The 143,448-nt window shown below is 46.4% G+C and overlaps 1 protein-coding gene across 4 annotated transcripts; it reads left to right on the top strand.

Annotated features, from left to right (window-relative positions):
- Nucleotides 48,676-117,822, top strand: ACTR3B (ARP3 actin related protein 3 homolog B). 4 transcript variants are annotated; one of them, XM_018046662.1, is made up of 12 exons: nucleotides 48,677-48,813; nucleotides 70,207-70,262; nucleotides 81,887-82,011; nucleotides 82,705-82,815; nucleotides 94,637-94,732; nucleotides 95,667-95,774; nucleotides 99,411-99,554; nucleotides 102,428-102,601; nucleotides 104,049-104,141; nucleotides 115,390-115,515; nucleotides 116,775-116,858; nucleotides 117,509-117,822. In XM_018046662.1, the coding sequence occupies exons 1-12, from the start codon at nucleotides 48,770-48,772 to the stop codon at nucleotides 117,602-117,604; spliced, it is 1,257 nt and encodes a 418-aa protein (XP_017902151.1). In that variant the 5' UTR covers nucleotides 48,677-48,769; the 3' UTR covers nucleotides 117,605-117,822. The 4 variants fall into 4 exon arrangements, with proteins under 4 accessions (XP_017902154.1, XP_017902151.1, XP_017902153.1 ...); XM_018046665.1 differs by lacking the exon at nucleotides 70,207-70,262 and having other exon boundaries at nucleotides 48,676-48,813; nucleotides 117,509-117,821; XM_018046664.1 differs by lacking the exons at nucleotides 48,677-48,813; nucleotides 70,207-70,262; nucleotides 81,887-82,011 and adding an exon at nucleotides 93,609-93,681 and having other exon boundaries at nucleotides 82,704-82,815; nucleotides 117,509-117,821.

Below are 143,448 nucleotides of genomic sequence, written 5' to 3'. Positions count from 1 at the left end.
CTGTCAGCATCTATGAAATTGTCATAGGCTGCTTTGTCAGCTTGCAGGGAGAATAAAAGCCCAGGATCTTTTCAGGTCTTGACAACCCACACTAACCAATCTGTAACTGGATAAATTAAAGGTTTTGACTGAACAAAGCAGAAGCTCGGAGAAGCAGAAATATAATCGTAACTGAGAAAGGTGGGGCAACTGTATTTCAAAATGGTGGGAAAGTGTAGCCAACCTAGGTGTATATTGTCTTTCATTCTGATCTAAAGATATTTCATGACTTACTGAACTCTCTCAATAAAGTTTTGAATCTAACTTGTAAGACTGAGAGATCACAAATTTAGAGCTACCAATACTAATGCCCACTTTAGTTTCTAAGGACTTCCCAGGTGGCAATAGTGGTAAAGAATCTGCTTGCCAATGCAGGAGATGTAGGAGATAAGGGTTGATCCCTGGATTTGGGAAAATCTCCTGGAGGAGGGCATGGCAACCCTCTTCAGTATTCTTACCTGGAGAGTCCCAAGGACAGAAGAGCCTGGCAGGCTACCGTCAATAGGGTTGCACAGAGTCGGACACAACTGAAGCGACTTAGTACACGTTAGGTTCTAAAAGGCAAGAATCTGGAACCAGTAGCATTGGCTATTAATATGAAGATGACAGACTGTTTTCTGGAATTAAGAAGCTTCATGCAAAGATATATATCTTTCTGGGTGGACAACAATGTCTCACTAAGTATCACAGGGAACTGTATTCCTGGGATAAACTTTAATGGAAAAGAACATTAAAAAGAATATATATATATATCATTTTGCTGTACAGCAAAAATTAACACAACATTGTAAGTCAGCTATACTTTGATAAAAAAGATACGTATTTTTTTCACACACCTGTTCTTTAAAAAAATGTAAAGAATATCATGTACTTATGAAACATTTCTTGTAGGTAATACTGAAGCTTCTCATTGTATAAATCAGAATGTTTTTGGTTGCAGTGGTAGAACACCCAGCTCTTACTGATTTACTTAATGGGATTTGTTGGGTCATGCAGATGGAGACCTGGAGGTAGACAGTCTTCACAGTTAGTTTATTGAGAGGATCAGTTAGGCAAACACCTCCCTGCTTTCTTTTTTCTCTTGTCGGATTCATATTTTCTACCTCGGTCCTCACCGTGCTACTATGCATCCACACCGGAAACATCACAGTCACGGAATAAGATTGGGCTGGTTAGGGGGCTTCCTTGGCAGTTCAGGGGGTAAAGAGTCTGCACTTCCACTGCAGGGAGAGAGGGTTTGATTCTCTAGTCCTCTGGTCGAGGAACGAAGATCCTGCAGGCCACAGAGCTTGGAGAAAATAAATAAGGAAATTTCAAAAAAAAAAAGAGAAAAAAGACTGGGCTGGTTAGCTAAGGCCTGAGTCACATGACCCACCTAGACCTTCTAGATCTAGGGGGAGAGGTATATTCTTCCAAAGCAGAAAGGCTCTGGGGAACGAAGTGAATAACAGTAAACAGCAGCACAATCAGAGTCCTTAGGAGAAGTGGGAGTGGCTGGTGGGGAGGCAGCGTGTATCTCACTAAACCTTGTTCACGAGGATGTGCGTTTACAAAGCCACAAATCTGGGTCACCCCACCTCCACCCCTCTCACTTCTCTACAAAGCAGAGCTTCCTTCACACACAAGGAAATCAATATTTGAAAAAGAAAGCTTTCCAATTGAATAGCTGCTCTGTGCTAAACGCTTTCCTTGGTACTCACACCGTTCCCAATGAAGATGACATGTCAGCTGAACTCGTTTAATCCATTAAGGGCGCACCTGTTTGTCTTACACAACATGGTTTTGAAATTACTTCAATTTTCCTACTCTAGAGACATCACTACTCTTTTAAAAAAAAGTTTAAGGCACTCTCATAAATTTCTGGTAGAAATGCAAACACGTCCATTCTTTTGGGGAGGTGGAATTTGGCAATACCTAACAAAACTATCACTGCAGATGGTGATTGCAGCCATGAAATTAAAAGACGCTTATTCCTTGGAAGGAAAGTTGTGACCAACCTAGACAGCAAGTTGAAAAGCAGATACATTACTTTGTGAACAAATGTCCGTCTAGTCAAGGCTATGGTTTTTCCAGTGGTCATGTATGGACGTGAGAGTTGGACTATAAAGAAAGCTGAGTGCCAAAGAATTGATGCTTTTGAACTGTGGTGTTGGGGAAGACTCTTGAGAGTCCCTTGGACTGCAAGGAGATCCAACCAGTCCACCCTAAAGGAGATCAGTCCTGGGTGTCCATTGGTAGGACTGATTTTGAAGCTGAAACTCCAATACTTTGGCCACCTGATACGAAGGGCTGACTCATTTGAAAAGACCCTGATGCTGGGAAAGATTGAGGGCAGGAGGAAAAGGGGACAACAGAGGATGAGATGGCTGGATGGCATCACCAACTCAACGGACACAGGTTTGGGTAAACTCCAGGAGTTGGTGATAGACAGGGAGGCCTGGCGTGCTGTGGTTCATGGGATCGCAAAGAGACGGACACGACTGAGCAACTGAACTGAACAAAACTATATATTTATTAACTTTTTCACTCAGCAATCTTACTTCTAGGAATTTATCCTTAAGTCCTATCTTCAGTTCGAGTCCTAGGTATATACCCTTGAGATCCATTTAAATAGTTCTCTCTCTTTTTGGCTGCTTGGTGTGGCTTGGGAGTTTAGTTCCCTGACTAAGAATTGAACCTGGGCCACTGCAGTGCCAGTGCAGAGCCCTAGCCATGAGATCCCCAGGGAATTCCCTGAGTGAAAGTCGCTCCGTTGTGTCCGAATTGAATTCTCCAGGCCAGAATACTGAAGTGGGTAGCCTTTCCCTTCTCCAGGGGATCTTCCTAACCCAGGGATTGAACCCAGGTCTCCCAAACTGCAAGCAGATTCTTAACCAACTGAGCTATCAGGGAAGCCCTGGGAATTCCCTAAATAGATTTTTAAATATGGATATTTTAAATCCATAATCAACTCTGCTCTGCCTGTACGATCCCAGATAACACCTCCAGCTTCCGTGAGATGGTAGTGTCCATTTCTTTCTCTGAAAAGTGAGGGATTTGGACTCAATGATCTGTTATTCTTTAGTTGCTATGTCACGTCTGACTGTTTGTGACCCTGCAGACGGTAGCCCACCAGGCTCCTCTGTCCATGGGATTCTCCAGGCAAGAGAACTGGAGCGGGCTGCCATTTCCTCCTCCAGGGGAGTCTTCCTGACTCAGGGATCGAATCCATGTCTCCTGCATTTGGCGGGCGTGTTCTTTACTACTGAGCCACCAGGGAAGCCCCTTGGACTCGAGGAGAGCTCCCGTTTACTGAAAGCCAGATGCGTCCCAGACAATCCGCTTATTGTTCTATGTGTATCATTTCCAACCCTGCCTTGCAAGGTATTTATTGTACCGTGATTTCATAGGTGAGGATTTTGAAGCTCAGAGAGGTTTAGCAAGCACACAGTCCTCCAGCCAGTAAGAACCCAGATCTACCTGCCTGTGAAGCCTGTGGTCTTCCTAACACATTAAATTCCTTCCACAAATGCAGAGGATCTAAGTCCTTTTACAACTCTAGATTCTGTGATTCTTTATGAAGGATCAAGAAGATGGTGGGAACTGACAGAGCTGCTAAGGTGCTAACAATTAAACAACAGCTGATGAGTATGACATTCCCTTACCCTATAGTCATCTTTAGCTCCTCCTGTTTTTTATGCACCTCAGCGTTAGCTGGGGCTTCCCTGGTGGCTCAAGTGGTAAAGAACCTGCCTTCGATGCAGAAGACCCTGGTTTGATCCCTGGGTCAGGAAGATCCCCTGAAGAAGGGATTGGCTACCCACTCCAGTATTCTTGCCAGAGAATCCCCATGGACAGAGGAGCCCGGTGGGCTACAGTCCATGGGGACACAAATGAGTGACTAACACTATGGGACTTCCCTGGTGGCTCAGACAGTAAAGAACCCACCTGTAAGGCAGGAGGTGCAAAAGACATGGGTTCGATTAATTGTACTTGGGGTTAGTTAATTGTACTTTTTGGTTTGTGAGCAGGTATCTTTCTGCTCCTGCAAAGTCCTGCTCTCGTTTCATTTATTTGGTTGTTATTCCTTTCTAGCCCCATTTCTTACTCCCTCACTCACTCCTACATGGACAGTTTCTTTTTAAGAATTTTTTTTTAATGTGGACCAGTTTTTTTTTTTTTTTAAATTATTATTTATTTATTTTTTGGTAGCCCTGGGGCTTCATTGCTGTGCTCCGGCGTTTCTCTAGTTTCACCAGGCGGGCTTCCTCTCTCTTGCAGTGCGCGGGCTTCTCATCGCGGTGGCTTCTTCTGTTGCAGCTCCCGGGCTCTGGAGCGCAGGTTCAGGAGCTGTGGTGCATGGGCTTCGTTGCTCTGTGGCGTGTGGAATCCTCCCAGACCAGGGATTGGACCCTCACCCCTGCATTGGAAGGCAAAGCTCCAACCTCTGGGTTGGCAGGGAAGTTTCATGCATGGACAGCTATTCTCCTGTGTTTTCTATGTGTCCTTGAGTTTGTATGTTCCTTGCAAAATAACTAGCTATGTTTTGAATGTGTAGGTATTTGTTTTCTGTGTGTATCTTTGTAATGTTTATTTGACTGCCCTGGGTTTTAGTTGTGGTGCACAGGATCTGTAGACGCGGCGCGTGGGATCTAGTCCCCTGACCAAAGATCCAACCCAGGGCTCCTGCACTGGGAGTACGGAGTCTTAGCCACTGGGCCGCCAGAGAAGTCCCTGAATGTCTTCTGCTGCTAAGTCACTGCAGTCATGCCTGACTCTGCGCGACCCCATAGACGGCAGCCCACCAGGCTCTCCCGTCCCTGGGACTCTCCAGGCAAGAACACTGGAGTGGGTTGCCATTTCCTTCTCCAATGCATGAAAGTGAAAAGTGAAAGTGAAGTCGCTTAGTCAAGTCTGACTCTTAGTGACCCCACGCGATGTCCTTGGGATTTTCCTTGCAAGAGTACTGGAGTGGGTTGCCATTTCCCTGAATGTATAGGTGTCTGCAGTTTACATGAATAATTGTGTGCTGACTGGTATCTTTGACTCTCATACTCGTTTCTTGTTCTTTCCCTGCTCTGGTTCGTATTACCACGCACTGTAGGGTGGAGTGGAGTGAAGTGAGATGGGGGGCAGAAGGGTGGACTCATCTCGGCAAGCTGCATTGCCGGGTTCCCTAGTCAGCTTCTGCCTGAAGAGACACGGTGGGAGACTGGAGGATGGAGGAAGGGGGCGTCCAGTGTTTGCTCCTGTGTCTCTCTCTCAGGATATTCTGCAGCGGCTGTGTTTCCCCATGGCTCCAATTCCCCGTGGACAACCCTGCCTTAAGGCAGAAAGCGAAGGAGAGCTAGAGCCTCTTGATGAAAGCGAAAGACGAGAGTGAAAAAGTTGGTTTAAAGCTCAACATTCAGACAACTAAGATCATGGCATCCAATCCCACCAGTTCATGGCAAATAGATGGGGAAACAATGGAAACAGTGAGAGACTTTATTTTGGGGGGCTCCAAAATCACTGCAGATGGTGACTGCAGCCATGAAATTAAAAGACACTTGCTCCTTGGAAGAAAAGCTATGACCAACCTAGATAGTTTAGATATCAAAAAGCTATTAAAAAGCTATGAGCAACCTAGACAACCTAGATATTAAAAAGCAAAGACATTGCCAACTAAGGTCCATCTAGTCAAAGCTATGGTTTTTCCAGGAGTCATGTATGGATATGAGAGTTGAACTATAAGGAAAGTTGAGTGCAGAAGAATTGATGCTTTTGAACTGTGGTATTGGAGAAAACTCTTGAGAGTCCCTTGGACAGCAAGGAGATCAAACCAGTCAGTCCTAAAGGAAATCGGTCCTGACTATTCATTGGAAGGACTGATGCTGAAGCTGAAACTACAATACTTTGGCCAACTGATGTGAAGAACTGACTCACGGAAAAGACCCTGATGCTGGGAAAGATTGAAGGCGGGAGGAGAAGGGGACAACAGAGGATGAGATGGTTGGATGGCATCAGTGACTTAATGGACATGAATTTGAATAAGTTCTGGGAGTTGGTGATGGCCTGGCGTGCTGCAGTCATGGGGTCGCAGAGAGTCGGACACGACTGAGTGACTGAACTGAAAACTGAACCCTGCCACAAGCCCAGCTTCTGCCCAGTGACCTCAGTCCCTGGACTCACGTGACGCCATGTCATCCCCTTGCCCCTCCAGCCTGGGGTGGTGGTGATGACTTCCTACTGTTGTGAATGCCTAGGCTTCCTCACCTGTCTCACATCAGTGTCTCAAATTTTCTTCACCTGTGTAACCAATTCCCCATATTAAATTTCCTCTCTGTTTTAAAATGCTTACAATGTTTTCTGCGTTCCTGGTTAAATCCCCAGCTAATACGCTTGGTTTCCCCCTTTTTGTGTGTGCGGCACCGTGTTTCAAGGTCTGTCTCTGTTCTTATTTGTATACGTAGCTCTCTGGCTGCTCATGACTGAACTACACCGTATCCACCACACTTTACTTGTCTATGTCCTGCGTAACACATGTCTCCAGCTCCTGCTCCCACACACAGCATTTTGACGAACATTCTCCTGCACTTGTTCCCTCGTGAATCTTTTCTGAGAATTTTTCTGCAATATATACGCTGGAATGGAATGGCTGGGTCACAAAGTAAACATATGTTTAACTTGACTAAGTTCCTTGAGTTGGTCAACAAAAGATATTCTTTCCTCATAGCCCTAGCTCTTGGCATCATCCAACTTTCCCATTTTTGCTTTATTTAGTTTCATATTAATACTAGTATTAGGTAGCAGCACTAACTATTGTTGAGTGCTTTACTATACACCAGCCACTTTACATAATTTCATCCTTTAGTCTTTATCTTGCTACTGTGGGTAGGCATCAGATGAATGAACAAAGGATCAGAGAGGTTAAGCAACTTGCCTGAGGTCATATAGCTGAGAAGTTGCAGAGCTGGATTACAAATCCAGGTAGATCAGGTCCAGAGCTTGTGACTCTGGCTGTAATAACATACTGCTCTTAGATAGATGGTGATGTCCTCTTTTATAGACAGAGACTGGAGAGGGGAAACAAATTACAAGATGAAGTTCACATAGCTGGGAAGAGTTAGAGATTATTTTGACCTTGGGATTGACCCAAAACCAGTGCTCTTGACTTCACACAATACTGCCTAATAGATTCTACGTCCAGAAGAATGAAAGTGAAAGTGTCAGTTGATCCAGTCATGTGAAACTCTTTGTGACCCCATGGACTGTAGCCCACCAGCCTCCTCTGTCCATGGAATTGTCCAGACAAGATTACTGGAGTAGGTTGCCATTTCTTTCTCCAGGGGATCTTCTGGACTCAGGATCAAGCCTGGGTCTCTTGCATTGCAGGCAGATTCTTTACCATCTGAGCCACCAGGGAAGCCCACATTGCTTCAATTATCGAATGGCTTCTCAACATCCACACTGCTTCAGAAACCTGTCTTCAGTAAACATTAGCTCTGTATTCCTGTCTCCAAAGGGAATCTTCCTGGGGCCTTGTTTCACTCCTGTGTTATAGGCCAATTTTCTTTGTGAACTTTGCTTAATTTCCATCTGGGTCCTTTAAGGGAAAGTATCTTAGTCCAACCAAACTATCATAAGAAAATACTGTTAACTATGTGGCTTATACACACACACACACACACACACACACACACACACACACACACATTTCTCATAGTTCTGGGGGCTGGAAGCCTGAGATCAGGGTGCCAGTCTGGTGGAGCGGTGGTGAGAGTCTTCTTCCTGATTGCAGACTGCAGACTTCTTGCTGTGTTCTCACGAGGGAGTTGGACCATAAAGAAGGTTGTGTGTGTGTTAGTCGCTAAGTTGTGTCTGACTCTTTATGACCCTCTGGACTAGCCTGCCAGGCTCCTCTGTCCATGGGATTCTCCAGGCAAGGATACTGGGGTGGATTGCCATATCCTCCTCCAGGGGATCTTCCTGACCCAAGGATCGAACCCAGGTCTCCCACTTTGCTGGCAGGTTCTTTACTGTCTGAGCCACAGAAGAGACAACCAAGTCATTGAGTTTGTGACTGTGTATAGGGCTTCTGAACTCTCTAGATCTTGCTTTCAACTGATAGGGTTATTGAGACACCCTACAGAAAGAAAATTTCCCTAAACTTTATGTTACTACTTAGGAGGGAAAGCTGTTGAGGTTAGCATCCCCGTTAGAAGAAGAGTTTTGAGGAAGTTGGGTGTTTAAAGCCTGAGATTCTAGAATTTTCCAGTTGACAATCTTCATTTCACAATGAAAAGGCCATAACAAACCAAAGTCATAACAAGATGCTTCTTCACACCCACCAGAACGGCTAGAATTTTAAAAAATGAAAGTAACAAGCATTGGTGAGGGTCTAGAGAAGTTAGAATCTTGGTGTGTTGTTAGTGAGAATGTGGAGTGGATAAGCCCATTGGAAAACAGTCTGGCAGTTTCTCAAAATCTCAAACACAAAGTTACCATCTGGTCCAGCCCTGCCACTCCCAGATCCATACCCAAGAGAAATGAAAACCCATGCCCACACAAACACCTGTACATTCATGTTCATAGCAACATTTTTCATAATAGCCATAAAGTGGAAATCACACAAATATCCACCAGCTGATGAATGAATACATAAAATGTGGGATAGGCATACAATAGAATATTATTTGGCAATAAAAAGAAGCAATATACTGATTCATGTTACACTTGTGTGAGCCTTGAAAACATGTTCAGTGAAAGAAGTCAGCCCCAAAGGATCACCTACAGCATGATCCCATTTATGTGAGATGTCCAGGATAGTTGCCTGTAGAGACAGGAAGTGGGTTAGCGATTGCCAAGGATGCGGAGAGCTGAGTGGTGATGGCTAATGGGTACCATATTCCCTTTTGGGGTAATGGAGATATTCTAAGGTTGATTATGTGATGGATGCACAATTCTTAAATATGCTAGAAGCCATCTAGCTACACACTATATGACGTAGGAGTTATATTTCAAGAAAGCCGTTTCAAAAAATTCTGTGAGATTGTGACTTTAGAGAAACAGGAGTTATAAATGGACTAAGAGGATATTGGAGAAGACTCTTGAGAGTCCCTTGGACTGCAAGGAGATCCAGCCAGTCTATTCTAAAGGACATCAGTCCTGGGTTTTCTTTGGAAGGAATGATGCTAAAGCTGAAACTGCAATACTTTGGCCACCTCATGCGCAGAGTTGACTCATTGGAAAAGACTCTGATGCTGGGAGGGATTGCGGGCAGGAGGAGAAGGGGACGACTGAGGATGAGATGGCTGGATGGCATCAACAACTCGATGGATGTGAGTCTGAGTGAACTCCGGGAGTTGGTGGTGGGCAGGGAGGCCTGGCGTGCTGTGATTCATGGGGTTGCAAAGAGTCGGACACGACTGAGCGACTGAACTGAACTGAAGAGGATGTTATCTTCTCTCTTCTTTTTTTAATTTGTTTGGCTGCACCGCTCTTAGTTGTGGCATGCAGGATCTAGTCCCCTGACTAGGGATCAAACCTGGGCCCCCTGCACTCTAAAGTGCAGAGTCTTAACCACTGGGCCACTAGGGAACTCCCTTATTAACCTCTTTTTTTTTTTTTTTTAAGTAACATTTTAATTACTTTGACACAGAATTCTGTACACTTCAACTCATACCAGAAGAAAATTTTATTTCTCAGGGACAGATTTTTACTCATGTGTGTGTGTTTTCTGTGTTGTATGGGATGGGGCTTCTAATCCCCTTTAACAATTTCCTTTTCATTTATATTTACAGGTATGTACGAATGAGTTGTTATAATAAAAACCTATGATACATGAGGATGGAAATAGTGGATAGAATTTTTCCCATCTTTGTGAGCTAAAAAATTATTCAAAGGAAGAGCTAAGATAACTAGACTGAATTTAAATAATCATTTTGGTATAACAGCTCTCAGAATTTTGGGGCTGAGGAACTCTTTACCTTCTTAAAAACTAAGGATCCCAAAGAGCTCTTGATTATGTGAATTATATATGTTGATATTTACTGTATTACAAATTAAATTGAAGAAAGTTTTGAATGTGTATTTATTCAACCTGTTACATGTCAACGTATTTTAAAAAAAAAAACCTATTTTCTAAAATAAAAAATTAGCGAGGAGAATAACATTGGTCCACATTTTTGCAAATCTCTATAATGGTTGGCTTAATCAAATGAGAGGTAGAATCTCATACTTGGTCCTTTAAAAAAATATCTATTTATTTGGTTGTCTCAGGTCTTAGTTTCCCATGCGGGATCTTTCATTGTGGCACGCAGACTCTCTAGTTGCTGTACTCGGGCTCAGTTGCTACACGGCACATAGGATCTTCGTTTCCTAACCAGGGATCAAACCCACATCCCCTGCATTGCAAGACAGATTCTTAACCACTGGACCACCGGGGCGTCCCACATACCTGCTTCTGGATTCAATCTGTTGTGATGTGAGCACAGTACCAGTACTGATACCGCAGAAAAGGAAAATGTCACTTTCAGTCCTTTTATGAACTAGTTTTGATCTCATGAACCCCTGGAAGATCTTGGGGCTCCTCAGGGCACTTAGATCATACTGTGAGAACCGGGGTTTTAGTCTTCACTAAATTCCTGATAGCAGTTCTCTGATAGCAGTTCCTCTGATAGCAGGTTTCATATTTCATTTTAATAGGTTCATTACTTAATAATCACCTTTCAAAATATGTGCACAGATGCCCAGGTATATGTACAAAGATTAGGTAATAAAGCTTGTGCTTCAAAACTAAACATTTACTTTCGCTCTATGAAAACATGGAAACCATTTTAATCGTGGAGGAGGGATGGCTGGCAGAAAAAGAAAACCAGTCTCAGTGACCTGATGGTTTGCAGTCAACAGCTCCGAACGCCAAGCTTGCTGCGTTTCTACTCCACTTTGGGTATGCTTTCTGGGAAAAGCCCAGAATGAGGCTAGACCCAGTGGCTTTGTGTAACCAGTCCTTAGGTAACAGGTTGAACATACAGCAGGGAAGAAGCAGATTTCAGTCCAGGCTAGTTCAGATGTTAGTAATAGAGGAGCAGGAACAGCAGCAACGTTCATTCCAGTATTTCTGGGGACAAGATAGCAGGGTCTGAATGAGTCGATACTGCCGTAGCATGTGCTATGCCGCGTGTAGACCCTGGGTACTAAACAAAGTGAGCTAATGCATGGATAAGAAATGGATCTTATAAAGTCACTGAGAAAGAAGCATATAAAATTCACGATTCAAATGAGGAAATCAGGGAGTACACTGTGTTCTAAAAAATCACCTATATTAAAAGAGAGGTGTGGCTCTGTACTCTTTGCTCAAAACTTACACACTTGTTGAGGAAATAAACATTCTAGTAGAGAAATGGTGGAAAGCATTTGGGAAAGCAGAATTGAGGAAGAGGGTGCAGGAGGCTTGTTGTAGGGAGACCACCAGACCACACAGAGAAAATGAGTCATGTTTTCCAAAATGGATGTAAAACCAGTGCAAGAAGCAGAGAGGATTGAATTGTCTCTTCACTGATGAAAATCTCACTCTGTTCGAAGCTGAATATCAGATATGTCCTTAACTGTCTTGGTTGGAAATTTAACTGTTCAGATTTAAATGTTAAATGAGACGAACTGCCATATAGATCTTCGTTCTGACCATGTGGGAAGGCATTAGTGGAAAATAACCATATTATCTCAGAGGGAATATTGCGTCCAGCCAGATATGTCCTAAACGTAAGAAGAGTACAGTTTTCAAGGAGACAAAAAGCTATAACCCTGTGGGTAGACAATTTAAAAGAAAATAAGACCAAAGGAAGATGTCTCCAAAAATGAGTCCCTTATAATGAAATTGTATCACAGAATCATCATAGACATAATACATTTTGATTAAACCAAGCCGTTAGTGATTTGTGAATTAAATAGAGAAATGAAAATTGAGTGATGAAACAGGTTCACTCCTATCAAATCTTTATTTCTGAAAGGTTAAGAGAAGTGTGAACAATACCCCTAGACCTATTAATTCCCCTGTAAGAATCTGTCCTTGAAAATACCAGCTAAAGGACTTCCCTAATGGTCCAGTGGCTAAGACTCTACATTCTCATTGCTGGGGACCGGGGTTTGATCCCTGGTCAGGGAACCAGATCTCACAGGCTGCAACTATTAATAGATAGTAGTTGCTGCCAAATAAATAGATTTTTTTAAACAACAACTTTTTTGAGTTTTCCTTTTTTATATATTATTTTTTTATTTTTTGTTGTGTTATGTCTCTGTTGCTGAGTGAGCTTTTCTTCACTTGCAGCAAACTGGGGCCACTCTTTGTTGGGGTGCGTGATTTCTCGCTGCCGTGGCCTCTCGTTTCAGAGCCCAGGCTGCAGGTGCATAGGCCTCAGCAGTTGTGGCACGTGGGCTTAGTTGCTCCAAAACACATGGAATCTTCCTGGACCAGGGACTGAACCCATGTCCCCTGCATTGGCAGGTGTATTCCTATCCACTGTTCCACAAGGGAAGTCCTAAAAATCTTTTAAAAATAAAAATAAACAGCTAAGGTGCATCAATATTTGCAAAAATAAGTCCTAGAGCTTTGCTTGTGATAGGGGAAAGTAAAATAATACAAATGTCTGAAAACAGGTGGTTAGTTGAATAAATTATGGCTATTTCACTCACAGTGGTGGTCCTGTGTATCGTTATGAAAAAGATATGAACACCATATTGTCCAGGAGAAAAGCAAGAGGCCAAGCATGGTGTGTCTGAGGGGCTGAGCTCTGCAAGGGCAGCAGCTGTAACTGCAAAGGGAAAGCCGAGCAGGGAGGTGGAGGTGGAGCCTGGGGCAGACCCAGACCTGCTAAAGGAGAGAGAAACAGAGGAAGGGGGATCCTGGGTGGAATTATTTGAAGCACAGCAATCATCTCACCTGATTCTAGACCTCAACGTTCTGTAACACAACCCAAACCGATTTAAGTTTGCTGTTCTTTCACTTGTGGATGGTTGGATGGCATCGTTGACTCTATGGACATGAGTTTGAGCAAATTCCAGGAGATGGTGAAGGATGGGGAAGGTTGGCGTGCTACAGTCCATGGGGCCGCAAAGAGTCAGACACAACTGAGCAACTTAACACTGCCCCCCCCCCAAAAAAATTGACACACATACACACGCACATACTACATGGACCACGCCCCTTTAATTGAGGGCTTCCCTTGTGGCTCCGCTGCTAAAGAATTTGCCTGCAGTGCGGGAGACCTGGATTCAATCCCTGGGTTGGGAAGATCCCTTGGAGAAGGGAAAGGCTACCCACGCCAGTATTCTGGCCTGGAGAATTCCATGGACTGTATAGTCCACCGGGTCACAAAGAGCTGGACACGACTGAGTGACAATGTAACCTTTTATTTTAAATGTTTTAGTAAGACTGAGAGGAAGAGAAAGGATATGAGTTCTCAAGGGGCTTTAAGTCTTTGATTTTCACGTTCAGCTATGTGAAGGTAGGCCTTAGGAACCGTGCGTTTTTTTTTTAAGTTTTTGGCCACACCGCGGGGTATGTGGGATCTCAGTTTCCAGACCAGGGACTGAACCTGTACCTCCATCAGCAGGAGCATGGAATGGTAGCCCCTGGACCGCCAGGGAAGGCCTGAGACAGTGGCTTCTTTGAAAGCCACAGGCAGGGACACAGCTGGAAATCAGCACCCTCCTGTTCTATTCTCACATGATGCGCTACTCTTCATATACTGCGTCCATGAAAACCTAGATTAAGGTTTAAAAATGCGTGTGACTTCCTGTTACGGCTCCTGTTTCTCAAGCTCTTATAAGTCGCCACTGTATCCTGACAACAAGAGAAAAGCTGAGTAAACTGAAAATTGGTAACTTCTTCTAGACTCATGAAAGAACTAGAATATCAGGGGGAGGGATTTCTCTGGTGGTCCAGTGCAGGGGGAGACTGTGATTCAAACGCAGGGGGCCCGTGACCCATTCCTGCTCAGGGAACTGGATCCCACATGCCACAACTGAGTTCACAGGCCACGACTAAGACCTGGCACAGCCAGATAAATAAATGTTGAAATATATATATAACCCAATGTCCTCAAAGATTAAAAAAAGAATAATAATTGGTGAAAGATGGGGCCAGATACACAGGAACTCTGTACTGTCTTCCCAATTTTTCTGTAAATGTGAAGTTTCTTTAAAAAAATAATCTATTAAAAAGTGAATGTATACAAAAATGAGAAGTTCATGGATCAAAAGATGCTATTAAAGTGGCAATTAGGCATTTTTATTACCTTTTAATTAAAACAGAAAATCACAATATTTACTAGTTGTATTAAAAAATCCCCAATAACTCTCATGTTAAAAGACTAAAATGTTTGATATAAATGATAAGTTCTTCATAATGTAAAAATTTATTTTTAACTATTGGGGGCAAAGGAGTTGCCTTGTTTAGATAAAGAATAAGGGGACTGGGAAGCTCATTTCTACCAACTCAAGACTCAAAGTATTTTGTTCCTGCTAGTCTCCCAAAAGCTCCTGTTAAGCTGAAATATAGAACATTTTTTTCAGTTTTGATCTTAGCATTTGTAAGGGATAAATAATTGATCAGCACAGGAATTCTGGGAATATATTCAGCTTAGGCTCAGCACTAAACTGTTTTCAAATGTCCTTAGGCATCAACCCAAAATGTACATCAAAATGATGTCAATTGGAATTGGGAAGCGAAGTGACATTGTGGATTAGAATTACGAAACGTGAAATGCAACAAGAGGAATAGCAGTTGTCAGTTTCACTGCTAGTTAAACAGTCAGTGTACCTTGCTTTTTTTTTTTCAACTGTCTCTCTGGTAAGACTAAAGCCTCTTTGAGAATAGAATCTTCTCTTCTAATTTCAAAAAAAAATCTGGCTGAGAACAGAAACTTAAAAATGAATTGAAAAAGTAGAATTAAAAAAATTATTTTTAAATTTTATTATGGTAGTGAGATTAACAGTGAGATCAAAGAACAAAAAAATGTGTACAAGGCAGTATTATTAGCTACAGACACAATGCTGCCCAGAAGGTCTCTAGAATTTATTCATTTCGCAAACTCCCATCGTATATAACCATACACTCTTTCCCCTTCCTATAGCCTCTGGCAACCACCATTCTATTCTCTGATTCTATGAGTTTGACTATTTTGGATAGTGTAATGTGAGTGGAATCAGGCACTGTTTGCCCTGTGACTGGCTTCTTACACTTAGCAGAACATCCTCAAGCTTTACCCTCCTTGTCACACTTTCAGTATTTCCATCTCTTTGAAGGCTGAATAATATTCCATTGCATCATTTATTTCTTTCGTCACGGACATTCAGGTTGTTTACACATCTCGGCGGGTTGAGAATGCCTCGATTCCAAATCTTTAGAACGCCTGCGCTTCTCAGTTATTGGAGTGCTGGTATCTCTTCAAGGTCCTGCTTTCAATTCTTTTGGATAAATACCCAGAAGTAGATTTACTGGATCAGACCGTAGTTCTATTTTTAATTTTTTTGTAGCTCCTCTGCAGTGTTTTCCAGAGTGACTGTACATTTTGCATTCCCACCGACAGTGTACAAGAATTCCCTTCCTCCAACATATATCTCTTTTCTTCTTTTTATTTTTGATAAAGGTCACTCTAACAGATGTGAGGTAATATCTCATTTTGGTTTCAATTTGCATTTTCCTGATGATGAGTGATATTGAGCATCTTTTCATATACTTATCGGCCACTTGTTTGTCTTTAGAAATTGTCTACTCAACTCTTTAGCTTAAATTTTTTTTTAAAGCCGTACAACATTAGTCTTGGTGATGATTTCTTGACGTGACACCAAAGCACAGGCAACAAAGTGAAAATAGACCAGTGGGATTCCATCAAACGAGAAAACTTCTTCACAGCAAAGGAAACAGTCAATAAAAGGATAAGCCAGTCTACAGGATGGGAGAAAATATTTGCAAGGCATGTATCAGATAAGGGATACATTTCCAAAATACGTAAGGAACTCCTACAACTCAATAGCATGAAAACAAATAACCTAATTAAAAAGGATAATTTAAAAAAAAAAAGGATAATCTTTAAAACTTGAATTTCTACACCCTTATGAAAGAGTAATCTCTATCTGAAAATTTTTCATTCATAAAATTCATATTTTTTAGCCAGTGCGAAAGGTCCCAGGCCCCATTCAGGGTGCCACTGAGGCCACACCACAGACAGGAAGAGCCTCAGTTCCCGCAGGCTTCAGAGGTGATTCAGCACTGCATCTCCCCAGCCCCACTCGCTCCCCAGGGAGTCTCGAGGACCCAACAGGGTTGGGTTATGTCTTTCTGCTCGACTTTGTTCTGAGGGATCTTGCCCTGGCCTTTGCTATTGGTGCTCTTGTGTTTTTTATCGTTATGTGCTCTGTATGTTTATTTAAAAATAATATAAATCAAACCCAGGACCAAACCTGGGCCCCCGTGCATTGGGAGCGTGGAGTCTTAGCCACGGGGACACCAAGGAAACCCTGGCACCCTTGTTTTTGAGCATAGAGTTTGACTGAGTGCTGCAGTCCTCTGCAGCCGGCCACACCGAGCCCTCGGAGGACCAAACGTGCGGACCGCAGAGGCCGGGCCTCCCAGCTGGCTCAGTCCGTCAGCTGCTCCTCAGAGCATCACAGCTCTCAGTCAGAGCCTTTTGGGGAGCACATCTCTGCCTCTTTGGGGTCTAACCCTTAGTCAACAGTGATGAAGTGAAGTGAAGTCGCTCAGTCGTGTCCGACTCTGTGACCCCGTGGACTGTGGCCCACCAGGCTTCTCCAGGCTCCTCCGTCCGTGGGATTCTCCAGGCAAGAATACTGGAGTGGGTTGCCATTTCCTTCTCCAGGGGATCTTCCCAACCCAGGGATCGAACCCGGGTCTCCCGCATTGCAGGCAGACGCTTTAACCTCTGAACTACCAAGGAAGCCCAGTGGTGGAGGGGTATAAATCAGGAGATCAGGACTGACATAGACACACTACTGTAAATAACACAGATTACTAGTAGGAACCCACTGAAGCCACGAAACTAAAAGATGCTTACTCCTGGAAGGAAAACTATTGCAAACCTAGACAGTGTATTGAAAAAGCAGAGACATTACCTTGCTGACAAAGGCCCATTAGTCGAAGTTATGATTTTTCCAGTAGTCAGGTACGGATTTGAGAGTTGGACTATAAAGAATGCTGAGTGCTGAGGAACTGATGCTTTTCAATTGTGGTGTTGGAGAAGACTCTTGAGAGTCCCTTGGACTGCAAACAGATCCAATCAGTCCATCCTAAAGGAAATCAGCCCCGAATATTCATTGTAAAGACTGATGCTGAAGCTGAAGTTCCAATACTTTGGCCACCTAACGTGAAGAGCCAACTCATTGGAAAAGACCCTGATGCTGGAAAAGACTAAAAGCAAAAGAAGGAGGGAGAAGCAGAGGATGAGATGGTTAGATAGCATCATTGACTCAATAGACATGAATTTGAACAAACTCCAGGAGAGAGTGAAGGACAGGGAAGCCTGGCGTGCTGCAGTCCATGGGGTCACAAAGAGTTGGACACAACTTAGCGACTGAACAATAACACAGGGAACTCTACTCAGTACTCTGCAATGACCTATATGGCAAAAGAATCTGAAAAAAGAGTATACATACATATATGTATGACTGATTCACTTTGCTGTACACCTGAAACTGTCACAACATTGTAAATCAATTATATCCAATAAAAATAAACAAATATTGATGGGGACTTGTGCCTAGCCATCCTTACTATCTATCCTCCTCCTGCCCAATTCTCCCCAGCCTTCATCTCCCGCTAGCCCAGGACCGAGGCCTCTGTTCATACCAATTCATGCCAATATGGCACTTGCAGGGATTCCCAGATGACTACTTCCATACTCTGAGCTCTAGCTTGAGCTTAGCTGGGACCTACCATGTATTCCTAAAACAAGTCTTACTTTCTATTTATGCTGGAGGAAGGAAGGTTAGATTAGCTCATATCAGTGACCTATACTCACCAGTCATGGAGTCTGTGCTGAGCCCGCCATATGCAGGATTTCTCTGCAGGCACAGGGATGGGTATGAAGCGGGCAGGTCCCCGCACAAGGCTTTCACAGCTCTGTTTATCTTCTCAGTCTTCCAGTTCCTTCCTCAGGAGTTAGCCAATGCCCTGGGAGAACAGTAGGCTTGAAGGTGGATGCTCCACCCCGGGTTCAAGTCTTGTCTAGATCTCAGCCCCTAAGTATGGACTTAATTACTGTGAAGTAGCCACCGCCTCCCATGACTCTAAGCCAAGTAATCATATATTTGGTGCAGCTTTTTAAAATGTTCTCAGTGAAAGAGTTGTTTCCCATGATCTAGTCTGCCCTTTTCAGAAGATATCCAAATCAATCCTGAGTAAAATTTTATTCTTCTCGTATAACCTAATAGTAAAAAACAAGCAGGCCTTTTCTTTTTTTTGAGTGTCGTCTTCTGTTTCTTTCTAGTGCTTCTTCATTCCTTTGGCTGTGCCGGGACTTAGCTGCAGCACACAGGACCTCCATGTACCAGGCAGGCTATTTCGTTGTGGTGAGTGGACGCTCTGCTTGTGGCTTGCCGGCTCAGGAGTTGTGGTGCTCAGGCTTAGTTACTCTGCAGCATGTGGGATTTTAATTCCCACACGAGGGATTGAACCCTCGTCACCCCCTGCATCTCAAGGTAGATTCTTAACCACTGGACCACCAAGGAAGTCCCCATTTTCTGTCTCTTTACTCATGGGTAGAAATGCTATTAAAGCACTTTCTAAATAACTGAGAAGCAGAAGGCAGATGGCCACACAAGATAAAGGGCAAGATCTGTTCATCACAGACTGTAGAGTTCGCCTGAACTATGGAGATAGAAAGAATGGCTCCCCCCATGAGGCTGAACAGACAAACTCCTTTTTCAAAAGCAAGCTCATTTTCAGCGTTTATGTGTAATTTATTTCCCTTGAAGCAAATTTCTGTTTAGGCAAAGGAAAAAGGAATCAAGTATTTCATCAAGAGGGACCGAACTTGTTTTTCGCTTCTTTGATGACCTGAGGTTCCGCAACAACATGTGTTGCACCTAGGGGAGGGGTGAGGGGGACACGGCATCAGGCTGAAGGTGCAAGCCAGGCAGGTGTCCTCATCAGAAAGACCATGGCCAAGTCAGGGATCAGCACGAAATCCATCGGACCAACTGGGCCGGGGCCAGCCCATCAGAGTGGACATGAGCTAAGGACGCTTGGTGGCCTTGGCAGTCAGCAGGGCCCGGGGGAAGCCAGCAGACCTGGAGCGGGCCGTGGCAGCTGGAAGGATCCGCTGAGACCTTTTAACTGGGGCAGCGGGTTTCATTTCCTCCTTGTCCAGACCCAGCCTCGTTCTCAACAGGACCAGCCCCCGGAGGAGGGCAGGGAAGAGAATTTCACACTGGTGTCTGCAGGCAGAGAGGGAAGTGGAATTGTATCCCTCTCCTGACAGAGGCAATTACAGCCTCCAGAGGCAAAGCCCAGGCGGCCTCTCCCCAGAGTTGATCCTATTTCTCTCCCTGGGTTGACAACTACCTCAGGACAGGGATAATGGTTGTTGATAATATCTGCCACTGTGCTGATTTGAAACTAAAAGAGGGATTAAATGTTTAAGCAAAAAGCCATAAGGAAAAAATCAACACCGGCTTGCAGGCTCCTGTCTGCCTCTCATAACCACCGCTGAGTCTGGGCTGTCAGGCATCCGAGAGCCTCACACCCCTTCCCTCCTGGAACCTGGAAGGAAATGGGGTCGATCAAGGGCTCCCCACTTTCCCTGGTTCCCACTCCCTGCCTCATCGACCTCATTCATAGTATCCATAAATTCAAAGGCGCAGTACTGATTCTGACACTGGGCCTTACCCTAAGCAGGAATTCCTTTTAAAGCTTTCTCATCATCTCTTTGACAAGACTTAGCTTAAGCACCGTCAGTGTCAGAAAAACTATTGTGTTAACGTCAGAAACACTATTAAACTGTGCTAAAACACATTCCAGGATTCCCTGGCTGTCCAGTGGTTAGGAGTCTGCATTTTCACTGCCGAGGAGGCAGCCTCAATCCCTGGTCGGGAACTAAGATCCCGCAAGCCACGCAGCGCAGCTAAAACAAACAGCAACACAAACATGCGCAAAACAAAAGCGTTTGCAGAGCAGGTAACTCTCCACCCTCCCTCAGTCTCCTCCCTGTAGAACTGTTGTTGTTTTGTCCCAGGAGGGCTTTGTACGTGTGTTCTCACGCACACGTAGCACCCTTCCTTCAACCAGCACCACCACGCCTTTATTTTTTTATGCAAATGACAACGTAATGCTATATTAAGTTGCGTTTTTGAGCACTGTAATTGACAGCAAGTTGTACCTAAAATTGAAGAGGAATTTCTGCAGATTTCAAATGGTCAAGTCCTTGCCTGGATTTCAAGGACTTTAAAGGATGAGCTGAACTCTTGCACGAAGGATGGTTCTGCAAGAATTTCAAGACAGCGGAATTCTCTTATTTATCTTCTCAAACCCTCTGTAAGCAGCTCCTTTGCCCCTTTTCTGTTTGTTTATCTCTGCTGTTTTCCTTAGACCTTCATCATGACGATGAGATCATTAGGCAACATTTAACTTAGCTCCTGGTTTCAGCTTTTCCGCATTGCGCGCTGTGCTGAGTCGCTTCAGTCATGTCCAACTCTTCACAAACCTATGGGTCATAGCCCACCAGGCTCCTCTGTCCATAGGATTCCCCAGGCAAGAACACTAGCATGGGTTGCCATTTCCTTCTCCAGGGGATTTTCTGGACCCAGGGGTCAAACTCGAGCCTCTTACGGCTCCTGCATTGGCAGGCGGGTTCTTTAGCGCCACGACACACACATAGCACCTTACGTAACCTGTTGATTCCTTTCCTGGATTAGAAGGAATAAGAATAAAGAACTCAGTAGTTAAAGAATGACTGACTCTCAACCCCTAGAATTCTCTTAGGAAATTTGCAGGCAGACCACGTGGACGCAGATGGACCACATGGGCAAAGAACAGCCAGTCACAGGTGGGCCAGGCAGGCTAGAGAGATTCCCAAGGAAGATCAAGAGAAGTCAGCAGGCCTGCACGCAGTGGAAAAATGATGAAGAATCTGGCCTCCAGCCTTAACGACTAACTGAGATTCTTTTCCCTTGAAAGACTATCACGGCTGGGACTTCCCTGGCAGCCCAGTGATTAAGATTCCATGCTTCCAATGCAGGATCGACCCCTGGTCAGGGAACTAAGATCTCACAAGCCGTGTGGTGTGGCCGGAAAACAACACAGCAACAATACCACCTGGAAAACTGGAGCAGCTGAGCAGAATCTTAGGAGTTGACCTCTGGACATAAGTCCACCTTCTCCCCAGATTGCTGGCTTTTCCGAATAAAGCACCTTTCTTCTCTAACGAAGCTTGCCTCTCGATGTAATGGTTGTGGAGTGGCAAGCTGAAGAACCTGTGTTTGGTTACACTTCTGACTTTCCCCTCAACCGCCCCTTTACTGCCTGATTCATCTCAGATCACAGTATTTTGAGTTTCTTTATTCCTCATGGGGCATTGTAGAACTAAAATAACTGTATATATTTCGCGCCAAAGAAAAACTTTCAGAGAAGTAAGCTTGCTCGAAGTTACATAAAATGAGTTAATCACTTTTGTGGAAGATTTGTTTTTTCTATCATAACTTTATTGTGCCATTACATGTATTATAATATAATGTATGCTCAGTTGTTCAGCCGTGTCTGACTCTGCGAGCCCATGGACTGTAGCCCGCCAGGCTCCCCTGCCCATAGGATTATCCAGGCAAGAATACTGGATTGGGTTGCCATGCCCTCCTCCGAGGGATCTTCCCGACCCAGGGATTGAACTGGAGTCTCTTATGTTTCCTACATTGGCGGGTGGGTTCTTTACCACTAGGCCACTTTATAGATACTATCAAGTTTTCTTATTGAAATGCAAATAAATGGGTTCGATTGAAAAACAATTTAAAGCCCCAGCTATATAAAATCTCTATGAACTGGAAATCATTTAACTGCAGGAACTAATTCAACTTTCTTCCTCACAATTTTGAAAAACCAGCTTCAACAGGATCTATATTTATGAAAGAATGTGTGCTTTGACATACAGATCAAAACACAAGATTGCAGGAGATATTTTAGGACTTTCCCAAATTCTTAAAATGTGTGAGCAGGGAAGAAAAACACTGGATCTGAGTCAGAAGACTTTGGTTTGTGTCCCAGGTTTACCTCTTGTTAGTTTTTTTTTTTTTTCCAATCTATTTGAGCTGCAGTTTCCTCACAATACAATGATGTGTATTGTATCATTAAGCTAGTATTTAGTGAGCACTTAGGATACGCCAGCCCTGTACTAAGTGCCTTACACAGAAGATCTAGGTAATCTACACATCAACATTGTGAGGGTCATATCTTATTAACCTGTTCTACAAACGAGCAATGCGCTCAGAGGGGTTAACCAGCTTGCCCAAGGTCACACAGCCCAAAGTGAGGACATGGGAATTCATGGGCAAGTAGTCTGAGCTCTATGTGGGAGGTAATTTTTTTAAGTGCTTTCTCGCTTGTATTTCCTTCATTCTATTCTACGCATCCTCCTATAAGACAGTTATTAAATCATTATTTAAAAAAAAAAATCAGGCTATGCTGGGTCTTCCTTATGGCATGCAGTATGTGGTTCCTTGACCAGGGAAGAAACCTGGGTCCCGGGCATTGGGAGCATGGAGTCTCAGCCATATCAGAGAAGTCCCTCAAATTGTTCTTTTCTGAAAATCTCAGCTGGCCCTTGATTCGCACGGTTAAACTCTACATTTCTAACCTGGCGTTCGGCGTCTCCATGATAGCACTCCCACCCATCTCTAGGGGCTTCCCAGGTGGCTCAGGGGTAAAGAGGCCGCCTGCCAGTGTAGGAGGTGCAGGAGACTCAGTTTCCATCCCTGGGTCGGGAAGATCCCTTGGAGAAGAAAATGGCAACCCACTCCAGTGTTCTTGCCTGGAGAATCCCATGGACAGAGGAGCCTGGCGGGCTACCGTCCACGGGGTCGCAAAGGGTCAGTCAGGACCGAGCCCCTGAACCCGGGCGCACGCTCACCTCTCTAGACTGTCTCTCTGAGACGCTCCCATGCGCTGTCCTTGGACCTGAGATGCGCTTCATCTGCCGCTGTTTCCTCCGACCCAAAGGCCTTTCTTTCTCAAGGGCCAAGCTTTTGCGCAACTAGATGATTCCTGTCTGGAGGGATTTCTTGCTACTTCATCTGGAAATTGTGCGGTAGGGACTGTGTAATTTATATTATTTCCTTAAATAAGCTATCATGTATAGTTATTTGTGTACAGGAATTATCGCCTGATAGGAAAATATCCTGGAAGACGGACGAAAGCAGTGCACGGCTCTTCCTATACCCCACCTGGGAACTCGATGAGTGTTTCCACGAGGCAGGTCTTGCCGGCTTTTTTGGGAAGTGGGACCGGGAGGGATCTGTGGTCCCAGTGGGGGTGAATGAACAGCCTTGGAAGCAACACTTTCAGTTTTTTTTTCTTTTTAATTCATTTTTTTATTAAAGGATAATTGCTTTACAGAATTTTGTTCTTTTCTGTCAAACCTCAACATGAATCAGCCATAGGTATACATATATCCCCTCCCTTTGGGGCCTCTCTCCCATCTCTCATCATTTCTATTTAATTTTGCCAACAAAGAGGTTTAGCCTCAGGCCATGAGAATCATGAAGCCCATCCTTGGGCTACACCGCCTTCCAAGTTTACCTGTGGCGGGTGGGGGTGGGGTAGAAAGCCTGTGCCCTTCTGTCGGTGGCTCAGATGGTAGAGTCTGCCTGCAGTCCAGGAGACCTGGGTTCGATCTCTGGGTTGGACAGATCCCTGGAGAAGGAAATGGCAGCCCACTCCAGTACTCTTGCCTGGAGAATCCCATGGACAGGGGAGAAGGGCAGGTTACAGTCCATGAGGTCGCAGAGTCGGACACGACTGCTCAGCTCACTTTCACTTTCTTCAGTTCCAGAATCGCTTTCAGCCTGTCTTGAAATCAGCAGTTGACCCTGTGGTTTTGGTTGGACTGTTTACATAGTGGAGTAAATAACAGCACCCGGCCCTCAAAGATGTCTTTGCATTTTTGCTTTTTTGGCAGAGTCCCTCATAAAGCTTATATATTTAAATCGCTGTGAAGTAGACAATTGAAAGTCCGTCCCTTCACCTCTTTACAATAAGGGTTCAAAATCCTTTAGCAAGTGAAACCTGAGACGGGAAAAAAAATCCCTTGAAATGTGGCCTCACAAGACAACTAGACGACACTGCCTCCTAGTGTCTAATATAGGTACTGCTTCACATCCGAGAACAGAACCGTGGTGACCTGGAGACGGAGGTTTTGGGGTTGGTTTGAGTGTGTATTTACCCATAGTTTAATCACAAACTGGATCCCAAACAAGGAACTTTTGAATGTTCACAACCAAGATTCAAATCAGGTCTTCAAATTCACATCCTTTCCTGAGCCTGGCAGGTAGGGTTCACACAGCTGTGGCGCAATCCCTTTTCTCAGCGTTTATAGTACCATTCGTGTGTGTGTGTGTGTGTGTGTGTGTGTGCGTGCATGCGTGCTCAGCCCTGTCTAACTGTTTTGAACCCTGTGGAATGTAGCCCACCAGGCTCCTCTGTCCATGGTATTTTCCAGGCAAGAATACCGGAACGGGTTGCCGTTTGCTCCTCCAGGGGATAACCCAGAAACGGAACCTGCGGCTCCTGTGTCGCAGGCAGATTCTTTACCGATGAGCAACCTGAGAAGTCCTTAAAGTATCAGCGGACCCTCTGCGCCCCCTCCCCCGCCGTCAAACACTTCAGAGGCCCACCTCAGACACTAAGCCTCCTGTTTGCACTTGAAGGATTCTATAAGATGCGATGGAAAAACCCCAAAGAATTTTTTGGCCAACCCATCCATGGGAGAAAAGGTTGGAGTTTTTTTTGAGTTTCCTGGAGCCAGTGAACTGAGCTCCAGGGTTTGCAAATACAGGCTACTTGTTTACCCAGTCCCCGGGTACCGCAGACATATGGCAGGGTAGGGATACTGTGGTCTTGTAAAGAGGATGATGGCTGGTACCCACAGGGCTCCATGCTGAGGATGGCCCCACGCTGAGTTCAACGTGCTGATGCCAGCTTGAGCTTCTTAACACTTTCTGAACCACGGTCCCCACCTTTTCCTTTTGCACTCAGACCTGCAAATCATGTACTTGGTTCTGCTTTTAACAGAATTTGCTACCTTTCTCTTTTCTCCCCACTTCCTGCCTTGACTCTCTGTTCTCAGCACCGTGCTGTGCCCTAAGCCTAGCCCGGAAAAAGAGAAGAGTCTCGGTGATGATAGCCTGGACCCATCTTTTACTCCTCAACCCCAACCTCTAAGACGAGGAGTGTGTGTCTTCCTCTGAAGTGTACCTGCCACGGTCACGTGACGGCACAGGGAAGCCCAGGCATCGTCACGGTTTGGACCCATCGTCTCTTACTGGACCCCGTCTGGCTACCATGTTTATTCTTGCTCCCCAACTGTATCTTTAAACAGTCAGCGACCCTGCTGGCAAACCTAGGTATCAGGTAAAGAAGCATACGGGGTTGAACACTCTTCAGCTCAGGCTACTATTCTGACATATCTGCTTTTTTTTTTTATTGTATTTTATTGAAGTATAGTTGACTTTCAATGTTGTGTTAAGTACTGCTGTACAGCAAAGTTGATTTCATTAGACATATTCTTTCTCATATTCTTTTCTATTACAGTTTATCACAGGATAGAATTCCCTGTGCTGTGCAATAGGGCCTGGTTTATCCATCCTGTATGTAATAGTGGCATCTGTGGGTCCCAAAATGCTAGTCCATTCCTTCCCCTTGCCTTGACCCCTTGGGAACCCTGTCTGTTTTCCACGGACATATCTCCTGTTTTCCCCACGTCTCCTTTTGATCACAGACTTCCTTGTACCACTTGTCACCTCCTCTCTCCCTGCCCATGTCTGGCAGGTTTCTGCTCTCCTACATGACCGTCTACTTACCTACCAACCACTTCTGTCTTCCTCCCACCTACCTGCCTGTCAGATCACACACTGAACACCACCTACACGCCAGACACTATTAATAGGTTACGCACATACCCTTCATATTCAAGATCCGTAGTTTTTTTCCTTCACTTTCCTCTTGAGAAAATTGAAGGAGGTTAGATAACTTGATGGGGTTGGAAACGGATCTCAAATCCTTCTGAACGTAAAGCTCCTGCTTCTTCCTCTACACTAGTGGTTTTCTTTCTTTTTCTTTTTTTTTTTTACACTAGCGGTTTTCAAAGTGTGGCCCCCAGATCAGCACCCGGAAACTGGTTAGAAATGCAATTTTTAGACCCACCACCCCAGACCTGTTGAATCTGAAACTCTGGGAGGTGGGCCCAGCAATCCCTCAGAAGACACCCTTGGGGTGATTCTGATGGATGCTCAAGTCTGAGCCACTGCTTCCCGCCACGTTTTATCCCGTTGCTGTCTGCCTTCTCTGCATCCTAGAATTGGTAGGCCAGGTTTTGGGCCCTCCCCACTCCTGCTCCCCCAGAGTCTGAGCATCGCAGCAGCGGGCAGGTTGCATTCTGGATCTAGGTCCTTGCCTTTCCGTCTTCTCTCTTCCTGGGTGTCTGCACCTTTTCAGACAGCATTTCCAGAAACCCAAGTCATCTTCTCCCCTCCTCAGGATGCCTCCTCCCTCGCCTCTTCATTTTGGTTTCTGATTTCACTTCTTTCCCATATACTCACACTGAAACTTGAAGTCCTTAATTGTTTATTGCTTTTGCCACTCTATCTATGGGGCTTCCCCAGGGACTGAGTAGGTAAAGAATCCCCGTGCGGTGCCGGAGACTCAGGTTCGATCTCCAGGTCAGGAAGTTCCCCTGGAGAAGGGAATGGTTACCCACTCCACTCTTCTTCACTCCCGTGCCTGGCAGGCTACAGCCCATGGGGTTGCAAAGAGTTGGACACAACTAAATGACTAAACCACCACCCCCTGCCTATATCATCTTATAAAATCTCTTCCAGCCCTCACACCAATTTTCTCAGTCTTATGCCATCTAGCCTTTTGACTCTTCCCCTTGTCCCCATTTCAGCTTGTCTTACGAGTGTCTGTGAGAGCTGTTCTGAAGAGCAGCTCCTGACCCACCATTCAGAGATAAAGAGTCTCGATCCTATAGGTCTCACCTCCCCCACAGCCCTTTATATGCCTTTTAGGGCACCTCGCTTGAATTGCAATAATGTGTGTGCTTGTCTGACGCGATAGCACAGTAAGAAAATGAGACAGGTTTCCAGAAACCATTCAATATAATCAGCTTCAGTGTTTTTTTTTTTTTTTTATGTCATCACGTCAACTGGCTGATTAGACACCTGCCATTGGAAGAGAATTTGGTGGACATCACCAACATTTTTATAGAGCCATAATGAACATTCCCAGTGACCCAGAACAAACTCCCAATAACCCAGAATTTTCAGGGACTGCAATAAGAAAAGCTCTACCGCTGAAAGCAGAAAGCTTTTTAAATGACCACAGAATCACCTTTGGAAGAGTTGCCTTAGGGCCGACAGGAGAGGTAGACAGATTCCCAGTATTAGTGCCCTAATGACACAATTACCACCACCCTCCTCATTTAGCCTGATTCATTAAGCCCTTGGATTCCATTAGCTAAAGCCAGTCCTTTTGTTGCCGGTGGAGGTAATAAATAGTGAATGGCACCTTTCTCCAGCCACCCATCTGATTAGCTTAAAATGACCTCATGCTTGTTTCACACACTAGCGTGACTCACACTGATGTCATCAAATCCTGTTAAACGAGTGTTGATTCCCCACGGCCATCAGCACCTTCCCAAAGGCTTCCACAGGGACGATTACTGAAAGCCTTTTGTACTAACTTTTTTTTTTTGGATGTTGTACAATAAGCTTTACCCGTGAGTTAATTGTCTCTGTTGACACATTAAGTCTTTACTTTTGAGTGCCTTGCATGCAAACAACTTGTTGAGAATGAGCCACCCTTACATTTCCAGGTTTTAGTGAAGGCCATGTTCTAATAAGACTAAATGGAATAATAAAAAAAAAAAAATCCAAGACCAGTTTTCTCTGGTTAGAGAATATTAGTGTTTCGGTTCATGAATTATTCATCGGAGCACCTGACGTTTGTGTTACTCTTCTCATTTCATCAAAACGTCTATGTATTATCTCGCTTGCCCTCCCAATCATCCCTTCAGGTAGACAGGGAGACAGTTAGCCCCCTCTGCTGATAGCAAGGATGTGTGAATTGACCCGGGTCGCTGAAATCCTGCAAGGTCAAGTAAGTAGCAGAAGAGCCCCAGCCTTCTGTCTGCTTCTGGTAGAGGCTGATGCTAAAAGTCTCTCTTAATTATCGTAAGCAATTGCTTAAAAAAAATTCTTTTTTACCTTGGATGGGCGACCCTAAGAAATAGAGGTAATAGGAGGTAAGAGCAGGAAGAATGAGGTGCAGAGCAAGGATGACAGGGGAAGAGGAAGAAATTTTCTTTGAATGGACATCGAATCTCAAGCAGTTTCGAATTTACGGCTTCTTCTTTTTTACGGAAAACTTTTGATTTAAATATTACTATAGAGGAGAGCTAGAATTTTAATGGTGATTGATTTTAAAAAGTTAAGAACTGGGAAATCAAAGAAGCAAAAGCCTTGATATAAGAAAAAATCTCTCTGGTCAACAGCTAGAGTCAAGCGGACCTTAACGGGAAAAGATTCCACTGCTAAATGAGGCCCCTCCCACGGCCCCTACCTGCCAGTTGCTCCCATCTCTTCTCTGCTGGTGTTAGCTGCTATCAGCGGAAAGAATAGCCTTCCACCCACACTTCAGCTGCAGCTTGTTTCTCTCTGACTTAATCCTGCCCATTTTGGCCCATGACCCAGTTGAATAGATGGATCTTGTGTTTGACTCTCCTGTGAAGACAAGGTTGCAAGGTTGACTTGGAAATTGTCTTGCTAGGGCTTCCTGAAGCAGCTTGGCTGGCTGGCCAGTAATAACCAATCTGTTATTCAACTGTTGATTGAGCACTGATTTTGTTTTCTGCACAGTGATAGGCACCAGTTACAAAAGCTTAAAATTTGACAAGTGCATCACTGGTTTCTGAAGCATGTTCATGGCTGCCTGGAGGGAGGGGGAGAAAAATTAGGAGTTTGGGATTAATATATACACCATATTATATATTATTATTATATATATTATACATTATATTATTATAGAATATATATTATATATATATAAAGCATCAGACATGACTGAAGTGGTTTATCACACACTACCTGCACTTAAGTTTTCTATTCAGTTAGAAGGTATCATTTACAAGTTTTGTTTATTTACTTGGCTGGTCCGGGTCTTAGTTGTAGCATGGGGTATCTAGTTCCCTGAGCAGAAATTGAACCTGGTTCCCCTGCACTGGGAGGGCAGAGTCCTAGCCACTGGACCACCAGGGCAGTCCCCAGGTATCATTTTTTTCACTCATTAAATTTCCTAAACACTTAATTTAAAGCAGAAATTGATGGTGCCTCTTCAATTAAGGAAACACTGTGCTATTTTAGTTGAATTTTACTTATACCCTTGTAAGTAATGGAGTCATGTTAACGAATCAAATCTTCTAATTTTCCACATATCCACCTAAGACATTGACCGGCAGGAGAGTGATATCAATGGCTGACAGCAATCAATCAATCAATTATAAAGCAGGATCATGAGAACAAGACTTGTCAGTCTCTTTTAACTTTCTCCTCCAGTGGAGCGACTGTTTTAATTGCTAGATGTAGTGAAGAAAAAGACATGCAATATTTTGATTTTCATGAAGCCTTTAAGTTTTATATTTTGAGTAACATAGTCATCACCAGATATGAATATAAAATCTCTAAAATTCTAATACATATAGTATATGTATTTATGTATTTTTTATATATATATATATATATATATGTAATGCCTCTGGGTATGTATCTGTTCTAGATGTCACAGCAACATAAGGTAAGGGGAGGGGTGGATAAATGACCCCTACATGGTTACACATCTTGATTAAGGCTTTTCCTTTCTCTTCCTCTGAAGAGCCAGTGGGGTGAGAGTTTAAAATCATTAAGATTTTCATTTGAAGGGGACCTGAGAAAATACAGTGAAAATAATGGATAATTAACCTAGTTCATCCTGCTGCCTTCTAATATTTGTGAGACCAGATTGTTATAACAAATGGTCAGTTAAAATACATGGGTCTCCCCCTTCCTGGGTCGGGAAGATCCCCTGGAAAAGGGTGTGGCAACCCATTCCAGCATTCTTGTCTGGAGAATCCCGTGGACAGAGGAGCCTGAAAGGCTACAGTCCACGGGCTTGCAAAGAGTAGGACATGACTTCGTGACTAAACAATAACAAATATAGCTTTATATACTTTATATCTGCCTTAAGATAACTTAAAAAAATTAAGTAGACTGATCTATAATCTCTAGACATACTTTGCCCTCATTTTCTATACACAGGCAGTATATTTATCAGCTCCAGCTCTCCCCATTTTTGATTCCTAATAACTAATGTCTTCAGCATCTTAACATTCTCCAAGTTTCTAGCATGACATTAATGCAAACTGCCTTCAGAAATTCAATATGTCAACAGCAATCTCACTCAGATGGAGCAAAAATAACCTGAAGGAACTGTGGACAGAGATAAATAAGAAGTATCTTACGCTCTTCTTCTGGACGAAGCTGTCGCATAACTTCTGCTTTCATTACTGCCTGCAAATAGTGAGCCAAGGAATAGCAGGTCTTGGCTCAAACGTTCCCTTCTACCAGGATTGTGTTCAGACACGTACAACTTTAACGCTCACTTTCATTTTGAACAAGGGATGGGGGCGTGTGTGCGTGGAAAGTCGCTCAGTCGAGTCCCACTCTTTTCGACACCCATTCAGTATGTGGACTATAGCCTGCCAGGCTCCTCTGTCCATGGGGATTCTCCAGGCAAGAATACTCGATTGGGTTGCCACACCCTTCTCCAGGGGATCTTCCCGACCCAGGAATTAAACCTGTGTCTCTTGCGTCTTCTGCATCACCAGGTGGATTCTTGACCGTTATGCCACCTGGGAAGCCCCAGTCTACTTAGTTCTAATTCTGAAAATGTTCAGAAAGCCAGCGGCGAAGATCTCAAATGCTGATTTTGTAAAAGACACTCTTTGTCAGGCCAACTTGAATTTTCTTTGACAATAGAGGTTAACTACAAGAAGAGCTTAGAACGAGTATGGGGCATTTCAATTTTAGTGAGTTTTTGGCCTTTAAATTCTGAATAATGCAAGTGGGTCCTGGTAGCTTGCGGAACATTTGGGTTTTACTAATAGGTTGATTTACATCACACCCACACACACAATGATTACATAGGGGTTAGTGAGGACACGCCTCGGGGCTGGATCCCCTGGGGCAGTTCTGAAGTTCAAAAGGGCTCTGAAAACAGAAGGGCTTTTGTTTGGTATGTGGCAAACTTTTTGGCTGCAAAACCCTACCTGAATCAATGTGAAACTATTTTTAGTCTGTATCCTACTTAGAGTGAGCACTCCTGTGTTTCGCTGCAGAAGCGCTAACGCGATTGATTATAGCGCTGCTCTGGCCCCTCCTAAGTTCTGAAAGGCAGCTGGGACTAAAGGCAGTTCATAAAGGATTGTAGAATAGTATTAAATAGTTTCTCTTAGCTTTTATTTTTTTTTTAAACAAAGGATTAAGAAGATGCAAATAAAATGTATGAAAGATACTACATTCCCAGAGATAGTTTGCATTGGATGGACTCTTTTAAAAAAACTTTTTAAAAAATTTATTTGATCTTATCTGTTGCATGCAGGATCTGTTTTTTGTTTGTTTGTTTGTTTTTTTAAGTTGCGGCATGCGGGGTCTCTCTTAGTTACAGCATGTGAACTCTTAGTTGCCTGCACGTGGGATCTAGTTCCCTGACCAGGGATGGAACCCTGGGACCCTGGAGTCTTAGCCACTGGACCACCAGGGAAGTCCTTGGCCTCGTTTTTCATTTCATACAATTAAGATTTTTTTGAGAAGATCACCTGGTCTAACCCCTTCATCTCACTAATGAGGTAGTGATCTCTGGAGGCTATGTGCTTTGCTTAAGGTCCCATATTTCAAAAACCAAGAGAGGACATTGAAAATGATTTTCTCCATCACTTATCACTGCAAGGTGAAAGTGAAATTTCCTCAGTTGTGTCCTACTCTTTGTGACCCCATGGACTATACAGTCCATGGAATTCTCCAGGCCAGAATACTGGAGTGGGTAGCCATTACCCTTCTCCAGGGGATCTTCCCCACCCTGGGATTGAACCCAGGCCTCCAGCATTGCAGGCGGATTCTTTACCAGCTGAGCCACAAGGGACGCCCTCTTACTGCAAGGCACTCCCTATTATATGGCCAGGTCCAACCGCAGAATCAAACATCTGTAGCCTTTTAGTTTGGTCCTGTGCTACCCCCGAGTTAATGAGAAAACAACACAAAGCAAAATAAAAAATCACTGGGATCCCCCTCTTCCCCAGTGGGTGGGATGAGGGCTTCACTTAGTTGCCATCACACCTGCAACCTGGGGCCGGGATGGAGACCTGGGGCTCTGCGGTCAGCGCTCGGGGTTTGGCACCTGCTCAGGGGCACCTGCTGGGTGACAAGCCCGAGGCTTGGTTCAGGGGCCCTTCACAGTGCATAGAGGGCTTGTCACCTCCCTGGAGCTCGGACAGCCAAGCTGGGTATATGTAAGAAAATTCATGAGGCTTCAGGGAAAGCAGAATTCTGATCGGATCTGTTACACATTTTATATAAAAAGACGCAAGCAAAGCTTTGCTCATATCTGAGAGCCTGGTGGACACAGGTCAGCACTGCAGCTGCTCATGACCACCCCCAGGGGCTGACACAGCCTCCTCGTGGCTCCTTGCTCTCGGGCACTGGGTGAAGATGGCAGGTTACCTGCACGGGCTTAAGTGGCTTCATATATTGTATTATTGTTTTACAATTTATTAACATTTTTATCATTTTTTATTGAGGTATGGTTAATGTTCAACGTTGTGTTAGTTTCAAGTGTCCAGCAAAGTGACTCAGTTATACACACCCACACACATAAATATTCTTTTTCATAGACTTTTACATTACAGTTTATTATACGATGTTGAGTACACTTCCCTGCGCTATACTGCAGGTCTTTGTTGTTAATCTGTTTTATGTCCTGTTGCGTGTATACGTTAATCCCAAACTCTTAGTTTATCTCTCTCTCTTCCCCTTGCTCTCCCCTCTGGTAACCATGCTTATTTCCTATGTCTGCGAGTCTATTTCTCTTTTGTAAATAAGTTTTGTTGTATCATTAAAAAATTTCTTTTTCACAAATAAGTGATATCATATAATATTTGTCTTTATCTGTTTGGCTTTTTTCACTTAGTATGAAAATCTCTAGCTCCATCCAGGTTGCTGTAAATGACATTATTTTTGTCTTTTTTTTAAATAACTGAGTAATATCTCTTTACATATATATATAATGCACATATACAAACATACACACACACACACACACACACACCATGTATTATCTTAAGCTGTTCGATCTTCACAGAAGTTTTGTAATGAGATGGGGAATGACCCTTAACGTGTATTGTACCACACTTCATTTCATTGGTTATTTCATCCCAGAGTACTTCAAAGAATCCTTGAGTTTAAAGAGCGGCTAACTGTTCAGGGGAATTCCCTGGTGGTCCAGGGGTGAGGACTTGGCTTTTCACAAGGGTCCAGGGACCCCTGCTGGGGGAACTAAGATCCTGCAAGCCATGTGGCTTGGAACTCACTGCCCCCCGCCCCACACACACCAGCAAATAAAGAGGAGCTACTCATTTCTCACTTTTTTCAGCAAGAGAGGCAAGGTTTAGTGGTGAAATGAACACAGAAGGAAACCAAGTTTGATACCAGACTTTGAATGACGGCATCAGGGTCAGATCAACATCTTGTGAAATCCAGAATCGCAAAGCACAGTCACAAAGTAAAGTGTGTGTTGTTCTATTAACAGATGAACGAGAATTCTTTAAAAATATGACTTATTTTATTCATTTATGTTTGAGAATAATATTAATGCAGTAGCATATACGCAGAACTATGTGTGTGTACACACACGCACACACAGAAACACGTATGCACAGGGAAAGCCCAGCTTCCTCAGAGCAGCGTCTAACTGAGCATTTGGAGACCAGTTTCCCTGGACTGGCTTCTGCTCTGCACCCTCAGCTGACTCTGAGTCTCTATAGCTGGAGTTAACCTTTCCTTATTAATGCCAAATATCAATCTGGAAAAAATGCAAAAATACATTTGCTAAGATGTACCAGGCTTCTGCAGTGTGTGATGGGAGGGACCTCTTCAAACTCCTACTCTGTTGTTCGCCGGCCTTGTGCTCTTGGACAAATTCTTTTTGTTTTTTAAATTATGGAAGTATGAAAACACATTGACAGGAAACTAGGAAAATACAGAACAAAGTTACATATAGTTCCACTATATATTACAATTACATTTTAAGCAGATAAAGATTTTTAACTGTAGTTTCAGTATCAAAGCCTCAAAAGTCAATAGAATGAATATCCAGAGTTGTAGAGCAATAAAGTAGAACTGAAAAGCACTATGAACCAATTCAAGATAATTAAGATTCATACAGTTTTCACACAGTAGTAGGATAGAAATTCTATTCAAGTTCCCATAGACTATAGACTAGGAGACACTGGAACATATCCAGGGACACAAAGCAAGTGCAAAAATGTCATGGTCTAAAGGTTTTGAGACCATACCGAATCTGTTCTCTTATCACTGCAGAATTACGTTAGAAATCAGTAGATATTTGAAAGTGACTAGAAAATAATTCATGTACTTTCAATTGCAACGTAACATTTACCAAGGGAGATCTTGATTTAGCCACCGAAAGCTTCAATAAAGTTAGAAGACTGAAAAAAAAAAAACATGGAGGGTGATTGCAGAGAAGAAAGCATTTAAATGAGAGACTAACAGCAAAATGAGAAATTAGCATCAAAGGTCCTTCAGAAACCTCATGTATTTGAAAACTGAACGGCTCTTGGACAGCTTCTTTACCTCTCTGGAACTTGGCTCCCTCCTCGGTGAAGTGATGACAATGCGTCTTCAGAGGGCTGTTGAAGTTTAGGTTCAAACAAGGTAGACTTGAAGCGTCTCCAGCATCGTTAACACTCACATCCTCTATTGATCCCACCCCTGAGAAACGTCCTTCCCCAGTTTCCTTTAGGTGAGACTAATAAACTCTCTGCCGAAGGGTCCTGTTGCTTTCCGTCCATCGCCCTGTCCCTGGAGCCCAGTGCGTCTGTGCGGAGGAACAGCGGAAGGGGCTATTAAATGCTGGCTGGCCATGTAAATTTCCATCTGTGTAAAGAGGGCATTTCCATATTCCAAAGTTGCAGACGAGGAAACTGAAACCAGAGGTTAAGGAATTTGTCCAAGACGGCAGAGCTGGTCAGTGGTGGAGCAGGGCTTGTTAACCGAGCGATTCAGGATGGGCAAACATAACCATGGGCTTCCCTGGTGGCTCAGCTGGGAAAGAGTCCGCCTGCAGTGTAGAAGACCACCTGCAATACAGGAGACCCAGGATCAACCCCTGGGTCGGGAAGATCCCCTGGAGAAGGAAATGGCAACCCACTCCAGTGTTCTTGCCTGATGCCTTTGCTATTTTGCCCATGGGATAGAAGGCCCTGGAAAATTAGGGAGGAAACACAAAAGATAACAAGATATTCCAGAAACCTTTCCATGGATTTTTATGGTTACGTACATGGTTTAGTTGCTAAGTCGTGTCTGACTCTTGCCAGGCTCCTCTGTCCATGGGATTTCCCAGGCAAGAATAGTGGAGTGGGTTTCCATTTCCTCCTCCAGGGGTTGAACCCGAGTCTCCCACATCTCCTGCATTGCAAGTGGATTTTTTTTTTCAAACCAGTGAGAAACCAGAGAAGTTAGTAAAGATTGTGTAAAAATGCTTCTGATCTTTTGTCTGCTTGTATATTTCTTGGTGGAGGAGGGGGTTCTAAGAACCAGGAGGCATGAGCTGACTCCAGTTTCAGTGAAACCCTTGCAGTTTCTGCGTAGATGCTGCATGTTTGCAGGTACCGCCACGCTTACACACCTCCCGCCAAAGCAGGGGTGCCGTTAGCCTTTCCTGAGTGCTTACGAAATTCCAGGCCCTGTCTTGCCAGCTGATTAAACCTTCACACTGTCTCTGTATGGCTGACTTGTTCCCCCCTGTTTTACAGATGGAGGCATTAAGTTTCAGAGAGAATGAGAAACTTGTCCAGTGTAACTCAGATTGTCAGGGGCAGGATCTGAACTTGATCCCAAGTCCACTTGGCTCAAGATCTCCATCTTTCATTGCTCCTCACACAGCCTCCTGTGAAGATAATGCCCAGAACTACCGTGGTGAGGGGCAAGCTTTTCTCCTTTCCGGAATGAAAGCCAGTGACGGTCACTGAGCACTAGTGTCTTGCCTGAGGAGCACGTGGTTTTGGAGTCTGATTGCTGCCTCTGAACCCTGGCTCCACCACTTAGTTCTAAGCCTGCTTGCCTGCCTATAAAATGAGCGTGATAACAGTAATACCAACCTCCTGGACCTATCCTAGAGATTAAATAAAATTACCCATGTAAAGCATTTAGCACAGTGACTAGTAAGTTTTTTTAAAAATGTTAGCTATTTTTCAATATTGAATGCCTTGTGATAAAATAAAATGGAAAAGAATGCGAAAAGGAAAGCGTGTGTGTGTGTGTGTGCCTGTATGTATGTAACTGAATCACTTTGCTGTACATTATAAATTAGCACAATATTGAAAATGAATTATACTTCAGTGAAATACAATTTAAAAATCTAGCTATTTTATTTATCAGGCAACTCCCAATGTAAATGTGGATGGAGTTCCCAAAGTGCATCCTACATTCAGTTGTTTGGACTCAGAACATATAAAGAATACTAGATGTTCTGTTTGTGTGTGTGCGTGCTCAGTCCCTCAGGTGTGTCTGACTCTTTGTGACCCCCTGGGCTGTAGCCCACCAGGCTCCTCTGTCCATGGAATTCTCCAGGCAAGAGTACTGGAGTGGGTTGCCATTTCCTCCTCCAGGGGATGTTCCTGACCCAGGGACTGAACCTGCATCTCTTGCGTTGGCAGGTGGATTCTTTACCACCGCCCCATCTGGGAAACCCAGAGGTTCTATTTGATTCCCCCGTAAAGTGCTATTATTGTGTCGCTGGTAATGTATGCTCTTAGATTTGCATCCCAGAGCGGAGGCTTTGCAGGATGAGGATGGAGCCTGGCACAATCTGCTCTACCGCGGGGGGCGGGGAGGGTAGGGGGACAAGTCCAAGAGCTCTCAGGCTGCCTTAAGCCCTTGCTCCACAGTTCTATGAGGTTTTCTGCTTCAGTACTACTCTCTTCTTGCGGTAGTCGTGAACTAGTCAGCGCCTCTGGCAGCTGTCCAAACCTGAAAAAAACCAACAGTTCTCTTCCCCCCTGCACCCTTGCCTGCTGCACCCTGTGTCGAATATCCCATTTCCTCAATAGCTGGCTCAGGAAAACAGCTGCTAATTTGTGATGATCTGTGAGCCCTTAACCTTCCCAGAGCTGTTTACCGTTTTGAAGAAATGGAATCTAGAGTTTCAGGCAATGAGTCAGAGAGCAACCCCAGCATTGCAAGCACTGGGATATTAATGATGCCTTTCTTACAGTGCCGTTTCGAGAATCACGGGGCTGATTGGTGCCCCATCTGATTTCCTACCTAATACTTTTATGATGGAAGAGACTTTGAGGCAGGCCAACTTCATTCGGAAGTTTGACCTGGGACCGTGCTGATGCTGAAGCTGAAGCTCCAGTACCGTTGCCACCTGATGCAAAGAGCCAACTGATTGGAAAAGACCCTGGTGCTGGGAAAGACTGAAGGCAGGAGGAGAAGGGGACAACAGAGGACGAGATGGTTGAATGGCATCACCGATGTTGTGGACATGAGTTCGAGCAAACTCTGCGAGATAGTGGAGGACTGGGAAGCCTGGTGTGCTGCAGTCCATGGGGTTGCAGAGTCGGACACAACTGAGGGGCTGAACAACATCTCTCTTAAGCTGATCTTGTCTTCATCACCTCTTCCCTTCTTCCATTCCTTAAGCCAGTTTTTTTTTTTTTTCTAAGAGCCCCTGGATTTAAAAAAAAAGATAGTTGTAAGGTAGACTGACTCTGGTAAAAACTGGGACCTCTGGTAAGGTATGTGCTTGTTCTGTGGCCAAGTCAGGGATTGTCGATGTATTTGTGCGGAACACAAGCAATACACTCAGGCCAGTGACAGGGTGTGTGGGTGACGGATCACTGATGACTCAGGTTCTCATCTTGTCCAAGCCAAAATTCAGGACACATGATCTGACAAGCACAAATAAATTTATGAGACAATGGAACCAAAGGCTTGAAACTGGGATGCGTGCCAGAGATACGACAGCTGAAAGAGCCAGACAGATAACCAGAGAGAGGAGGCTTGAGGGGCAGCAGGAAGAGTCTTGACATTTCTATTTCTACACTCCTGTGTCACAGGCAGAGACCAAGATGAATAGCCCGACGACCCACAGCGCCCCTTCCAAACAGAACAGGGGATTAGTGATGCCCTTTCTACAGCACTGGAGCAAAAAGGATCGAGTACCCGCTCTGCTCCGCTCCTGACCAGCACTTCTAACTGCTTCTCAAGCATCTTTTCCTGAATGTCAGGAAGTGCCTCAAAGGGAACTTTGAGCTTTGGTCTCAGTTCACAGCCTCATGATGCACAGAACCATGCAAACTAAACATAGTGATTTTTTTGTCTTCCTCTTCCTCACTTAAAAATCCAGCTGGCCCCTGAGAACTCTTGTTTCTACTGCTGCAATGTCTTTCTATCCCTATTGCCGTCATGATCCTCTGTTTTAACTGCTTCATTGGTTCCCTAGTTGATATCCTTGCATTCCATCTCCTCCTCCCTATTTTTCCCAGACACGTACACCAGACACACACACACACACACACACACACACACACACACACACAGAGTCCTCCCAAAACACTTTGCATATTACATTGTCTAGAATAAACTACAATGCCCCACAATAGTGCTGAAGGTTTTCCTCAGTTTAATTTCAAACTCTTCTTTCCAACTTCATCTCAGCCCCTGCACCCTGCATTGACTTACACTGGACTAGTCATTTCCTGAAAGAAGCCTCTGTGCCTTTGCAAATGCTGTTCCTCCTTTCCCTCTTTTCTCTGTTTTATTTTTAAATGTCTCTTTCTCTGTGGAGCTTGTACTGGCTCTCCTGATCAGAATGCATCATTCTCTCCTGGGTGCTCCCTACATTGTGCCCACTCGATTCTAGCATGTTCAAAGACTAACCTGTCTACACCCCCTCCTCGACTCACCTCACAGGTGTTCACCTTTAGACCCCAATCACTTGGCCCACTGTCAGCATCTAAAAGGTACAAGTGCAAGCGTTAGTTGCTCAGTCGTGTCCGACTCTTTGAGACGCCACGGACTGTAGGCCGCCAGGCTCCTCTGTCCATGGGATCCTCCAGGCAAGAACACTGGAGTGGGTTGCCATGCCCTCCTCCAGGGGATCTTCCTTCCCCACCCAGGGATCAAACCCAGGTCTCCTGCACTGCGGGCGGGTTCTTTACCGACTGAACCACCAGGAACTTGCTAATAAATGCATAAAATCAGAGCTGAAATCCACACTGAGGGAGTTTGGCTTCAAAGTCTGTACTTCTCACCATTGAAGACTATTTAGCTTTGAATCATAAAAGCTTTAGCACCGTGACAATGAAGTGTCCTTGGTCACAAGGGAGAGCTGTTAGGAGACACGAATGATTCAACAAAGCTCATCTCCACTAATGGACAATGTCTCAACTCTTAAGCATTACTGAGGGCAGGTCAGTCCTTTTTATCCCTTAGTTATAACCCAAATAGCTGGACTGGAGCTGTGTGATGTGGCCACAAGAGTCTAAGTTTAAGAGAATTACTAATCAAGGGAAAGAAGCCTCTGAGAATCAGGAGAGGAATGATACTTTCCATGTTATAATGCCTGGTATTTTTATAAGCCAACTTGAAAACTCAGAAAAACCCCTCCTTACAGATAAGGCAATGAAAGCTTAGAGACATTAAGTAACCTGTGCAGAAACATATTTAAGTTCCTGAGATGAGATTTAGACACAGTTCTGAAAGACCTCAAAATTTAGACTCTTTACATACGTCAATAAACAAGCAAAATTAATTTTATACATTTTCTGTTGACACAAACTATTACAACCAAAAATATCTGGATTAAGAATATGATGTAATTTTTATTTTAACTGATAGCTATTTGTTATCAGTTATAATTACTGGGAACACAGAGAGCAAATGTTTTTCTGCAAACTACTGCTTCGAATTCATCTTGCAGCTTGATACGTAAGAAGCACAAAAACCAGTGAGATAAGACTGGAAACACTGGGATGCTGTGTCCAGTTTTCAGGTACACATTGTGCAACCAGAGTTTCAGCCAGATGAAAAGACAAATTCAGCAGGCACGGGTTCTCACTTTGCACCTTCTTATCTGTTACTGTTCAGATAGAAACTCTTATTGTTTAAAATTTATTTTTAGGCTTCCCTGCATGTGGGATCTTAGTTCCCTGACCAGGGATTGAACCCGTGCCTCCTGCAATGGAAGCATGGATTCTTCTTTTATTTTTTTCAATTGGTTTATGTTTGTTTATTTATTTTGGCTGCACCGAGTCATTGTCGCTTTGTGCGGACTTTCTCTAGTTGCACCAAGCAGGACCTATTCTCCAGTTCTGGTGTTTGGGCTTCTCTTTGCGGTGGCTTCCCTTGTGCAGCACAGGGTCTAGGAGAATGGGCTCAGCAGTGGCAGTGCACGGGCTTAGTTGCTCCCTGGCCTGTGGAATCATCCCGGACCAGGGATCGAAGCCAGGAAGCATGGATTCTCAACCACTGGACTGCCGGCTGAGTGCCAAAGAATCGGCGCTTTTGAACTGTGGAGTTGGAGAAGGACTCTTGAGAGCCCCTGGGACTGCAAGGAGATCCAACCAGCCCATCCTAAAGGAGATCAGTCCTGAATATTTGTTGGAAGGACTGATGCTGAAGCTGAAACTCCAATACTTTGGGCACCTGATGTGAAGAGCTGACTCATTGGAAAAGACCCTGATGCTGGGAAAGATTGAAAGAAGGAGAACGGGACGACAGAGGATGAGATGGCTGGATGGCATCACTGACTTGATGGACAAGAGTTTGAGCAAGCTCTGGGAGTTGGTGATGGACATGGAGGCCTGGTGTGCTACAGTCCATGGGGTCGCAAAGACTTGGACACGACCGAGTTACTGAACTGGACTGGACTGGACTGGGCTGCCAGGGAAGCCCCTCAGGTGGAAATCCTATAAGTTTCCCTGCACATCTTCTCCTGCCCAAAGGGACCAAGCCAATATCCAGTGAAGATAAGTTGAAATGGTAGAGTCTTGCTGCCTTTATTCTCTTATATTAATAAGTGTGTGCTGTGATGCTTCTAAAAACTGAGTGTGTGCTGTGATGCTTCTAAAAAATGTTCTAGAATGAACATCAATAAGGAAAGGGGAGGCCCTGGGAAGGCAACTCCTCCAAAACCTGTTGCTTGTGAGATTGCACAATGGCAAGAAGCATTTGGGCCAAGCTCTTGGCAGAACGTTCTGTCCAGATTGCTGGCGTCCAGTTCTACTCCTCAGCAGTTTCATTCCCATTGGCAGAAGAATTCGATTTTTACTGGATGCTACTCAGTCTCGAGAACATATAGTGATTGCCTAATGGGAGTCCTCGGGCATTTGTTACTGGAAACAGAAGACCTTCAAGGTGAAGAGCTCAAAAAATTTCAAAATGGATTTGAAATTCTCAAAGGACAGGGTTGTTCTGAAGGACTGAATGTTGAGATTCCTTCTGGCTCTAAGATACACTGAACCTCTGCTTACCAGATGATGGCTTCGAACACTTCAGCATCTGCCTGTTTTCTCGAGGGGGCCTAAAGAAAGTGCCCAGAACAAAATTAAACTTTTACTGGCTTCTCTGGTGGCTCAGTTGGTAAAGAATCTGCCTGCAATGCAGGAGACCTGGATTTGATCCCTGGGTCGGGAAGATCCCCTGGAGGAGGGCATGGCAACCCACTCCAGTATTCTTGCCTGGAGAATCCCATGGACAGAGGAGCCTGGTGGGCTACAGTCAATGGGGTTGCAAAGAGTTGGACAGGACTGAGTGACTAAGCACATATCTTAGTTGAAAAGTACAAGCCTTGGTTTCCTTATTTGATTAAGAGAGGTTTTCATAGTACCTCCCTCTTGGTATTATGATTATTTAATGTGTGATGGACTGAAAATGCTTTTGTGAGCTATTGCAGTCATCCAGTCTTCTCCCTAAGAAGTAGCTGGGAAATAGTTCCAGCTGCAGCTAAGAGTTCGAATGCTACAACTCAAAGACCCTGCCTGACGTCACAAAGATCCCCAGTGCCACAACTAGGACCGTGCAGCCTAACTGAAAAAAAACAAAGCAGGTGACTCGGGAGCAGATCACGGAGTACCTTGAACGCCACGTGAGGGCTGGGATCAGCTTCTCCAACAAGAGGGAGTCGCGGAAGATCGTGGGGAAAGGAGACAGACATGAGGGACAGAGGTCCTGGGTTTTGCCAGGTTGCTTCTCCTAGCAGCACAACTCACCTGAGAGATGTCTTGGGTGGGGAAAACATGGAGATAGGCTGGCCGGTGGGTAGCTACGGAGTAGTTTAGCAAGAGGGACAGCTGGAGAAAAGCAGAGGGGTAGGTATCAGGGATGTGAGGAGACTGAATGGACAGCGCAAGAGGGGAGGCGGTGGAGGACCAGTCTTCCGGTCGAGGTCACTGCCGTGGGTGCAGGCAGAAGCGGCAGAATTGATCTGAATAAAGTCAGTGTTAGTCGCTCAGTTGTGTCCGACTCTTTGCGACCCCATGGGCTATAACCCACCAGGCTCCTCTGTCCATGGGATTCTCCAGGCAAAAATACAGGAGTGGGTTGCCATGCCCTTCTCCAGGGGCTCTTCCCAACCCAGGGATCAAACCAGAGTCTCCTGCATTGCAGGCAAATTCTTTACCATCTGAGCCTCCAGGGAAGCCCCTAGTGATTTCCTTCCCAGTCTTGTGGTTTTAGGTCGGTTATCAACTCAGTGCACTCCAGCCAATCAGCTCTAGCTTGGACCATTTTCTCCCACTGTTGCCAAGCCCTCTGGGAGGTCCATTGAGTGCAATGACAGGCCCTTCCTCTTGAAGGAGGGTGCCAGCCACTTTCAAAGGAATGGGCCCTACTTTTGGGGCACTCCTTTCTCTATTTGCATCCTCATGGCAACAGAGAACACACTGATTGCTTCTGCCCACAGCTTTGCAACTTAAGATTCACAGAGCCACTGGCTGGGCAGCGTTTCAGGATAGCCTTTCGTTTTTGTTTTCTTTTTCCTTCTTGGCCCAGCAAGACTAGTTAAATGCAGGAAATGAAGATCACATTGTCTGAGTGTGCCCTGACTAAATTCTATTAGATTGACAAGCTCTGTAAGTCCTAATTATTTTAAGTTGTCTTCGTATGCATAAAAATGCATTGTAACCAGCATCAAACATGTTTATTAAAGGTTCATTGGAGAGTGATGCTGGCTTATCCAGACCTCAGGAGAGTAGTTACGAGACAGTCCTGTTGTCTGCCATGGGAGAGATGCTGAATTCTATACAGGAAGACTTCCTGTTCCCACGTTTCTGGCCCTTTAGGAGTTGGGGGATGGAGGAGTAGGAGGTCATTGCTGGGTAGAAACATAGTAAAGAGAAGCCTCTTTCTGCCATGGAAAGTCAACTGAAAAGTCCTCTCACTATAAGGAGAGAGTAGAATTTTGCAAAGTATATTGGAAGGAGCAAACCTTAGCAATGCAATTAACAGAGATTGTACTTGAAGGGCCTCTTATAGAATGGGAGGTTTGTTTCTCTGTGGGTGTTTCGGCCTTTGTCAAAAGGGATGCCATCGGTCTCTGATCCATAGGAGTTTATGACCTCAGAAGAATAACAGAGAATATGCTTTGATATATAGAAAAAAACAGTGAAAACACTAACACAGAAATCACATGGAAGGTTCGCTTTTATTTGCTTTTGATGATAAGAAAGCAAGTAAAAACAAATGCGTAATTGAGAGGCTTAACAACTGCTGATGACTTCCATTTATTTAAGAACCTTTCACTGAGTGGCCACAAAATGTCAGGAGTGCCTGACAACCCAAAGGCATAAAATTATCGGAGACATACTTCTACTCTCAGACTGGTGCACCAGGGGTGGTGGAAGCGCAACCGTTGTGATACGATCAGATAAGCGAACACGTGGATGGATGTAGGAGGCTCTCAGAGTCCAAAAGAGAGTGCGGCGACTCTTTCTGGAAGCTGAGGGAGAGCTTCAGAGATGGGGCAGAGCTCCAGCTGGGTGAGCAAGGAAGAGGCTAGAGGAGTGAGAAGACACAGAATGAGCAACCATATGTGGTTTCATCAAAAAAATTACGAGTGAGGCGGAAACTGTTGTCATTCCCCAGGTGCGGGCTAAATTGCTTCAGTTGCGTCCGACCCTTTGTGGACTACTCTACTGTAGACCCGGAGAAGGAAACTGCAACCCACTCCAGTACTCTTGCCTGGAGAATCCCATGGACAGAAGAGCCTGGTGGGCTATAGTCCGTGGGGTCGCAAAGAGTCGGACATGACTGAGTGACTAACACTTTCGCTACTGTAGACTGTAGCCCACCAGGCTCCTCTGTTCAAGGGATGCTTCAGGCAAGAATAATGAAGTCGGTTGCCATGCCCCCCTCCAGGGGATCTTCCCGACCCACAGATTGAACCTGCGTCTCTTTTGTCTCTTGCATTGGCAGGTGGGTTCTTTACCACTAGCGCCACCTGGAAAGTCATTCCCCTTATGCTCATCAAACCCCATTCGCCTCAGATATGGGTACCAGATGCTTCTGAAGACATGATGAGGCTCCTCACCAGCCCAGGGATGCAGTTTTAATTGTCTAAGCTAATCAAATGCATCAATCCCCCTCACCAGTGACTGCTTTTGGTATAAGCTGGTGTTATTACGAGCTAAACTGTCTTCCCCAAAGACATGCTGGAGTAGTTACCCCAGTACCTGTAAAAGGGATCTTATTTGAAAACAAGGCCTATGCAGATGAGATCAAGGTGAGATGAGGTCATTAGGGCAGGTCTTAATTCAATGTGACTGGTCCTTATAAGAAGAGAACACCAGGGACTTTCCTGGTGGCACACTGGTTAAGATTCCACGCTCCCAGTGCCGGGGGCCTTGGTTCGATTCCTCATCAGGGAGCTAGATCTCGCACGCAGGGACTAAGCCTCTGTGCAGCCAAACGCTTGCGCGCTCAGTCACCTCTGACTCTCTGCCACCCTACGAACTAGAGCCCACAAGCCTCCTCGGAATTACCCAGGCAAGAATACTGGAGTGGGTTGCCATTGCCTCCTCTGGGGGATTTTCCTGACCTAGGAACCGAACCCACATCTCCTGCATTGGGAGGTGGATTCTTTACCACTGAGCCACCTGGGAAGCCTGGCGCAGCCACATAAATAAATATTAAAAAGGAAGAGAATGCAAGGTGACGGGGCAGAAGCCGAGGGACAGCGTGGCATTGAGACGGAGGCAGAGACTGGGGTGATGCCTCTGTAAGCCGAGAGCACCAGGGATTTGTGGGAACACCGGGGCTCCTCCTCGAGGCTTCGGGGAGGACTGGTCCTGCTGACATCTCGATTTTGACCTTCTGCCCTATCGTGAGACGATAAATATCTGTTGTTTTAGGCCATCAAGTTTCTAGTACTTCCACAGTGATATCATCCAACGGTTGAATTACCCTGGAATTTCTGGATTTTCTTTACATGGAATAATAAAAGTTGCTCCTGTGCCCCCGTAAGAGATCTCTGTTCCCCACATGCGAAACGCCTTCACTCAAACGTCAAGGGTTAGTGGGGTCGAGAGGACACATTTGAAGTCAGGAAGTCTTTTGCTTGCTACCAGCTGCTGGTCTTGGTCGCCATTTCCAGGAAGTCCTTTGCAGAAGGGACACACACTGAAAAGGGACCACCTTTATTACTAGCCAGTTCCAAATCCCACTAAGGTTTCTTCCCTGGTGAAGGTGACAGGGTCGTCTATGAGTCTTGAGGTCCTCTGGCCTTCTGGTCCCAGAAACCCTCTCCTGCCCCACCCTCTCCACCATAGAGTGTTTCTCCATCCACCCTCTGGGTTTCAGCTTAGGCACCGTTGCTCTGAGAAGGCTTCACTGACTCCTAAGACAGGTGTAGTTGCCCTGTTTGGCTTAAAAAAAAAAAAAAGATTTATTTTTGGCCACGCTGTGCTTTCTTTGCTGTGAGGGCTTTTCCCTAGTAGAGGGCAAGGGTTACTCTCTAGCTGTGATGCTCAGACTTCTGCTATCTCTCACAAGACTCTAAAGTCTTGTGGGCAGAGGGACTTCCCTGGTGGCCCAGGGTCTAAAACTCTGTGCAACTAAAGATCCTGCATGCTACAATGAAGACCTGGTGCAGCCAAGTAAATAAATAAATAAATAAATAATAAAAAAAAAAGTCTTAGGGGCAAAGACTACGAATGTCCCACTTACTGTTCCATGCCCCGTCTAATGCAAGGCCTGTCCCATAGTAGGCACTTGATAAATATGTGCTAAAGGAATGAAAGAGGTGGCAGTGCTGACTGTCTGCAACCTAGAGGTTATCCACAGAATTCTGATGAGGGCCATGGCACAGTGGGGTTGGCCAGGGCTGTGGCAAAAGACAAAGGAGGCAAGTGAGCCTTTGCCCCCAGCCTCAGGGTCCTGTGCTTCCCTGGTGGCTCAGAGGTTAAAGCGTTTGCCTGAAAGGTGGGAGGCCTGGGTTCGATCCCTGGGTCAGGAAGATCCCCTGCAGAAGGAAATGGCAACCCACTCCAGTATTCTTGCCTGGAGAATCCCATGGATGCAGGAGGCTTGTGGGCTACAGCCCATAGGGTCGCAAAGAGTCGGACACGACTGAGCAGCTTCACTTGCTTATTTCAGGGCCCTATACAGGCTTTCCTCCACACTCCTCACCTTTCTTTTCTTCCCACCTTCTACTTTTCTTTCTAGGTTCCTCAAAAATTTCCTAGATCTGGGCCTTATTTGACCTGAATGAAAGTGAAGTGGCTCAGTCGTGTCCGACTCTTTGTGACACCGTGAACTGTAGCCCACCAGGCTCCTCCGCCCATGGGATTCTCCAGGCAAGAATACTGGAGTGGGTTGCCATTTCCTTCTCCAGTATAGGAACCCCCCCCCCCCCCCCCGCAAAACAAAAAAGGAATCATCATGGGTTATCTAACATGATCAAGTAATCTACCACTACTTCTCATACGGAAAAACAGTTTAAAAATGCTTTTAATACCAGTTAAACTGCCTGGAACTACATCTCCAGAAGAGTCCTAAAAAGTAAGGTCAGGAATATATGATAGGGAGGGAGGAGGAAGCAAGTGGTATCTTCTCGACCTTCATAACATAGCTGGTTAGTGGTGCGAACTTTGGTCCGGGTTCCAGGAAGATCTTTTGGACATCACTTCACCTTTGATACTTGAGAATATGTTCCATAATGATCCTGCTGTAGTGTTAACCTGATCGAAGGTCAATCACCCCTTAAAGCTGTCCGTGCGTTTGTTGCACAGGTTTTTCTTCTATAGAGGAAAGCATGCAGTGTTCTGACAGGTGTAAGAATTCTAACGTCAAGGCTTCTTTTTTCTTTATTCAGAAAACATTTGGGTGTTTCCCGGAGAAGGCGATGGCACCCCACTCCAGTACTCTTGCCTGGAAAATCCCATGGACGGAGGAGCCATGGGGTCGCTAAGAGTCGGACACGACTGAGCGACTTCACTTTCACTTTTCACTTTCATGCAGTGGAGAAGGAAATGGCAACCCACTCCAGTGTTCTTGCCTGGAGAATCCCAGGGACGGGGGAGCCTGGTGAGCTGCCGTCTGTGGGGTCGCACAGAGTCGGACACGACTGACGCGACTTAGCAGCAGCGGCAGCATGAATGCACCAAGTACTGTGCTGCGCATCCTTGTCATCAGTGGGAAGACATTCAGGAGCCGCATCTAGCGGAGCCTATAGCCTGCTATAGGAGTACAAATAAATATATACACACGGTATAAATTTGCTCCAAATGTTGTGAAGCAAAGCAATAGATTGTTGAGATAGTGAGTAAGGTGCAGGGGGGGGAGGGGGCACCTAGCAGATGAGCAGGGACAGCTTCCCTGAGAAGGTGACATCTGAGAGAAGACTTAAAAGGATGAGGAGTCAGGCTTCGGGGTCCAGTCCACGGTAAGCCAGAAGAGCTCAAAGCCTCTCCCGCAGCAAGGTGGGACGTACAGGCAACGAGGCCCCGCTGCCAGCACTAAAGATGGCGGGCGGCCGGGGGCGGGGACAGGGCGTGTCATCGTAGTGATTGGTCAGGCGGGGGTGGGCGGGGCGTCACGTGTGCCGGCGGCGAGCATCCGGGCTCCCGGCCGCGGCGCTGCGGAGGCTCCCGGGAGCCCGGCGGCGGCGCGGGGCGGCGAGCGGGCCGGCGATCCGGGGAGCCTCCGGAGCCGGCCGCGTGGGCCGAGCATGGCGGGCTCCCTGCCTCCCTGCGTGGTGGACTGCGGCACCGGGTAAGAGCCGCGGGCGCCCGCTCCGGCCCCGGCGCGCCTGCCCCTGCCTGCCCCGCGGCCCGGCCCCCTGGTCTCACCTGGGGTGCCCCGGGCCAGGGTCGCGGCCCTCACCTGTCCAGGGGCCCCCTGACTCACTCACCTTGCTGGGGAGGGAGCCGAGGGGAGACGTGGCCTCCCCGCCTCCTCCTTGCGCTCGGCCGGGGCTCCCCGGGACCCGTACGCCTCCTGGGGGTGCGGGCTGCGCACCCCGCTGCCGTTCCCTCGCCTTCCGCCTGCCTCACGGCGCCCCTGCCTTCTCTTCAAAAGTGGCCCTCGTCCTGGGTCCCTAAGCGCATGCCATTTCTCCTCCCTGATAGGGCTTCTTTATCACTTACTTGTGGGAGGTTTTTACAACCGTCTCCCAAGTTGACATCTTTAAAAAAAAGTGTGTGTGTGCGTGTGTGTGTGTTTGCAGCCTACTCTGTCCTCTTCCAGTATCGAATGGTTCAGTCAGGCTAAGGTCTTGCTTTAGTTTGCCTAGAGTTGCCTTTGCACTTACAAATGTTAAAAAAGGCTCCATTTTGAAAAACAGAAAAATCTAAAATGTGGGAAAGGCTGTTGGTGGTAGTATAGTTTCTGTGTCTGCCCCCCCGCCCCCAGCCCGTTACTTGTGGGCCGTGATTGCTTCTTTTGATGTTGAGATATGCCAAAGAGACCCTTCGGAAATCTCCCGGTCCTTTCCAGTGGCCCAGGCTCGGCTCATTTTTAGGAAGGTGCTCGCTGAATCCATTTAGGTTTTGGTTTAGAAAGTCAAGCTTGCCTGCTTGCACTGTAGGTGAAGTGCTTAATAAAATAGCCTAGAAGTAAGTTTAGCCTCTTAAAAAGATTTTTCAAGAGGGGATTTTAGTCATTTTTTGCCACAGAATATTCCATGGCACGTTCACCGTAGCCTTGATTCTTCGCTGTAGAGAAACGCACTTGGTTTAGTTTCCTTGACAACCTTGTGGGGGTGTCTTCCTTAATTTGCTACAGTCCATCTCCTACGGATTGTTCTTTCCTTTTGCTGCAGAAAAAGGAGTGGTTACAAGCTGGAAAAAACTGCTTCTTTGCATGTATTAATTTTCCTTTCAGAGATACACGTTGTACCAGAAGTTTTGGGGCTCTTTATTTCAGTGGTTGTTTTGCTACCCAGAACCTGAGCCAAAAGCAGTGTTGATAGGAACAGCCCCCCCCCCCCAAAAAAAATACTGGCTTCCTTATGCATCTCCTTCTCCCACCATCTGGTATTCACCCCACACCCACCTGAGGTCTGGTTGTGTCAGGAGAGAAGGCAGCTGGTCAAAGAATCTTTCATCCCCACATTTGCACGTGAGGTTTTTGTGGTTTTGGTCTTGTAAAACTGTTGAAATACAGAGTATTTCTTGGTAGAAGCAACAAAATGTGCCCACAGGGTTTGTCATACCTTTAATATTAGTAAGCTGGGAGCCTTACTCATCATTCTTGCTATAAATATCAAAAGTGTGGTGCTCAGTTATGACCGTCTGAGGTAGGTGGTATCTCACGTGGCGGTATAACTTCAGGATATCTTTGTCTTCTGGCCCCAAGTTATGTATCGTCTTCAGGCTGTTGTAGGCGTTGTGTCAGGACTAGAGATAGTGGCCAGGGATCCTGCCAGTGGGTTTCACATGGACATAGTCTTTTGTGGGAACGGTGATGGTCAGTCAGGAATTTCCAGTGTCCAGTGTGTGGCCAGGAGGAGGAGCCTGGAAGAGCCCAAGTTTATTTAAGCATATTACTGCTGCTTATATTTCCTGCAGAGCCAAGTGACTTTGGATTGACCTTTAACTCAAAATGGGATAAAAAGGGATAAAATGCAGATAAATATAACTAGGACCGAAGAAAAGAACAGGCCTGGAAAATCACCTTAAACTGTAGGCCCGTAGTGTAGCTGGTTTGGTCTCAAGCTTGGCCTTCCTGTATGACAAGATTATGAGAGAGTCATCGTCAGTTATGTAATTCCTGTCATCAGGGAAGAAGAGAAATACCTGTTTCTCAGGTGAAAGAGCTTTCTCTAGTACTAAATTCTAAAAGAAAGATTCATACTGATAGTGGGCATTTATGATTGAGTAGACAGTATACTCAATGGTGCTTTTTAAAAATAGCAAATAAATTTCATCCTGGGAGCCTGGCCTCATCTAGTAAACCCTGAGACCAGCTTGGTGAGCACATGTGTTCTTGGGGGTGGGATGACATGGACCACAGCTCTGCCTGCTCCACAGATGAAGCTTCGTCCACTTAAGTGCGTTACTGGGCTCCAGAGTGTTCAGAGAATAGCCTCCCTTTTCTTAACTGAACTTGTAGTTCTGAAGATTTTTGTATTCTTTAAACTTATTTTGAGAAAGTTCAAATCTACTGAAAAGCTGCAAGAAGAGTACCAAAAAAATGCTATATAGTCTCCATCCAGCATTCTAACTACTAACATTTGCTTTATTGTTCTCTGTATACTTTATCCGTTCTTATCTTTCTGAACTGTTTGTGAGTTGCAGCCATCCTGCTGTTTACACCAGGGTACTTCAGTATATCCTTTATGAGAACATGCATTCACAGACCAGTGATCAGAACCAGAAACTAACGTTTATGCTGGAGTGCTACCTGCTCTGCAGTCTGGATGCCATGAATGGTCTCTCTGTGTCTCTGGACGCTCAGCTCTCCGCCCTCATCCAGCACCGTACGCTGTGTCTGCTTGTCACCATGTCTTTTTAGTCTCGTTTCCCTGGGCCAGCTCCTTAGCCTTTTTCCAGTCTTTCAGGACGGTGGTGTTTTTGGCAGCCGGTTGTTCCGGGCAATGCTGCTCAGTTCACACTTGTCTGGCGTTTCCTTACGTAGACACAGGGTGTGCGTTTTTGTCAGGGGTACCAGAGAAGTTATGCCAGAGCTTCCCAGTGCATCAAATCAGAAGCTCCCCGCCCCCTCCCCACAGCCAGCTTTATTGAGAAGTAATTGACATATTACATTGCATAAGTTCAAGGTTGCAACGTGTTGATTTGGTGTGTTTGTGTATAGTGGAAAGATTGTCATAATTGCATTACTAACGCCTCCATCCTGTCATTGTAAATACCCTTTTCTTGTAATCTGAGATCCACTTGTCTTGGCAACTTTCAAGTACATAACAATACAGTGTCGCTAATATCACCTCTGTGCAGTCTGCCATCTCCCTAGAACTTAACTCCTCTCATCAGGGGGCTTAAGGCAGTTGATGAAGTTCACTTGGATCATTGGATACAGTGCCGTCCACTAGATTTCTCACTCTGTGGTCACCGTTTTCTCCTTTGTAATTCACGTCTTTTGTGGAGAGAGGTTACGAGATTGTGTAAATACCTTGTTCTGCCTTAAAAGTTTTTACCCATTAGTTTTAGTGTCCATTGGTGGTATTCTTGTTCTAACTAATGATTACAGCGATGGTTGCAAAACTGTGTGTGTCTTTTAAACTCGCGTATTATCTACATTTTTTAGTTAACATTTTTACAAAACGGGTGCCCTTTCCAGTAACTCCCTTTTACTTATCATCTGTATGGGTTACGATTTTCGGAGTTCCTTATGTGGTTCTTACTACATTCGATGGTTCATGACTTCTCACTGCCATCCCTTGTTTCCGTGCTTTAGCTGTCCAGGAGTAGAAGCCCCATTCAGGCTGTTTCTGGTCATCTTGAGACATGTCCCCATCAATTTTGGGGCATTTTGTTTTTATCAAAGACTGCAGTGGAGTCAGCGCTGTGCACTTGTCTTTTTTCACTTTTTTTTTCCTGGAGCATCTCTGAGACAGGTTTCTAGAAGTGGGACTTCTGAGTCATAAGGTACTTTTGCTGGATCCTGTCAGATCCCACCCCGGAGTGTGTGTCTTCCCCAGCGACATGTGACAGCGCTTACGTCTTCTTACAGACTCATCTCTGTAATTGCCGAGTTAAAGAAGTTTTTTTTTAAATTTTTTTAACCAATCTGGAAGGTGGGAAATGATATCGTTTTAATTTGAATTTCTTATTATGTGGGAAGATGAGCATCCTTCCACGTGATGAAGTGGCATCTGCATTTCCGTTTTCTGTCTTCATTTCTCTAGCCCGTTTTTCTGCAGGCCTTCGGCCTTTTGCTGCTTTAGTTTTGGAAGCTCTTTGTGGATTAGGGTGTGTTGAGGGTCTCACAGGCCACTGCCAGGTTCAGAGATTTGCTGAGAACAATCCCAAGATGACAGTGAAAAGGTAAGTGCAGAAACAGCCAAGGAGAAAGGCGCGTGGGGTGGAGTCTGAGGGAGCCAGCTGCGGGCATCCCGAGTCCTTTCTCAGTGGAGTCACTGACATCCAGTGTGACGTGTGTGAGACCCTGTTCACTGGGGAAGCTCCTTAGACGCTCAGTGCCCAGAGTTTCCCTTGGGGGTCTGGTCGTGGCACCTTCCGCCTGGCACAAACCAAAATTCCAGCCCCAGAGGAAAGCAGGTGTTCAGCATCCGCTGTATTTGGGGCATGGTGGGAACTCTTCTGAAATCTTAAGTTCCCAGATGCCAGCCCGAGGCCAAGTTCAGTTCAGTCGCTCAGTTGTGTCCGACTCTGCAACCCCATGAATCGCAGCACGCCAGGCCTCCCTGTCCATCACCAACTCCGTGAGTTCACTCAGACTCATGTCCATCGAGTCGGTGATGCCATCAGCCGTCTCATCCTCTGTCATCCCCTTCTCCTCCTGCCCCCAATCCCTCCCAGCATCAGAGTCTTTTCCAATGAGTCAACTCTTCGCATGAGGTGGCCAAAGTATTGGAATTTCAGCTTTAGCATCAGTCCTTCCAGTGAACACCCAGGACTGGTCTCCTTTAGGATGGACTGGTTGGCTCTCCTTGCAGTCCAAGGGACTTGCAAGAGTCTTCTCCAACACCACAGTTCAAAAGCATCAATTCTTCTGCACTCAGCTTTCTTCACAGTCCAACTCTCACATCCATACATGACCACTGGAAAAACCATAGCCTTGACTAGACGGAACTTTGTGGGCAAAGTAACGTCTCTGCTTTTGAGTATGCTATCTAGGTTGGTCATAACTTTCCTTCCAAGGAGTAAGCATCTTTTAATTTTATGGCTGCAGTCACCATCTGCAGTGATTTTGGAGCACCCCAAAATAGTCTGACACTGTTTCCACTGTTGCCCCATCTATTTCCCATGAAGTGATGGGACCAGATGCCATGATCTTCGTTTTCTGAATGTTGAGCTTTAAGCCAACTTTTTCGCTCTCCTCTTTCACTTTCATTAAGAGGCTTTATAGAAGCCAAACTTTCAAGCAAACCTTCACCTTCACCTTGGTAGGGAGAGCAGTCTGAGGCCTCTTTCCTGCATACAGAGGCATCAGCCCTTTGTGATACAAGTTGCAAATACATTTTCCCTATGTATCACTTGTCTTTTGCCATACGAAGATTTTTTTTTTTTTTAAGCAGTAGGTTTATTTATCTTTCCCTTATTGTTGCTGGATTTTGAATCATAGTTAAGATGGGTGTTCCCCCTCCCCATTCCCGGATTTTATATAAATCTCTGTTCCACTTGAAATTTATCCTGGGATGGGGTATGAGGAATGGGCCTCGTCGGAGCCAATTCTGTCTTCTTTCCTTCTGGCTGCCCCGTTTATCTCAGCCTCATTTATGAAAAACAAAAAGCGTAGCAAAGCACTGCTTGAAGATTCCGCTCTCCTTGCGTACTGCATTGGTCTGTGTGGTTGCTTATTTCTGGGCTCGTTTTGGGTGCTGAACCTGTCTGCTTATATGGCAGCATCACTGAGTCTAACTCCTGAGGCTTTATGACTTCATATCTGATGAGGTTGGTGTCCCAGCCACCTCATTTTTAAGAGTATAAATGACTCTTACTTTATTTGATAGTAAATCATCCAGAGAAATAAATCACTGTGTTCACTGTAAAAAATTATTATTGTCAGATAGTATCGCTTGGACTTTGTAGTCTTTTTTTTTTTTTTTTAGTTTTTTATTTTTTTAATTTTAAAATCTTTAATTCTTACATGTGTTCCCAAACATGAACCCCCCTCCCACCTCCCTCCCCATAACATCTCTGTGGGTCATCCCCATGCACCAGCCCCATGTAGTCTTTTTTTTTTTGAACTTTTTATTTTGTGTGGAGGTATAGCCAGTTAACCATGTTGCTATAGTTTCAGGTGAGCAGTGAAGGGACTTAACCGTACATATACATACACATGTATCCACCTCATATAAAAAAAAAAATTTGGCCGTGCTGGGTCTTAGTTGCTTCCCTTGGGGTCAGTTGGAGCATGTGGGCTGCTCCCTGAACAGGAATCAAGCCCAGGCCCCCTGCTGTGGGAGCACACAGCCTTAAGCACTGGAGCACCAGGCAAGTTTCTCCACCTCATTTTGTAAAAAGTGTTTTCCAGTCTGGTCTTCCTTATTATTTCTCCAGATGGACTTTACATGCAGTTTCTTCTTTTCGTTCCGGGGGAAACTGCTGATGGTATTTTGACTTGGGTTGCGTTACACTCATATGTTAGTGAGGGCTATTGTATTTCTGACACTGTCTTCCCATCAGAGAATATGGTGTATTCTCTCCGTCAGTGCAAGTCTGTTTTGTGCCTTGTAGGAATATTGTGTTTACCTCAGGTAGCTTTCTTGTTAGTCACCCAGTTACGTGATTTTCTTTTTGGTTATTGTAAATGATGTTTTCTCTTCCATTCTGTTTTCTGTTTTTCTTCACTATATTAAACGCATTCATTTTATCTGCTTCTTTACTAAAATACTAAATGATTTTTATTGTTTGAGTGAATTTTTTCCCCTCATCTTTAGGGTTTTCCAGATAGAGAATTTTGTCACGGGCTTAGAGAGGTTGTTCTTCCTTCCCATTTTTAGGAGCTCTGCTCACTCTGACACGCTGCAGTGGCCACTGCCTCCGAGCAGCGTTAACTGGGAGCAGAGTTGGTGCGCGCCATCCTTTCGTTCTTATTTTAGTGGGGTCGTTTCTGGTGTTTGTACGATAAGTAAGAGCAGGCTTTTGGGCTAATAAGTAAGATGCAGGCTTTTGGGCTGCTGTTTGTGTGTATATGTAGACCTGTACAAATACATGTTAAGAAAGCTATCCAAATATGTTAGGAAGTGTCTCTCAACTGCTGTGTTTCGGAATGTTAAAGCACGAATGCGTGTTGCGTGTTACACGATGTCTTTATCATAAATGGGACATGTGGTTTTCTTTCTTAGTTCACATAGTGGATTTCCTGATGTTGAAGCACTCCTGCATTTCGTAAGAATCCCTCCTTGACCATGATGCCTTATTTTTTGATGTGTAGGTAGGCTCTGTTAAGACTTTATTTAGGTTTTTCCTTTGGAACTTAGCATGCATTATAGCTTAGTTTTCTGGTGAGTTCTTTGTCAGAGTGTGGGATCAGTGTTACACTGTCTTCCTGAAACAAAGGAAGAAGTTTTCTTTCTTTTTCTGTGCTCTGGGATAGTTCAAGTAATTTTGGGATTATCTGAGTTTTAAGGTCTTGGTAGAATTTCACTGCTCCTCTTTGTAGTTCTTCTGAGGCTGGTTAGATGCCCCATCTCGAGTCAAATCAATTTTGGTTATGTTGTATTTGTCTAAAAACAATTCTGTTTTATCTAAATTTTTCAAGTTTATGTATAGAGTAGCCATGATTTTCAAAAATCTCTGTTTTTATGGTTATGTTTTCCCCTTGTCACTCAAATTTATCTGTCCTGTCTTCACCCGTTTTTCATACAGCTGTGTTGTGGATCTTTTTTTTTATTTTTAAAAGATAAGCTTTGGGGTTCACAGATTCTGTTATTTTTCTGTTTTTTTTGATTCATTTATTTCTACTTTTATCTCTGCTTTCCTTTTCTTTGTTTTGAGTTGGATATTAAATTCATTTTAATTTTCCCTGTGTATTGAAAAGGCGTTTGATGCTGTGAAGATTTGGCTGTTAAGTCTTTAAGATTTATTCTGGATGTGAACCATTTTCTAAAGTGTTGAATTTGTTACAGTATTGTGTCTGTTTCTCGTCTTGGTGTTTTGGCTGGGGGGTTTGTAGGATCTTAGCTTCCTGACCAGGCATGGAGCCCGCACCCCCTGCGTTGGAAGGCGAACCGTTAGCACTGGACCGCTGGGAGAGCCCCCAGCTCTGCTGTCTTTACCTGTGTGTGTCCCTTACTGGGATTTGGGTATAGTTTATTGTTACCATTTTCAAGAAATTTCTGCGTTTTTCTTTTGAATTTCCCTCTTAACTCAGTATTTCTACACTAGTACGTTTGAAAATTTTCAAGTAAAAGGGCCTTTTCAAATTTTGTTTTTGATTCTAGTTTAATTACATTATGGTCAGAGTGCTGTTTATATTCTGTTCTTTAGACTTCACTGAGCCTCAGATATGGGCAGTTTTGTGACTGTTCTCTATGTACTTCAGAAGAGGTATATTCCCTGTTGATGTGTTCTGAGTTCTGAGTATATCTGTATGAGCTATCTTATTGATGATGTTGTTGAGGCCTTCTGCTTATTTTTGTCCACCTGAGTTCAGTTGCTCAGTTGTGTCCGACTCTTTGCGACCCCATGGACTGCAGCACGCCCTCCTCCCTGTCCGTTACCAACTCCTGGAGCTTGCTCAAACCTAAGTCCATAGCATTGGTGATGCCATCCAGCCATCTCATCCTCTGCCGTCCCCTTCTCCCGCCTTCGCTCTTCCCCAGCATCAGGGTCCACTTACTCGTCTTTAACTGAGAATGATGTCTTAGGTGTTCCTGTCTTTAGTGTGTTTCTTGTTTATTTCTTCTTGTGCTGTGAAAGTTACTGCTGCCTTATTTTTTAATTAATTAAAGGTTTGTGTCTTTATTTTTGGCTGTGCTGGGTCTTTGCTGCTCTGGGGGCTGCTCTCTGGTTGCGGTGCGAGGGCTTCTTGTGGCAGCGGCCTCTCTTGCTGTGGCGCACCGGCCCTCAGCACTGAGTGCGTGTGCTCAGTAGTCATGGCACACAGGTTTTAGTTGCTCCACAGCTTGTGGGATCTTCCCGGGCCAGGTATCAAACCCATGTCCTCTGTATTGGCAGGCAGGATCTTATCCACTGCACCACCAGGGAAGCCCTGCCTTATGGACTAGATCAGGTCTGTAGATCTGGCGGGTGATACAGGTGGCTTCCCTCAGTAAATAGCTCAGTAAATCGTCTGCCTTTCCAATTCAGGAGACTGGGTTCGATCCCTGGATTGAGAAGATCCCCTGGAGAAGGAAATGGCAGCCCACTCCAGTCTTCTTGCCTGGAGAATCCCAAGGACAGAGGAGCCTGGCGGGCCACAGTCCATGGGGTCGCAAGAGTTGGACACAACTTGGCTACTAAGCCGCCACCCTCACCACCACAGGTGGATTGTTGTTGGAATAGCTTCTGTCTTAATGGTCTTCGGGTCTTTCCTCTTGAGCTGGTCGGTTTCCCCAGGGCGTACACTGCTGACCCTCTGCCTGGAGGGCTGGGTCTGTGTTGTGGGAGCCGGGTTGGGGGCAGGGAGCACGTCTCAGCTGTCAGGGTTTTCTGTGTTCAGTCGGGTAATTCTCAGAGCGGTTCCCGGACTCGCCCAGGCAGGTGACCTTGCTTCACGCTCCGAGTCTCGCTTTGCACGCCCAGAGTCAGCTTGTGGGTACTCGGGGGTTGGGGAAGAGCAGCCCCCGCTGGTGCGCGGTTGGGGGCACTCTCATCTTGGCCCGTGTTTTAGGCCCTTCAGTCCTGGATCCACAGGGCCCTGTGCAGCTGCCTGTCGTGGGGCCTTTCTTCAGGGTCCCCGGGGTGTGGGGCCGGTTTTCGGACGTCCCCAGGGCAGTTAGGCTGATCCTCAGCTGCCCAGGGCCCGATTCCTGCAGGTGCCGCCTCTTCTTTTCTCCCTGTTGTTGTGGTTTCTTCATCTTAGAAAGAATCGTTTTGTTTTGATTTTAGTGGGGCTTCGGGACAGAGTGAAATGAGATCACGTGTTTAGTCTACTGTTTTACCCTGGAAGTCAGAATTCACTTGATAATGCCCCAAACCCATAAAGAGGCCACAGGTCATGATATTACATTTACCAGACATGGAGCAAAGGTGGTGCTTGTGGTAAAGAACCTGCCTGCCGACGCAGGAGACGTGAGAGATGTGAGTTCCATCCCTGGGTCGGGAAGATCCCCTGGAGGAGGGCACAGCAACCCACTGCAGTGTTCCTGCCTGGAGAGTCCCATGGACGGAGGAGCCTGGCGGGTACAGTCCCTGGGGTCACAAAGAGTCGGACACGACTGAAGCGGCTTAGCACGTAGAAGAAGTGGGCGTATATATTGGGTAATGTAAAATTTACAGACCAAATAGAGAAAAAGAAAAACGAAGAGTATTGGATTTAGATAAAATAATCAATTTGAACTTACATATTTAACTGTGTCCTGTAAACAGAAACTACCATTTTCTTTATGACAACCCAAGGAATGTGTGAAGAACTTGATTACGATTATAAATTTTTGCAGTGTACAGTGTGTGGAGTGTGTATTATCTAGAACACCAGCATTAAGATCTGGGAACAATTTTAGTTTTATCAAAGTCATGCTCTGAGGCAATGTAGTCACTTTTTTTTTTTTTAAACAGAACATCTTAGGAGTGGGTAGGGCTATTCTGGTTGAATTAGGGGTTTGAGACTGGACCTCATAAGGGGTCTCACACAAAAGAGCCTCCGTCCTGGATATAGTTTTAAAAACGCTGTTTTAAGATGTGACATTTCCGCTTTCAAACATCAATCGGTGGAGCTGACACTCACCTTCTGCTCTAGACGCGGGGCTGTGGGAGGAATGTATGTGAGTGCGTCGAGCTGACGCTGGGCAGGTCAGCCCTCCTCACTGCAGGCAGTCACTGCTGTGCGGAGAGGGGCCTGTAACGCGGGGAGAGGAAGAAGCTTTGCACAAGGACCTTTTAAAATGTTCGGGGCGAATAAGGATGTGTTGTGTTTGCAGACAGGGACATTGGAGGCTACACGAGAATAGAATGGAAGGCGAAATGGGTGGGTGGGTGTCGGAGTGGGAGCGAGACTTCTCAAGGCACCTTGTGAGCGCGTTTGGAAGTTTGAAGTGCAAGAACGTACTGGGTTAGCAGGCGGAGCTGTCTCTTGGTCCTGCCTTATGCAGCCCTTGGTTCTGTTTATGTATTTTCGGTCTGTTCAGGTTTCCGAGTAAGAAGAGGCTTCGGGTCCGGGGTGCTCGAAGGTGGCTCTGTGTTTGGGAAGACTGCTGTCTGTAAGCAGGGTTTATGTGTTTTGAGATTGATGCTTGGCTGCTTCCTTTGGGAAGATAATTTTCAGATAAACATTAAACAAAGCCTTTTAATGTGAAAGTTGTCAACCTTAATTCTTCATGTACACATGCTTGGGAAAATCTGACTGCCATATCTCTTCATGTATGGGTATATCGGATGTTCACAGAACTGGAAGGGAGATGAGTGTAGGGAGAGACTTTCAAAGTAGAAACTGCAAAGGAAATTGTTCAGGAAAATAATTGGTAGATTTGATCATCTAAATTGTTTAAATGATTATCTTTCAGAAAATGTATAATTGCAGGTAAACCACAAATTCAGAAAAATTAGTAATATATGTGAGCAAACATTATATCCTCAGTGTGTAAAGTGAAGTCGCTCAGTCGTGTCCGACTCTTTGTGACCGCTTGGCCTGTAACCCACCAGGTTCCTCTGTCCATGGGATTCTCCAGGCAGGAATACTGGAGTGGGTTGCCATTCCCTTTCTTCAGGGGATCTTCACACCCAGGGATTGAACCCAGGTCTTCCATGTTGCAGGCAGACACTTTACCATCTGAGCCACCTCAGGGTGTAAAAGTTTACAGAAATTGATGATACCAAAAGTCCAATAGAAAACTTATCTACGGGCAGTTCATGGAAGAAATAGAGTTGGTGACTATATGTTAAATAATTCAGCAGTTGAATGAAATTATTGACTATGAGATCCTTTTACTTTTTGGATTAGGAGAAATTTTCTAGAAATGGTCAGTCATATTTAGCGCTGAGGTAGGGACTGATATTGGGCTTCCCTGGGGGCTCAGTGGTAAAGAATCCACCTGCAGTGCAGGAGATGGCGGTTCAGTCCCCGAGTCAGGATGATCTGTGGAGAAGGGAGTGGCTGCCGGCTCCAGTATTCCTGCCTGGGAAATCCCAGGGACAGAGAGCCTGGTGGGCTGCAGGGTATGGGGTCACGGAGAGTCAGGCGTGACTGAGCAGCTGAACGGCAACACCAGGGGCTTGTTATTTCCTTGCACTAATGAAGCAGAAGCTGGAGGGATTCCTTCACTTCCTGAAGTCCCAGAGCTAGGGCTGCGCTTTGAACCCGGCACTGCGGGCCCTGTTTAACTCCCTGCGGTGTGAGTGCGTGCTGCCTTGCAGCTGCTCTCACTATGAGCCTCCTCCTAAGAACCGCTTTCGCTGCATCCCACAGGTTGTGGGTGACTGTGCTTTCCTTGTCATTTTTCTCAGGGTATTTTTTAAATTTCCTCTTTGATTTGTCTGTTGACCGATTCGTTTTTTGGGTCAACTGTTTTCGAAGTATATTTATATATGACCAGTAACATGTCTGCTTCATTTTTGGTGATTATGTAGCATTTTATTGAATGATTGCAATATATTTATTTAATTTATCCTCTGTTGATGGCATTTGAGTGTTTCCAGTTTTTGTTGTTGCTGTTTTCCTGTTACACTGCTGTAGAGAACATTTTTTTGTGCGTTTCTTTTTATACATGTAAGAGTGCTTCAGTGGGGTAAATTCCTAGAAATGTGCTATTTGGAATTAGGGTATATGCATTTAAAACTATTTGGATAAAATGGTGTATGCATTTACAGTATTGATAAATAAGATGAAACCTCCTTATAATGAGACTTCAACTTTTTAATTGTAAAGTTAAGTGTAATTTTCAGTGTAAAGTTTACTACCACCTTCTTCAGTATTGGCCCAGATTTTGAATGGTTTCACATTAAATTTATAGGTGAGTTTAGTGATAATATGCGATGCTCCTTTTAAACCTGTTGACTCTTCCTGTGTGAGTGAGGTCTGTCTCTGTCTCCTTGTATAAGGAGTGTTCTTCCCGTCATATGTCTTATTCTCAGGGGGAATGTTATTCTGTGTTGTTGCTGTTTTGAATAGCATCTTTCCATCCAGCATATAGTCTTACTTGTTACTGGTAGGAAAGTTGCTGATTCTTGTCTCTTTTTTTGCTAGGACGTGGGCATGAGGCTGGGGAGCTTGCATTTTATAAAAATGCAGAGATGACTGCGTGTAATAATACATAGTTGAGTCAGTGATTCCTGCCCTGGTTGCTCTTCAGAACCGTGGCTGAGGGTGGTGGGGAGGAAGGATGGGGATGTTTAAAATACAAAAATCCAGGTGCCTTCTCTGTGGCTCTGGGACAGGCCCTGGGAATCTGCGTTCTTCAGAAGCTTCCCAGGTGATCCGGTCAGTCAGGGTTGGTACTTTCTTTCCAGAAGCCTTCCCAGATAATCTGAAACTCACCTGCCAGATAATGTAGGCCATGCTACTGTGAGAAGCACAATCAAAGTCATGTTTCTGACAGGTGACCTTTTTTTAAAAAACTTAATTCTCATCGTTTATTGCATGGTTTTTAAAAAATTTATTTATTTTTACATGACATTTTTCTTTTTTAAAATTGAAATATAGGGCTTCTCAGGTGGCGCTAGTGGTAAAGAACCTGCCTGCCGAAGCAGGAGATGCGAGAGACTTGGGTTTGATCCCCGGGTCAGGAAGATCTCCTGGAGAAGGAAATGGCAACCCACTGCAGTATTCCTGCCTGGAGAGTCCCATGGACAGAGGAGCCTGGAGGGCTACAGTCCACAGGGTCGCAGAGCCGGACGCGACTGAGCGTGCGGAGCGTAGTTGATTTACGATGTTGTGTTAGTTTCTGGTGTGCAGCAAAGTGATTGGGTCACACACACGTTGTTTTTCAGACTCTGTTCTCTTGCAGATTATCGCAAGATGTTGAATACAGTTCCCATGCTGTACAGCAGGACCTTGCTGTTACTGTTCGTGCATAGGCGTGTGTGTCTGCAAATCCCAAACTCCTGATTAATCCTCCTTTCCCTCTCCCCTTTGACCGTCATAAGTGTTTTCTGTGTCTGCGTCTAACGGGTGAACATTTTGGGGAGCATTTTGAGGACCAGGACCGTGCTTCCCTCCCCGCCGCCCCCGCCATATCCTCGTATGTGCCTACTACACAGCTTCTAGCTAGCAGGCTGGTTGGAATGTATCTTTGCATGATGGTGTCTAGAACACCTTCCCTATTTTAAGAGTTGTGCTCTGCTCGATGGTTTTTGTGAAGCTGGGCTGTAGTCAGATCATCTCTTAACGGGGCATGCCAGTCCGACACTGGGTTGTCCTTCTAGGAGAGAACTGTACGAGGACCACGTGTTAGTTACATGTACAGACATTCTATTGAATAGGGTCTCATTGAGGTTCCACATGGACCTGCGTTGATGAAGATTTTGTTGAAATTTAAAATTTGGAGGTCTCTTAAAAAATCTTATAAGATGTTCCTTACATTGTGAGTGTTCAAAGTAAGAAAACCTCAACTGTGTTTGATGCTGTGTCAAAATTAGCACAGGAGAGTTTATAAAGATGTTGAAGTACTGTAAAGGGATCTGAGTAATTGGTGCTCTTGCCAGTGTTGTTTTTTTTAAATAACGGTTTTGGTTTTGCCGGGAAGGTGAGGAGGGAAGACCTCCTAGTGGTTAGTCCCTGCACCTGTTAATGGTCTCTTCGTGTTGGTTTTGGAGATCATTGCTTGCAGCATGTTATGCCACCCGGTACCCATGTGACTCTGTGACAGAGGCCTCCTGTGAGGGCTGTGCCATCTCAGCGCGGTGACTTCAGACCCCGACACCCTGGCAACTGTTTCTGGGCAGCACGCGGTGGCGGCATCATCCGTAGAGGGTGGAGTGTTAGAGCTGTGGGCTTCAAAAGGGCCATGTCCATTTGTCCAGCCCGACCTTTGGCCACGGTGGGCTGCTGTTCATGATTTCAGGACACACAGCTTGGAGATGGGGATGAGACACAGCTGTTGAAGGACACTGGGCATCTTTCGTGTCACTGGTGGTGCATTTTATCTCCCCCCCTTCACACTTGAGCGTGTCTGTGGTGTTCAGAGTGGGCACAGCAGAAAGACTGAGCGCTGGGGTTTGGGACACATGAGCGTAACGGCTTTGGAAACTTTTTTTTTTTTTAAGTTAATTTAGGAAGTATTTCAGTCCATCCTAAAGGAAATCAATCCTGAATGTTCATTGGAGGGACTGATGCTAAAGCGGAACTCGATGGACATGAGTTTGAGCAAGCTCCGGGAGTTGGTGATGGACAGGGAGGCCTGGCGTGCTGCAGTCCATGGGGTCGCAAAGAGTCGGACACAGCTGAGCTTCTGAACTGAACTGAATCACACATAGAAGTAGTAGTAGGCAGATGAAAAATAGAGAGCCCTGCTGTCACGCGTGTTCTCTTTCTGTTTATACTTTAAATGCATTAGCTCACCACCCCTAGGAAGTGGTGGGCTGCGTTATGACCCCGCTTTTACAGATGGAGAAACTGAGGCACAGAGAGACCCGTTTGGCGAATGAGAGAGCTGGGGTTTGAGCTCAGGCAGTCTGGTGCCAGAGCGCATGGCCTCAACCAGTCCAGTACACTCTGTTGCCTTTCAGAAATATAAAAAGTAATATAACAGACATGAGTGATACTTAGCACCTAATTTTAATAAATGTTAGCATTTTTCTGTACAGCTGACGCTTGGACAACACTGCGGTTAGAGGCACCGACCCCAGCACGGTTGTAAATTTACATGTAACTTTTGACTCTCCCAAAACTTAACTACTAATAGTCTTCCGCTGACCAGAAGCCTTCAGTTTAGTTCAGTTCAGTTACATCCGACCCTTTGTGACCCCATGGACTGCAGCACGCCAGGCTTCCCTGTCCATCGCCAATTCCCGGAGCTTGCTCAAACTCATGCCCTTTGAGTTGGTGATGCCATCCAACCATCTCATCCTCTGTCGTCCCCTTCTCCTCCTGCCTTCAATCTTTCCCAGCATCAGGGTCTTTTCCAGTGAGTCAGTTCTTCCCATCAGGTGGCCAGAGTATTGGAGTTTCAGGTTCAGTCCTTCCAATGAATTTTCAGGACTGATTTCCTTTAGGATGGACTGGTTGGATCTCCTTCCTGCCCAAGGGACTCTCAAGAGTCTTCTCCAGCAACACAATTCAAAAGCATCAATTCTTTGGTGCTCAGCTTTCTTTATAGTCAGTCGTGTACTGTATTTATCGACACTGCTAAGTTTACATCATCTGTACGTAAGATGAATCATCTGTCAGTCCCTACATCAATATTATATTACTTAAAACAGTGTTGTTAACAGTAGACATCAAAAATGAAAAGGTAATGAAACGTAAAGAAATTCAGATTTATTTAGAGTGTGGTTCATGCATTGATAACATGGAGGCAGAGAGTGTGATGGAAGCCAGGTGTAATTGCTGTTACAGTTTCTTGGTAGCCCAGCCTCTACACTGGGGAATGAATCGTTACAGAATTTTTATGGCAAACAGTATTACAGCCCTATTCCTATAGAGTTGGAAACACTGTTGCGTTTTAAACACCGCCACTCGCCTGTAGTGATAGCCCCATCTGCAGGTTCTCCAGTTACTGGGGGGTGGAGGGACAGTCATGCTGTACAATAATGTGACTCCTTGGAGTAACACAAGGGGTAAGAAAACTAACACATTATTAAGTTTATGTTAAATTTCAGTCATCTTACGCTGTGTAAGGGTAGGCTCTCCACTTGAACACAGGTCTTGCACACGATCTTCTATGTATATTCTATGAAAATAAATCCACCTGTAAGTGGACCTGCCCAGTTCAAACCTGTGTTTATGAGAGTCAGCTGTATTTGTTTCAAGCTTGGTTGGTTTCTGAAATGACCCTGTTACACAGACACAAGTGTAAAGGAGAGATTACACAATGTCTTTGTCTTCATTAAACAATGTCTAATATATTAAGCAGTGTCTTTGGTCTTCTTTGCATATAAGTTAAATAAACAGGGTGACGATATACAGCCTTGATGTACTCCTTTCCCAATTTGGAACCAGTCTGCTGTTCCCTGTCTGGTTCTAACTGTTGCTTCTTGACCTGCATACAGATTTCTCAGGAGGCAGGGAAGGTGGTCTGATATTCCCATCTCTTTAAGAATTTCCCGTAGTTTGTTGTGATCCACAGTCAAAGATGTTAGCTAGTCCGTAAAGCAGAAGTAGATGTTTTTCTGGAATTCTCTTGCTTTTTTCTATGATCCAACATATGTTGGCAATTTGATCTTCGATTCCTCTGCCTTTTCTAAATCCAGCTTGCACATCTGGAAGTTCTCAGTTCATGTACTGTTGAAGCCTTGCTTGGAGAATTTTGTGCATTTCTTTGCTAGTGTGTGAGATGAGTGCAACTGTGCGGTAGTTTGAACATTGTTTGGGATTGGAATGAAAGCTAACCTTTTCCAATCCTGTGGCCACTGCTGAGTTTTTCAAATTTACTGGCATACTGAGTGCAGCACTTTCACAGCATCATCTTTTAGGGTTTGAAATAGCTCAACTGGAATTCCATCACCTCCTCTAGCTTTGTTCACAGTCATGCTTCCTAAGGCCCACTTGACTTCGAATTCCAGGATGTCTGGCTCTAGGTGAGTGATCACACCATCATGGTTATCTGGGTCGTGAAGATCTTTTTTGTATATTTCTTCTGTGTATTCTTGCCACCTCTTCTTAATATCTTCCGCTTCTGTTAGGTCCGTAGCGTTTCTGTCCTTTATTGAGCCTAACTTTGCATGAAATGTTCCCTTGGTACCTGACTTTCTTGAAGAGATCTCTAGACTTTCCATTCTCTTGTTTCCCTCTATTTGTTTGCATTAATCACTGAGGAAGGCTTTCTTATCTCTCCTTGCTGTTCTTTGGAACTCTGCATTGAAATAGGTATATCTTTCCTCTTCTCCTTTGCCTTTTGCTTCTCTTCTTTTCTCAGCTATTTGTAAGGCCTCCTTACAGCCATTTTGCCTTTTGGCTTTTTTTTTTCTTGGGAATGGTTTTGATGACTGCCTCCTGTACAGTGTTATAAAGCTCTGTCCATAGTTCATCAGGCACTCTGTCTATCAGATCTAGTCCCTCAAATCTATTTCTCACTTCTACCGTATAATCATAAGGGATTTGATTTAGGTCATACCTGCATGGCCTAGTGGTTTTCCCTAGTTTCTTCAATTTAAATCTGAATTTGGCAATAAGGAGTTCATGATCTGAGCCCCAGTCACCTCCCGGTCTTGGTTTTGCTGACTGTACAGAGTTTCTCCATCTTTGGTTGCAAAGAATAAAATCAGTCTGATTTCGGTATTGACTATCTGGTGATGTCCATATGTATAGTTGTCTCTTGTGTTGTTGGAGGAGGGTGTTTGCTATGACCAATGTATTCTCTTGGCAAAACTCTGTTAGCCTTTGCCTTGCTTAATATTGTACTCCAAGGCCAAATTTGCTTGTTGCTCCGGTATCTCTTGACTTGTCTACCGTCATGTATGGATGTGAGAGTTGGACCATAAAGAAAGCTGAGCACCGAAGAATTGATGCTTTTGAACTGTGGTGTTGGAGAAGACTCTTGAGAGTCCCTTGAACTGCAAGGAGATCCAACCAGTCAGTCCATTCTATAGGAAATCAGTCCTGAATATTCATTGGAAGGACTGATGCTGAACCTGAAACTCCAGTACTTTGGCCACCTGATGTGAAGAGCTGATTTATTAGGAAAGATCCTGATGCTGGGAAAGATTGAAGGCAGGAGCAGAAGGGGACGACAGAGGATGAGATGGTTGGATGGCATCACCAACTCAATGTACATGGGTTTGAGTAAACTCTGGGAGTTGGTGATGGACAGGGAGGCCTGGCGTGCTGCAGTCCATGGGGTTGCAAAGGGTTGGACATGACTGAGCAGCTACACTGAACTTGGTCTTCTCTGGTTCCATCAGAATGTTTTTCTGACTGTTTGCACCACCCCCTGCCCTGCCATTTCAAATGCTGGTTCCTTCCCCAGAAGTTTGACAGTGGTCACCTCTTCTTATACCTGGTGAGAAGTCATTCAGCAGATGTTTATGGAGTGTCTGCTACTTGTCAGGGCTACACCAGGGGTGGGAGACAGTCCAGAACTCACACTCTAATCCATGTGGGAAGGCAGACTTATTTATGTACAAGGTGTGTAATTTTGGGAAGGCCTGGGGTCAGTGGGCCATGTGACCTGTTGAAAGCACAGACTTGGGTGTAGGGATTTCAGTGATTGCCGGCCTGCTTGTTAGCTTCTCGAGGCTTCTTTAGCCTTGGGTCAATAATTTAGTTTATTTATATTTGTTAGTTGGAATATACTTCTACAAAAATGGTTCAATTGAGGATGGCCTGGGATTTTTGAAGCTCAGTATATATTGCCTTCCTTTCAGTAAGTCCTTGCCCCCTGGGTTGGGTCTGGATGTCCCTTGTGGGTCTGTCAAGCCCTGGAGTGGAGGTCTTGCACGCCCACTTGTTTTGTGTCCTTGAATAGAACCTGGGAGTGCCCGCAGATGGGTCTTGCCTTTTAGGAACTGACCTGATGGGTCTCAGGGCCAGGCCCTGCCCCCCCACCTCCTAATGATACTAGGACCTTAGATCCTTGGAGACTGAGCAGTCAGGCGTGATTTAAGTGGGGGTTGACTGGCTTTTTTTTTTGTTGTTGTCATAAACCTTGTTCATTTGCTGTATGCTCAAAAAAGTAAAATTAGCAGATGGTTAATATATATTGAAAAAACATAACATTAGTTTATTAAGATGTGGAGTGATTTAATCACACAGAAAATTTAGGACTACCCTGGTGGGACAGTGGATGGGAATCTGCCTGCCAAAGCAGAGGACGTAGGTTTGATCCCTGGTCCGGGAAGATCCCACAGGCTGCAGGGCAGCTAAACGTGAGAGCTGCAGCTGCTGAGGCCGTGCTCTGCACCAGGAGAAGCCGCTGCGGCAGAAGCCCGCACCCTGGCAGAGAGGGCCGCCTCTGCTCAGTGCAGCTGGAGGGCCCTCCCGCAGCGCTGAAGACCCGGCGCAGCCCAAACAACCCGCTAACCAGGTGAACGCTTTCCTGGTGGCTCGCAGGGTCAAGAATCTGTCTCCAGTGCAGGAGACTCAGGTTCGGTGCCTGGGTTGGGAAGATCCCCTGGAGAAGGGAGTGGCCACCCACTCCAGTGTTCTTGCCTGGAGAATCCCATGGACAGAGGAGCCTGGCGGGCTATGCAGTCCATGGGGTTGCGCAGAGTCAGGCATGACTGAGCGACTGACACTTTACAAATAAATAAATGAATAAAAGTATATTAAAGAATTGGGTATCAAGCATCTTGAAATAATTCAGAAAATAAGATGAATTAATAAAGTGACTTTCAGCACAGCTAGGAAGTGTTTCTGTTCATTGTAAGCATTACTGAGGAATGAAGCCTCCTTTCTGGACCTGACCCCTCTGGGCTGGGGGCCTGCTGAGAAGGGGGCGCTCAGGAGTGTTTCCAGGGTTGCATTTCCAGCAGATGGTTCCGAGTGGTGGTCCCCCTCCCCACTTTGTTTTTTTTTCTTTTTTTTAATATATTTAGGAGATTAGCAAGTGCTTTTGGAACAGATAGTAGTATTTTGGCATTCATTTTCGTGAAGACTTTTGGAATCCATCATACAGAGCATCTTGACAGAAAGTGGGCTCGCTCTGCACCGAGATGATAAAGAGACGCTTCTGTCAGATATTCTCAGGAGGTGGCAGTAGCTTTTCTAGACATATGCCATGACATTTTAAGAAAATTATATAATTTCCTGAGCCCCCTAAAAGTTCACGAAGTTTGTGAAGTAAGTACACTTTGCTGAGAGGCAGCTCTAGAATTAGAGCCCGCATGTTGAGATGTGGGTTCTCTTTTCCGTTCACTGGCTGTTTGGCTTTGGGCAGCTCAGTTAACTTCCCAGTGCCTCGCATTTTCTCACCTGCCAAACGGGGACAATATTTACTTCCTTTGTAGGATTCTTGTAAGGGTTAAAAGAGTATGAAAGCACCTTAAAAATCATTAGGGATACACAGATGTAACGTATGTATGAATATACGTGTGCAACAGTTTTTCCAGTAGAGACAAGCATGTTTTTTACCTTTTTTGTTAACTGCTTGCATATCTGAACTTAGTGTTTGATTCTTAGTCACCACAAGATTTTTATTTTTAATTTCATGGGGGTATTTTGAGTCTTGATATTTTAGGACTTGGAGAGCTTGTAATAAAAGACATTAATGGAACACAGAGGAGAGTATTATTATCTAAACCTGTGTTGATGACTTTGTGCTTTTAGGTATACCAAGCTTGGCTACGCAGGCAACACAGAGCCACAGTTCATTATCCCTTCATGTAAGTAAAGCTCCGCCCTTGGTTTATAAAGGGTTGTGTTTCTCATAACTGTTGTAAGCATTCTGATTCTGGTTTTCAAGGTGTGTTAATTTCCTTGCCACCTCCTTGTAGAAGGTCGTTCTGGTTCCTGGGGAGTTACTCATCTGGCTGCCGAGAGTTGCTGTTGGCCACGGCTGGCACCTAGTTCTCATGCCACCCACCCACCCCCAGCGTACACCCCAGCCCTCTGGTTTTCTTGTGATTCAGTCCTTTGTCACAGTCAGTGACGTTTCAGCTTGGGTGGGCTTCCCTGGTGGTGCAGACGGTAAAGAACCTGCCTGCAGTGCGGGAGACCCAGGTTCGATCCCTGGGTCAGGAAGATCCCCTGGAGAAGGGGATGGCCATCCACTCCAGTGTTCATGCCGGGAGAATCCCATGGATGGATGAGCCTGGTGGGCTACACAGTCCATAGGGTTGCAAAAAAGTCGGTCACGACTGAGCGACTTCACTTTCTTTTCACTTTTCAGCTTGGCTGGTTGCCTTCTAAATGTAGCCCTTACGACCTTGTTGCCCTCATTTGGCCTGTGTTACTTCCTGAGACAGCCTGTCTCCAAATAGAGTCACACAGTCCGTTAGGTCATACATGTCTGAGCTGCTTGCAAGAGGTGAGCCTGTTCCTTAAGGTTAATTTGTAATTTTAAGTAAGTATAGTTTTACTAATTTAGCACTTTGGTGGGTTATCTGTTGTGTTACATTGTTCCCTTTATTGAAGGACTTTTTTTTTTTTTTAAACTGAGAGGCTCAGTGACTTTCACTGTGTTTGGAAGCATCCTGTTCTGTTTTAGTCGGTAGAGCATGCTAGGGGAAGAAACGTCTTTACCTTTTGGCCAGCGTGCCTCTGCCTACTCTTTACGCATGGTCGTCGTCTCCAGGGCAGAATTCTTCTCTGAAACTGTGTAACTGCTGCGTTATTGTTTGGAGACTGTTGACCAAAGAGTCCGGTTATGTCAGGCAGGAGTGAGGTTCTGCCTCCTAAATGTGGCCCCTCGTCAGGTAAGTTGTGCTCTTAGAAATGGTCAGCGGTTATGGGCTCAGGACGTTTGAGTCACAGGCTCTGGCGCTAGCGTGGACAGCCCTGCAGAGCCGGGGGGATTTCGTCACGAGTATCGTTCGAGGGAGACTAAGGCCTTTTTGGCAGAGATGAGTATTCACGCCACCAGAAAGTGCTCCCAGATTCCTTGAGAAGGCCTAACTCACCTCACTCCAGGTCCATCCTTGCTGGATTACCGATCATGAGTTTGGTTTTCTAGGTCTCAGTACCTGATTTCCGTGATGGGATGTCCCTGACAGTTGGCATCATGGGTCTGCCGCATCCTCATCTAAATTCATGATTTGATGTATTCGTTTGCCAGGGCTGACGTAACGGAACACCACAGACTGGATGTCTTGACAGCAGAAGTTAAATGGATCACATAGGGGCGGGCGGCTCTGAAATCCCAGATCTGGGCGCGTCTGGGTTGGTCTCCCGTGAGGCTGCTCTCCTCTGCTCGCGGCTGGTGCCGCTGACCGTGTCCTCATGTGGCCATTTTTTTCTGTGAATGGCTGAGAGGGAGACCTCTGGTGTCTCTCCCTTTCACATAAGGACACCGGTCCCATGGAAATGAGGCCCCACCCTTGTGACCTCATTTACCCTGTGTTACTTCCTGAGACATCCTGTCTCCAGATATAGTCACACTGGGGTTGGGGCTTCCACATAGGAATTTTGAGGGGACACGGTTCAGTTCAGGGCTTCCCTGGTGGCTCAGAGCTAAAGAATCCGCCTTGCCAATGCAGGAGACACGGGTTTGATCCCTGGGTCGGGAAGATCCCCTGGAGGAGGAAATGGCCACCCAGTCCAGTATTCTTGTCTGGAGAATCCCATGGACAGAGGAGCCTGGAAAGTTACAGTCTGTGGGGTCGTGAAGAGCGGGACAGGACTGAGTGACTAAGCAACAACAGAATTGGACCATTGCCTGCTGGATTGATATATTGGAACTGGGCTTGCTGACTTTTCAGAGCAGCTTAGCTTTTACCTTAAGTGCTGCAGCTCCAAGAGGCTGACCTTGCGCCTTTTGCTTTAATAAGGTTGTCAGCAGCATGCAGTTGGCTGCCTCATTGACCTGTCATCACCAGTAGAGAGGGGCATTGAAGTCAGCTATTAGCAGGATTTCCGTCCAGAAGCTCTCAGGTTGGTGCTGTCAGAACAGCAGTGGCAGGAGCTAGAGAGAAAACTGTCAAGGAGATGGGCAGCAAGGAAGAGTTACGTCACCGGCTGAATTTGTTGCAAGAGGTAGAGAAGCTGGGAGGCAGCGCGAGGTGTTTGGGTTGCAGGGAGCGTGGTGGGACAGGTACCTTGGGGAGCTGGTGGGCTGCTTCTCCCAGCCTGGGGAACTGGAACTGTGTTCCTGGTTACAGAGGCTTTGCTCCCACGGTGGAAGTTCAAGGTACAGGGTGCCTTCCAGGGGGGGAAGGTGGAGCTCGTACACGTGCGTGGCCGTGTAGAGATGCCGAAGCAGGGCTTCCTGGCTCTGTGGGCACAGAGGGGAGGCGAGCCCTGATGTGTGGTCATCACACCCCAGGCAGAGGGTGGCCGGAGAGCTGGCTGGGAACCTGGAGAATGGAGCTGTAATTTTATTTTGCATCCCAGGAATCTTCACTTTCCAGGGGCCTTGTCCCAGCCTAGAGAGAGAGGCAGATTGCCCTGTCCCGTTTCACCACGGTGGCCTGCTGAATCTCATTTATCAGTATTTGAGCTTCTGTGCAGAATTCACTTGATTGTTTGAAGCAAGGAAGGTTTCTCTACCTTTTTTTTTTTTCTCCCCAAGTTGTTGGGAAATGGGGAGCCTGATTGAAAAGTTTCAGGCAGATGCGTGTGTGCGTGCTGATCCCACCCGTGGAAGGAGGGCGTGAGAGGCTCGGGAGGGGTCAGGAGACACGGAGCGCACTTCAGACAGTCCCGTGTGTGGAAGGTCAGGTGTACAGGTCCCGTAAGCAGCTGGGAAAAGGCGTGATGCTGTGGGGGAAGGTCTAGACTGGAGACAGAGCCAAGAGATGTGTTTGTGTTTTTAATGTCTTTAAAACCTTTATTTTGGTCAAAAAAAAGGAAGGAAAAAAGATTATATAACAAAGACCCATTTACCCACCACCCAGAAAGAACAGATGTGAGCACAGTTGCGTCCTGTAAATACATAAATGCAGACGCGCATCAGAGCGAGTGCCAGCCCCGCCCCCCTGCCCCCCCCTTCCAGGCCTCCCGCTGTCCCTCCTCTGCTGGGTGTTTGCTGTATCCAGCCCAGGCTTCATCCTCATGTCTCAGATGCAGGATGCAATGACAGTTTCTCATACTGTTTTGTGAGTTTAAACATTTCCAAAATGATATCATGGGGCAAATAACTTCACTGAATTTTTTTGGGGGAAAATAAACCCGTCTGTATTTTAAGATGTATCAGTGTTGCTCTGTGCAGAGCTAGATGAGAATTCTTAATCCGTGAATCTACAGCACCGTGGCATTTTCCGGGTTTCTCCGGTACACAAAATGCCTCGGTGAGTCTCTTATCAGCACGTGCCGGTTTCCCAGGAGTCATAGTGAGAATTGGGGTCATGTCGTCACTCAGGTGCCACCTCCTCGGCCTTGTCACCTATCGCCAGGTGGGTGGCTCTTCTGTACGGACTGGAAGCCTGTGCTGACCTCCGTGCCCATCGGCAGCAGACGACAGTTTCTGGTTCTGCACATCCTAACGTTTGAATGCCAATTTCTTGCAAATATCTTCTCCTATTTTATGACATCTTTTTAAAATTATTTTTTTATTTTCTTTAAGATACAATTTTAAAGCCTTTATTGAGAAATTTGAGACACTGTTTTAAGCATGGTAATTTCCTATGTATCATGTTATTGCAAAATTGATTACCTCAAAGTATTTTCCTATGTTATTACCTTATGTTTTTACTATAACATTTATTCAAACAAAGGGAATTTATAATGCAGCGCATATGATTTAAACACATACAGTCAAATCAAATTTGATTTAAATAAGAATTTTGAACACGGTGGCTCAGCAGTGAGGAAGACACCTGCCAGTGGTAGGAGACGTTGGATCCCTGGGTCGGGAGGATCCTCTGGAGAAGGAAAGGCACCCCACTGCAGTACTCTTGTCTGGAGAACCCCATGGACAGAGCCTGGTGGGCTACAGTCCATAGCATTGCAAAGAGTTGGGCACGACTTAGCAACTAAACAGCAACATGTAACTTGATATATTCATGTTCGCAACTAACACTTTAAAAAATTTTCATGTAGTACAGTTTTTCAGTCTTTTTATAATCTGTTTCTATTAAAAATACATTTGGACTCCAATGTCATAAAGATTTTGTGTGTTTTCTTCTGAGGGAATCTTAAGTTTTTAAAAGAATGCGGTGTGGGAGAGAAGGGTGGTTTTCCAAATGGAAGGCCAGTTGCCCCACCGCCACTTGTTGCAGAGTGCCCCTTCAGCCGTATTGAGGCACCTTGCATGGTGGGGAACACTTCTGGTATTCTTTCGTTTCGTTCGTGCGTTTGTTTATCGCTGTTCCAAATTCATTTATAAATTGTTGTAAATACTGTTACTTTGGCCTGTCTCTTTATATCTGGTAGGTCTGGTTCCTCCTCCTTTTTCTTTGGTAAATACCCTCGGCTGTTTTTAGACCCTTACTCTTTATCTGGCTTCCCTGGTGGCTCAGCTGGTAAAGAATCTGCCTGCAATTCGGGAGACCTGGGTTCAGTTCCTGGTTTGGGAAGATCCCCTGGAGAAGAGAAAGGCTCCCCGCTCCAGTATTCTGGCCTGGAGAATCCCACGGACTGTGTAGTCCAAGGGGTCACAAAGAGTCGGTCAGACACGACTGAGCGACTTTCACTTTAGTCTTTATCAGTAAAAAATTATGATGGGATTTTGATTAGAGACACATTAAATTTGTAGATTAATTTGGAGGAAGACTTGGTATCTCAGTGCATTGAATTTTCCTGTCCATGAATATGGTATATGTATTTTATTATTTATCTCTGTCTCCTGTGCTTTTTAGTATTCATTAAAAAGCCCATACATAGCTTTTGCTGCATTTATTTTTAGGTACCTTTCTTTATGTTTTCACTGTGAATGTTTTTTTGAAATTAAAATTGCTAATCATTGCTGGCACAGTAGGCGTGCTACCGGATCTTTTAAGTCGTGTTTTTAATCCGAAAGCCTTGCTGTCCTGTCCTGTTTGTTCTGATTGCCTGCAGGTTCTTTTTAGGTTTTCTATGTGAGCTGTTGTAATAACTGCAAATAATGGCTATTTTGTCTCTTCCAATCCGAGTGCTTCATTTTTTTTTTTTTTTTTTCTTGATCTGGCTCCACTGGCTAGAACTCCTGTCAATGACTACAACAGGGGATGGCAGGTACTTTTGTCTTTTTGAATTTAAAAAGAATGGTTTTGGTGTTTCATGAGCGATTGCTGCAGGCTTTTGTGGAAATGCCTTTCCAGGTTAAGACAGCGTTCTTGTATTCCTAGTTTACTAAAGAGGTTTTTAAAATTTAAAAAAAAAATTATGAATGGATGTTGACCTTAAGGCTTTTTGTGTATCTGTTGAGACGATTATGTGGTTTTGACATTTAAACTTCTAATATGACGTATTACATTGATATATTTTTAAATGTTGAACAGTATTTTATCATTCTTGAAATAAACCCTACATGGTTATGAGATATCAAGTACATGAATTGTATCTGCAAATATTTATTTGGGATTTTTGTATGTGTTCGAAAGTGAGATTAGGCTATAATTTTCCTTTTGTGTACTAGTTTTGTCTAGTTTGTGTATCAAAATTATACTGGCTTTATAAAATGCGTTTGTTAGCTTTCTTTTCTGTCCTTCAGAATAGTTCATGTAAGTTAGGAATTATCCTTTGGAGGTTTAGTAAAATATATGACATTCTTTTGGGAAATACACTGAATATTTTTATTTTTTAAAATTACTGTTGTCTGTTAACTGCTGTAGCAAAGTTTGCAAATGCTGTGAGAATTGCCAACATGTGACACAGAGACCTGAAGTGAGGAAGTGTGGCTGGAAGGGTGGCGCTGGTGGGCTCGCTGGACTCAGGGTTGCCCCAAACCTTCAACTGGTGGGAAACGAAGCAGAGCAGTGTGCGGTGAAACCAGGCGCTGCTGCTGCTGCTGCTGCTAAGTCGCTTCTGTTGTGCCCGACTCTGTACGACCCCATAGACGACAGCCCACCAGGCTCCTCCGTCCATGGGATTTTCCAGGCAAGAGTACTGGAGTGGGGTGCCATTGCCTTCTCCGAAACCAGGTGTACCTGTATATTATTGTGGTCAAAGAGAGCTGTAGGCAGCAGAGAGCTCTGGTCTTTTTTTTTTTTTTAATCCCCTGGACCGGTAACTGTCTTTTAGCTGGTGTGTTTAAGCAGCTTATATTTATATGAATTCCCTGGAGGTCCAGTGGTTAGGACTCCATGCTCTCACCGCCAAGGGCCTGGGTTTGATCTCTGGTCAGGGAACTAGGATCCCACAAGCTGTGCAGTGCCACCAAAAAAAAGAAAGAAAAAAAAAGAACCGCTTCCATTATTGTGGTTGTTGATTAGTGCTTTTCCTGTTCTGTTCTTTCTGGCTTTCATTTCTTTGTTTTGTTTTACCTGGCTTTGTGTGGATTACTTTGAGTGTGTTTAGAATTTCATTTGGACTTATCTGGGGTGTTTTCGAGTGCTTCTCTTTGCGTGTGTGTGTGTTTTTAAGTGGTTGCTCTACCTCTTATATGGGCTTCCCTCATAGCTCAGTTGGTAAATCATCTGCCTGCAATGCAGGAGACCCAAGTTCGCTCTCTGGGTTGGGAAGATTCCCTGGAGGAGGAAACGGCAACCCACTCCAGTATTCTTGCCTGGAGAATCCCGTGGACAGAGGAGCCTGACAGGCTGCAGTCCACGGGATAGCGAGTCAGATACGACGTAGTGACGAAGCCACCACCTAGCTCTTATGTACACACGGCTTTTCTTAGTCTGATTGTGCTGACGTTTACCAGGTTTAGTGACATGTAGAAACCTTATCTGCTATAAAGATAGGTCTCTTTTCCCTCCCTACTTTCTGTTATATTAAGATTTTACATTGAGAATCACATCAGTATTAACAATTTTTGCTTCAACTGCCAATCACTGTCTAGCAAACAAAAGAGAAGGAAAGTAATCGTAATTGCCCGTATTTTCGCGCTCTCCATCATTTTTCCTTCCTTCTTGGTGTCCCAGGATTCTTTTATCACCTCTCCTCTGTGTAGACCTTTCTTTAGCCATTCTTTAAGAGTAGATATGCTAGTGACAGATTCTGTTAGTTTCTGTTCATCCGAGAGTGTCTTGATTTGTTCTTCATCTTTGAAGGAGGTTTTTGCCGAATATAGAATTCTTAGCAGCCATTTCTCTCAGCAGTTGGAAATATGCAGTTTCCTTTTGAGCTCCCTGAATTCTGATGGCAGATTTGCTGGAGGTCTTCAGAGTTTTCTGTTTGGTCCTTAGTTTTTAGATGTTTGACTATAATGTTTCTTGGTGTGGATTTCTCTGGGTTTATCCTCTTTGGAGTTTACTCAGCCTTGAATCTGTAGGTTTCTTTCGGTTCCTTTTTTTTTTTTTTTGGTCAGATTTGACAGATCTTTAATGATCCTTTCTTTGGATGCTTTTCCAGCCCTCCTCCCTTTCTCCTCTTGTCTGGAACTCGGGGTGTATGAGTGTCACATCTGCCTTTGTCCAGCCCACACGTCCCGAAGGCCCCGTTCATTTGTTTTCCAGTGTGTTTTCTCTCCGCTGTTCAGATTGGGCCATTTCTGTCGTTACGTCTTCGAGTTCATCGATCTGTTCCCCGTCCTTTTCTTCTTCCGGGCCAGTATGCAGGCTTTATTTCAGGTATTGTGTGTTTTGGCTCTAAAATCTCTGTGTGGTTTTGTCTTTCCATCTTCTGTCTGCTGTGAGCTCCTTTTCTTTCGCTTGTTTCAGATGTGTTTGTAGTTGCTCCCTGGAACGTTCTGTGGCGGCTCCTAAAGTCGTTGGCTGATTCTGTTATCTGTGCCATCTCGGTGTTGGCTTTATGGGTCATCTTTCTTTTTTCACTCGAGATATTCCTGGTTCCTGCTATGGGGAGAAATTTTTTTCTTTTTTTAAACCTGGACGTTTTGGTTATTATGAGATTCCAGTTCTCACTTAACTCTTAGCTTTTAGCAAGTCATTTCTGGTGGTGCTTCAAGCAGGAAAAGGGGGATACCCCTTGTTAATGCTAGTTTGGGGTTCCAGTTCAGGTTTTCCTCTTGGCCTTTGTTGACAGTCATTTGGGGAGGGGCTGCATGCTACTGCTGAATGAGGGCAGGAGTGTGGCACCCGCCCCCCCAGGCCTCTGTAGATACCATGCCCTGGGAGGGCAGGGGTGGCAGTGCTGACTTCCACTGGGCCTTCTCTGATGGAACCCCAGTGTGAGCTGGAGGGTTGGGTTGAGTCCTGCCTCCCGTGTGGTGTCTACACTGTATGTGGGGGTTTGTTTTTCTGTTGTGTTTGACTGGAGTCAGGGAGTGGTATGTTGCCACTGCCCTTTCCATCATCTTTGGCTCGAGATAGCAGGCTTTTGGGGACCAGTTCTGTTTGCTCCCATTGGTGTTTCTGGGTCGTTGGCTTCCCTGGCAGCCAGTGTGTCTATGGGACAAAGGAGACCCAGAAAGTCACCCCTGTCTTGGTCCTCGGGTCCTGGGGTCCCCAGGCAGTCTGCCGCTTCACCTCTCAGCATTTTTATGTTTCTTTCAAACATAAAGTCCAGTCATTCCAGCAGTGCTTAGAGAGAGGAGTAGGGAAAAGTATGTTTATTCCATCTTTCCGGAAGCAGAACTCCAAGTTTAATGAATTTTGGATGCTTTTGAACTGTGGTGTTGGAGAACAGTCTTGAGAGCCCGTTGGACTGCAAGGAGATCAAACCAGTCAATCCTAAAGGAAATCCGTCCTGAATACTCATTGGAAGGACTGATGCTGAAGCTGAAACTCTAATACTTTGGCACCTGATGCGAAGAACTGACTCACCTGAAGAGACCCCGATACTGGGAAAGATTGAGGGCGGGAGGAAAAGGGGACCACAGAGGATGAGATGGTTGGATAGCATCACCGACTTGATGGACATGAGTTTGAGCAAGCTCTGGGAGTTGGTGATGGACAGGGAAGCCTGGCGTGCTGCAGTCCATGGGGTCACAAAGAGTCAGACAGGACAGAGCAACTGAACTGAACTGAACTGGATAGGCAGTACAGTCATGTGACATACACGTCAAATGGTATTAAAAATGTCCAGTGAAAATTCACTTTCTCCTGCCCAGTGCCCTCTTAGATGGGCAGCTAATGATTCTGGTTTCTTGTGCTTCCTTCCCAAGTTAACCCTATGTGTACCAGCAAATACTAATATTCACAGACATGTGTACCCAGGTGGTGGCATTCCACAGACACCATTTTGGACCTTGCTTTTTCTTTTTTTTCTCATGACCCTCCACCTTAGTGAACCTTGTGGATTAACACACGGAGGACCGCTTGGCTCTTCTTCACAACCTCATGGTATTTTGTCACATGGAGATGCCACATGCACGTAACCAGCTGGAAGGTCTAGGTGTTGACCCTGTTAGCTGTTACATTCATTGTCCTACATCTCAGTGTTTGCTGCACACTTCTTGTCTCTCTGTTTACACCCGAGTCAGGGTCCTTTAGTGAGCCTTGGTGTGCTGGAGAAAGCTGTGGGTTACTTAGATCTGTGTTCTGCGATGAGTCACGTATATATACTCCAAGAACATGAAGAGGTTCTCACTGATAGCCACTCTTCCAGACGCTTTTCTCCATCATGTTCACAAGGACTGTTTGGACCATCTTGCTTTGCATAGGGATGAACAAAAGATTTTGAATATAAGCTCTGTGTACCCACCTTCCCTCTCTTTCATGACTTCAGTTACTTCTGTATCACAGTTAGAAGCACACTTTATGGTTTTGTTGTTGTTGCAAAGGGCCACTAAAACATTGGTCCTTTGTAATTTGGGGTCAGAGTACTTGCGTGTAGCTTTGGGGAGGGATAAGATGTACTTTGTTGTTGCGTAAAGTTTTGAACGCGGTGGCTTCATTCTCACTAAATTTAGCGTGTTTTTCTTTAAGGTGGTGGTTTTTCTTCCGTTAGATAGATTGCCCATGGTGTCATGATTGGAGAGTCTTTGTGCCTTTGTGTGTCTGCAGTCTCTGATGCTGACTTAGTGGTGGGATTCTAGGTTCAGGCCTGGTTAAGTTTGTCGCTGGCAGCGCCGCCCTGTCACGAGCTCTGGGGTCTCCAGCAGGGCGCTCGTGGGGCCCTCTGAGATGCCTCGGGTGCCTGGACGATGGCGTGTCTGTGTGCTGTGTGGTGGTACATGGTGTTCACAGGTGGGCTGTGCTTGTTTCTGCAGGCGCCTTCGTGAGCGTTGGCCCTCCGGACTCTTCTGGCCCCTTTCTCAGCCTCGCGGCCCCGACAGGCTCACTGCTTCTCACCCGAATGCCTTCTCTAGCTCAGTCCCCAGCGTGTCCTGCAGAAAATTCTGGTGCTTCAGATGCATGCCACCCTTCATAACTTGAAAGCTTCGCGGCTCAATGTGGCAGTGAGTTGGAGTGAGAAAAGGAGGCGGGCACAGTGACTTCTGTCCTCTTTTTTTTCTGCTTTTGAGGCTGTTACTTGAAGATGCCTTTCTGAGGAAAAGGATTAAAATTCACTCCCATAGCTTTGTTGCTGTTCTTCATTTGTAAATAAATTGGGGATTTCAGATAGTCTACCTTTAAAAAGTACTGTATGTGTTTACTAATTTGTTTTGGAATAAAGTTGATGAAGAGGAGTTTATAGGAATTCAGAATGTAACCAGGGGCTAGGAATTGAAATGGAAAATTGAATCTTTGTAAGGCTTTCCACATTAGATGTTAAATTCTGGAGTTAAGTTTTATATGATTATTTACTATTAAGTATATTTCTAAATATCAAGGTTAAGCTCTTATTAAAATTTTTCCAAAAGGTCATTAATATTTTTACATAATACAGTTGTTTGATTATTGTACTTTTCTTTTGTCAGATATTAGCAAACTCTTGGTTTTTCTTTTAGTGAGAAGTCAGGTTTTTTTGTAACAACACTAAAAATGTGTTTTAAATCTGAGATAGAGCTTTATAAATATGACTTGAGAGCATACAGTCATTTTTCGGTTCACTCCTGAAAGTATGTAAAATTTTGTCTCTTTCTATATGTTAAATTTCGGCACCTATTCGATAACTCCATGGGCATTTCATTTACTATCTTGAGGGATTTTTTTTCAGATGAAACTAAGAAATTTAGCAGTACAGCTTTTGTCAGCTTTGAAAGTAAACCAGCTAAGTTCCTTTGTGCCTTGCTGAAAATAATGCTGGGACCTAACAGCTTGTTTCTGTATTACTTCATGTGCTCCTCTGTGAGCACGCTTGACCCCAAATAGAACCCCAATGTTGAAATTTTGCTTGTACATGCATAGGGTCTATGTCCTCCTTTCTTGATGGTTGGAATGAGCGTGTGTGGTGATGGACGCTTTGTGCTGTCTTCCCTCAGGTATCGCCATCAGAGAATCGGCGAAGGTGGTCGACCAAGCCCAGAGGAGGGTACTGAGGGGCGTTGATGACCTGGACTTCTTCATAGGGGATGAAGCCATAGATAAACCCACGTACGCCACCAAGGTAAACCCCACTGTGAGCGCACAGATGCCGCCAGGGTAAACCCCCCTGTAAGAGCACAGCCAGGACAGGGCAGCGGGACAGGCGATACAGAGGGCTGCTCTGTGTGGGGACGGTGCCCATGAGCGGCGGAGTGCGTTTTATTCTTCTGTTGGAAAACAGGTTTTTGTTGTTGGTTTGACTCGGGTGTTTCTGATGTGGGAGAGCAGGTGAACTCATACAGCCCCAGGATGCAGAACTGACCCGGGATGCTGGACCATGTGGGAAGCCAAGGTCTGCCCCCATGGGATACTGCAGGTGGACTAAATACCCGGCCAGATGTGGAAAGCTGTAGATAGATCAGTTGAAAAAGAAGCACTAAAATTATTTAACTAGACATTTGTTCTAAAAAGGAAACCGTACAAACTCCACAGATCAAATGGTGGGGTAGGCTAGCTGTACGTTCCCATCTGTTACCTGTCCCATGGTTCAGACGATTCTCTGTGCTTAGAAATGGCTGGAGTAGAATATAAGCAATGATCTAATACAGTCTTTCTGGTGAAATGCCTGTTACTTCTTTATGTACGTTAACATTCTCTCCATGCAAAGGCCCTGTTTTCTCTAATAATTGTGTCTCTTCCATCTCTCCTGGGCCAGTGCGGTTGTTAAACTGTTACTCTTACTGATATGAACGTGGTTTGGTTTCTCTTGCTTTAGTGGCCAATAAGACATGGAATAATTGAAGACTGGGATCTGATGGAAAGGTTCATGGAACAAGTGATTTTTAAATATCTTCGAGCTGAACCTGAGGATCATTATTTTTTAATGGTGAGTGACTGGAACTAAGAAGAATATATCCCTATAAATTCCAAGTTGCTTAGATTTTAAGTCCGAGTTTCATTCTTCCCTGGGGAGCTTTAAATTCCTGCTGAAACTGTTTGTATGAATCGGGGTACTTTTTGGTTAAATGACAGAAGGCTCAGCAAAAATGTCTAGAACGAAAAGGGGCTTATTGTCTCACAAAATGGGAAGGCCAGATTCAGGCCGCTCCAGGGCTGGTTATTTCAGCAGCTCAGAGATGGAGGGCGACGGCCAGCCTAAGGCAGTAGTTTGGCCTCTCGTTTTGGTTCCCCTCTGGCCAGGATGGCGGCCCAATTTCCTATACCACCCCTTGGTGTGTTGTCTTTCAGATGTAGAAGTGCTTCCTAAGAATTAAGAATCCCTTCCCAGAAACCTTCCTGGTAGATTTGCGCCATCCATCCATGCCTAAACCTGGTCCCTTGCAAGGGGAGTGCAGTGACCTTCATAGGTGTGGGTTAACCAAGATTCTCCCTGGGGCTGATGAGGGGACCACGTCAGACACCTGGCTCCAGGAGGGCGGGCACATAAATGGGCCTCCAGTGGCACCGAAAATGGGGGTGGAATGGATTTGGGTGGGAAGCCAGCTGTGTATTCAGATGTCTTCCTGAAGTAAGCGTATGACTCTGATTTTGCTTCTTATAGCAGAGGAAACTGAGTCAAGAAGTTACTTTGCCAGGATTTAATCTTAATCTGAAATAAAATTGAGCTGAATTATGGGCCCTGATAGTGTGGTACTTAATTGATCTTGTTCAAACAAGGTAAAACTTGACAGAGAAATGAAAAGAAATCCCTTGTTATAGAATCTTTCCCAATTGTTCTCCTCAACATCACATGTTCCCTTCCATGAAATGTTCTTTTTAAGTTAAAGTTAATTGCGCATAGAAAACACTTGTGTTATGGAGAGCAATTGCACGCAACATAAGTTGCACATTAAAACCTACATAATTTAGCTTTGGATTTTTTCCATGCAAGTACATTGTCAAACGGTCCCTGGTCCAATTATATAGTTCTCTCTAATGTTAAATATGGAGTGTTCTTTAGAATTATCCGGCTTAAAATATGTTAACCTCAAAGACTATTATGGTGGTCGATGGAATCTGTATATTTAATATCTATTAGAGCAGGTGCTTGAAGGTGCTCTGATGTTTTTTCCTGGCTATGTCCCCACAACCAGGAATTACTGAGGGTGAGTGCTGTGTCTTACTGGCCATGTGTGTGTTCTCTCCTGTGCCTTTACAGTGGTTTATGTAAAACAGTTGGAGCCGGAAGGCTGACGGTGTGTCTGAGTGGCGTTATCTTTACAGCCAGAGCAAACCGCAGACTCCCACCCGTCACATTTGGCGTTTCCCCTTCTCTTGCACATCACGTAACTACCTGCCTGCTGGACAGGACTTCAGGGGAGGTGCCGCCCAGCGGCTTCTTTCTGTCTGCCCCAGCTTCCCTGCCAGAGGCTTCTTCTCCCTCCACTCAGGGGATGCCTGCTCTTAGCCTGTGGGGCAGGTGCACACTGCTAGGACACAGCCCACAGGCAACGTTTCCTCCAAGAAAATTTTTTCTGCTTGAGCCTGCATTAGCCTGAGAAGCGCTAGTGGTAAAGAACCCGCCCACCAGTGAGGAGACACAGGACACGTGCGGTCGATCGCAGAGTCAGGATCCCCTGGAGAAGAAAATGGCGACCTGGCAACCCACTCCAGTATTCTTGCCATGAACAGAGGAGCCTGGTGGGCTGTGGTCCATGGGGTCCCAAGGAGTCGGACACGACTGAGCACACACACACGCAGAAGATAAACACGTTCTTGAAAGAGATGGGGCGTGTTTCATATGAACATGGAAAAGTTCATGGCCAAAAATGAGTACCTACAATGAACCCTCAAAAATAATCCAGTTGATTAAAGGTCAGAAAATACTGTGTTCCGCGTATTGTGCTTTGGCCTTTCCAGATCAGTTCGTTGCACAGCGTGACCGAGGAGGTGACGAGAAGGCACGCATCTTTCAGGTTCATGCCCGCAGTCCCCTGTTAATGGGGAAGTTCCGGGGGGTAAAGCTGGTGTAGAGGGAGGGATGGTCAAGTCTGAAAGTCAGCTGAAGACATTCATGAAACTGGCATCAGATGAGGGCTTCTTGGGGTAAGAGAAGCCAGTGGGGTAAATTAAAGGTCCTCAGGCATCCCCCAAGCTGTTCTTTATGGCTGCGGTGACCAGGGGCCTGGACGGCGTGAGAATGGCTCATCATGGCTCGTACTTTTCAAGACGTTTCCGAGACTCACCTCTTCTCGGTCGTGTGGATTGAGCAGATAGCAAACGGGAATCCTGCCCTTTTCCCCCAACACTGATTTGCCCAGAGCTCAAAACAGAATCGCGTGTGTTAGAACCTTGGGGTGCTCTTGAGTGGGAATCGAGTTGTCTCGTTGGGGAGATTTGCAGACTTTTTGAATGTGAGTCACGGGGGAGGAGCAAGCAGCATGCATGCCCGAGAACCAGGAGCACCAGGAGAACTGGGCGTGCCGGCTCAGAGAGGACCGCCCGTCCCTCCTGTGTTTCTGCCACCAGGAGAGGTGGGCGTGCCGGCTCAGAGAGAGCCGCCCGTCCCTCGTGTGTTTCTGCCACCAGGAGAGCTGGGCGTACCGGCTCAGAGAGAACCGCCCGTCCCTTGTGTGTTTCTGCCACGGGGTCCTCAGTGGCCTGGGTGATGCCTGCCCGCGTGGGTGAGGGCCTGTCTCTCTACTCGCTCCTGACTGCTCTTCTCTCCCTGAGACACCTCAGAGACGCACCCAGAAGCGATGCTGTACCCGCTCTCCAGCGGCCCTCATGCTGCCCGTGACCGTGTGTGTTCCCTTCCCGACTCTTGAGAGCGATGTGGACCCACTCCGTCCAGCGTGGTGGTCGCCGGCCAGAGCGGAGGTGGACAGCCCCGGGTTCGCGCGGTCCCACCCCTGACCACGTGCTTTCTGCCTTCCAGCGCCTTGTCATCTCCTCTCCTGTTCTCCCCGCCTTGAGGCTTTATCCTTCTAGAAAGGTTTCTTCACTGCAGTTACAGAGAGTCTTGGGGGTGGAGTGCTATTAGGCCCATGTGCATCCAGAAATGCGGGTTGGCTTTATGGTGCTGATTAATTCATTCATTTCCAATTAATGCCAGATGATGTGGCACCATTATTAATGAATAAAAATGTATGTGTAACTTGTGTTCATGTGACGTTTTAATCATGTTTCAGTATTAAAAAAATAAGAATTTGATACCTCTAGTTTAAATCTCATACTAAGTAATGGTTTGGGAAAGCTTCATTTAGATTGGTATCCTAAAGGAACAGTTACGAGCGGGAAACATAAAGGAAAGGGAGGATTGAGAAAAAACGGATTTATGACTATGGTTCTCAGAACCCATGAGAATTTGCCATTAATAATGCTGAATTTAATTTGGGAACCAGGAGAACCTAATTATATTGAAAACATTCCCTTAAATGGAAGTATACAGATTTTAAGGTAAATTCTTCCCAGATGGTGAATTGTTTGGTAGCAAGTAATTAAAGTGTAAAATGCAGTGGTGTAAGCAAGTTAAGGATTCTGTTTTTCTTAAATACATTTGTAGTAAGCAGGGCAGCTTCCTTGTGTCATTGGAGATCTGTTTAGCACATGGCTTCCATTCAAAGGTTACCTTATGACCACAGATTGACTGCTGCAGCTCCAGTCGTCACCTCTGCATTCCAGGAAGGTGTTAAGAGCAGCAGAAGGGAGTCTACTACTTGAGTCTCCCTTCACCCTTGTAAGGAGCTCTCCTAGAAGCCATATCCACCGGCTTTAGCTTCTTGTTGGCCAGAACTTACTCACTTAGCCGTCCCTGTCCTTCAGGAAGTCTGGGAAATGCTTTTCCTGTGGGCCCATGATTGATTAGTGGTCTGTCATTAAAGCAGAAGGGAGGCTAGGTGCTGGGTAGGGAACTCGCATTGCCTGCCGTAATGATGTGACCGTGGGCATGAAGACAGTGGCAAGACAAGATCCCATTCAACGTCTTAACACTCTGGCCGGGTGTGGCGAGGTTGCCTGTGCTGGGAGCCAGCAGGCCGCTTCCCCGGCTCTGCTCGCTGCCCTGCCTCTGTGAGTCTCTCCATCTGGATAAATATATCAGAGAGCTGTACTGGGCATTTCTGTGGAACTTTGCACACAAGCTGTAACCCCAGATTTCACAACATTTGTAAAGATTTTTTAGTATAGAACTGTAAGTGTGAATTAGAAAATTTGGAAGATATTTGGGGGACTTTTCACACCCCTGTGCCATTAACATACATTTTAATATTTAGCATATCTTCACTCAATCTTTTCACTGTGTTTTTATATGTTTTTGCATCCATATTGTGTTTTCCATCCCTCTCCCCCGTGAAGGGAGAGGTTTTCGTAATCCTCAGTTTAGTGGCTACATAATCCTCTATCCAGTGACTATTTCCCGTCTCTTTAGCACTTCCTCTATTTTTAGATGTTTACTTTCACTTCCAATTTCTTGGTTTTATAAGAAGTAATATGAAGTAATCTTTGCATAGTTTTTTCTATATTTAGAATACTTTTTATGTTAAAAATATAAAAGTTATGTATTAATATGATTTTGGGGTCCAGAAGTATTAATAACTTTGAATCTTTAGCGTACCATTTCATACTGAAATCTTCAGTGTACAAGAGACCACATCATTTGAACTCTTGGCAGAATTGGATTAATATTTTTGATTATTTGACATTAATCTCCGTTTTTAATAACTTGGGCCTTAAACCTTTCTCGTATGTTGGTTGTCCGTCCTCTTTTGTGAATTGCCTGTTCATGTTCTCTGCTGTGTTTTTACATATCAGTGTTATATTGCTTTTCCTATAGCTGTGATTTGTATGAATTTTTTTTAACCTAGAAGTTTTTTTTAATGTGTTAGTCACTCAGTCGCATCCAACTCTTTGCGACCCCACGTACCAGCCCACCAGGCTCCTCCATCCATGCAATTCTCCAGGCAAGAGAGTACCAGAGTGGGTAGCCATTCCCTTCTCTGGGGATCTGCCCAACCCAGGGATTGAACCCGGGTCTCCTGCACTGCAGGTGATTCTTTACTGTCTGAACCATCAGGGAAGAAAGATTTTCGCATCTGGTCCTATTTGTGACGAATAAATGGAAAAAGTGGAAACAGTAACAGATTTTATTTCTTGGGTTCCACAATCGCCGTGGATAGTGACTGCTGCCATGAAATTAAAAGACGCTTGCTCCTTGGAGGAAAAGCTGTGACAAACCTAGAGAGCATATTTTGCCGACAAAGGTCCGTCTAATCAAAGCTCTGGTTTTTCCAGTAGTCATGTACACATGTGACCGGGGGAGCATAAAGAAGGCTGAACACTGAAGAACTGGTGCTTCTGAACTGTAGTGTTGGGGAAGACTCTTGAGAGTCCCTTGAAATGCAAGGAGATCCAACCAGTCCATCCTAAAAGAAATCAACCCTGATTATTCATTGGAAGGACTGATGCTGAAGCTGAAGCTCTAATACTCTGGCCACCTGATGCAACTCATTGGAAAAGACTGATGCTGGGAAAGCTCGAAGGCAAGGGGAGAAGGGGATGACAGAGGATGAGATGGTTGATGGCATCACCGACTCGGTGGACATGAGTTTGAGCACGCTCCAGGAGATGGTGAGGGACAGGGAAGCCTGACTCGCTGCAGTCCATGGGTCACAAAGATTCGGATGTGACTGATAGACTGAGCAACACAGATTTCTTTGGGGGTGAAATGTGCACACTGTAAAATTCACCATTTTAACCGCTTTTGAGCGTCCGGTTTGGTGAATGGAATACATTCACACTGTTGTGCAGCTCTTAGCACCGTCCACCTGCAGGACGGGTTCGTCTTCCAGACTGGCACTCTGACCCCGGGAAAGAACGACTTCCCCCTCCCCTCCCCCGCTCCCCCGCCTTCATGTCTCTGCGACTGCAGCTGTTCCAGGCCCTCATGCGAGCCGACTTGAACAGTATTTGCCCTTTCGTGACCGGCTTGCTGCACTTAGTGTAGTGTCTTCAGGCTTCAGCCGCATTGTGGCGCAGCAGAACTTCCGTCCTTTTCAGGGCTGATAAATGTTCTTGTTGTTTGTATGTACCACGTTTTGTTTACACTGTGAACTCTTACGTATAATAGGTAGCAGCCTTTTGTCCGGAGCACATACTTGTTTTTGTCATTCCCCCCCCCCCCCCGCCTTTGCACATTATGTTTTGAACTTCTATACCTGTGAATTTTTATGTAGTAAGCCTCTTCTCCTTTGATGTTGACACGTGATTTTCATCCGTCTGGGATTTATTTGGAGCACCAGTTGACACTGAACTCAAACCCAGGAAGAATCCAGGAGCCTGGCTTCATCTGTTTTCTTGCTGGGGATGTCTTCCATAGGCTCAGCTTTTGCTCCACACCAAACAGGCAGCTCTTGGCCGGGAGACGAGAAACACTGCCTGTTAGCATGCACAATTCTCATGCTGTTTTCGTCTTTTCCTGATCCTTTTTCCCTTCTACTTTAGTTTAGATGCTTTGTTTATAAAGTGTACTTATTACGGTGCTCGCATTCCTCTTCAAGGTGAGAAAAGATTTTGTAGGTCTCTGTAGTTAATATATATAATTTCTTCTGGTGTGAGTTAGGTTATCAATAGTAGAGCTGGCGTTTATCCAGCCCCTGCTCTGTGCCCTGCCCCTCCCCCACTCAGCGTTTGCATGTATTTGCCCAGTTATTTAACCCCACCAAGAGCCTTTGTTTTTCAGGTTGATAGGAAGTACTTTAAGGAGATATTTGGTAGCCAGTACTGTTGAAACCTGCAGCTATTACTCATGTGCTTTAAATGAAAGAAATGGTAAAACAGGAGTTGTAGCACCGTGCTGACTATGTGCTGGGTGTTTTTTGTTTGTTTTTTTAAGGGAGTAACAGGTTTAATCGCAACACCTTGAGGTTGGCACGTTAAAATAAGTTACATGTTGCTGGGTGACTTTTAGACCCCTTATTTACAGTCTGCTTTTGATGACTCTATTATTTCTTCCTTAAGATTGTGTTCTCTCTCCCATCCGGGGAATATATTGATTCTCATTACAGTGATTAAAACTTGCTTGGGGCACTGTGTTTGAGCTTTGCCTTAGTTGCTAGACAGGAGTCTGAACTAAAGCCCGCCGTCGACGGCCAGACTGACTTGTTTGAAGAGACAGCACATAGCGCGGAGTCAGAAGGTGCAGGGGCTTCCAGTCCATGGGATCTCCTCTCTGCTCTGCGCTGCCTCCCAGGTTTGCATCCTGAGAGGATACATTCCTGAGAGGACCCCTCTTTCCTGGGTCTTAACCAGAGAGCTTAGTGCGCAGGCATGGGGACTGCACATGGGCTTGTTTGTACCGTGGTAACAAGGTACACACACTGCTGTGCATCTCGGGCTTTAAATTTTATTTTAGACTCAATTGTGATGAAAAGCATTGTGTGAAATGTACCCCTTTAACCATATGTTAGTGTTTAGTCCAGCGGTGTTGCTTGTTTTAACCCTGTGCTGTGACAGGTCTCTGAAATGTTCCCATCTCATAATCTGACACTCTGCCCTTCAAGCAGCTCCCCTTCCTCTCCACCACACACCTTCTTTTATTTTTCTTGAAGTTGTTGACACAGAAGAACTTTTAGGAGTGTTCATTTAACAGCTTATTCGAGAGAGAGTTTCGTATCAGCACCCATGGAGCCCACCCTTTTTAATGGCTGCGGAAGGCTGTGTTTACGGATGTGGTGTCGCTTGTTGCGTCAGTTCCTGCTTGCTGCTAAGTCGCTTCAGTCGTGTCCGACTCTGCGACCCCAGAGACGGCAGCCCACCAGGCTCCCCCGTCCCTGGGATTCTCCAGGCAAGAACACTGGGATGGGTTGCCATTTCCTTTTCCAAGTCATGAAAGTGAAAAGTGAAAGTGACGTCGCTCAGTCGCGTCGACTCTTAGCGACCCCATGGACTGCAGCCCACCAGGCTCCTCCGTCCATGGGATTTTCCAGGCAAGAGTACTGGAGTGGGGTGCCACTAGTGATGGGCATTTAGGTTTTTTCCAATCTCAGGAACAGTGCCTCTCTGAGGCACTCTGTTTTTTGCCTGGACAGGGTAATGTGATTTGTTTCGTGGTCTCAGCCAGGAGACTGTGTCACTAGTAGGCGTTTTCTCACTGCTCCTTGCTGATGCTTTTGGTGACAGTAACTCACCGCGTGCCAGGTGCTGCCTCGGGTTAGGCTCCTGTGAGGTCAGCGCTAATTGTGCATAGAGAGAGGAAGTCACTTTCCAGACTTGGGAAGCTGAGGGCGGGGTGTGGGCCACAGAGCTCCCCTCTCGGCCAGGCTGGCGTGGCCTCGGCTCAGCTGCTTCGCTGCCCGCTGTGCTGTCTCGTTTTGATGTGTTTTGTTTGTGAATTCATGTTTGAAAACTCAGGCTTGATTTTCCTCTTTGATTTCTCTTGGGTGAGTTCTTCCTGATAATTCAATGATTTTTAAAAATTGTTTCAGTTACTTTTATTTGTACAGTTTAAAATATTTTGAAAGAACGTTAGACTTGAAGGTTTAAAAAAAATCTTTACAGATTACTTCCATATACTCTTCCTCCAGCTCCCTGTTAACATCTTTCATAACCGCAATGTAATTATCAAAACTAGAAAATCAACATTGATATGATGCTGCTAACTCATCCACAATCCAGATTTGGACTTTTCTGGTATTTCCCTTTTTTTGTCCCAAGACTCAGTATTTAAAAAAAAAATTTAATGTAGCTATACTTTTGCGTATTTACTTATATTTGTAGGGATGACTACTTCCTCCTGTGCTTAGTGACTAGGTTGTTACATTTCCACATTTTTCTTACCTTCTCTTTCTTTCCTCTGTCACTTGCTTTGGACTGATTGTTACTAAACACTGGGCTTCCCTGGTGGCTCACAGGGTTAAAGAATCACCTGCAGTACAGGAGACCGGGGTTCGATCCCTGGGTCAAGAAGATCCGCTGGAGAAGGGAATGGCTACCCACTCCACTATTCCTGCCTGGAGAATTCCACAGAGGGAGGAGCCTGGCTGTAGTCCATGGGGTTGCAAAGAGTTGGACACGGCTAACACTTTGACTGAACAGTCTAATATTTACGTCTATAACGTTATGTATACTAATGTATGTGATACTCTGTCAATAAAACAATTATTTTTTGATTCCATGATACGAGGGTATCAATGTCTTTTTATTCTTTCCTCCTTTCCATGTATACCTCTCAACTTAATACGGGTCCTGCTGACTTAATTTACAGTGTTTACTTTCTGTTCTATAGCTATAATTCTCAGAAAAGAAAAATCTTTATTTCTACACCTTAAATGGATTAATTGCTCACTGTGAGTCATTGGTTGTACTTTCTGCATTTTTATTGTTTGGCTAAAGCTTATCTCCTAATAGTTAATTCAGGAAAGCTTCATAGGAATGAGATTCTCCCAGGTTCTTATATGTTTAAAAGTGAAAAGTGAAAGTCGCTCAGTTGTGTCCGACTCTTTGCAACCCATTGGACTATACAGTCCATGGAACTCTCCAGACCAGAATACTGGAATCACTCCCTTCCCCAGGGGATCTTCCCAAGCCAGGAATCGAACCCAGGTCTCCCGCATTGCAGGCAGATCTTTACCAGCTAAGCTCTCAGGGCAGATTTGTTTTTGCAACACAATTGGTGAGCCGTGTGGCCACACCTTCCTGCCCTGAAGACCCTGTAAGTGACCCAGTGGCACACACATGTCTGTGTTGATGGCCGAGGCTGGCTGTACTTTCCGTGCTTTAAGGGTGTTCTAGTGTCCTTGCACATTTGTTGTTGTTGAGTCGCTAAGTCGTGTCTGACTCTTTGTGACCCCGTGGACTGCAGCTCGCTAGGCTTCCCTGTCCTTCACTATCTCCTGGAGTTTGCTTAAACTTGTGTCTGTAGAGTTGATGATGCCATCCAACCATCTCATCCTTTGTCATCCCCTTCTCTTGCCCTCAAGCTTTCCCAGCATCAGGGTCTTTTCCACTGAGTCAGCTCTTCTCATCAGGTGGCCAAAGGATCTGGAGCTATTTCTCAGCTCTTCCCCAGTAGCATATTGGATACTTTTCGACCAGGGGGGGCGGTCCATCTTCTGATGCCATATCTTTTTGCCTTTTCATACTATTCATGAGGTTCTTCTGGCAGGAATACTGGAGTAGGTTGCCATTTTCTCTTCCAGTGAACCATGTTTTGTCAGAACTCTCCACCATGACCCATCCATCTTTGGTCGCCCTGCAGGGCACGGCTCATCACGTCATTGAGTTACGCAAGCCCCTTCGCCATGACAGATCTGTGATCCATGAACGGGCTGCTTTTCCAGACTAAGCGTGGTAAAATCCCACAGTGTTCTCAGAGTTCTGGAGGCTTCAGGTCTGAAGGCAGGGTGCCATCAGGTTGGTGTCTGGTGAGACCTTTTTTCCTGACCTCTTCATGTCCTCCACAGTCTTCCCTCTGTGCTGGTGTGAAAGAGAGCTCTCCGGTGTGTCTTCCTCTTCTTGCAAAGACATTAACCCTGTAGAATTAGGGCTTCCCTGTGACCTCATGTACCCCTCTTCCCTCCCTAGAGGCTTCGTCTCCAGATGCATTCACACAAGTGTTGGGGCTTCAACGCAGGAATTCTGGGAGACACAGCTCAGTCTATAACAAAGGGTAACGTGGAATTTTGCCTAAAGGCCCAGAGAATTTTTATTTATTTATTTTTTCTTTCTTTTCTTTTTTTGCAGCTTAAATATATGATGTATGTCCATATTTATTGACATGGAAAAGTGTTCACAACATACTGCTGAATGACAAAAAGCAGGTTTATTTATTCTTTTTCTTTCTGTAATCCTGTTTACTTCCTCCTCTTTGATAATGGTGGCTATTTTAAAACAGATACTTCAATTTTCTGAAACGTCTTTACCGTGATTTTCACCTGCTTCGTTTTTCTCTGTTTTTCTGGGTAAATGTTTTTTGTCTGCCGTTTGTTTTTCCTGCTAGTTTTCTGTCTTCCCTCCCTTTCTCTTGCGGTGTTTTTACACGGCCTTTGGCTGGTTTCTTTGAGTTCTTTCCTCATCTTGGAATGAAAGGAGTTCTTCTGGACAGCTCTGCGTGTGAGTTTGGGCCGGGCGCGGGTGAAGCGGGTCTGGGCGAAGCCGCTTCTGCGTGGGTCTTTCTTCCTCGCAGCTGATGGCGAAGCTGCCTCATCTGACCTTGTGGCCTGTGCTCTCACAGCAGCTGGGGCTCCGGGGAGGGAGGCTTCTCAGCTCTTCTCTGCTCAGACTGGTCTGTTCCACGCGGGGGCGCCCTGCTTCAGCTCTTCTCTGGAGACCCGCGTGGCTGGCCTGCCATCTGGAGTCACCAGTCCTTCCCCTTCTTGGTGTCCTCTCCTGTCTCGGGGGGTGGGAGTGGGGTTACTGCCCGTGGCAACTCGCCACAGGTCTCCTCAGCTTCAGGGTGTGTAGGTGTTGCATTATCGAAGATAGAGTTTCCTTTTCTGTGTCTGGTTCTTGTTTTGGGGGTGGCTAGTAAGAGCAGAAGTGTTTAGAGAGGTTTTTGCTCTGCTGTGTCAAAGCTCCTAAGACATTAGCTGTAAGACCTGTTTCTTAAAGTACAGATTTCTTTAGAGTATTCCCTGGGTGTGCCTTACCTCTGAAATTAGGAAATGGTACAGCAGCCTAGTTATCATGCTTTTAGGGTAACGTTTTTACGATTCTCTTGTAGTGACATGAAATTTGAGTGAATGCTACATATAGTGAATGTTTTCTTACAGACAGAACCACCACTGAATACACCGGAAAATCGAGAGTATCTCGCAGAAATTATGTTTGAATCGTTTAATGTCCCAGGACTCTACATTGCAGTTCAGGTAAAAGCAGAGTGATTTTTATGATTCGTAAATATCCTTGGCTGTCTCATAGTGGAGGTGATCCTAAAGGCCCCTGTTGTGAGACTGCTGTGTGTTCTTCCTTTTCTGCACCCTCCACACACACGCGCGCGCGCGCGCACACACACACACACCCCGACATACTGAAACACACGCATACAAACACACACACAGTATTTGGGTTTGAACTCAAATGCTGTACAAACATGTTCTGGGATCTATGTTTTTATTGCTGGTATGGAGTTGTCCAGCTTTTGTCTTTTCACATACATTAGCATCTAAGGTATGTGGGTGACAAGCTTGAGACAATGGTTCTTTTTTGGCTTCTTTCATTTCTGATCATAAAAAGGAAAAGATGCTATAGAATTTGTTGAAAAACAAAACAAGGGTCTCTAGAGGGTCCCCGCTTTGGGATTTGGGCTCCATGAGCGTGTAGAAGCTAATTGTTCTTAATGTGGGTTTTTTGTTGGTTTTGGTTGTTGTTGTTTACCTGCTATTCTATATAAAGAAACTGAGATTTTTGGGAATAAATTTTTAAAAAGTATCTCCCAAAATATTTTCTGCATACTCTGGTCCTTCACTTCTAAGGAAAAGGAGGAGGAGGAGTTAACATAGAAAATTAATGTGGGAGACAGCACATGCCCCAACCTCTGGTGGTTCTCACCAGCTTTTCTTAGCAAGACTCTTCTTTATTTTGCGGAAGGCTTGACTCCTCAGATGAAGCCTACAGAATTTGCATGCTAGTCCCCCATGGGACTGGGATCTGAATTCTGGGGGGAGGATGGAGGGTGGGGAAGGGAAGGAGTTACTCAGACTTGCTGAGCAGGAGAAGGCTTGACTGAGCCTGAGAACCCGCAGGTGAAGGCCTTGGGAAGAGTCTCCCTGAAGGCTCATGGTCTCCGTGTCTCCCGTGCAGGCAGTGCTGGCTCTGGCCGCCTCGTGGACATCACGCCAGGTGGGCGAACGCACGTTAACGGGGATCGTCATCGACAGCGGGGATGGGGTCACCCACGCCATCCCAGTGGTAAGCAGCATCTTCAGGGCTTCACTCTGTGGGCCTCACCCGATCAGAGGTGAGGGAAGAGACGAAGGGAAAACACCCTTCTGAAGTTAAGACACCACTTTAGAAGACATGGCTGTACTCAGCAACGGTAGCAGGAATTTTACACCCAGTAATGTGAGAAAGAAGACAGCGCCCAGTGTCCGTGGTGCTGGCAGTGTGGGATCTGCAGTGGGCGGTTCCTGCAGTCAGAATGTCAGCAGTGGTTTGGGGTCTCCTGGGCTCCACGTGATCCCGTGGTACATCACCAGGGGGTCTTCCTGGCTCATGTTCTGAGCTGTCTGCTTGGGTATCAGTAGCTCAGGATGACCTCTTTGCTGTGTGACAAGAGGTGGGTAGCTTGACCCAGCGCTTGCTTTAGAGGAATTGCTTCTTGCTGCTTCTTTAAGAGCCAAGAAAGGGAGATTCCCTGGTGGCTCAGATGGTAAAGAATCTGCCTGCAGTGCAGGAGACCGAGCTTCAATCCCTGGGTTGGAAAGATTCCTTGGAGAATGGAATCGCACTGCACTCCAGTATTCTTGCTTGGAGACTCCCACAGACAGAGGGGCTACAGTCCATGGAGCTGCAGAGTTGGACATGACTGATTTTCACTTTCCGGGGATGATTGTTCATTTTGGCCTGCAGAATACCCTGTAATGTCACTTTTTGGTTTTAAATGTCTAAATATTAGAGAAGTGATTTCTTAATTCAGGCTTTAAGAGAACACTATCTGTTTTTTCTTTCAGCCCAGTGGACTATTTGAATTAATTATTTGAAAGTGAAAGTCACTCAGTCGTGTCCAACTGTTTGTGACCCCGTGGATTATACATTCCATAAAATTCTCCAGGCCAGAATACTGGAGCGGGTGTCTGTTCCCTTCTCCAAGGGGGATCTTCCCGACCCAGGGATCGAGCCCAGGTCTCCCGCATTGCAGGCAGATTCTTTACCAGCTGAGCCACCGGGGAAGCAAATTATTTGGTTTGCTCTTTTATTTATTTATTTATTTTTAGTCTTAAAAATGTATATTTATTAAGTTTTATAAACTTTATAGCAAACTTACATGACTATCACTTTTATTTTATTTATTTTATTTTATTTTTTTAATTTTAAAATCTTTCTTACATGCGTTCCCAAACATGGTTTGCTCTTTTAAAGATGAATTGAAGCTGCCTGCAGGGGGTGCACAGTGGACAGTCAGACCCGCTCTGATTCCTCAACTACCTCCTCCAGACTCAGATTCAGCCCTGTTACTAGTTATCAATGGATACTGCACGTGTGTTTTCTGCATATATGGGTGCATGTGTGTGTGTGTGTGTAACTTTTAAAAGTGCAAACTGGGTGTTTTCTTTAAAAGTAATTCATTTACTTTGATTGAAAAAATAGTCACCATTTCATTTCAGGCATTTGAGAAGTGATATACTAATATGCTAAAGCTTTAATTCCTGGAAGGCCAGCGTTCACTGCAGGGGAAGACTCCTGTGTCCACAGTCAGGAGGATACAGCCACATTCTTCCTGCCTGCCCTCCTGCCAGCGTGCCCCAGCCCCGGGGGCAGGGGGTGAGGAGAGATGAGGCAGAGCCTTCTCTGTGCCGGCGGAGCAGCCTCCGCTGGGCCCTAAGCCCTCCCTGCTCTTGAGGGCCATGACCGGTGTTGGAGACCCTCGAGGTTACCGCTGAGGGCTGGCTTCCGTGCTGAGGCCATGCCCTCAGAGACAGGGCAGATCTGGGTCTGGACGGCACCCTGCTCTTTGCCTCCCTCTGGCGTCTGGTTGAGGAGAAGAAAAGAAAACTTCTACATGGTGTTCAGGCCCACAGAGAAAGCTTTTGTTCAGCTTTTTATCTGTTTTATATTTCCATTATTTTCCTGATTATAAAAATTACATTTGTTGAACAAAATATGGAGGAATAGAGAAGGGAAAAAAAGACCTGTAATACCCATCCAGAGGACTGCGTTATGCTTTTGGTTACGTCTTTCTAAGCTCCTAAACACACTTGCATGTATATTAAGCGGAATTAGAATATTTTGTGTCTGATTTTGTATTCTGATTGTGCAGTGTAATCCTAAATTTATATTTTGCATATTGGTTTCTCCCTCATGTATGGTTAAATATTCTGTGAAAAAAATAGTCACTGCGTAATAGCCCACCCTCTGGGTATAGCATCACTCATTTATTTTCCTGTTGTTGGTTTTGCGGGGCGTTTTAATATATTTAATGCTGTGATGAAGCTGATTGAACACTGGTTGAATTCATTTTAGAACGTGTTATATATAAAGCATAGATGGTAAAGAACCTGGCTGCAGTGCGGGAGACCTGGGTTTGATCCCTGTGTTAGGAAGATCCCCTGGAGGAGGGAACAGCAACCCACTCCAGTGTTCTTGCCTGGGGAATTCCATGGACAGAGGAGCCTGGCGGGTTACAAAGACTGAGTGACTAACGCAAGGCATAGAATATAAAAATTGTGAGTGGTTTGTGTCAGAGAGAGCTCATACTCTTATGAGTGTTTATATTGATCTTTATTATTTTAATAATTTGTTCATATCTTTTATCTTGATCTTAAAATATTTAGTAAATGGCTTGGACTCTTTGGAAAGGCCACAGCTTCTTTGCTAGATGGAGTTACGTCAGAAGAAACCCCAAGAGGAACTCAGGGACTTGTTCCTGCAACTTAACTTGTGATGGTGTCTGTGCTTAAAGTTGTTAGGGCTGACACGCCGTCACATGGAGCCGCCTCAGTCTGCTCTGTCCCAGGGGCTCGTGGCCCAGGAGACAGGGCTTCACAGGAGACTCTGAGGGTCCCTTCTTCACTCGAGGAAGCTGGGGTTGGGCTCCTCGCTGACCGTCAGCTCCCTGGAGCGAGCTGGAGGCGCCCAGCTTGCCTTCTGTGGCAGCTGTGCCCGCAGGGCAGTGGGCAGGGGCACTGGGCTGCAGCTCCTGGCTGGCACTGGCGGAGGACAGCCCAGTCCCTCCCAGTGTGGTCCCCCGTGCGGAGCGCTCAGGTGGGCTAACCAGTCATCATCCCTGAGCAGTGCCGCTCACTCTACGGTGGAGGGGACCGCTTATTGGGCGCTTACTACCTGCCCGGGACAGGCTAGGTGCTGGACTTACCCGTGAAGGCTTTATCACCAACATCCACCCCATTTGCCCCACATTATGGATGAGGGCGTCGAGGCTGAATGTGTTACCAGCATCCACGGTCCCTCAGCCCACGCCTGTGGAACCGGACTGAGTCCAGGTTGTTGGAATCTGCGTCCCGCCTGCTAACCAGATTGCTGACTTTTCAGTACAGGTCCATTTCTAGTTGCTGTAACACTTATAAATAAAACTTTTTCCTTTTTGTTAGAGAATGAAAGGAGGATTCATCCGTTGTTCTGACTGGCAGCCGTACTTTTTGGAAATGAACAGTTTTATAGGGTTTTCTCTTCACATTCTTGATGAAAACGTCAGGTTCTACTAACGGAACCACACTCGGCTCCAGGCCCGAGCGAGCCCTCCGCAGACAGTGTGTGTGGCCGCGGGAACCGCCGTGGTGCTGGGCGGGCAGGGCTGACTCGGCGCTGGGAGCCCGTGCCTCCTGGCCTTGCTCACAGGCCTCCCCCTTGTCTTTTTCCCTCCTTCCCTAGGCAGAAGGCTACGTGATTGGAAGCTGCATCAAGCACATCCCCATCGCAGGGCGGGACATCACCTATTTCATCCAGCAGCTGCTGCGGGAGCGGGAGGCGGGGATCCCCCCGGAGCAGTCGCTGGAGACCGCCAAAGCCATCAAGGTAGAGACAGGCGGGCGCAGGCTGTCTGGGGGAGAGAGAAACGGTGTTTGGAGGGTTCCCTTGCTGCCACTGCCCCCAGCCCCACCCCTGCCCCCAGCTTCGTCTTCCTTCCTCCTCCCTCCCTGAGAGAACGTGTGTCTCTAACCATTTATGATTGTGGGGGTTCCTGCTGTTAATGAGGGCAGCTTGGTGGCCGGGGTTGAGCCCCAGACCCAGGCCAGCATCATTTCAAGGAGGCTAATTAGGTTAGAACTTCAGTTAGCTGAGTGTGTCTGCTTCCCCTCCCTCCAAGTTCATCTGTAGCTTAGAGAGCAGCAGCAGTGACGTCAGGAGTCTGGTGAAGTCAGCCAGCATTCAGACGCATTTCCAGCACCTGTAGAGTGTGGTTCTGAGCCCCGTGAATTACAGCTCAGAGTAATGCTGTTCCAGGGTGGGGTCATTGATCGGCGCCCCCCCACCCCGCCCCCTGTCGTTTCTAGACTGTAATGACCATGCTGGAAAGGTTTCAGAGGGCTTTAAAGATCAAATCAGTAAGATGAGAAGGAAAACGTCCTACCGAGCCTTTCTAAAAGTGCCCGCTTGACCGGGCTCATCAGTCTGGTCTTTGTGTTTCTCTGTATGTAGCAGCTGATAGACCCTTTTTAAAGGAGCTTTCTTTCCAGGTTGAAAATCAGGACAAATTACTGAAAATCAGGACAAATTACTGTTTTTTATTATAGCCAAAATGCAAGAGGGTCTTCATAACACAAGGGTGATTGTCATACAGATGAAGAGCAAGGGTTTTGCTTACAGAGAAGCATTTAAGTGTGGGGGCGGCAGGGGGCCTCGGGCGTCTCCCCTTCTCATAGAGCACACAGCATCTGAACCTCGGGGAGTTCAGCCTCCCCTGCCTGTCCCCCACTAAGCACCCAGTAGGGGGCTTGAAGGAAAGGGAGCAAGGGGGCACTCCGTTGTTTCCCCGCCCTCGGTGAGCACAGGTGTTCTGGGGCTGGGGCTCCTGTGAGGAGGGGCCCCTGCTGCCCTGGGTGTCCAGGACAGGAGCTTCCAGGGAGGGGGCGCCTCAGAGCCGAACTCGAGGCCCCGGCCCAACCCCAGATCCACCCTCTCCCCCTGGGAAGCTCACGGAAGCGTCCTTTTAGACTGAAACCTCCCCCATTTGCCCTCCCTTCCTCGCCTTTCTTCTCGTCCCCTCCCCGCCCCCTCTGTCACGCACGTGACCAGCCCTCGGGGTGGATGTGGGGGAGCAGAGCCCTGAGCGGTGACTAGGGGGCTGCTTTCCGGGTCCCTGTGGTGGTGGCCTTGCCTTTGTCATGGGCCTTCTGGAGCCTGGTGCTGACCCTGACCCTGATCTGGTGTGTTCAGGCCGCACAGTGTGTGGCTTAGCTGTGAGGTGGGGGCCGAGAGGCCCTTGTCCCTCCAGCCAGCTGCCTGGCCTGTGGTTAGTCCTCTGCTCACTCCTCCCTGAGACCGGGACGGGGGTGTCCTGGAAAGGTGGTGCGGCCCCTGCACCCCACAGGGGTGGTCTCCGCAGGCCTGAGGCTGGTGGGCCTGGCACTCACGGGCCTGGCAGCGGGGGTCCAGAGCTTAGTGCAGACATGGCTGCGCCCCATCTAGCGTCACTGAGGTGTTTGTGCCGTCACTTGGAGCAGCTGCGGTGCCCTGAGAAGCTGAGCAGGCCTCCAGGGGTCCAGAGCTTAGTGCAGACACGGCCGTGCCCCGTCCAGCGTCACTGAGGTATTCGTGCCGTCACTTGGAGCAGCTGCGGTGCCCTGAGAAGCTGAGCAGGCCTCCAGGGCAGCGGCATGTTTCTGTAGTCTGCAGACTGGCAGTCGCGTGGACTCACTGTGATATTAACGAGCACAGTGTTGTGGAGCTCATAATTTGACAGAGTGTATCAAGGATGGCATTAGGGTCTGTTTCAGGGATTCTAGGACACTGCAAACTTACTATCATGAAACCACCTTCAGAGGCCCTAGAATGTGCCGTGAGCATGAGCTCTGGGCCTGGTGGTGAACACAGCCCACGCTGCCCACAGGGAGCTTTATTTCAGGATCTGGTGCCCAAGAGCCACCTGCTGCTCTGCTGAGGTCAGCTCTCAGGACAGGTGATTGACCAGAGATCCCCAGGGGAGCATCACCAGACGCCAGGGAGACACTGGGCATGTCTCAGGCGGATGCTGGTGTCCGGGTGAAAACCAGGAGCGCTTCTCAGGCCGCAGCTCGCGGCCGCTCCGTCCTGCCCGTCGGCCTCTTCTTTCATCCGTGGCACCTGGCACCTTGTAAGGTGCCATGTGGTCTGCTTATTCGCCATGGTCGTTGCTTACTCTCCTGACTGCGCTGGAGTGTGTGCTCCAGTGGGCAGTGGTGTGTGTGTGTTTTGTTGTGAGTCCAGTGTGTCCATGTTGTGGAGTTGGTGGCCCTGCCGTGTCAGACTGCACAGCAGGTTCACGACCCGGGATCAGCCGTGTTTGGCATCCGGGTGAAGTCGGCCGTGCTCAGTGTGGGGCTGCAGCGCAGGTCTGCTGGTCAGGGTGGACGGCCGTGAGTGCCCGGGCAGGTGCCGTGTGGGGCCCACGAGGAATAAGGAGACAGGAGATGGAGACAAGATGCTTAGTACACGCCGTCAGACATACTTCAGCTGATCAGCAGCAGAATGTGAGGGAAAGGCTAAGATGCATAGCTGAGCTGCAAAGCAAGCAGGTTCGCTCACAGTCCGGAGCAGAGTCATGGAAAGTCTGTGAGGCCTGGCCGTGTCCGCACTGGAGCTGTGATGAGCAGGCAGGACTGGTTTCGGGGTGTCCAGGGCTGGGGGTTACTGGGTCTTGGTCAGAGGCAGACTCTGGTGACTTTGTGTGTGTGTGTGTCTGTCTGCAGGAGAAATACTGCTACATCTGCCCTGATATAGTCAAGGAGTTCGCCAAGTACGACGTGGATCCTCGGAAGTGGATCAAACAGTACACGGGGATCAACGCCATCAACCAGAAGAAGTTTGTCATAGATGTCGGTTACGAAAGGTTCCTGGGCCCTGAGATTTTCTTTCACCCGGAGGTAAAGAGGCGGGCTTTCGGAGAGCGAAGTCCGCGTGTGTGGTGGAGCGATGCTGCCCTCTGGTGTCTGTAGGCAGCAGTCCTCGGGCCGCCTTCCCGTGAGGACCGCCGGGCGCCCGCCCCACCCTCTGCAGCTGTTACAGCACCCTGTGTGATCACCTGCTTGACTGCTGTCCTCTTTAGACCTGGCTCTCTGTTGGAAAGATAGATAACAAGTGATTAGGAAGACGCTTAATCAGAAGATTAAGAGCAATAGAAGATAGTGGAGATGGAGTTGCTCTCACAGTAACCAGAAAATTGGTTGATCCCGGCAGACTCTCAGTGTGGGTGTAGGAGGGCACGTGACCTTTCCATGTTTTGTGAACGTCCGCCCCAACTCCAGTTTTGAACCCCAGACGGTGGGTCCTGCCATGTTTCCTGCTGCAAATTAAAGTTAGAGCTCCTGTCTGAGCAGCAGCCTTTCCAGCAGTTAGACGGGCTTTAGGAATTACAGGCCTCGCTGTGTTAACTATAGTCACAGAGAGTTATTATTAACTCTTGCAGGTACAGTAATGGAGAGACAGCATTTTAAGATGTAATAAAATGGGTTGTATTCGTATTTTGGTTTATTTTTCTAATTCAGTTTGCTTTTGCTAGGTCGGTTACACGCTGCTGCCTGTCTCCAGGTTTGTGTGACCTTTCGTGCAGGGAGATGGCTCACAGCATTGCCTCACCACAATCTTAACCCTCATTCGTGCCTTTTGATATTATAGATTTAAAACAGGCACGAAACTGACCATGGCCAGTGAATAGCTGGAGGGCACCCCGTGTTACCTTCCTGAGTTCACTAAAGGTGTCCTTGATTTTTAAAGCATAGTTCAAATTTTTAAAATTGAATTCTTTTACACTTTACCTTATTTGGCTTACAGAACTGAATCAGACTGTTTACGCAGTGATGTGACCGTTACCATAGTTTCATTAAAAAGCCACCCCTTCGAGCCGTCCCCCTTGCGCCTCCGCCAGGCTTCTGGCTCAGGTTTACAGTGTGACTGTTCACTGGCTGTGTTTTCTCTTGTATCCTGGGCTGATTCTTAGATGACATTAATACTCGTAAGTGATACACTTGTTCTGTACTCACAGTATTTCCATAACATCACACACGTCACACGCATGTGACTTACAGTCTCGGGCAGCAGGATTCCCAGTGTCCCCTGATGCAGGGCCGGGCGCTCTTGGCTCCTGTGTGATGTTTTCCCCTCACTGAGCCCACACGTGTCGCCAGGACGAGTCACCGTCAGTCACCCCATGCACACTCACTTGGGTTCGTTTGATATACCAATATTTGACGTGGTCATTGCAGCCTGACGGTTTTAAAAGTTACAGTACATTCTGTATTTATTAAAGTCACTTAAAAAAAAAGTTATTGAGAGAAGTATGTAATGTTTCTTTTATGTTTGGACAAAATTCAGTTTGCCAACCCGGATTTCATGGAGTCCATCTCGGAGGTTGTTGATGAAGTCATACAGAACTGCCCCATCGACGTTCGCCGTCCGCTGTATAAGGTATCAGCCGCCTGGGGGAGGCGCTCGGGTTTCATCCCACAGCCTGAGGCCCAGCATTCTTAGCACAGGTTCTTAACGTCAGTGTGCAGACCTTCCTGTCTCACCGGGGTCTTGTAGGATTTGTTAAAGGCCAACATACTGGTGAAATATTATTCTTGGAGTGGCGATGATGTAAATGTTTGGAAATAGGACTCAGTTAACCAGAAGTTTTTAATTTAAGTCTTCTTGTATCTCTATTCTTATCTGGCCAGCTGTATTTTAAATTGGACAATTTTAACCCTGCATAGTGACCGAAAGATAAAAGCAGCCCTTCTCCGCCTGCTCTCCATGAATTTGCTGGTCTTGCTTCTCGCGTGTTTAGGTTTGTCCCACATGCACTGTTGCCAGAAAGAAGTCAGATCCCGACTGAAGCGTCGGGTGGGAATGCCCATGTGATAACGTTGTCCAGGATTCTGTGTGACCAGGGAGCTTTGAAACCTGAAATGAGAAAAGGCTAGTCTCTGTAATTACAGGATAAAAGGAGGTGTTGCTGACAGCTGGATATTGAGAGCAGAAAGTGTTGGTCAGCTGGCCCTTCTTCACCTGTGGTTGCTCTCTGCCTCATGCTCTGGGCCCACAGCCTCTGCCGAGTCTTACCTTCTTAGGGGGCTGAGCTTAGAGGAGGCCATCAGGCCCAGGAGTGAGGGCGTACACAGTAGAGTACTGTGCAGTCTTCAAAAAGAATGAGGCCAATCAATGAAAATGCAAATGAAAAGATGTTATAGTATCTGTTAAGTGAGAAGGCAAATCGTAAAATTTATATATACTATGATTTGATTTAAAATGTAGTTTGTGTATGTATATATACATACATACATACATCCATATAGGTATGTAAAACCTTTGAAAAGGTTTTGAATGATATATGCCAGACTCAAAATAAAATACCTTGGGGTTGGGAGATGGGATTTTTACTTTCTACTTTTTGTGTTTTAAAATTGTTTGAAATTTTATAGTTAAGAAATATTATTTTTATTATTTCCTATGTAGGAACATTTTCTACATAGGAACATTTTCCTATGTAGACAGCTTTTTATGGGTGAAAACAAATTATAATTTGATTTTTATTGTTCAGTTCAGTTGTTCAGTCATGTCCAACTATTTTCGACCCCATGGACTGCAGCACACCAGGCCTCCCTGTCCATTACCAACTCCCAGAGCTTGCTCAAAGTCATGTCCATTGAGTTGGTGATGCCATCCAACCATCTCATCCTCTGTTGTCCCCTTCTCCTTCTGCCTTCAATCTTTCCCAGCATTAGGGTCTTTTCTAGTGAGTCAGTTCTTCGCATCAGGTGGCCAAAGTATTGGAGCTTCAGCTTCAGTTCTTCTAATGAATTTTCAGGACTGATTTCCTTTAGGACTGACTGGTTTGATCTTGCAGTCTAAGGGACTGTCAAGAGTCTTCTCCAACACCACAGTTCAGAAGCATCAATACTTCAGTGGTCAGCTTTCTTTACGGTCCACCTCTTACATCCACGCGTGACTATTGGAAAAACTGTAGCTTTGACTAGACAGACGTTTGTCAGCAAAGTAGTATCTCTGTTTTTAATATTCTGTCTAGGTTGGTCATAGCTTTTCTTCCGAGGAGCAAGCATCTTTTAATTTCATTACTGCAGTCACCATCCGCAGTAATTTTGCAAGAAAATAAAGAAAATAAAGCCTGTAAGAAAACAAAGTCTCTCACTGTTTCCATTGTTTCCCCATCTATTTGCTGTGAAGGGATGGGACCATATACCATGATGTTCATTTTTTGAATGTTGAACTTTAAGCCAGCTTTTTCACTCTCCTCTTTCACTTTCATTAAGAGGCTCTTTAGTTCCTCTTCACTTTCTGCCATAAGGGTGATGTCATCTGCATATCTGAGGTTATTGATACTTCTCCCGGCAATCTTGATTTCAGCTTGTGCTTCATCCAGCCCAGCATTTCGCATGATGTACAAGGTGACAGTTTACAGCCTTGACATACTCCTTTTCCAACTTGGAACCAGTCCACTGTTCCATGTCTAGTTCTAACTCTTGCTTCTTGACCTGCATACAGATTTCTCAGGAGGCAGAACAATTATACCAAAGAAATTCTCGCATTGTTAAGAAAGTTCTAGGACCCACAAAAGATTTCCCAACCTGGGGATCCGGCAAAGGGACTGAGAACCCCAGGGAATTTGACTTTGGAGGCCAATGGGATTTGATTTTTATTGTTACATGTGCTTAATTAAACATCTCTCTCCTCCAATAAAATGTGCAAGAAAGGGAAACTAGAGACAGAGGAGAGTATTCAGTTTAGTAAAATTCTGCCTTGTTCTCTTTACTTCTTAGATCTCACCTGGCATTAGCTGTGTCTTCATGTCCATGAAGGACGCAACAGTTGTGCTCTCTCTAGTCTTCATTTCATTGTAACGGAAGTGAAACTTGTGTCAGTGGTTACAAAGGTTCATGATGGGGTGAGATTTCTCTCTTTAGACAGTTGAGTTCACTTTCAGTAGAATTGTAGCAAGTAGAGATGGCCTGGTAGCCTGAGCTCCTTCCTTACTTAATAGAGGACGACCCTGAGCCCCAGAACTAGATGGACCTAGGTTAAATGGAGCAAATTGTTCTTGGACTTGTAGTTATTATAAAATACTGGCTATATTTCCTGAGTTGTACAGTATCTTTGTAGCTTATTTTATGCAGAATAGTTTGTATCTCTCAATCCCCTGCCCCCGTCTTGCCTCTTCCCCTGATCCTACTGGTAACCACTGATTGTTCTCTATGAAAAGTGAAAGTGAAAGTTGCTTGGTTGTGTCCGACTCTTTGGGACCCCATGCATTATACAGTCCATGGACTTCTCCAGGCCAGAATACTGGAGTGGGTAGCCATTCCCTTCTCCAGGGGATCTTCCCAACCCAGGGACTGAACCCAGGTGTCCCACATTGCAGGTGGATTCTTTACCAGCTGAGCCACCAGGGAAGCAGATTATTTCTATAGCTGTGTCTTATTTCTTGTTATGTTCATTAGTTTTATTTTTTATATTCCATATATGTGATACCATACAGTATTTTTTTTCTGCCTTATCCCTCTAGCCTATTGCCCTCCAAGTCCATCCATGTTGCTGCAAATGGCATTATTTAATTCATTTTATGGCTCAGTAACATTTCATTGTATATACGTACCACATCTTTATCCATTCATCTGTTGATGGACACTTAGATGGCTTCCGTGTCTTGGCAATTGTAAATAAAGTTGCTGTTAACGTAGGCGTGCTTGTATCTTTTGAGTTAGTGTGGTTGTCAGGCTTCTCTGTCCCCGAGACCTGTGGCCCCCACCGGCCACTGCTCTGCCCATCGTCTCCGGAGGCTGTCACCCCGAGCTATAGGCTCTCGGGTAGGCAGCCTTGTTCTTTGGATTCACTTTGTACTTGTGGTCCCGCTTCCTGTCGTCAGCTCCTCCTTGTGAGCGTGGACATGAGCTTGCTGTGGACAGAACCTTTCACCATGACGTCTGTGTTCATGAAATGCATGGATGTACGGTTGGTGGGATTTTACGAGTAACTCTAAAGCCCTCTTCTGGTTAGAGACATGCTACATACAAGTGCTTCTGCAGGACACACGGGCATCATGCTCTGGAGAGCTGAGTGAGCATGTCTTTGGGATCATATCTTTCCTCTCCAGTCTTACTGTCATTTCCTTCTCTGTTGCTGATGCTTCTTCCTGCTTGCTGGGCCCACTCTTGTCAGTGTCCCAGGCACCTGCCATGGGGCTGCCAAGTGCTCAGTAAACCACCCAGGAAGCAGGAAGCAGGTTTGCACCAACACACACTCATGACTGCTGTCTGCTGATCCCTGTTGGGTTACCCACGCAGGCACCAGGCCCTGCAGGAGGCTGGGCTCCTGACTTCTGCTTTTGTGCCTGGTCCCTCCACTCCCCACAGGCTCAGACGGTCAGCTCTGGTGGTGGAGAGGGCCATAGGGGAACCTGCGGGGAAGGCTCTGAGGCAGCTCCCTGGGGCCCTGAGGCCTGCCCTTGGCTTCAGAGGAGGGTGTTTCCCCTTTGCCTCACCTGCTCCCAAGACACCACCTGGACCAGTAGGGCCAGGATTTCTTGTGTTTCCCAGGCCCAGTCGCAGAAACTGTAGGTGAAGTGAGCAGAAGGCTTATTATAGGCCCTACTGAAAACCCCCGAGATCTCCTCGGGCCTTGAGTTAACATGTTCCTAAGGCTAGTAGGCAAGAAGAAGAAGTTGGTGGAGAACACAATGTACCTTTGAAAACTGAGATACTTCAAAAAAGCCAAACAATTGTTTTAGACAAAAGGAGTAGTCATAATCTAATTTTTATTTCAGTCTGTCCTGTAGATAAGGAGGTTATTCATGGGACTTTCCCGATGGCCCAGTGGGTAAGAATCTGCCTCCAATGCAAGGGACATGGGTTCAATCCCTGGTCCAAGAAGATTCCACATGCCACAGAGCAACTAAGCCCACACACCACAATTACTGAGCCTGCGAGCCTTAACTACTGAACCCTTGCTCCACAACAAGGGAAGCCACCATGGTGAGAAGCCCACACACTGCAATGAAGACGAGCCCCTGCTGGCTGCAACTAGAGAAAGCCTGTGTAAAAAAGAAAAATTTAAAAATTAATTAATTTTTAAAAGGGGTATTCACACGCCCCTTTTTCTGTTTAGTCTCTAAGTGTGATGGAAGTTGGGTCTGGAGAGGACTAGCATGTGAGAGCTCTTGGCCTGTGACTTCCCCACGAGGCCAAGTCATTCCAGGCAGCAGATGCTGCTGGAAACAAGATGTTTTTGGCCCTGTCTGTCTGTGGGCATCATCCCAGGAGCAGTAAAGTACACAGATGTCTGGGTCTCACCCTGAGAGTCTGATATAATTTTCTGGGCATCTGGATTTTAAAAGCTTCCTAGATGATTTTGATGTGCAGCTGAATTGAGAACTACTGTTAGCAGCTAGTCACTCTGAGGTTTTCCCAGCCTGTAGGGAGCGGTTGGCATGGAGATCTCTTCAGGGACGAGTGAAGAAGTGAAGTGAAAGTCGTTCAGTCATGTCCAACTCTTTGTGACTCCATGGACTGTATAGGCCACAAAACTGGAGTGGATAGCCTTTCCCTTCTCCAGGGGATCTTTCCAACCCAGGAATCGAACCCACATCTCCCACATTGCAGGCGGATTCTTTACCAGCTGAGCCAAGAGGAACCCAAATACTGCGATCACAGTTTAGAGAGGAAGCCAGCTGAGGGACACAGGATGGTGGGCAGGGGGCGCTGCAAATCTGTCAAGCTGGATAAAGAATAAGGATAGAGCCTCTAGCACAAAATACACTTAATGTTACAGGAGTGGAACTTTCGTCATTTTTAATCCCATATAAGGTATTCAGTGGACTTTACTATTAATACAGACTTTGTGTTTCTACTTAAAAAGGTCTGGGTAGGGTATATGATGATGTTGGCCAGGATGTTTTTTACTGGCATAAAGACAGGGCCTGTCCTTCCTTTTTTTTTTTTTAAATTATTTATTTATTTATTTTAAATTTTAAAATCTTTAATTCTTACATGCGTTCCCAAACATGAACCCCCCTCCCACCTCCCTCCCCATAACATCTCTCTGGGTCATCCCCATGCACCAGCCCCAAGCATGCTGTATTCTGCGTGAGACAAAGACTGGCGATTCGATTCTTACATGATAGTATACATGTTAGAATGAGGGCCTGTCCTTCTATAGAGGTAATTATGACTGAGACTTTATATTTCACATTGTGGAATAGACATTTATGTAGCAAAGTAAGGACCTGTTGAAAAGTCCAGTCCACTATAGGGGTCTCAACAGCAGATGAGTGAAAGGTGTGCTGTGCAGATTGGGGTCTGTGGCCTTTCAGCAAGTCAGTGGACAGCACTGTGAAAACACAGTGAGGAAAACCTAGACTCTGTGGATGAGCAGAGATGACTATTTCCAGATTAAAATACATTTAGAAAATTTGAGAAGTAGCAAAATTTTTAATAAAGCAGTTCTCACTTTGTCTTTCTCCTTTTCTTGAAATATAGTTAGGTAGGCAAATATATCATGCTGTATTTATATTTAGTATCTTGTATATTAACCTAGCATTGTGTTGTGAACATTGTCTTAAGGAATTAACATTTTTCAGAAGCATCATTTTTTTATGGTATAATACTCCACCCTTCATCTGCTTCAGTGTCCAGCTTCTTTTCCTGCGTTTTAAGTTTTTGATATTTTTCTAGCTCAGGTCAAGCTTTCCTTCTCTCCCAGGACACACTTGGTGGTGTGTTGACTAGTGATGCTTCTTGATGGGCAGTTTCCGGTCTGAGTATTTGCTGACGGGATGGAGCCGACGCCTTCCGACATGCTGACATACTCGTGTGGGTCAGCGGGCTCTGAGCTCGTCGGGATCTCCAGGCAGGATCCCACGGGAGTGGTGGGAGGGGGTAACTGGGTGTTGGGGGAACGTCTTTCCTGAGGAGGGCGGACTGCTAGAAACCCGCACCTTGGAAACTTACCCACCACTCCTGTTCCGTGTGATAGAGGATCACCTGGTCTTTTAAATTTTCTTTAGAATGAATCACATTGAACTTAGGCTTTTGTTGAAAGTTTCTCGAGGAGTGTCATTTTTTTGTATGTAACATGTAAGAGTGTAGGCTCTGGAGCCAGACTGCGAGGTTTCTTCCTGCTGCCTGAGGCGTCAGGCGGCGTCAGTTTGGTGCAGGGACGGTTCGCGCTCTCGGAGCCACTGCCTGCCCTGGAGCATGGTGGGTACGATCAGCGTAACGGTCCCTCAGAACTCTCGCGAGGATTCGCTTAGAGAACGCATGCGCAGGGTAGAGCTCGGGCCTGGGTGTAGGCAGTACTTTGTGAATGTTAACTACCGCCATTTTATTAGGATCTCTCAACGTCATGGCCACAAGCTCGGGCTGTGCGGTCAGGTGTGCAGCTTACTTGCTGTGTGGCTCCGGGCTGTGATTTGACTGCCGGCCCTGCTCTTTTATCTGTGAAATGGTGGGCAACGCCTGCTTCATAACGCCTTGTGAGGCTTACTGATGTGGGACAGCGACCATCAACCAGCACCTGTTAAATAAGCTTTTGGTCGCCGTTAGGACTGTTCATAGTGAGGCCAGGAATTTGAAATGACACCATAATGTTATGGTTTAGTTCAGAGAAAATGCTGCGGTGTTTTAAAAAATTTTATCCCAATAAAGTGTTGAAATATGCATTTTTGTTATTTGACTCAGTTAAGGGAAGGCAGGAATTCTTTAATTTAGTAAATGAGTAATCAGTCTTGCTAAAACTTCCAGCAAGTTAGTGCATTTTGAGTTTTTACTTCTTCAGATAAGATCAGTTCCTCAGTCATGTCCAACTCTGCGACCCCATGGACTGCAGCACACCAGACTTCCCTGTCTGTCACCGTCTCCCAGAGCTTGCTCAAACTCGTGTCCGTCAAGTCGGTGATGCTGTCCAACCATCTCATCCTCTGTCGTCCACTTCTCCTCCTGCCTTCAGTCCTTCCCAGCATCAGGGTCTTTTTTCCAGTGAGTCGGTTCTTTGCAGTCAGGTGGCCAAAGTATTGGAGTTTCAGCTTCAGCATCAGTCCTTGCCGTAAATATTCAGGACTGCTTTCCTTTAGGATGGACTGGTTGGATCTCCTTGCAGTCCAAGGGGCGTTCAAGAGTCTTCTCCAACACCAAAGTTCAAAAGTATTAATTCTTCGGCACCGGGCTTTCTTTATGGTCCAACTCTCACATCTGTACATGACTACTTTAAGAACCAAAGCTTTGACTAGATGGATCTTTGTTGGCAAAGTAATGTCTTGGCTTTTTAATATGCTGTTTAGGTGGGTCATAGCTTTTCTTCCAAGGAGCAAGCATCTTTTAATTTCATGGCTGCAGTCACCATCTGCAGTGATTTTGGAGCCCAAGAAAATGAAGTCTCTCCCTGTTTCCATTGTTTCCCCATCTATTTGCCATGAAGTGATGGGACTGGATGCCATGATCTTCGTTTTTGAATGTTGAGTTTTATTCCAGCTTTTTCACTCTTCTCTTTCACTTTCATTAAGAGGCTCTTTAGTTCCTCTTTGCTTTCTGCCATAAGGGTGGTGTCATCTGCATATCTGAGGTTATTGATATTTCTCCCGACAGTCTTGATTCCAGCTTGTGCTTTGTCCAGCCCAGTGTTTCGTATGATGTACTCTGCATATAAGTTAAATAAGCAGGGTGACAATATACAGCCTTGACCTATTCCTTCCCCAATTTGGAACCCGTCTGTTGTTCCATGTCTGGTTCTAACTTGACGTGCATACAGATTTCTCAAGAGACAGGTCAGGTGGTCTGGTATTCCCATCTCTTTGAGAATTTTCCACAGTTTGTTGTGATCCATACAGTCAAAGGCTTTGGCATAGTCAGTGAATCAGAAGTGGATGTTTTCCTGGAATTCTCTTGCTTTTTCTATGATCCAGTGGATGTTGGCAATTTGATCTCTGGTTCCTCTGCCTTTCCTAAGTCCATCTTGAACATCTGGAAGTTCATGTACTGTTGAAGCCTGGCTTGGAAAATTTTGTGCATTACTTTGCTCGCCTATGAAATGAGTGTAATTGTGCGGTAGTTTGAACTTTCTTTGGCATTGCCTTTCTTTGGGATTGGAATGAAAATATCTTTTCCAGTCCTGTGGCCACTGCTGAGTTTTGGTTTAGTTCAGAAAATGCTACATTTTAAAAACATTTTATTCTGATAAAGTAGTTGTTGAATTATGCATTTTTTATTATTTGAATTGACTCAGTTAAGGAAAAGGGAGGAATTATGTAATTTAGTAAATCAGTAATCAGACTTGCTAAGACTTTCAGCAGGTGAATACATTTTGAGATTTTACTTCTTATGAGACCTTCATAAAGACTCTGCATGATGGCAGTACAGGAGAGAGGGTCCCCTTCAGCTGAAGTTGATTCCCAGAAGGTCCAGGTAGAGGTGGACGGGTGAAGGACCGGGCGGCTGAGGCCAAGAAGACCTGTGTGCAGACACGGGCAGGTGAGCATGGCGTCTGAGTGGGCATGGCAAGGTCTAGCAAACCTACTCATTTATTCAATGTGCAGTAAATTCCACTGATAGCCCTGCCACCCCAAAACCTTTCAGAAACGGAAAGGCCATGCCTACCGCATCCCCCAGGTTGTACTGGAGGAGTCAGTGGCACAGATTGGTGCCTGGAGGGAGGTGCCAGCCCCTGACCTGAGTGCTCGGCAGGCCTGGAGTTGTGCAGTAAGCAGTCCACGCAGCGGCCCGGGGCCATGGAGGCTAATGGCAGGGCTTCAGCTCCCAGCGCAAGAGCGCCGAGAAGCTGTCCAGGAGGTTGAGGGCAGGAGTAGTGACTGGGTGACAAGCTTTATCGTGGTCACCAAGGTGCTGTGCTGGGAGTCGCCTGGGGGAGATAAGACAGGACTGGGGAGCCCACTGGGAAGTCATGTCAGGGTCCAGCAGGACGGTCACGGAGGTCATGTCCACCTCTCCACACCCCAGCCTCCCTTGTTTCCCTCCTGGCCGCTTCACAGACACACTGAGCACATTTCTGCCCCAGGGCCCTTGCACCTGCCGCCCCTGCCAGGGAGCTCTTCCAGGCGCGGCCCTGACCCACTTCCTCTATGCCTTCATGTCCTTGCTGGGTCGTCGGCTTCCAGCGAGGCTTCCCAGGCAGCCCGATCCAGGTCCATCTCAGCCCCCCTCACGCTCCGTTCCCCCTTCCCGCTTCAGGGCTTCCTCCCTGGCGTGTGCCACCTGCCAGGGTGACACCACTGTTCCTCGTTCATTTGGGTGTACGGTCTGCGTCTCCTCTCTTGCGATAGGTCAGGTTCTGTGCCTACAACAGCCGGCTCTCAGGCCATGTGGGGCCGTGTGAACGGATAAGCGTGCGGAGTGCCTCATGAGTCCCTGACCCCTGACTGTTCACACTCAGGGAAGGTGGGGCCCCTTGATCGGAGGGCAGGGGGCCAGGACCTTTGAGACACAGTGACGTCCCGTGGGGAGAGCAGCGCCTGGAAGAACCTGGTGAGACCAGGGAAGAGGTGGGAACGTGGGCTGGGGTGAGATGGGAAGGGCGTGTGTATGGATTAGAGCGTAAGACGAGAACCTTAGTGAAATGAGGATTTCCAAAGGGAGCCTCAGTACACATTTACTCAGCTGTTAAACGCTGAGTTAAAAAACCTTATTTTAAGAGTTCGCGTTGGCCTGTGCTGTACAAACAGTGAAGTAAGGTGGGGGATTACAGTGTTCTCTCATGACTTCAAAGACGGTATTAGTTAAGGAGGGCGTTAGAAATGCTTTCTCTGAGCTGGGCTTTCTGCTGAGAGCTCTCTGTACACTTGTGGTGTCTGCCTTAGGAGGCTGTTTCCTTCCTGTGAGTGAGGAGCTTAAATTACAGTATTAAAGTTTTACTATTTGTGATATTATATTGAAAGACTTCCCTTGGAAGAATATCTGCTTACTTTTCTGTGTGGAAATTGATTAAGAATCCTGTGAGGCTAAATGTTCCCATTTCTAAGGTGCAAAATCATTAAGATAAGCACTGTTGCTTCTCTTGAAATAAGATGGACAGCATCCATGTATTGGTAATTTCACTTATTTCTCTATTTTTGTTTTTTTCCACCACTCTGAAAGTGGAACGAGCATAGGTGATAATAGACCAAAGCCAACACTGCCTATCAGCTAAATTTAAACTCTCAGGATAACTCTGAACAGCTAGTTGAGTTGAAAATAATAAGTTCATGTAACATTCTTATGATCATAAAATATTAGTTAGCGAACCAGTCTTATTTCCATGAAACCAGCCAATTACCACTGGAGAAGGTATGCTGAAAACAGCCAGCAGAGCACGTCCTCTCCTCTGCCTATGTCATAGTTATGAAAACTTTAAGGAAGTATTTTCTTCTAGAAATTCTGTACATTTGGCCCACTGACTCACTAGTTGTGGCATGGACTTAGTTGCCCCAAGGCACTAGGGCTCTTCCTTCCGCCACCAGGGATTGAACCTGTGTCCCTTGCATTGCAAGGTGGATTCTTAACCATTGGACCACCAGGGAAGTCCCGATTCATACTTCTTCCTTGATAGTGCTGACTTTGCCTCAGTGATTAGCTTCTCATATAGCTTGAAGTGTATTACTCAGACGACTGAAGGGTGGGTGGGGAGTGTGTTTTGGGCAGGTGATTTCATGCGAGGAAACCTGTTTTGTGTCTTTTAGAATGTCGTTCTTTCAGGAGGTTCGACAATGTTCAGGGATTTTGGACGTCGCCTGCAGAGAGACTTAAAGAGGGTGGTGGACGCCAGGCTGAAGCTCAGCGAGGAGCTCAGCGGCGGCAGAATAAAGGTGAGGCCTCCGGGCAGCCAGGCGGGGCTGGACGCCGCGCTGGCCTGGGCCGTGAGGGGTAAACATGAGTTGGAGCCACTTTCTTAGCCGCACTGTGAAGTTACGGTCAGAGGTCTGTTGCCCAGAGTCCCTCCAGCTGTGCAGTTAGGACAGGTGCGGACCTCCCAATGCAGCAACACAGCTCTCCCCTAGCCCCGGCCCCCCCCCCCCCGCTGCCCATGCGCCTGCCAGCGGTTTCTTCCCTGTTGTCAGAGATCAGGCGTGTCCTGTGATGACCAGTACCCCAAGGAGGTGGATCACTTGTCAGTGAGGAACTCTAATGTCCTTTGGAACGTTCTGATTAGGCTCTCATCACTGGTGTGAGCATGGCACTCCAGTGTGTTCCTCAAGAGCATAACCCTTAACCAGCTGGTGGGTTTACAGGGTTGGGTTCGGTGTGGGGCCCATGGGAGCAAACCCCCGTGTCCTCACCTCCTGGGATTGCCCCATGGTGGTATCATTTCTTAGAGTGTTTTGGGGACACCTACATGTTACTGCCCCATGGTCTCCCTGATAGCTCAGCTGGTAAAGAGTCCGCCTGCAATGCAGAGACCCTGGTTTGATCCCTGGGTTGGGAAGATCCCCTGGAGAAGGGAAAGGCTACCCATTCCAGTATTCTGGCCTAGAGAATTCCATGGACTCTATAGTCCATGGGCTTGCAAAGAGTCAGACACGGCTAAGTGACTTTCACTTTCACTTGGGCTTCTCATGTAGCTCAGTTGGTAAAGAATCTGTGTGCAATGTTGGAGACCTGGTTCGATTCCTGGGTTGGGAAGATGCCCTGGAGAAGGAAATGGCAACCCACTCCAGTATTCTTGCCTGGGGAATCCCATGGATAGAGGAGCTTGGCGGGCAACAGTCCATGGCATCGTAAGAGTTGGACACCACTTAGCACTATCTTTCTTAAGTGTTTCTTAGAATTATCTCTAGATGTGAAAACATCTAATTTGCTTAGTTTTAAAAAATAAGCTAGGTTAGTTGCATGGAGTGTTTACTTCTTGAAAACGCCTTTAAATTGAGGTAAGCTGCCCTTGCTTTGTGTTCTTTGCTCTCTGCACCACCTGGGCTGGGGGTCGTTGGACTTGGCCGTGTGAGGGCTGAGCACCTTCCTTTCAGGGAGGGGGTGGGGCCTGCGGGGGGGCGGGGAGGCGGGCCCCCGGTGGGAAGGCGCCCGGGTGCCCTCTGCACAGGACAGTCAGCTGGCATCACTTCCCTTGCAGCCCAAGCCCGTGGAGGTCCAGGTGATAACGCACCACATGCAGCGCTACGCCGTGTGGTTTGGAGGCTCCATGCTGGCTTCGACTGTGAGTCCTTTCCTGGATTGTGCTGTCTGCCCAGCTCTGTTCTCTGTTGAGTTTGAATTAATACTCTCTTACCCGAGATGAAATGCTGTGTGCTCTAATTGTGTGTGGCTCTAAACAGCCCCACATGTAATTCTGAGATAGAAAAGAATACTTTAATGACCACTAGTGGTGCAAATTAGTACCACTGATTCATAAATATCCTTGCAAATTAGTGGTTACAGATATTGTAGATAAGTGAATCTGAAAATAACCTAGAATGTCGCATTAATCATTAATTCCAGAAATTTTTCTGAGTAATTACTGCTTTTTCTCCTCAAATTTGTGACTAGCTAACAAATTGCTAATTTAGGGTGAACAAGCATAGTTGTTCCTAAATAGAAGCTAAATAAGTTTGAAAAATCCCATGGACAGAGGAGCCTGGCGGGCGACAGTCCATGGGGTTGCCGAGAGGCAGACAAGATTGAGCGCCTGAGCATGCGGGCAAGTTTTTAAAAAAACGAAATAAAACTCCCGTTTGGCAGTTCAGGCTCACAAAGTCCGCAGCGGAGGTAGGAGAGAGGGTGGCGGTTTGGGTGGGGGTTTGTCTCCTCTGCTTGGTCATCTGTCTGATGCTATTCCCTTGCCGGCGCGTGTACACGCTCCTCTCGCAGCCGGAGTTCTTGCAGGTCTGTCACACCAAGAAGGACTACGAGGAGTGCGGCCCGAGCATCTGCCGTCACAACCCCGTCTTCGGGGTCATGTCTTAGTGGCGGCTTGGGCACCGCTCCCGCAGTGGTGTCATCGGAGCGCAAGTGTCCTTCAGACCCGGAGACGACAGGCCCTGTACATAGAGTGCGAGCGTGGTGTCCCATTGCATGCGGCGCCGCCCGCCGGACAGCTCGCAAAGCCATCTGCGCCCTCACCCCGCCCCACTCCACCCACTCGCCCCGCCCATCGCCCCGCCCCACCCCGCCCCACCCCACCCACTCACCCCTCGCCCCGCCCACCTCCCCGCCCTCGCTCCACCCATCTCCCCACCCTCACCCCGCCCCCTCTCACCTTGCCCATCTCCCCACCCCGCTCCTCTATGCCCCGCCCCGCTCCTCTGTGCCTGCCCCTTACCCTGCCTCTCACCTCGCCCCACCCCCACCCATCTCCCCACCCTGCCCCTCGCTTCACCCCGCCCTCGCCCCTCACCCCGCCCCCACCCGTCGTCCCACCCCCGCCCCTCACAGAGCTCTGCCCCTCGCCCCGCCCCGCCCTTGCTCCCCACCCCTCGCTCCGCCGCTCACCCTGCCCCACCCATTGCCCCGCCCCACTCTGCCCTCGCCCCCGCCCCACCCCGCCCCTCACACAGCTCTGCCCCCCCTCACCCCGCCCTTCGGCCCGCCCCCTCGCCCTCCTCTCCACCCGAGCTTCTAGTCCACAGTTGGGTTCTGGAGTTCAGCTGCGACTCTTAAGAGTAATAGGTAGGGAAAACCCTAGAACGTGACAATAGCTACCCCCCCACCCCCCCTGCCCAGGCAGAATATGGGACTGTAAAGCCTCTTACTCCCAGACTATTTTTGTAAATAAAATGTTATAAACTTGAAATACAAAATTGATGTTTATATTTCCTATCATTTTGTATTTTATGGTTCTTTGGTACAACTGGCTTGACCGCAAGCACGCGTAGATGTTGGTGTCATGGAGTGTCGTCATAAAGCGTTTCTAATCATGAGGCATGTTCTGACGTGTTTGTAGGCGAGCAGAATAAAGCAGAGCAAAACGTTTTTGCCACATGTTTGCTAGAAAACGACTACACTTGATTGAGCCACATGAAGTTTAACCGCTAAGCAGTATTGTATGTGAGAATCATTACAGACAATGTATCTTTTCCTTTTCCTGTGTGAACTTTCTGAAACTGTTTTATAGAAGACGCCAGTGTGCTGTTGGTGAGCGTTGGGTGAAATACTACCTTGCACTATTGTAATAAAAGCACTTAGACTCTTTATAAAGATTTCCTGTGGTGCTGTGGTGGTCCTTGGGTTTTCCTCCTGGCGCCTGTGTTTCTTTCAAAGAGTATCGAAATTTGTTTCACAACAGCGGAGGCTGTGATGATAACACGAAGTTTGGGGAAGAAGTTTCCTGAAACTGCACGGAATGCCTGTGATGCAGGGACCACTCCGTCATTCAAAGTGGTGTGGATGGTGCTGGATGAACTTGTGTGAGTGTGGGGCCTTGGGTGATCCTGATGGTTTCCATCATCCCTTCCCAGGAATTCAGAATTCATGGCTTTAAAACTGGAGCAACTACTCTGACATCTGCTGAGTAGATTGCTAAATTAAGGGATTTAGTTTTAGCCCATTCTTCATATAATACTTATGTTCCTGTTTAAGCTGTTATTTTATGGCATTTCTTCTAGGTCATGAAGTCTTTTTTTTTTTTTTTCTCTCTAAAGATCAGAATCTGTAAGGAAACATTTGGTTTTATTGTTTAAGGTTAAGATGACGTTGGGGATAATAAAGGAATCTTTGTGCTCAGTATGGTAAAATCTGGGTTTCCTGGGCTGTAGGCGGTCCCTGCCACTTGTTCCGGATGGTTAGTGACCCAGGCCCTTCAGGGGAGGGTCTCAGGCCACTTGGTTCTTCCTTTGTCCAGACAGTTTCTCCACTTTCCCTCTGGGGTTTGCTCTGCTCAGGGTCCCAGGGCTGCTGTTTGAATCTTCCAGCTACCACTTTGTCACAAGCCCAGGTGGGTGTGTCTCCTTCAGCAGTGCCCCCGCCGTGTACCAAACAGCCTACTGGCAGGATCACCTCCCCTGACACCACTTCTGCTTCTGCTCAGAAACCATGGGACCCGGGGAGCCCCTCCCCTGTCCCATGTTGGTGTCTTCATGTGGGCCCTTTGCCTCCCCAGCCTCCCGGTCTCTGCGCTTCTCACTGTGAACACGCCATGTCTCCTCCCTCCTTCAATTCCCACCTTACCTTGATTTGGCCAGGCGCCAAGTAGATTGGAGTTATCATTTTTTGTTTCTTCAATCAACCTGCCAGATGCCATATGTCAAAGTGAAAGTCAGTCGCGTCCGAATCTTTGTGACCCCATGGACTATATACAGTCCATGGGATCCTCCAGGTCAGAATACTGGAGTAGGTAGCCGTTCCCTTCTCCAGGGGATCTTCCCAACCCAGGGATCACCCAGGTCTCCTGCACTGCAGGTGAATTCTTTACCAGCTGAGCCACCTGCAATGTGCATTGGTCGTTCTATAAGGAGGATAAATGCTTAGAGTTATGGTGGTAATTTTAAGAAAGTCTATAAGTACCTTTTCAGATTGAATTAGTACAAGATCTTAATATCCTGAGTTAGGGATTACTGGTTGATGGGTAAAATCAGCCTTCTATGATGAAAATGCCTTGTAGCTCTCAGTGAACAGTTTTCTACAAAAAAAATTTCAATGAATTCACACTTTCACAGAACATATTCTAAAAAGTCAATAGTTTTTTTCTTTTTTAACAACTATTAAGCTTTTAGATGGCATACAAAATCATGTTACCCTATTTGACAGATGTAGACATAATCTCAACTTTACGATGATAAGCATATTATTGGGATGCTTTACTTAAAATTTGGTAACCGATGTGTGAGCATTTCCCCCTCTAATCCAAACCCCTTGGTATGTACTGTGTGCTAGGGAGTTGCTGATCCAGGATGTTTAGACGTTAAATTATTTTCATTTTCGTTCGTAAGGCTGTGTGAATGTATGTTTGTCATGTGCATTGACTGGACTGTATAAGGCAAGTAAGATAAAAGAGAGCAACAATGGGACCATGGTAAGTGTTCAGTAAATCTTAGCCTTTGTTATTGTTATAAAGCAATTATTGTGTCTGGAGACGTCATATTATTGTTCAGTCGCTGAGTTGTATCTGACTGTTTTCGACCCCGTGGACTGCAGCACAGCAGACTCCTCTGTCCTCCGCTGTCTCCTGGGGTTTGCTCAAATTCATGTCCATTGAGTCAGTGATGCTATCTAGCCATCCATCCTCTGCCCCCTTCTCCTTTTGTTTCAGCCTTTCCCAGCATCAGGGTCTTTTCCAATGAGTCAGTTCTTCACATCAGGTGACCAAAGTATTGAAGCTTCAGCTTCAGTCCATCCAGTCAATATTCAGAGTTGATTTCCTTTAGGATTGACTAATTTGATCTCCATGCTGTCCAGGATACTCTCAAGAGTCTTCTCCAGCATCACAATTTGAAAGCATCAGTTCTTTGGCACTAAACCTTCTTTATGGTCCATCTCTCACATCCACACATGACTACTGGAAAAACCATAGCTTTGACTGTATGGACCTTTGCGGGCAAAGTGATGTCTCTGCGTTTTGCATCATAATTGTAATAAAACTGTATTAAAATTTTTTTTAATTGTAATTGTTTGAGTACGGGAAAATAAAATTTTAGGGTCATGAACTAAACGGCCTTTAGGACTTTGAGTAAGAAGGTACTTTTTAAAAAGATATTACAGGACTTCCCTGGTGGTCCAGTGGTTAAGAATCCAGCTTGCAATGCAGGAAACACAGATTCGATCCCTGGTCGGAGAACTAAAACCCCACATGCCTCAGACCAGCTAATAAGTCTGCTTGGCACAACTACTGAGCCACGTGCCACAACTAGAAGGAAGCCAGCGTGCAGCAACTAAGATCCAACACAACCGAGTATTTTTTAAAAAGGCGTTTCTTTTAAAAAAGGTATTAGTATATAGTTGTAGAATCTAAACACTGCTGGGTCCTTTCTTTTAATCATGATGCTGATATAACTGAATCATTTTCATCATCCATGTGATAAAGCTATGCTGTTCCTTCACAGCGGCTGTCTCCTCCCCTGGTTCTGGGAGCTGTCTCTCTCTGACACCGTGAGGATGCTCAGTGTTGGCTGTACATGCTCCATAGACATGCTTCAGTTGAACATGCTGGGATTTGACAGTTACTCTTTGGCGTTATTTCAGCAGCAGGTTGGTGCACAGCATCCTGAAGGGATCCGCCCAGAAGGGGCTTCTTTCTGAGTGCCCTTGCCCTCAGCTGCAGCGTCACCGGTGTGGGGAGCCTTCTCTGACATTCCCCACCAAGTCAGTCTCTAGTTACCCAGACACCAGTTGTGCCCACTGTCCCTCACTGGACTGAGGTTCCTGAAAACGGGACTGATGTTTGTGCCCCCAGGACCCTTGCTATGCCTGGCACATGATGGGTACCCAGTAAATATTGAATGAAGTTTCTTTTCAAGTGAAGACTCTATCCCTTTTGCTGGGCTGCGTGTGAGAAGCATTGTGTGTTTGGGTAATCTTAGATGAAAGCTGGGTTTTGGAAGTGTGGGGTGCTAACCATTGTTATTTTAAGATTTTTTCACAATATAAAATTTAGCTTGTGAGTGGATAAAGATGTGGTACATATACAATGAAATATTACTCAGCCATAAAAAAGAAGGAAGTGTTGCTGTTTGCAGCCATATGGATGGACCTAGAGATTGTCGTACTCAGTGAAGTAAAACAGAGACACATGCTCTATGATACCCTTTACATGTGGAATCTAAAGCAGCAGTACAAATGAACCTATTGACAACACAGAGACAGAGTGGCAGGTGTGGAAAGCAGAATTCTGGTTCCCAGGGGGTAAGGGGGCTAAACTGGGAGGTTGGGATTGGCATGTGCATGCTGCTGTGCATAATACAGGTAACTAGGAAGGACCGACCGACTGCGGCACGGAGCTCTACGCGATGCTCTGCAGTGACCTGCGTGAAGTGAAAGTCGCTCAGTCGTGTCTGACTCGGCGACCCCATGGACTATACAGCCCATGGAATTCTCCAGGCCAGAATACTGGAGTGGTTAGCCTTTTCCTTCTCCAGGGGATCTTCCCAACTCAGGCATCGAACCCAGATCTCCCACATTGCAGGCAGATTCTTTACCAGCTGAGCCACAAGGGAAGTCCGCAATGACCTATGTGAGAAAAGAATCTAAAAAAGAGTGGACATGTGTATAACTGATTCACTTTGTTGTATACTTGAAACTAACTGAATGTTGTATGAATAAATCCACTACAATAAATTTTTTAAAGAGAAAATAAGATTGTCTACAATAACGCCATCCACCCAATCTAGCTCTTCTATCAAACAGATCAGTGATTGCTTGGGAGAGGATTGTGGGCAGGGGTAGGGAAGGTTGGGAGGAAATGTAACTACCAGTAGGAACGGGGTTTCTTTCTGGGATGAGTAAACCCTCCAAGGGAGCTTCCCAGGCGGCTCAGTGGTAAAGAATCTGCCCACCAATGCAGGAGACACAAGAGACTCAGGTACGATCCCCGGGTTGGGAAGATTCTCTAGAGATGGCAGCCCACTTCATTATTCTTGCCTGGAGAATCCCATGGATGGAGGAGCCTGGCAGGCTACAGTCCATGGGGTTGCAAAGAGTCGGCCATGACTGAGTGACTAAACATACACACACAGTGTCCAGGCTTAATTGAAGTGAGGGTGGCACAGCTGTGAGTACACTAAAGCCACTGAATTACTAATACATGCGTTAAGTGGGTGAATTCTGTAGCATGCGGATTATATCTCAGTAAAGCTGATAAAAACTTAACAGAAAAAAATATCCAGCTCTTAAAGTGTAACCCCAGTAAATATTCTGTAAACCTGAGAGGCAGGTGTGCAATGCGGTGGAACACACGTGTGAGTGGACCTCCTTCCACCGTGTCACTGTCTGCAGTGTGGTCAGTGAGAGAGCCCAGCAGAAGAAATGACCCCCCAGGAATCTTGAAAACATAAGCAGATTTTATGGAAGTGATAACCAGTTCATTCTCCAAGGTAACTAGTCTGAATCATGAGCTCGTCTCTAATGGATGCACCCCGAGTTTTGTGATTTCATTGTTTATGATCCCTCCATTTTATCTCATTTGTAAAAAGCACCATTGTGCCAAACAAGCTTGTGAGGTTAATTGAGTGTGTTGCTTATTTAAAACCACAAGAGAGCCTCATTAAGAATATTTATCTGTTAAATAATTCTTTACTTAGTTGAAATATATTTCATAGTGTTTCTTTTAAAAGTAACTGTCAGGATTCTTAAATGGCAAATAATTGTGTGGGGTTCTGATTGGCAGTTACATCGATTTCACTTAGTTGGAGGGAAATAAATCTCGTTAATTAAAAAGAGGAAAAGTCCTGTAGTTTGATATTGGTATCATGGAAGGATTTTTATAATGTTAAAATATGAATTCCTTCTAGCCTGTATTATGTCTCAAAAGTAAGCAGCTGTTCATTCTTTGAAGATTGATTTCTCAGGTTTTATCCATTTGAAAAAAATTATTTTTGGCTGTGCCGCTGAGGCTTTTCTCTAGTGGAGAGCGGGGCTACTCTCTGGTTGCAGAGTGTGGGCCTCTCTTGTTGTGGAGCACGGGCTCCAGGGTGCATGGGCTTTGTAGTTGTGGCTTTGGGCTTCCAGAGCACATGTAGTGGTTGTGGTTCACAGGTTTAGTTGCTTCGAGGCACGTGGGATCTTCCTGGATCAGAGATCGAACCTGTGTCTCCTGCATTTGTTCAGTTCAGTCAGTTCAGTTCAGTTGCTCAGTTGTGTCCGACTCTTTGGGACCCCATGGACTGCAGCACGTCAGGCCTCCCTGTCCATCACTAGCTCCCGGAGTTTACTCAAACTCATGTCCATTGAGTTGGTGATGCCATCCAACTGTCTCATCCTCTGTCGTCCCTTTCTCCTCTTGCCTTCAGTCTTTCCCAGCATCAGGGTCTTTTCCAATGAGTCAGTTCTTTGCATCAGGTGGCCAAAGCATTGGAGCTTCAGCATCAGCATCAGTCCTTCCAATGAATATTCAGGACTGATTTCCTTTAGGATGGACTGGTTGGCTCTCCTTGCAGTCCAAGGGTCTCTCAGGAGTCTTTGCAAACACCACAGATCAAAAGCATCAGTTCTTTGGTGCTCAGCCTTCCAGCTCTCACATCCATACATTCTTTACCACTGAGCCACCAGGGAAGGCCTAGTCACTGTTTTTAGCCTGGGATGCTACAGATTATTTCTGCTTATGAGGGGGTATGCAGGTGGCACTAGTGGTAAAGAATTCACCTGCCAACTCAGGAGACACAGGGGACCCGGGTTCCAGCCCTGGGTCTGGAAGATCCTTTGGAGGAGGAAATGGCTGCCCAGTCCAGTATTCTTGCCTGGAAAATCCCATGGACAGAGGAGCCTGGTAGTCCATGGGGTCCCAAAGAGTCAGACACGACTGAGCAACTGAGCATTCACACACACACACACACACACACACACACACACACACAGATCATATGTATATATTCCTCCTGGTGAGGGATAGGGAGGCCTGGGGTGCTGCAGTCCATGGGGTCACAAAGAGTCAGACACGACTGGGCCACTGAACAACAACATTTACGTATGTGTGTGTGTGTGTGTCTGTGTGTGTGAATAGTATTTGCCATAAAGAATTCCAAAAATTTTTAATTGATAAAAGGGAAATACAGTTATAAATTATTAACAAATTAATAATCACCAACCCAAGAGTTTATGGTGTCCAATAAAATTTAAATGATATACCATTGGTTATATTTTCAATATTAAGGGGTCAGATCAGCTGTAGTAATTGATCAGATCTCCATTTAATTCAGTCATGGCTACACTAGCACTTACTGCAGATAAATTTTTAATGGCTTCCCATCAGGCACACTTTGGCCTCGAGTAGTCTTTCTTCGTGCTTCTAGCTTGTCTGGCCGTGGTGATCAGATGAGAAGGGGATCTGAGGGAAGGCTCTTGGTGTTCCTTTTCAGAACAGTGTGGCTGAACGTGGGGACGGAGCAGAGAACCGGCCGCCTGAAATCCTGACTCTCGACTCTGGCATCGCTGTTGGCTTGCGGCTGGTCCTTGTTAACATCTGTTCATTTCTGTCTCCTCCTCACCTTCTGAGAAGTGGTGATGTGGGCCAGAGGAGTCAATGACCACAGGATCCCACTGGACGACTCCAGTGATGAGAGTTTCTGAAAAAATGAGATGAGGACGTTGTCAAGGAAACAACAGCAGGCTGTGGTCCAGCTCTCTGTGCACCTCTCAGATTGTGCGGTTGCCTCAGGTTTTTGTTTTTTTAAACCAGGAAAAGCCATGGTTTGTTGCGGGCTTGCTGGGCTCTGGGTACTGTGCTAAGCCCCCATTCTGTCATCACACGTTTGCTAAGTGCCCATGAGCCAGGCTTCCATGATAGCTCAGTTGGTAAAGGATCCGCCTGCAGTGCAGGAGACCCTGGTTCGATTCCTGGGTCAGGAAGATCCACTGGAGAAGGGATAGGCTACCCACTCCAGTATTGTGGCCTGGAGAATTCCATGGACTATATGGCCATATTCCATGGCGTCACAAAGAGTCGGACACGACTGAGCGGTTTTCACTTTCAAGACACAAACCTGGTGTGGATGGAGTAATGGCCCTCAAGGTGGGGCTGGGTGCAGGAGTTTGGTCTTTCTCTTCAGAACAAAGCCCTCTGTTTACACATCCATCACAAGACTGTAAACAGAAGACCCCGTGATCAGATTGGTGCAGGCGTGCCTGGAAGTTGCAGCCGAGGGCTGTAGCTTTTCTCTGGAGACTGAGCAGAAGAGGAAGAAAAGAGGGGGTCAGCCGGACATGAGGGCTGCTCAGGAGTCTTCTCTTGGGAGAGCTGACTCATGAGACCAGAGTCTGGCAGAGGCTGCCGGCTAAGGGCTGCAGGATGTTCGTGCCTCGCCCTGCAGACCAGCGAGCGGGCGGAGGGGATCAGAGCTGTCAGAGGATGGTGGGGGGCGGGCTCTTGGTGGTCTAGGGAAGTAGGCTGCACGGCTGTGTGGATGCAGTTAGTTTTCGGTCTTTTAAAAGATGTTCATCTGTTTCTTTACTCTGGCCATGCTGGGTCCTCATTGCTCTGCAGGCTTTTCTCTAGTGGAGAGCAGGGTCTACTCTCTACTTGAGGTGCAGGGGCCTCTCACTGCGGTGGCTTCTCTTGTTGTGGAGCATGGCCTCTAGGGCGCTCGGGCTTTAGGAGTTGCAGCTCCTGGGCTCTAGAGCTCAGGCTCACTGGTTGTGGCATGCGGGCTTAGTTGCTCCGCAGCATGTGGGATCTTCCCGGATCAGGGATCGAACCCGCGTCTCCTGCATTGGCTGGCCGATTCCTTGCCGCTTAGCCACCAGGGAAGCCCGGTTTGCAGTTTTAAAATGGAAAATTTAAAATTCACACTTAAAATGAAAAATGTTTAAAACTAAAAATGTTCTCCTGCTGAATTAAAAAGTGGTAGATGTTTTTCACGAGTATTGTATATTAACACCTGTATATGGGATATGTTTTCTATTATATTAATAGGAAAATGGTACAGATGAACCTATTTCCAAGGCATGGATAGAGACACAGATGTAGAGAACAGATGTGTGGACGCCGAGGGGGAGAGGAGGGCAAACTGAGAGAGGAGCATTGACCCATACAGACTACCATGTGGAAAAAAGCGGGAAGTTGCGGCCCAGCACAGTCAGCTCCATGCTCTGGGGTGACCTCCAGGGGTGGGATGAGGGCGTGGGAGGAGGCTCAAGGAGGGAGGGGCTATATGTACATGTCCAGCTGATTCACGTTGTTCTACAGCAGAAACTAACACGGCATTGTAGAGCAATTATCCTCCAATTGAAAAAAAGTAACAGGCGTTCTTCACTCTTAGCGCTGTGCTTTCTTTCTTTTGCAGAAAAAGAGCTTCTGTGATTTGTCCACAATCGGTGGCATTTGAGAGCTCTTACAGAAGGATTTATGATACAACACAGTATAGGTTAGGTGCTCTAACTAGTCGTTAAACATAAACTATAAGAGAAATAAGTTTGTGAGCTATAAAGGTACAAACGACTGGTGTTTTCCACTGACATGTCTCCTCTTAATAAGGATAGTGTACTGAACTTGCAGTTTGATTGTGCAATCATTTTCTCGAGCTGAATCAGTATGTTTTAACATTCATCCATTAGCTATTATGTCTATGATAAATTAAACTTTATAGGTAATCAGAACATTATTGCCTGATATCATTACAGAGCTCTGAATTACAGTTTAAGAATGCTGTTACAATAGTGTATGTAATTTAAATGTCCCTGCTGCAAAGATGAATAGTATTATGAACTTTCCGGTAATATTGCCCTTCACATCTGGGTTGATTTACAGCTGAGTAACTTTCAAAGAGCTGACGGCCCTTGTGCTGAGCTGGTATGAGTAGTGATCTTTCCAAGAGGGAGCGTCCTCCGTGACTGGGTGGTGATTCCTAAGCCTCTGATAGTAACGCATCTGCTAAGTTCGTTGTGTCAGTGCCCTGAGAGGCGGTTACGTTCCTGACACAAGAAAGTAGGTGCCCTGTTTCACAGTGTCACGTTAGGAAGTTAGCTACATGAGAATGGAATCACGATGTCCATAGGACTTAATAACCACAGCCTGGAATAGTTTTTCAGAGTTTTGTTTATAGATAGCTGGTGGGAGAAGGGGACGACAGAGGATGAGATGGTTGGATGGCATCACCGACTCGACGGACATGAGTTTGAGCAAGCTCTGGGAGTTGGTGGTGGACGGGGAAGCCTGGTGTGCTGCAGTCCGTGGGGAGGCAAAGAGTTGGACATGACTGAGTAACTGAACTGAGTGGGAAGCTGCCCAGCATAGGGAGCTCAGCTTGGTGGTCTGGGATGGTCTTGAGGTGCTGGATGGGTGGTGGGTGGGAGGGAGGTCCCCGAGGGAGGGAATACATGTCTATGCATACGGCTGATTCGCTTCCTTGTATAGCAGAAAAGAACACAGCGTTGTGAAGCAGTTATACTCCAATGAAAACATCACTGACTCACACAGAGTCGTACATTTTTGAGCATATGTATTTTTTCTTTAATCTTAAACTTTACCATTCCAGTGGATTGCTGTAGGAAGCCTTGGGCTGTACGTACTGGAATTATACCTATTCGGTTCCTTACCCGGGGAAGGCTTGTTGCCAGCATGAACAGAATGGTCAGTGGACTTCAGCATCAGAGATGGGTTTGTGGGGATGACAGAGTGACAGACCTTTAGACCAACCAGCTCGTCTCTCCCCACCCTCCTCACTGCCAGATCCTCTTGTTAACAAGGATGAGAAGTGATAGATGTGATCAAAATTCCAGCCTGTGTCCACCGCACAGCATCGGCCTTACTGGATTGCACAGGACTCGAACCAGAGACCCCGTGGAGACCAACAGAAACTACTCAGGACTTTTCATAAGTGACCTGTGGCTTCCCAAGGTGCTTGTTATAACAGAGAAATGAAAAACAAGTTCCAATCTCAAGTATGTTTAGGAAGCCTTGTGTTAGAGGAGGCATGTTTCTTTCTTTTCTTTCCTTCCCTCTTTCCTTCTAGAAAGCATATTTTGGACTTCCCTCATGGTCCAGTGGTTAAGAACATGCCGGCCAGTGCAGGGGACGCGGGTTCGATCCCTGGTCTGGGAAGATCCCGCATGCCGCGGGGAAGCTAAGCCAGTGCACCACGACCACCAGGCCGTGCTCCGCGGCAAGAGCAGCTTCTGCAGTGAGAAGCCCACACGCCACAACGAGAGTCACGCCCGCTCACGGCAACTGGAGAAAGCCCGTGTGTGCAGCAGCAAAGGCCCAGCGCAGACAGGGCAAACCCCAAACCCAAGCCTGCTGCTTCACTCGCTGGGAGTGTGAAAGTCGCTCAGTCGTGTCCGACTCTTTGTGACGCCATGGACTATACAGTCCATGGGATTCTCCAGGCCAGAATACTGGAGTGGGTAGCTGTTCCCTTCTCCAAGGGGTCTTCCCAACCCAGGAGATGAGAGCATTTAACATGCTGGGATGTGTAGTGTCCTGAGCAGGATACCATTTACTGTGTTCCGTTTGGTGTCTATCCCTAAAATAGGAACGCCTCTGAGCGCCACTGGTCCAGAGGACAGAGTCTGGCAAACCCATCCTACTGGGATCCCCCGAAGAGAGCTGTGTTCAGAGGGCGTTGTCCATGGAGGGCCGTCTCTCATCTTGCTCTTGGTAGACCTGGTGAGAGAAATTGAGGTTTCGAAAAAGGATTTCTTTTTTTCTTTTTTAACCTTTGGAATCATGTTTTTTTCACTATGAACTGAATAGAAGTGAAAATTGTGATTCTGATGGTCATTGGTGATTAAAAAATTTAAGGAAAATGGAAGTTACGGAGGGTATTTTGCAGAAAGACTCTAAGTCACAGAATGGGCTGTTTGGCATTCCTTCCTGTGGGTTTTCATTTCTCACGCTCCTATCTGAAGAGGGTGTTACCCTCTCCATGCTGCGTTTGTGCAGTTTTCCCCTGAGGACATGATTTCCATTTATTGGAATTTGCTTTAAAATATGAGCAAAACTCCTGGAGGGAAAGGACCTAGAGGTGTTAGTGGTTCCTGCCGTGCTAACTGGCTGGGGACCAACAGTGTGGTGCTCACAGTGTGGTGCTCACCGCGACATCAGTTTCCGGTTTTTAGGGGAAACAAACTCCTTTTATGAGTATGATTGAAAATAAGAGCGATGTGACGCTGTGCTCACTCTTCTTTAGTTCTCACGTGAGGAATCGCCAGTTTTCTTATTTTTTGTTTATTTAAAAATTTTATTTGACTTTTGGCTCCTGGGTCTTCCTTGCTGCTTGTGGGCTTTCTCTAGTTGCCCAGACCAGGCGCTGCAGGCAGGGGCTTCTCATTGAGGGGGCTTTTTTGGGGAGCGTGGGCTCCAGGGTGTGCGGGCTTCAGTAGTTGTGGGGCTTAGTTTCCCCAAGGCATGCGGGATCTTCGTTCCTGGACTGGGATTGAACCCATGTTCCCTACATTGGTGGGCGGATTCTTTTTTTTTTTTTAACTTTTTATTTTTACTTTATTTTACTTTATAATACTGTATTGGTTTTGCCATACATTGACATGAATCCACCACGGGTGTACATGCGATCCCAAACATGAACCCCCCTCCCACCTCCCTCCCCACAACATCCCTCTGGGTCATCCCCGTGCACCAGCCCCAAGCATGCTGTATCCTGCATCGGACACAGACTGGTGATTCGATTCTTACATGATAGTATACATGTTTCAATGCCATTCTCCCAAATCATGGTGGGCGGATTCTTAACCACTGGACCTCCAGGGGAGTCCCAGTTTTCCTTATTTTAATCTCTAGTCACAGTTGTGTGTTTTGGAGAATATTCTTTTTTGTGTGGGTGCGGGGGGGGGGGAGGTGGATATTCTTAAAGAGGATAATAATCTTTCTTTTTCAATTTAATAGTTGTAGTGGGCATCGCATTTGTGGTTACTGCAAGGAGTTTCTAAAGGTCATTTACTTGTGGATGTTTTCTTGATTCAGGACTTTGGAGAGTGTGATTAGTCTCCATTATGTAGGCGTTTCCTGTTATATGAGGGTAGGGGGTGTCTCTGATTGTCCCCCGGCCCTGCCCTCTGGCTGTTTTTCTTCGTGAGAATGTAGTTTTACTTCTGGAGAAGGTAAAGGAAAATTAAAGATGGAAACTGCTTTCCTTTTAGTTTGGGGAAAAATAATTGGGTAGTACAGAAGACAAAATTTTGTTATATGGAAATAAATGAAGACCCAAGTAAGTAAGAGGCTGCTTACTCAGAGCTGTGGGAGCTTGGGGGTCGCCACCATCCTGTGTGCTTGGCAGGGCAGCTCCATCGTGGGGAAGGGGGCTCTGGGGTGGAGGCTGTGGTTGCGGGGGACCTGGGGCAGCTGATTTCCCTATGTGACTTGTTAGGGGAGTGTATTATGCTTTCTCCAGTTGGTCCTAAGTTGGAAGTCAGGGCAGAGATTAGAGAAGCTGTTACTGATGGAGTCCTAGCTAGTTGGGGCTGGTTGCTGAGCTTCCCAGGGGGCTCAGATGGTAAAGAATCTGCTTGCAATGCAGGAGACCCGGGTTTGATTTCTGGGCCGAGAAGATCCCCTGGAGAAGGAAATGGCAGCCCACTCCAGTATTCTTGCCTGGGAAATCCCACGGACAGAAGAGCCTGGTGGGCTACAGTCCACAGGGTTGAAGAGTCAGACATGACTTAGCAACTAAACCACACAGCCACAAGCTGTCCCTGAGGTTTGGCCTCCTGGACTAACACGTGATGAAAAATGAATCAGTCGATCTAAGGAAGAGTTGGAACATTTTATTCAAGCCATATTTGAAGATTATAAACTGGGAAGTGTGTCTTGGAAAGCTCTGAGAACTGTTCCACCCTTTAGAAGTCAAGACAGTTTACAGAAGTTTTTTGAGAAAGAGGGCTGTACATCAAACGATGTGTTATTGACAGTTTACATAATCCAGATTTGAGCACCATCAGGGTGGGTCATGTGGCCACTTTACAAGATCAAAAAAGTGAATGTAAACTCGCTCAGTCATGTCCAACTCAGTAGTGTCTGACTCTTTGCGACCCTATGGGCTATAGCCCACCAGGTGCCTCCATCCATGGGATTTTCCAGGCAAGAATACTGGAGTGGGCTGCCATTTCCTTCTCCAGGGGATCTTCCCAACCCAGGTGTCGAACTTGGGTCTCCCACGTTGTGGGCAGACTTTACCATCTGAGCTACCAGGGAATCCCTTACAGGATCAAGGAGGAATGCTATGTTTAGGAGTTGTCTTGCTGATGCTGAGAGAATGTTGCTCTTTTTGTCCTGGGCTTTCGTTATTGTTGTTGCTTTGGCTGTACGAGGTCTTAGTTGCGGTGCCCAGGATCGTTTCAGTTGTGGCGTGTGGGATCGAGTTTTCCGCTCCGGGATGGAACCTAGGCCCCTGCATTAAGAGTGTGGAGTCTTAGCCACTGGACCACCAGGGAAGTCCCAGGGTTGCTCTTTTCGGCTGAGCAGGCTTCTGCCAATGGGAGAGGTTTGATCCATACGTAATGCGTATACACGTGCACAGCAGTCGGGCGGTGGGGGGGAGGGAAGAGGTCAAAGGGCAGAGAAGAATGTTCATGCTTAGATTGTTCTTGTCCTGCCATAAAATATGAGTTTTATTTCACCTGCTGCAGGTTGCGGGTCTGGGGCAGGCTGTCGCATCCGGTCTGACGGCCGTCAGGTCGTGTGTTTAGTTTTTCAGTGGGAAGGTGAAATTTTGAGTAATGTGTGGATGGCCCAGTCTGCATTCCTCCTTCCCCAAAGCACGCACGCTGGGCGCCCAACCTGGACTCCATGCTGCTCTACGTGCAGCCATCACTTTGAGGCAATGAAGCCTTTGAGGTGTTTCTGCCACTGACTGCATTTTCCCATAGAAGACTTGGGTGATGGCAAAAAGACCCCCAGATGTAGCCGCTGCACCAGAGTGCTTGGCCCTGCCCTGCTCCGGCCGTGCTCTGTGGTTCCATAAGCATCGCCCATCCCTGGGCCGCCGGTGGCCTTGGGGGTGGGTATGATGAGGTCCTGGACTCTCTGGGGTCTTGTGATGACACAGTGAAACCCAGAAGGCAGCTGGGGAGACCTGCATCCATTTCCCGGGGCTGTGCTGACACAGGACTGCAAGCAGGGGTGCCGAAAGCCACAGAAATGCGCTGTCGTACTATCTGGAGGCCGAGGGTCCAAGATCATGGTGTTGGCAGGGCTGGGCTGGGAGCCGCAGGACGCCTGGTCTCCGTGGCCTTCTCCCTCTGGCCTGGCGGGGCCCACCTTTCCTCTAAGGGTACCAGTCATCTCAGGTGAATGGCCCGCCCTGCTCCAACATGACAGTTACATTATCAGAGCTACTTATCTCCTGGAGGTTCCCAGGTGGTCCAGTGGTTGGCACTTTGTGCTTTCACTGCAGGGGGCATGCGTTCCATCCCAGGTTGGGGGACTAAGATCTTGCATGCTGGTGAGCCAAAAAAAAAAACAAAAAGAGAGAGAGAAAAACAAAAAACTGCTTATTTCCTAATAAGACCATGGTCTGAGGTACTGGAGGTTAGGACAATGACATACGGGTTTGTGGGGAGGCCATTTAATGCATAACGAGACCCCTGAACACATGAGCCTCGGGTTCCTTGGGGCTGGTGGGTGTCTGTCTGCCATGTTCCTGGGGTCTCCGCGGGCAACTCTGCCACGTTACCCAGGCAGTCTCCCCACTTGTAAGAGGAGGGTAGTGAGGCAGACTGCCGGGAGCCACCACGGGAGATCCCACCCATGACAAGGTCATGTGGAAGAGAACTGTTAAGCAAGGCTTCAGAACTCAACGGGCTCCCTAGGCTTTCTCGAGCATCTACCCCAAAACCAGAATCTGTCTGTTTTACTATTTCATGACTTTCACCAATTCCGCTGACATTAACAGGGGGCTATTCCTGACCAACTTTCTCTGGAAAAAATTAACTTAGGGCTATAGCTAATAAGTCTCCTAGACATGAGAGGAATATTTCCAATCAAACCCCCTCTGTTAGCATTATAACTTGCTTGGCAGGTATATCCAGACTCTTGCAGCTACGCATATGATTATTTACATCCTCCCAACTGTGAGAGGCATGGAAAACCTAAAACATAGAGCCCTTTAAAGAGTTAAAAGTTAGAGTAGTGCTAATGTAGGATTTCATTATTGGGCCAATGCTTGTTGCTAAGTTCCCACATCTCTTATCCACTGTGCACCTGAGAGAGCATTAGTTAACATAGTTGGAATGTAAGAAAAACAAGTGTAGCCTTGAAATTAACCACATCAAACTTTGGAGCTAATTGTTTCTTTCTTGTAACTTATTGCACCTTTGCTGTGTGAGAAATGTAACTTGTTTAACACTGTTTGAGGCTGACATAGATTAGAAATATAAGGAAAAACATTTCAAGGGAAAATAAGTTTTCTGGTTGAGAAGCCTTTATCAAAAGAGGGTCATAAAATGTTCACAGGCCTCCAAGGCCAGAAGATAATGTACACAACATTGTCTATGGGAAAGGTTTGCAGAAAAAACCCTGGTTTCGATAAAGACAAAACAGATGTAATGTTTGGGCTGACTCTGTAGACTTTGCATCTTTCATTTCCCTCTATGTACAAGTAAAGGTATAAATGACCCTTTTGAAAATAAAAAAAATGGGCCTCACTTGAAGAAGCTTGGTCACCCCGTGTTTTTCTTTTTTCTCTCTCTTACTTTCTTTTTCAGGCTGATCCCTTGGAGCATAGAGGCTCCCTGCGTTCACTTATCTGCCCGGGTTTCTAAGACCTGAATGGGAAGACCCTCTGTGTCTTCACTCCCTCGGGAGACCGGGAAGGCACCTGTGGCCTCCGTGAACAGGGCAAACTTCTTGTCTCGAAGTTTTATTGGCTTTCTATGTAAACCAAGGAATATCAGCCTCTTTCTCTCCTCTATTTTCTTATCTACAATATTCTTTCCTTATCTCTCTCTAAATTATCCGCCGACGCCGTTTTTCCTTCGGGTTCCCCTGGATCCTGCGGGGGCTGGACCCTGGCGGCAGACCTCATGTGCTTTAGGATTAATAGAGGGACTAGGTGGAAAGGAAAGGGCTCAGCACAGTTTCTGGGATAGAAGAGCTGTTAGAAATGTGACCAGAAGCCCTTGGTCTGCAGGACTGCAAAGATCAGCATGCGGAAAGTGGAACAGCACGTCTCACTAAGGGACCGGGTGTCTGGGCTCAGGGGAGGAAGTGCTTCCTCTATGTCTGATGGTCTGGCCTGCGTTCCCAGACACTTGCAGACGTGGATGGCCCAGCTCAGCCTCGCTTCTCCCGGAAGCAGTTGGCAATCAATGTTCTCAAGTTCGTTTTGGGCCGTGGACGTTGCTGCTCCTCGCCATCTCCCTGGGGCTCTGTTCCCGAGGGCAGGGCCTCGCGAAGAAACTTCTCTGCACACGGAACACTGTGCCTTGTCACCAGGCCCCTCGTTGAGTGGTCACAGGACCACTGCGGGAAATCAGAACGCGGACCCCTGTGTGAAAATGATTCAGAATTCAAGATGGCAGGAGCAAGCTGTTCAGGCTGAGCGCGGAGTCCCTGTGATCAAGCAGCCGCCAGTTTCCCAGGAAGAGGCGCCCAAAGGAACACCGACATCTGGGGAAGCAGCCGTGTGCAGGAGGGCGGAGATGCAGCTGGACGCAGTGTGGCCCGCCCACCTTGCAGGGGCTGATGGAGGGGCAGCCCCTCCTGGGGGAGAGCGCAGGCCCCTGGGAGGAATCCCAGTCCTTGGTAAGGATGCCCGTTACCACCAGGCTGCGTTCCTCCGCGGGGAGCACCGGGCGAGACTGCCCAGGGGTGAGTCTGCCACAGGGCCTGCCTGTGCTGTTTACTGATTCTTGAGTTTTCCTGTAAAGCCGAGGACAGAGGAACAACCATGGCCAGGAAACACATTCTGAGCTCTTGAGGGCACCCGTAAACCCTCACACTGGGACAGTCAACTAGAGTGGCCTGGCAGGGCCCGCCGCTCTTCCCTCCGGTGTAGCTGGGGGGGGGGGGCCCAAGTTCGGGCTTTAGGGGGGAACTGGAGTGCGGGGCGGGGCAGACGTGTGGCTTGTGGCTCAGCCCTGGGACAGGGACACTCCTATTGATGGACCTGGTTTGCTTCTCTACCAAATCTGTTCTCCTGGTCAAGCACAGATGATTGTCCGCTTAAACCTGTGTTTGTGCCAGACAAAAGCAAGTGAAGAATTAAAGCATTTGCGAGGGTGCGTCATGACTACCATGCACTCAGTACACTTGGCAGGGGCCCAGGGGACGTAGACAGAGGATGAGGCGGCTGGATGGCATCGCCGACTCGATGGACATGAGTTTGAGTAAGCTCCGGGAGTCGGTGATGGACAGGGAGGCCTGGCGTGCTGCGGTCCACGGGGTTGCAAAGATCCAGACATGACTGAGCGACTGAACTGAACACTTCCGAAGGGAGAGTGTCCATGAACTAAAGCAAGCTCAGGACAGCAAGAGCCACCGTGTCCATGGATTTCAGGCAAGAGCATCTATAAACTGTTGATCTATTCAGACAATATCTATCTACCTTTTACTTCCACAAGATTGTCTTTTTCTCCCCCATAAAGAGTCTTCTATTAATAAATGTTGTGTGTGTGTGTGTGCACTTAGTCGCTCAGTCGTGTCTGACTTTTTGCGACCCTTTGGACTGTAGCCTGCCAGGCTCCTCTGTCCATGGGGTTTTTTCAGGCAAGAAACTGGAGTGGGGTGCCATTTCCTCCTCCGGGGGATCTTCCCGTCCCAGGGATTGATCCTGTATCTCCAGGGTTCCCTGCCTTGCAGGCAGACTCTTTACCCTCTGAGCCATGAGTTTTACCAAATTGAGGTTGTCCTTCAGAACAGATTAGTCTCATTTCCTGTTTGCAAAGCATGTGGTTTATCTCCAGATAGGATACAATGAAAACACAATAAGTTATTTCAGCAGAATTAGGTTGGGAGGGGATTTTAAGAAATACTTGCTTCAAAACTTGCTTCTGCTCTTGAGACTTTCAAATTCAAATAATATTCAGCAGCAGAAAGCTTGAAGAATAATATCGGATTGGCCAAAAAGTTCATTTGGGTTTTTCCTTATGATCTTATGGAAAAACCGGAACTAATGTTTTGGCCAGTCCAATATACAGGTTTAGTATAGAATTCAGTATAGGGCCTTCCCTGGTGGCTCAGATGGTACAGAATCCGCCTGAAACGCAGGAGACCCAGGTTCAGGGTCTGAGTCGGGAAGATCCCCTGGAGAAGGCAACCCACTCCAGTATTCTGGCCTGGAGAATCTCATGGACAGAGGGGCCTGGTGGGCTACGTACAGTCCATGGGTCGCTAAGAGTCGGACACGACTAATACTTTCACTACTCTCTTTCATCCTCCACTTAAAATTATTATAAAATAATGACTGTACCGAGTTAGATTCTACAAGAACAAGAGGGCTGATGGTTTCAGAAAACCCAGGAGGACCAGCGCGCAGTCACGAGGAGAAATGTCCAGAAGCCAACCGGAAGTGCCGAACTACCGGCCTCCCGCACCACGTAGCTGCATCCTTGCTGCTACCGCCCGAAAAATAAACACAAGCCTGCACGCCTGTGCTGCCAAAGATGCCGTCGTGGTGTGGGGCTGCTCCTCCCCACTGCTGACTTCTGCCGGGGCAGACCTGGTCCCACGGGGAACGCCGGCTGCGAGACCACGTGGGAAACGTGTCCTCCCGGGCAGGGGGCTCATGCTGCCCTCTGCCTGGAGAAGGCAGCTGAATGGCGCGGTTCACTTCAGGCTTCCTGAGACCCCAGCTCTTTTTCTGCCTGGCTTCCTCACCAGTCTGATCCTAAACATGGTGATTTACGCCCTTTGTCTCTGCATCTGAACTCTGGCTGTGAGGCAGTTAAAAGCAATCTGAGTTCCTCTCCGGAAGCAGGAGGTGGGAAGAGGCTGAACAAGGAAAGAGCTGAAAGAACCAGAGACACCATCATGTGGGAAGGAAAAAGCTGGACAGCCACCCCCCACCCCCCCAACACACACACTGTCCCCTTTGTCAGAAGAGACAGATATGCTAGTTTCAGATTTGGTTCAGCTGTATTTTTAATAGGATGAGATTCTTTTAGCCATTTTAGAAATGGAAATGTTATCCAGTGACTAAGAGATATAAGCAGAAACTGCCCGGGTGATCTGAAGACAGAGGCTCAATTTTACTGTTAGACAGGCGTATCACACGTACTAAGGGTTAGAACAGTGAAAAAAACAGAAAGAAAGAATTTAAACTGCACTCGTGGTAGCAGGTCTATGCCTTCTTTAGGGTGAGTAATGATTCCTGTCAGGCAAGTAAGAAAATATTCCCATTTCATGAATCTAATTATCTACAAACAAGCTTTTCAGGAGTAGAGGAGGTTGGTTTAAAACACTTCATGTAGAAGCCTATTTTTTGCCCTCAATATATTTATTGGTCTAGTGAAAAAGTAGAGTTTTTATTTGTAAATAAAAGGATCTAGTTAGTTTGACTGCTTGTGACAAAAAACAAGTATCAAAGTAGTTTCAATATATAAGGTTTTATTTTTTCCTGTAGGCGGGCTGTCCATAGCTGGCATTGCAGTTTACCTGAGTGCCCCTGGGACGTGCTCCTCCCAGTGTTCTGGCCTACAGTCCCTAGTGTGTGGCCATGGTCCTCATAGCCCAAAGTGGTGGCTGGAGCTCCAGCTAACACACCTCCTTTCCAGTCAGCAGGAGGAAGACAGTGACAAGAAAGGGAGTGCCCCCTTTGCAGGGTACTACACAGAGGCACCACCCAACACTTTCTTGAGCTTGCTTGAACAAGGTGACAGCCAGCTACCAGGGATGCTGGTAAGTGTAATCATTTGGCTGAGGGACAGTGGGCCTAGCTAAGAATCAGTGTTTCATGATTAAAAAGCAGGAGGGTGGACCTTGGGCAGTGATGAGCTGTCTCTGCCACAGCAGAGTTGAAGGATCGATGACATCAAGGACAATAGGGCCTCCTGCCCTCGTCTGATTTCAGAGTTGCCCCCGCCCTGCGATGCTACATGTGCTGATATCAAGTTCTATTTCCCAACAGTCAGGCCGGTGGCTTAAAAGCGCACCAGTGGGTCTTTATGCTTCTTTTCTTTGATCTAAACTTAAGGAAATAGGACACTTTTCTGGAGGATGCTCTTTGCTGGCCTTGAATTCTCCATCAACACAGCTAACATTGTCTTATTTGGACCGTTGAGAGTAGGAATGAGGTGATAGAAATTACTAGAAGACCCTTCATTTTAATCTTAGGCTATCGATCTCTTCCTTATCCCCCTGCCCTCTCCCTGCTGTTTAAAGCAAACAAAACAAATGAAAACAAGGCTCCTGGATGAGCCTTCTAGGCCTGCTGTCATCAGACTATCACAGCCCGGGCGGCTTAAACCACAGACATCTCTGCTGCTCAGTTCTGGAGGCCGCAAGCCCAAGGTCACGGTGCCGGCAGGGCCAGGCTCCCCTTCTGGACCCTGGAGGCGGCCCCGGGTCCTCCGCCCTCCTTGGTTGCAGTGGCATCACTCCAAACTCTGCCTCCGTCACCCCTGCTGTGATGGAGGGCAGAGTGGCCGCCTGCCCTCTGGGGTCTGACTTCCCACGGCCTTCTCCCGTGTCTCTCCCCTTCTTCCCTTGGCTGTGTCACACGGCTTGCAGGATCTTAGTTCCCCAACCAGGGATTGAACCTGGGGTGGAGAAAGTGCCAAGTCCTAAGCACTGGCCCGCCAGAGAGAGAATTCCCTCTTCTCCCCTTCTGATGAGGACACCTGCCATGTGGCACTAAGGCCCACCCTTCTCCGAGATGTGTGCTTGGTTGTTCAGGCATGTCCAACTCTTTGAGACCCCGAGTTGTCAGCCAGGCTCCTCTGTCCATGGGGATTCTCCAGGCAAGAATCCTGCAATGGGTTGCCATTTCCTCCTCCAGAGGATCTTCCCAACCCAAGGATCAAACCTGAGTCTCCTGCGGCTCTTGCGCTACAGGCAGCTTCTCTATCCACTGAGCCAGAACCAGCTGGAAGATGGCTTCACTGCAGCAGGGGTGTGGGGCAGAGCACTTGCCTCCATCGGCCTGACCAGGGCAGTCACGACAAGAGGGGCAGAGTGGTTGTGGCTGTGGGTCGCACCCTGCAGTCTAGCCGGGCAGTGGGCGGGGGTGTGCGAGGCGGGGTGCCCCAGGCCGGGGCCAGCGAGTCAAGGAGAAGCTCAGGAGGGCTTCCTCTACAACGCCCAGCTGACACCGCCCCGCCCCCCCCAATTTGCTACCTGCCTTTTTTTTTTTTTTTCCAGCTTTATTGAGATGTAATGACACACAGTGGGACTTCCCAGGTGGCTCAGATGGTAAAGCGTCTGCCTGCAATGTGAGAGACCCGGGTTTGATCCCTGAGTCAGGAAGATCCCCTGGTGAAGGAAGTGGCAACCCCCTCCAGTATTCTTGCCTGGAGAATCCCATGGACAGAGGAGCCTGGTGGGCTACAGCCCATGGGGTCACAAAGAGTTGGACATGACTGAACGACTTTCACTTTCAATGACACGCAGCAGTATGTAAGCTTAAGGTCTACACTACTTTTGGATGACAGTTTGGTAGATTCAAGTTTTACATTTTATAACTAGAAAAACTCACTTGAAAGGCAAATGTTTTAATTATGGTTGCCAAAGCAGAAATGTGGTGGAAAGGGGTGGGGTAAATTAGGAGTTTGGGATGAACACAACATATACACGCTACCGTACATAAAGTAGAAAACCAATAAGGACCCACTGTGTGGCACAGGGAACTCTACCCAGCATCTCTGATGACCTGTATGAGAAAAGAGTCTGAGAAAGAATGGATGTATGTATATGCACAACTGACTCACATCTGAAACTAACACAACATTGTAACTCAACTGTAATCAATAAAGTATTAAATAAAATTACATCGTCACCACCACACCCCCCCCCCCCACATTTCTTATTGAGACAGTTAGCTTCTTGAAACGGAGAAGGCAATGGCACCCCACTCCAGTACTCTTGCCTGGAAAATCCCATGGACGGAGGAGCCTGGTGGGCTGCAGTCCATGGGGTCACGAAGAGTCAGATACGACTGAGCAACTTCACTTTCACTTTTCACTTTCTTGCATTGGAGAAGGAAATGGCGACCCACACCAGTGTTCTTGCCTGGAGCATCCCAGGGACAGGGGAGCCTGGTGGGCTGCCATCTATGGGGTCGCACAGAGTTGGACACGACTGAAGCAACTTAGCAGCAGCAGCAGCTTCTTGAAAGGGCTTCCCTGATGGCTCAGTTGGTAAAACATCCGCCTGTAATGCGGGAGACCCTGGTTAGATTGCTCAGTCGGGAAGATCCGCTGGAGAAGGGACAGGCTTCCTACGCCAGTATTCTTGGAATAGTGGACAGAAGTCAGAAGTGACAATTGTCCTCTCCCCTGAGGGATAAGGAAAGCAAGACTGAGGGGGAAGACTTGCGGGGGACACGTCTTAGCTGACATCTGGTCTCTCCCAGATCTGCGAAATGTAATGGAAGCTGCCACTGTTTTCATGCTGACCCCTCCCCACCGCCCCAGAGCTCTGGAAATCAGGTCCTTGCTGCTTGGTGTGAAAGAGCAGAATTCAGATTCAGAAGGCTGGAGCTGACGGACAAGCTCTGTGCGGACCTTCACGATCCGCAGCTGAAGACACGAGCTTCAGTTTCCCGTTGACAACATGAGAAATCAAGCCACATATGTTACAGGGACATATCATATGGGGAGAATCAAATAAGGTAATGTGTAGAAGTGCTCGGTATGCCATCTGCTCACTCGCTGCTGCTGTGCTGGTCTCTAGAGTTCGGCAGATGTCTGTATAAGAAGCATCATTCACGGAACATTTGCTGACCAAAATAATGGGTGGTAAGATAGACTGCTGTTCTAAACGTTCGTAATTCTGATGCAGACATGAGATGTCCACAAGACATCCTAAATAAAGTAAGTCATGTGTAAGCGGAGGCGGCTATGGGTCGGGGCTCTGGGGTCAACATGACAAGAGATCACGGGGGCACCAGTGGTTGCTGTGTGCTGTCGCTCAGTCATGTCTGACTCTTTGCGACCCTGCGGACTGTGGCCCGCCAGGCTCCTCTGTCCACAGGGATTCTCCAGGCACGAATGCTGGAGCAGGTTGCCATTTCCTTCTCCAGGGGATCTTCCCCACCCAGGAATCAAACCCGGGTCTCCAGCATCGGCAGGCAGGTTCTTTACTTACCGCTTGTACCACCAGGAGTCACTGGGGAAGCCTTCAGGGAGGAAGTGAGAGTCTGAGTTGGAGACACAAAGCTAAGCGAACAGAGGTGTCCTTGCGGGCTCCCAACCGCCCGTCAGCCCAGACTGGGCATCCGTGGCCGTGTGCAAGGGGGGCCTAACCGTACAGATCTGGTGGGAGGGCCGTCGGAGGACTCACCGGGATGGCTGGGTGCACAGATTTGATCAAGAAGATCAGAATGCGGTGGCGGGAGCGGGTGGTGCATTTCCCTGAGATTCTAATCAGGGCTGGCGGTTGGGGTCTGTACTTTTTTCTTCTCTGCCATCTCAACAATACCAGTTAAGCCTTATTGCCTCCACACATCACCATGTGTACAGGCCATAAGCAGGCAGAGGCCTATTTAGCTTGTTGCCTTTTGGCTTCTAATGGAAAAATCAATTTATTCTAGCTTATTAAGCTATTAGTGCATATTGGATTTTACCTTCCATTTTTCCTGTAAATCCCCTTTCTGCTTCTCCTTTCTCAGGCATCGGGGAGGAGTCTCTTCTGGGTTTAAAAATGGTGAATATGAGACTTCCAAGCTCAGGGGAATGAACCAGATGCTCACCAGACGTGTCTTGGACCCTCTAAGAACTTTCTTATGGAGTTATTAAATTCCTCAAGGCTTCTAAATTCTACAATCAAGCATCGACTTTATTAATTCCATAGTTTGTTAAGAAGAGGTCCCAATGAGGAATATTACCCAGCTGTATAAAAGAATGAAATAATGCCTTTGTAGCTCCCTGGATGGACCTAGAGATTGTCAAAACCTCCGCAAAGTAAGTCAGAAAGAGAAAGACAAATACGATATGATTATGGAAACTAAAATAAGGCACACATGAGCCTATCCGTGAGGCAGAAACAGACACAGAGACATCGAGGCAGACTTGCGGTTTCCAAGGCCAGGTGATGGGGGAGGGAGGAGGAGGGACTGGAAGTC

Source organism: Capra hircus, chromosome 4 (genome assembly GCF_001704415.2).
Source record: "Capra hircus breed San Clemente chromosome 4, ASM170441v1, whole genome shotgun sequence".
NCBI lineage: Eukaryota > Metazoa > Chordata > Mammalia > Artiodactyla > Bovidae > Capra > Capra hircus.
The sequence above is the reverse complement of the archived record's forward strand: the minus strand, read 5'-3'. Positions and strand labels throughout refer to the sequence as shown.

What these genes read in the sequence shown, in the direction of transcription:
- ACTR3B (XM_018046662.1), top strand. Translation starts at nt 48,770, where the DNA reads ATGGCGGGCTCCCTGCCTCCCTGCGTGGTGGACTGCGGCACCGG. An exon ending in AGGATCATTATTTTTTAATG is followed by an intron (nt 82,816 to 94,636) that starts GTGAGTGACTGG and finishes GTTTTCTTACAG; the next exon opens with ACAGAACCACCACTGAATAC. An exon ending in GCTCCATGCTGGCTTCGACT is followed by an intron (nt 116,859 to 117,508) that starts GTGAGTCCTTTC and finishes CTCCTCTCGCAG; the next exon opens with CCGGAGTTCTTGCAGGTCTG.